At 38.8% G+C, this 124,699-nt stretch overlaps 3 protein-coding genes across 3 annotated transcripts in view; all 3 read right to left on the bottom strand.

Moving 5' to 3' along the window:
• Positions 1-22,584: 22,584 nt before the first annotated feature.
• Positions 22,585-101,261, bottom strand: LOC140240881 (uncharacterized). Its single transcript, XM_072320663.1, has 3 exons — positions 101,203-101,261; positions 30,649-31,025; positions 22,585-22,700 (listed from the first exon to the last, which is right to left on the bottom strand). The coding sequence occupies exons 2-3, from the start codon at positions 31,013-31,015 to the stop codon at positions 22,585-22,587; spliced, it is 483 nt and encodes a 160-aa protein (XP_072176764.1). The 5' UTR covers positions 31,016-31,025; positions 101,203-101,261.
• LOC140243293 (uncharacterized) lies at positions 31,870-37,755 on the bottom strand. The gene is made up of 2 exons (XM_072322966.1): positions 36,624-37,755; positions 31,870-31,910 (listed from the first exon to the last, which is right to left on the bottom strand). The coding sequence occupies exons 1-2, from the start codon at positions 37,753-37,755 to the stop codon at positions 31,870-31,872; spliced, it is 1,173 nt and encodes a 390-aa protein (XP_072179067.1).
• A 17,590-nt stretch (positions 101,262-118,851) lies between the features above and the next one.
• LOC140240874 (protein Spindly-A-like) overlaps positions 118,852-124,699 on the bottom strand; it is an 18,237-nt gene continuing 12,389 nt past the window's right edge. Inside the window, exons 8-12 of the mRNA XM_072320651.1 lie at positions 123,709-123,852; positions 122,116-122,213; positions 121,027-121,214; positions 120,386-120,499; positions 118,852-119,278 (exon numbers count right to left, since the gene is read on the bottom strand). Coding sequence (XP_072176752.1) covers positions 118,884-119,278; positions 120,386-120,499; positions 121,027-121,214; positions 122,116-122,213; positions 123,709-123,852 — 939 coding nt within the window. The 3' untranslated portion in view covers positions 118,852-118,883. The remainder of the gene's footprint in view (positions 119,279-120,385; positions 120,500-121,026; positions 121,215-122,115; positions 122,214-123,708; positions 123,853-124,699) is intronic.

Genomic DNA, 124,699 nt, shown 5'->3' with positions numbered 1-124,699 from the left:
GATGTGTGTGTGTGGGGGGGGGGGGGGAGGGTGATACTAAGTGTGGGCGCAGGAGCTCAGCTCGACAGGGCATGCATGGTCGACGTGCAAACCGACTCGATGGACACCACGAGTAAGAGCACGTAACTCTTTCGCCAATTTCCCAGCCGCGGTAGAGTCGATAGTTTCCTCACACTATCAAACCTTCTTCACCCCCTTTTGGTTGGCGCTCACATTGGATATCACGTGACCTTCCACATTGTCACGTGGACGAATCCAGCTCAAAAAGTTAAAGCGGAGATGTAGCCTTTTTGCTTACGGGCAACAATGGGAAAGGCTCTTAGACTCAACACGCAAGATTCGATTACGTTGATTACTGGAGAAACTGAATCTGGGCCCTGTTGCATAAAACCCTTACCGCTGGACTTACCGCTCCTTTCTAGCGGTAAGTCTTCAAATTAGCGGTAAATTTTATAATCCTTGATGCTGATTGGCTGTGACGCCTAATTTTGACGGTAGTTACCATTGAAATTCAACGGTAAGTTTTATGCAACGGGCCCCAGGTCTGCGTAATTCGCTGGTTCGATCTTCCACGCTTGCGTGCGTGCGCGCGTGCGTAACGAAATATAACTGTCTTTTTCTGCAAAGTGTCGTACATTATTGGTCCGAGGATCGTGAGAACGCGTAAACATTGATATCCTAGAATAATGCAATATAGTCAAATGGAAACAAAAGACAAGCTATACACATCTTCCTTTATCTTATAACATACATGGTATAACGTTCTTTACAGCTAGATAAACTTTCCGGCTAGAAATCATTGATGAGTGGATCGTGACTAATTTGAGGTTAAGATATTTAACAGAGCATGTTTTCTCTGAAAGACACTCTGCAGTATCTTTTCTCTTTCCCTTTATTTTTTCATTCTTCCTCTATCTTCTTAAGTTGTTTATCTCCTTTTTTTTTATTTCATTCTTTCCTTCGTCCTTTCGTTGTCAACCATCACCCTCTCGAGCGGTTTGTATAAACCGACAATTGACCTGGCCTAGTCAAATATACATGACTCTGATCCACCAATATTTGCCCAATCATCACTCATCGGCGTTCAATGAGCGTCCAACGAAAAGTAATCTATGGCTGACAGTTTTCCCCTCTTTTTTTCCATGGCACAAATCCCTCGCTGATCAGAAACTCCGAATGCACGAAACGAATGGAGTGGTAACCCAACTGTAGTATACAGGTATACAGAGTTCGGGCGCAAATTAAAATGCAAATATAATAATCATTCATGTACGCACCAAATTCACCTGATGGATGTGCATGGATTCAAAGATATTCATTCTTTTATGCTTCAAAGGTGCTCTCCAGTGGTCTATTATGCTTGCGCGTTTTACTTATTAGTTTTCTGGTGTCCCTCGAGCATTTGTAAAAGAGAAGAATAATCCCAGACATTATTACCACAAAAAAAGTTGCAATATTTCAACTTTTAGGGCAGGAAATAGACACGAACCTGAAAATGCATTAACAATTGGAATGCACATGATGGCTTCCAAAAGGTCCGAAATATTCAATCGAAAACCAGAGGTAGGGAAGCATACAAATTGCTTTGTATTTATGTGACTATTTTCTTGAATAGATATTGTAATGAACAACAAAACAGAAAGAATCTATGTTATTATATATATATATATATATATATATATATATATATATATATATATATATAATGCAGCCAATGACTTGTTTTATTGCCTCTTAAAATCTTACCATTTTTGTGAGTTGGGATGACTTCCCCTAAATTTTCGTTGGTTTGTTTTGTTTTGCTTTGCTTTGTTTTGTTTGCTTTTTTGGGAGGGCAATGAAGTTCAGAATTGAAATGCGATACTTATGACGTGACAATCTACACCATCGCAACAGCAAAATATAACAAGAAAATCTTGTAATGAATAGTTAAGGTGATAATATTGCTGGTTCTTCTCTCATATTCCATGCAGGCACAGTTATTTGATATCATTGGTTCAATGGGTGGATAAAAATTCTTCCTGGGAGCAAAATGCACCCCTATATAGCCTAGATTGGTAATGTACATTGCAATTTTACGTCATAATCACTCAGGTGTCATCTAGACGTTATTTCTGCTGGTCATTAGGTAATTGGCACAATGATTGACCTTCAAATATGGTAATTTTTTTTTCATGGAGCTTATGAAATGCGTCGACAAATAATCTCAATTACGTCTTTATTTGCAGAACACTCAAAATACAGGGATTAAGTCCAGTGATGAGCTCGAGTTGAAGATGTGACAAGGCTCCTCTTAATACCAATCTTCTCAAATTGTCTATTATGTGTGACTAGTGTGATGACGTGACTTTTTGAAGGTCAGATTTCCACATCTCCTTTCACATCTCCACATCTCCTTACTTGTGTTTATGAATGCAGGATATATGGAATTTGGATTTTCATTTCATTTCATTCATTTCATTTTATTTCATTTCCAACAACATTTTCATACACAAAATAACACAACATCAATGTAATGTGGTAACAAAGAAAAATACGTGAAGTTGACAATACTACGCATCACAAAAGCAAAGTAAACAATGAAAATTGAAATTAAAGTTGCAGGAAATGGAGGAGACATGCTAAAAAGCTAAGCTTGTATTTTGCAGTCTCCTCGTGGACAAAAAGATGAGAATAATTGCATCAGAACGTTAAGATAATTGCCATTTTTCGTTATGTAACTATGTGTTCATGTTTTCGAGAAAACAAACTATTTCACTCAGTTTATGATTTCCTTTAAATCAAATACTGCTAATGTTTCAGTTAAATTTGCATTAGTGACCATATACCGACAAGGATCTACGGTCAATCAAAGTAATAACATTGTGTCCATACAAAACATACTACATGATTATTGAATCATATAATGCATACTACATGATTATTGAATCATATAATGCATACTACATGATTATTGAATCACATAATGCATACTACATGATTATTGAATCATATAATGCATACTACATGATTATTGAATCATATAATGCATACTACATGATTATTGAATCACATAATGCATACTACATGATTATTGAATCATATAATGCATATTACATGATAATTTATATTATATTGGATGGCTATGAATGGGATACTAGGGAATATTGCACGAGTTAGGGCCAATATCGCACGAATCGAAGATGAGTGCAATATTGACCCTAACGAGTGCAATATTCCCTGGTATTCCATGAATTAATGCCATCCAATATAATTATTATCATCTCCAATTATGTAAAGAAAACATAAACTGCACAAAAATACCGGGCTTCTACTCGTCTTTGAAGTTCACTCGGCAGTCACATCCCAGCGCTGAAAAGGGGAAGCCCCTAAAACTGCGTATATAAAGCGATAGGGCAAATAGCAAGATTATTTGCGCGCTTGTGAAGTAACAAAATGACGCGCACTTGTAGCAAGCGTTTGCGCACTCAGCAAGCGCTCGCGCAATACGGTGTGATTTTGAACGGCAAGTAACAACGGTAGTCTATGGGGAATTAATACGTTGGCCTATGCGTTTCGTTCAATATTATATATATAGTGCATGAGGCTGAATGCACTATAACAATATAAGCACCGACAAATTCTGAATTTGCCCCGAAGGCCAGTTATATTCAATGAGGCCGCAGGCCGAATTGAATATAATTGCCTGAGGGGAAATTCAGAATTTGGAGGTGCTTGGTACTTGTTATAGTGCAATAAGATGTCATGCACTATGTGTTATATAAAATAGCATACATACCCAGGCAAGATAAATTGAAAAAATACGAAAGCCTAGATCATTTAAGACTCTACACGTGTCTAGACAAGCAATAATACCAGTTTCTTTGAACCTGTGTAGACAAAATCCTGACGTGTTGGGGTCTACGTGGTTATATTTAACGATTTCTAGGCCCTACGATAGATTAGGTCTAGGGGCCCTGGCCTAACGTTATACTACTAGATCTACGTCACTTACGAGCGACAGAGCTAACGTTAGTTAACACTTGACCTACAATAGGTCTACCATGGATCTAACAGTAACACGTTAGACGCCCTAAGTTTACTTACTGCACTGTGGGTCCAGGACCAGGACTAGATGATGTTTTGTAGGATTAGGGATCTACTGGATTTAAACACAAGGCTCGTGCCAGGCATCATTGAAGTCACCATTGCTGCACAAGTGGATTCCGAGAGTGTGTTGTAAATGTCGTAGTGAAAGTTCATAGCGTAGCGTGATCAAAGAGCGCTTAGCGTATACCGTACACACGCTACCCATTTCCACGGCGCACTTCCGCGTAGAATGTACAGTACGGAGAAAGCGGCACAACTCTTGGGTTGACTTGCTCAATATCCGTCGGATTGATTCCTTTTCAGAACAGTAGAAGTCCAAAATTCGTAGGGCGTATTTGAATTGTCTAAGATACTGTTTATATAGATCAGTCTCTGTAAAAGTAGCGAACCTGTTCATTTCAGCTTCCATGTTTAAATCTACCGCTGATAGTCTAGTCCCACACAGATAACTTGCTGGTTATAGCCAGCGAGAATCGAGAATAACGATAATATCGAGCAAAGGATATCGCGGTTGTGGTGCAATCGCGTCGATGAGGTGCGGGATTCAGTACTCGATGATTAAAATGGGGGAGCAAAAACCGATATCAAATCGATAGTGGGTTATCGTCTGCAATCGTTATATTTTACGTGCACTATAACTTAAGCACCGACAAATTCTGAATTTGCCTCGAAGGTCAGTTATATTCAATGAGGCCGCAGGCCGAATTGAATATAACTGCCTGAGGGCAAATTCAGAATTTGGAGTTGCTTGGTACTTGTTATAGTGCAGTAAGATGTCATGCACTATGTGTTATATAAAATAGCATACATACCCAGGCGAACCATACGAAAGCCTAGATCACTTAAGATTCTACACGTGCATGACGTGTCTAGACAATACCAGTTTCATTGAACCTGTGACCTGTGTAGACAAAATCCTGAAAATCCAAATTCACCTTGAACTATCGAGTCTAGGGTCTTTATCTAGATCTAGATCTAACAGTGCAAGTAACAGTACGATAGGTTAGGACCAACGTTAGATCTACGAGTGACAGAGCTAGTTAACACTAAGTGACTAACGTTAGACCGAATAGGTCTAGAGTTATGGATGTAACACGTTAGAGTGACGCCCTACTTACTGCACTGGGTTCAGGACCAGGACTAGATGATGTATTGTAGGATTAGGGATCTACTGGATTTAAAAACAAGTCTCGTGCGAGGCATTATAGGCGTTGACTTTCACTTTGTGTAGCAGGTCACCATCATTGTAGTCGCCATTGCTGAAAATGTGAATGCCGAGGGTGTGTTGTAGAAGTTCATAGCGTAGCGTGATCAAAGAGCGCTTAGCGTACCTGTATACCGTACATAATTACATGGTACGCTGCCCATCTACGGGGCACTTCCGCGTAGAATGTACGGAGAAAGCAGCACAAATCTTGGGTTGACTTGCTTAATATCCGTCGGATTGATTCCTTTTTCAGAATAGTAGGAGTCTAAAATTCGTAGGGCGTATTTGATGACATCCTTTGTTTTCTTTGTGTCCTTATCTATAGATCAGTCTCTGTAAAAGTAGCGAACCTGCTGTTGTTTTCAGCTTCCATGTTTAAATCTACCGCTGAAAGTCTAGTCCCACACAGATAAGTTGCTGGCATAGCCAGCGAGAATCGAGAATAACGATAATATCGAGGAAAGCATATCGCGGTTGTGGCGCAATCGCGTCGATAAGATGCGGGATTCAAGTACTCGATGATTAAAGTGAGGGAGCAAAAACCGATAGTAACATCGATAGTGGATTATCGTTTGCAATCGTTATATTTTGCGTGCACTATAGACCGATTCAATTTCGATGACCTATTCACCTACCGCCGCTAACGGCGCTATAACGGTCGCCATAACTGGGGGCCAACGGGGGCTTCCAGCGAGCTAGTTACCCAGCGAGTTGCACTTGCAGCTCAGCAGCCTAGCGTACCCATTGCGCATAGTCAGCCGGGCGCGGCCGCTGCGCCGCGGCCGGCGACCGCCGGCGCAGCGCTAATATTGTGATTGTTTACTCACTGTGGAAAAGTAATTCAGCGGCTTTTAATGCCTTTCTTTTGGACAAATTGAGGGATTCAGACATATTGATCTACTTTGAAAGCTTCAAAGGAAGGATCTGGGGGGTGTTTCATCAACGCTTGTCAGCGCCGACAACTGTCGGCGCTGACCAATTTCAGCAAAATCCTTGGTTTTGATTGGCTGAGATGCTCTGGTCACTGACTGTTACTATGGTGATTCAAGTTGTCGGCGCCGACAAACGTTGATGAAACACCCCCCATGAAAACACATTGTGCAGTTGTTGGGTGCACAAATAACAGGGGAAAAATGGAAATGGAAGCTTCACGGCAGTGTGTGAAATTCACACACCGCTGACGCATGATAAAATAAGGCAACATTAAAGACAATTAAGTGAAATACAACGGTATAGAAATGCACAGATTTCGAAACAAACTAGATTGTCTACTAGATTCTCTATTCAATTAGGTTATCACTGCATATTCGGAAAATACAGGTATGTTGTTCATCTTAGAAGACAAGTTTAGATCAAAGAATTTGATAATTCACTGATTTTTTTTTTTCATCCTTGGTGTCCTACTTGCCAAAGTTTACACTCCCTGGCTAGACTGTATTATTATGACAAACATATTTTACAGCATACACTACAGCTAAATAAAATGTTTCAAGATGCGTTAAATTCTTATATTGTTTTCACTTCTTCAATGTTCAGCACTGAATTGACCATACGCCTATTCAATTTTGGCCTGGAACTCTGAATTTGACTTTTGATAAAGTGATACTTATTAAATATTAAACCATGGATGGTGGCAAACATCCGTTTCATAATCATAATTAACAAAGTATGATTTGAAAATCACTTTTGTAGATCATAATAGGCGTTGTTAAGGTTACGCAAGGTTACTTAGACTTAAAATAGTACAGAGTAGTTTTGGTTGTTGACATCAGGCAACGTAAATTAAGTTTTATATACGGCTTAGAAACGCCTAGATTTGTATTCCTTTTGGTTTACTTACAATTAGGCTTGCCTGGTGCGACAACCGAAAATGATATAGGATGTAGGGTTCTAGAAGTCAATAGGTCTAGATCTAGTCTGGACTCTTGCCTAGATTTCTAGACAAGATCTAACGTTAGACGGATTCTACCCTGCTGGCCCGATACTCTCGAGTAAAAGCAAAAGCCTGCCCTAAAAAGGTTAAGTTAACTGATAGCTTGCAATTTATTGCGCCATATCTAGCTCAAGATTGTTATTCATTATTTGTATTTAATTATATCAGTTAACTTGTCAACAGCCTAGGCTTATTAGCAAGACGTCTGCCTGTGCCTAGCAATAATTCTCCCCAGCGGTTTTTATTCTCTTACACAAATGTAAATATACGGGGCTTACACGCGAGTACCCAAGTCATCGCCAAAGAAACAGAGTCCACAAACATTCACGGATCGTACCGATATTTACCTTGAAATTCAAGTCTTGGCTACAGCCGTATGTCCTCTACCCATTCGCTCATAGTCGGTAAAAGTTGTTTAATTCTATTTATTTTTAATTAGCTAGCGAAAAAAAAAATGTAGACTCTAGTTGTCACAAAGCCAGTTGCGTCGATCGCTGCCAGCGCCAGAGATAGTTAGCTGGTCGGCTGGCGCCGGGTGGTAAAAGAATTGGCTGCCGCTGGCAACCTTGCCACGCACGCAGGGCGCTTGCCGACCCGGCCTGTTTGGCCCCCAGTTATGGCGTCGCCTCAAGAGGGCGCATTTCCATGAACAGTCGCTTGAATCGGTCTATAACTTTTGTCATGCACTGCCGGCCTGTATCATTATACAAATATTCAATGTTTATGAGTGCGACGGTTCCGAATATTACATGAGCGTGCAAGTTTAACCGTTCTATTCAACGACGCGAAGCGGAGTTGAATAGAACGGTTAAACTTGTACCGAATGTAATATTCGGTACCGTCGCACGAATGATAAACATTGAATATTTGTTTTATACAACACATAATATCGAAATATTTAGGCATGGCCTACAGTTTGGACCAAAAATAGATATGTTTTAACCCTAAATAGGTAGATCGAGAACTACGTATGCGAAAGCCTACGCCTAACGTTAGGCCAACTAGCGTACTGCCACTACTGGCTCGATCTCTGGTAGGCCCCCTAGGTCTTGAAAAAGGTCTAACTACACCCTATATAGCTAGGTCTAGAGAGTTTGCTTACCTCTATTTAAAGCATACTGTATTTGATCACTTTCTTAGTATTTGCTGCTGCATTTCACTCATGATTAGCAATGCGCTGAGATCCTCATCAGAGACGAGAACAAAGCTCGGGTGAAAAGAGGTAGGTCTACGTAGCCATGATAACGTAGTGGCGCATGGCCGTGCGACGTGCGTAGATACGGTGACCGGTGGTGGTATGGTACACATAAACGGTTGTTGCGTGCTGGCGCAGCGCAAATCCTACGGGTGCGCGTATGCATCAATGCCAGCTAGCTGTACGATACACAAGTTCAGTGTGTCCTAAGGTCTATTGCACTGCCGGCTCGCTTGTAACGTTCAATAGTCGACTATTGCACTGCCATTGAGTGTGAGCGTTGGATAGCCGATTCCTCTGAATGTCATGTGACCAGCATTTATCCAATCAGATGGCAAGATTCCATACACGTGTTGTATAAAAGCATGTATGCTATTTTATATGCTCTGATATTGAACGGTAAAAATTGAGCGGTCAACAATACGCGTTTTTAATGCGCCGCTAAAACGTCCTATATAGATGATAATAAATCATATAACGCATACTACATGATTATTGAATCACATAATGCATACTACATGATTATTGAATCATATAATGCATACTACATGATTATTGAATCACATAATGCATACTACATGATTATTGAATCACATAATGCATACTACATGATTATTGAACCAATGCATACTACATGATTATTGAATCATATAATGCATACTACATGATTATTGAATCATATAATGCATACTACATGATTATTGAATCACATAATGCATACTACATGATTATTGAACCAATGCATACTACATGATTATTGAATCATATAATGCATACTACATATTATTGAATCATAAAATGCATACTACATGATTATTGAATCATATAATGCATGCTACATGATTATTGAATCATATAATGCATACTACATGATTATTGAATCATATAATGCATACTACATGATTATTGAATCACATAATGCATACTACATGATTATTGAATCATATAATACATGCTATATGATTATTGAATCATAAAATGCATACTACATGATTATTGAATCACATAATGCATACTACATGATTATTGAATCATATAATACATGCTATATGATTATTGAATCACATAATGCATACTACATGATTATTGAATCATATAATACATGCTATATGATTATTGAATCATATAATGCATACTACATGATTATTGAATCATATAATGCATACTACATGATTATTGAATCACATAATGCATACTACATAATTATTGAATCATATAATGCATACTACATGATTATTGAATCATATAATACATGCTATATGATTATTGAATCATATAATGCATACTACATGATTATTGAATCATATAATACATACTACATGATTATTGAATCACATAATGCATACTACATGATTATTGAATCATATAATGCATACTACATGATTATTGAATCATATAATGCATACTACATGATTATTGAATCATATAATGCATACTACATGATTATTGAATCATATAATGCATACTACATGATTATTGAATCACATGCATACTACATGATTATTGAACCAATGCATACTACATGATTATTGAATCATATAATGCATACTACATATTATTGAATCATAAAATGCATACTACATGATTATTGAATCATATAATGCATGCTACATGATTATTGAATCACATAATGCATACTACATGATTATTGAATCATATAATACATGCTATATGATTATTGAATCATATAATGAATACTACATGATTATTGAATCATATAATGCATACTACATGATTATTGAATCACATAATGCATACTACATGATTATTGAATCATATAATACATGCTATATGATTATTGAATCATAAAATGCATACTACATGATTATTGAATCACATAATGCATACTACATGATTATTGAATCATATAATACATGCTATATGATTATTGAATCACATAATGCATACTACATGATTATTGAATCATATAATACATGCTATATGATTATTGAATCATAAAATGCATACTACATGATTATTGAATCATATAATGCATACTACATGATTATTGAATCATATAATGCATACTACATGATTATTGAATCATATAATACATGCTATATGATTATTGAATCATATAATGCATACTACATGATTATTGAATCACATAATGCATACTACATGATTATTGAATCATATAATGCATACTACATGATTATTGAATCATATAATGCATACTACATGATTATTGAATCATATAATGCATACTACATGATTATTGAATCATATAATACATGCTATATGATTATTGAATCACATAATGCATACTACATGATTATTGAATCATATAATACATGCTATATGATTATTGAATCATATAATGCATACTACATGATTATTGAATCATATAATGCATACTACATGATTATTGAATCATATAATGCATACTACATGATTATTGAATCATATAATGCATACTACATGATTATTGAATCATATAATACATGCTATATGATTATTGAATCACATAATGCATACTACATGATTATTGAATCATATAATACATGCTATATGATTATTGAATCATATAATGCATACTACATGATTATTGAATCATATAATGCATACTACATGATTATTGAATCATATAATACATGCTATATGATTATTGAATCACATAATGCATACTACATGATTATTGAATCATATAATACATGCTATATGATTATTGAATCATATAATGCATACTACATGATTATTGAATCATATAATGCATACTACATGATTATTGAATCATATAATACATGCTATATGATTATTGAATCACATAATGCATACTACATGATTATTGAATCATATAATGCATACTATATGATTATTGAATCACATAATGCATACTACATGATTATTGAATCATATAATGCATACTACATGATTATTGAATCATATAATGCATACTACATGATTATTGAATCATATAATGCATACTACATGATTATTGAATCACATAATGCATACTACATGATTATTGAATCATATAATGCATACTACATGATTATTGAATCATATAATACATGCTATATGATTATTGAATCATAAAATGCATACTACATGATTATTGAATCATATAATGCATACTACATGATTATTGAATCATTGAGTCAATTAAGATCGCCGAAACTGATATCTGCTTTCTTCCTGTCACGTGAATAGTCTTTGTTAACAGGTTCACTATATTACTCAAAAACATGTAGATGTGGTTTTCTCGCTGGATATACTCTGGCCGGAGAATGGTAAAGTTTCATTTTAACATTTATGGTACTTCAACTTATTCAAAATTATTTTAGTGTGTTCTTCCTCTTTAGGTTTCGTTCCCTTGAGTGCATTAAACCAATTTTAGGAATGAGGTTGGGTGTGACTTGCCACCCTGTTATACTGTACTTCGTTTCATCTTTTTTTCCCCTTTCGTTTTGGCCGCGATTGAGAGCAATTTTAGTAATTCATACTACCTATTCATCTATTCATTCATTCATTCATGTGTGTGTGTGTGTGTGTGTGTGTGTGTATAAGTTGCATGTCTAACAGAAATATATACAATTATGAAATCTTATACAGAAAATATGTGCATTCATACGTTAACATCGGAATGTACAATACATTTACAAAAATTAATTTAGTAAAGAAAGCAAACATAGTTTTCATGAGTATGTGAAAATGCTGGAAATCTGAATCTTACATACATCGAATGGAACTGGAAAAAAAAAATATCGAGAACCCATCCTTAAACGTACAGTTTGTAGAATTTGAAGGGAAAAAACTTGGTTATAGGCTGATATGAATGAAGAGTGAAGGAAGGATTGGCAGTGGGAAGATAAATATTTTATTGTTTGGTGATTTGATGGCGAATATTGACAAGACAAACTAAACCGATCCCGGGAGCTAGAAGAGGCCGAGGAAGAGGAGCAGGTGCGTGATCGGATCGAAATCTTGACAGCGGACTCGTCATCATCCTCAGGTGGAGCCAATTGCTTGCGACATCCATGAATTTTGATTCAGTAAACATCCGCTCTCATATTTAATCAATGATATAACCAACGCATAGATTGGAATGAGGTGGGCGGGGAGGGACTGAAATGTCGTTCCTGACAGGCCGCATTGCCGACAATCAAGCCATAAATCTCCCGTTGTACGAATCTATCTCCATTCAAAGACGTAGGGATCTCAGTATGTATGACCAAGGTCAAAGAAAAAGAAGAAGAAGGCAGCAAAGAAGAGTCCATAATTATGCAACAATATTGTATTGATGAATGTGTATCACAGCGCTTCACAGAATAAATAGCAAACTTATATTGCACGGGTAGGAAAAATTACAGATGAAAAGTACGAAATGTACATAACTGATCAACTAATATCATTGAAGAGAAAAAGTCTTCAAGGACTTTTGGAAAACTGATGGAGATGGTGATTCCCGGATACTCTGGGGCTGATTCCATATAGGCGTGGGGCAGCAGCCTTGAAAGATGAATCTCCGACTTGAGTAAATTCTTTGGATAGACACATAGCAGGATTGGATTTTGGGCAGACCACATTCCTTGATTTCAGACTGATAGCGTTGAATTAAATTCTGAAGGATAAGTTGGAGCAGAATCCAGGAGACATAATAGGGCCTATGGACGCTTTTTTTTTTCTTAAAGAGACATGATACCTTGCTAAAGTTGTAGAATACCTCAACTGATATTATCGCTTAAGGTATTCTACAACTTTTCAGCTTTAACTCAGTCGACAAGATGTTAAGTAGATAATAAGTAAATAATAAAAAAGGAATTTATTGTTGATGGCAAAATATTATATTTCCATGTCACGGAAATATAAATCTAGCTGGATATACGGACAGTTCGCGTGTGGCAGTGTCTTCCGGTGGCTTGACATTTCATCGAGTTGTCTGTCAAAAACAAGATAAATAAATAAACTATATCTATGTAGCCAGCTATCGCTCTACATTCCTAACCATCTACTTTGTCTGTTTGTCTGTCTGCTTATCATTTGTTTCCTTCTGTGGACCCGATCTACTACTCTCTGTTGCTCAATACGCCTTTCATCATTATCATCTTTCGGTGAGTTGGCTCAGTCGGTAGCGCGTCTGCCTCACGATCCTAAGGACCCGGGTTCGAACCCGAGTCTGGACTGAGCAATGTTGTGTGTAACCATACCGTCCCCTCTAGCAAGAGGCAAAACACTCTGTCCCTCGGATAGGACATAAAATGGAGGTCCCGTGTATGAGAGAGTAACAACTCATGCACGTAAAAGATCCCGTTTCATTCATTCATCGCAAAGTGCAGGATGTTTAACCCGGTGAAGTGGTCCAACCTCACATCCAACTGGACCCCATGGAAGACCAGCTTACGTAGCTGAATATGGGCTATCCAGCCATCTTCTCAGATGGAAATGAACAAACAAACAAAACATTTTACATGCTTTTTACCAACATTTTCCCCTCTTCACGTGCCCTCCGTTTGTTCGTACCTCGCGTTCAATCATCACTGAGAGCTGACTGGAGGCTACATTCTGCGTGTCTAAAGCGGGCCTTTGTCGTGACTTCGCGCCAAAATTATTCGAGGTGCATCTTTCCCGACCACCCCAGGATATTCCACTTGACCCGTGATCAACGCATGTCAGTGAATTAGTTGGATCGTCCTTGTCTCCGGACAGTTTCTTGTGCGGAAAATGGTCTGCTGTTGGTTTTTGTCAAAAACGAACGAACATGTTTCGAATTATATCAATCAAATTGTAATATCAAATGCTTCGACGGCGAGGTGCTTTTGGCATGGAGTATCCTTCTGTCTTTTGAACGAGTTTCCTCTCTGTGAAAGGAAAAGCATCTGCACACAGCTCCAGATACATGCGAGAATCCGTATCAATTAAATGTTATACGTGTGTCATTCTTGAAAAAAAAAGATAATGTCATTTATAGTTAAACATGAAACAATATTGGAACTAGTAAACTTTGTGGTGGCAGTGCGTATAGCGCTTGCTAAGCGAGCAGTCCTAAAAATTATCCAGATTTTTAACCAATTATGGACAACGCACAAGCAACGACGTAACTATGCACGAATGGGCGAAAGTGTTTTCAGGTCAATCAACATTCTTCTCGACTTACGGAGATCTGGTGAGATGTCCCAATGGATCCTACGAAGTTTCAGAAGCACAAACACCAGAGTTTTTGTTTTCGTTCTCTTAAACGAAATACCATGTGTCTTTTTTTTTTTTTTTTTTTTTTGCTTTTGCTGCTCCATGACAATAACAATAAAGAAAATAAATGTAAAAACAGAGTTCTTTGTCTTGCTCTAAAAGTTTGGGAATATCCGATAAAGAATACGCTAATGAACTCTTGCCGAAAGATGGACAGGCTAATGGTGAAAAGGTTAAAAAGCGAAAGAGGTTGGGGTGGGGGAGGGGGAGTGAAACTGGTTAGTATTTGTCCTGTTTGATGAAGAGACGAGCCCGTTGAGATTGGCGTGCGCTCTACTGACGCCCTGGCAAACGGGAAAAGCAATTAAAATATTTGTTTATTGAGGTGGTGAGATGATTGTGTTTCAGCTCCCGAGAGATCGGGAGGAGGTGTGGTGACACCAGAAAGCGAAGGGTTGGGTGGGGCAGGATTTGAACCATGACACACAGTGATGACCCTTATGGGAGATCAAGGAGATGGGTCTTAATTGGGGGGTTTATTGTCACGTCGAAATCGTGGATGGTCACCTTTTGTAGCATTTATTGCTTTGTTTGGATCATGGAACGGAATACACTAGCTCTCAAAGTCTTGGCGGCCCAGAAACGTCACCAGTTTTAATCCTTATCGAAGAGAAATCACTAATGTTACAAAGCAAGTGACACGTCTGCGCTTTTCAGATATAATGTGTTAGTCATTGTTAGTTGATTTTAATCCATGCTTGATATTGAATCTAAGATATTCGTTGGCACATCTAGAAATATCACACACATGACGTCTGTTTATAACTGTCGAGTATGTAGTTTACTTTTCATGTGTATAATGGTTAATTTTACTTTGAACTGTCGACGAATGTTTGCACACATAGACGTATATTCCGACGTAGACGTAGTGATACTTCAGACAGAGCATCGTACTTAATCCCCTACTAGTACCTGATTCAATCGGCAAAAATTCATCATCGCTCAAAGTTATGAAATCAATTTTTCATATGAGTCAGGTGAGCAAATCTCGGGAATTGACTTAAAATATTTAGTTCCGCATGCACTTTGTCTTTTGATAATTTCTTTTAAATGGGTTGGGGGACCGGTAAGGGATGTGAATAGATCTTCGTGCATGCATATTGCCAACATCAATCAATTATCCCATCCACATTGCTGGACCAATCGACACCCTACCAGCCCTCACGGCCAAGATAAGTGGGACGCTGTCAGATTTCCCGTCCCAATCAATTCACGAGACCCTCCATCAACACCAATTTTACCTTTTGTCCAAGAGTTACCTCTGATGCGCCAAAAGAGTGCGACAAGACATACGAGGTTGGAAAGCCCTTTTGCGAATCGCCTCTTATATGTGAATCTTCCGTATCCCGAAGCTTATTGATCTCCGACGTTTTTACAAGCTTTCACAGAATTCTCATAATGAACAGATATTTTAGCTGCAAGCGACATGGACTAAATATTGATAAGCAATTAAAATATTCTTCCTTGTCTCATATGATTTCACGAAAAAATGGGAGTTTGAAAAAAAAAAGAATTATAATGATAACGCGTTTAGCCCTAGCTATAGGGAACATCAGTCAATACGCCCGACCCCCCCCCCCCTCCATTCGACATTTGTCTCTAAATTATGCGATGTACTCCAATATGCAACTTTGTCGGCAATCAATTAACCATCCTCTCCTTTCCACGCCACCGTCCTCAGAAGACATTTTGTAATTACATCCAGGATCGTCCGGGTTAAACGAATTAATATCTTCGCTTTCGTACTTAACTCCAAATTGCGGCGACATTTAGTCGCGAATGATAAGAGTTGGGTGGAGGTGGGGTGGGGGGGGGGGGCAGCGAGGCCATTAATAGTTTAAGGTACACATACCTGAGTGCAATTCAATATGAAGGCAGAACCTTTAAAGACGAATATTTTTCTTTGATCCGTTGATCCCCTGGAATCACCTATAGAAGAAAGTGATTAAGGTAGGGCAGGGTTTTGTGTCTACTGTACACATAACAATGATCAAACATGAATGAATATGCAGGGTATGTTGTATACGTGAAATGCCTATAACAATGCGATGCTACGTGAAATACTATGTGATACTATGCGATACTATGTTGCATGAAATATACTATTTTGACGTTTGTAATATCTATGTATATTGTTTGGAAATAAAAATAGAAAGGGATGAATGAAAAAAATATATCTTGTGTATCGATGATGCATTTCTTCAACCCATTTTTCTGTCTATCGAATAATGTTCTCGTGGATGTTGCCTTCGATTCAATTTTGGTATCATGACGACGGGCTTCTTAAAGATTTAAACATCTAATTTTCAAATTCTACATTGAAGAGAACATTATTAAGATAATATGTGTCTGTTGTTAATTGTAGTTGAGAATCCTAGAATAATCACTTTTAATTGACATTTGAACATAATCGAGATTAAGCTAAAATCGCACATCACTTTCAAGTCAAACACTGTGGCGTTTTACCACCTCCTCATGAAAGTACAAACCAGAATGATAACGGCACAGCCAGGCGGCTTGGTTGCCATGGGACCACTTCAGTAGCATTATCACTGGTCCGTGGTGTAATGCGTAGATTGATGGTGGAATAAGTGGACAGATTTTCGTCGGGCCGCCCAAATCCCCGCCAAATTATCATTCATACAGATGACCTGGTTTGGAAGTGCTTTCCGATATCAAATGTTGATTGTACGTGTACAAGCACAGCTATAAATGCTAACACACACACTTTATAACAGACACGCACACACACACGTAGACACACACAAACACACATACAAACATACACATACCGCATGTCAATCTCTAAATGTTCACATGATCACGGAAGCGCAACCCCGAAATGGGACATTTAATCAGAAGACCAGACAAAAGCGGACGAAGGAAAAAAATAAGAACAAAACCAGAATTTTCTCGAGTTGACCTGACAAGATGGAGAGTATGACAAGACGAGAAGGTATGACGTCATTCCTTCTCCTCACATTGGTTTCTGAGAGAAAAATTTCCAGAATGCCATCTTGTCGATATGGGCCAAAGGGCTAATTAAAGTCGAGCTGACGAGATCAAGGGCGTCTCGCTCAAATAGAGGTGACAAGACGAGAACTCGACGAGACTCCCATCCGTCAAAATCAAAGCAGAAAACCAAAACAAACAAAGTTTACCCGAGGAGATTCAGTGTTTCATCATCTTCTCACCTTTTCCAAGAATAATGTCGACATATCTATACTCTCCAATCTTGCTCTTACTGGTATGGAGTCTAATTTGCTTCCTCTTGTCCACGACTAATCATATGACTAACGACAAGAGTCAGAAGCTGGTCTCTTCGTCTCCCTTCTTCCAAGTCTCCTCTACTCTCTTCCCCCTTCTCCCTCATTCTCCTATCTCGTCCAAATCTAGTCAACTGAGCAAGAGCCGTGGGCTTATCATCACTCCATGCGATCCGAGACACCTAGAAGACGAGCTCATAACATCCGTTCTTCGTCTTTGTTAAATATTTTTGTGTTCTTTGTCATGGTTTCTCTCATTATATATTCATTTAAATATATATATATATATATATATATATATATATATATATATATATATACTTTATTACTTGTATTTCGTTTAAAAACTTTTACAATATGGTTTTTCAAATGTATACTTTGTATTATTTATCACCATTTGTTGGATGGTAATATCAAAAATATCTTGGTATACTAGCAGCGATTTACTTCTTTTTATGATCAACACTCAGTGATGAAAATACGAATTGGCATTGAGAAACAGAGTGAAATCAAACCAATAGAATAATAGATATTTCATTGAAATCTAACGTAAGGAATAAGAAAGTTATCGGCATTGAAGATACTTACATACATATTTTAGTGAAGCCGTAACATCGGTCGCAAAAGCACATAGTACCAAAGCTAGTTGACGAAATGATGTCATCCCCCATAAATTGTGTGTGTGTGTGTGTGCGTGTGTGTCCGTATGTCCTTTTTTTTTTGCACAAAAATGCCGTCGATACTTTTCGTCGACGATGCAGCAACACTACTACAACCAAACCAATCATACGTTATCAGCACTGAATGTCATTTCCTTTTTGACTGACAAAAAGAGAAGAACACTCGTCTTCAGTTCATTTTAATACAAAAACATCTTTATTCAGTAAAGTAGTATCATCAAATGCAATGCAGTGCATGGCCAACATAAAGCTTATACTAAAACATTTCCAATCTACGGTAGAAGGGCACTACATGTATTTGCATCAGAATGAGAGATTCATCATAAATCACACACACCCACACACACACACACACACAAGGAAACAGTTGTAAGCCGAGTTGCTTTCTTAACAATCAGCGAAACATCCATAAACTGGATGCATGCGATAACTTCTTTGGCCATGCTGGAAAAAAAATCGAGCTGCGTTCTTCAAACAAATAACTATATAATGAAATATCACAGAGTGTCTGTGGTGGATAGAATAGGAACTTCACTGAATGAATCACTTATTACTGATCAGGGATGTAAATTAGGATCGAAAAACTTATCCTGCACGATAATCACAAAGATATCTATTTTGCATGAAACGCCGTTTTCTGGGCGGAAATTTAAAAAGTGTAAGAAAATCAAGATCTATATAGTATTCAATTCAACACAAAACAATCAAACGGTTCCACGGTGAAAATTTGTGTCTGGTCTGAAAATGGAAGAAGGGAGACAAAATAATCAAATCCAATTTCAGACGAGATTGGTTTAATCAAAAACAAATACAATATACGTACATGAAACGTCATGGTGAAATTAAAGCTACATTATCTACGTCATCTCCCGTAATCTGCGATAAATAAATTCGACAACGACCATCAATTATAGCTAACATGGTGCACTAAATGATAGCTTCACACACATATTTTGTTTATTACAGAAGTTCGAGGAATCCTAATCTTTTTTTTTTTTAAACTGTCAGCTGGTGTGCTAATCCTGGTTCTGTTTCAGCCGTTTCAGCATGTTTAGCCGTTTAGCTACACAAAGCTGCAATTGCATTCTCGTCGAACAAACAACTCTATTCGATTGGCTACCATGATTATATCGTGATCTAGTTTCCATGATTTGGTGGTCGGCATGCCGTCCGAGGCACCCAGAACACACGTAATCCGTTCATTTAGCTTCAGCAACACCGACGCGACGGACGGACCTACTCGTCGAAAGATAAATCCACTCGCTGAGAGAGAGCAGCGACAAAATTGGAAGATCAAAAACACCTGAATGAAGGGTCTAGATGAACCTTTAAAAACGAGCAGCATATTCTAACAACAGAGAATATTATGGCGCCATTCCGCCCACTAATCATTGAGACTTACTGGGCTTGTTTCCGTAGAAATAATTACGCATCAGCAGATCAAAGGTACGAGAAATAGGGCATTGTTTATCTGTTCCATATAGAAGCGGGAAACTAAAAGAAAACTAAAGGCTCCGGATTAAGAAAACCTGCATGAAGACAATCATTTCACGAACAGCATCTATATATAAATGCACGGCAATGGAGCAGTGGTTTCTCTTCCATCACTTCGACACTAAAATTTCCAGACACACATACTGTATTTTGGTTAATCTATCCCAAACGAGGGAGAAATTGTTTATGCTGTGTCATTTGTGATATTTGCAGGAAAGATCACAAGGGGAATTACGCAGCAGTGGATATTAACTTGTAGATGTACAATTCATTATCAACCCCACGGGGTCATCCCATGAGACCGACTACCACGAGTCATACAGTCCATGAGTTCGACACTAAAAAAAAAAAAAAAAAAAAAAAAAAAAAAAGGTCCACGAGTAATACAGCTCACGAGTCATACAGCCCATGAGTTCGACACTAGGCAAATAAGGCCAAACAGCTCACGAGTTCGACATCATAACATGGGTCTTAATGTGTCGGTCTCGTGGGCCTTGCTTGCTTAGTGTCGAACTCATGGGCTGTATGACTCGTGGACTGTATGATTCGTGGACGTCGAACTCGTGACGTGCACCCCACTCTTCTGGATACACCAGGGCAAAGGAGGGGAAATATACCCTCTCCTCGTTGTTCCTGCATGTTAAAACATATCTTTGTCAATGTTCGTCAGAAACATTTGGGACTGATTACAATGATCACAATATCAAAAGAAGTCCAGGACAGCTTTCGAAACAAAACAAAACAAAAAACCTCCAATTAGATTTCTTGCTTGCATCAACCTCTAGGTGCACACTTCTCCCTCTCATATTATCATGCAAATCACTTCTAAAGCTCAACCATTCACTACACATTACTCTCCAACAAAGAAGACACAAAATATTTGTTTTTTCACTGATGCAACGGAAATATTTACATATAAAAGTACAAAACATTTTATGCAAGTAACGGAGCACATTTACCGACATGTCATAACATTTACCACTTATTTAGTTTCATAAAGCGGAGAATATTCTTAGACCATTTAAGAACTCTTCAATAGCAATCATTATCACAGTCATCTATATCAACTCCTCAATTGGTTTTAGATAACACTGTTCATAATACACGATCCCACTATTGTAGCTGGAATTGGATAGATTTTGGGTCATACATGTATCACATGATTTTATGAGACAAGAACGTTTGCTTTACCTAAACTAAGGTTAAACAAACGCTATACGTTGTTCATTTATCCGTAGTTTGCGGGTTTAAAAATGAGTGTAAAACAACCACCTCCATAACTATATCTGGTGTACTCTCATCAAGGATGTGTGAAACAAAAAAAAATCAAATGAATAATCAAGAAGAAATATAAAAACATGGAGAGGTGACATTAAATAGCTTCATGATATTTTGCTGCAGGAACATACAACACAATCGAAATAGCGTTTATTCACGATACACCAGAACAGACGTCTTGACAGTGCGTCTTACGTGAACACAAATTCTTCATCAATAACAATATCATATAATACAATGCCGGTCAGTATGTCAATTTAGATGACACACATACACGCAAACACATACACGCAGACACGAAAACATTTACTATGACACATCCATTTTGCTTTTTTTTTCTTCATTCAACAGCATATTTTTCCCCATATCTAACAAGTCAACATATTTCATGACATCCCCTAGCTTGGAACATTACAATAGTGAGGAATAAGATAAGCAGGAATAGAAGGAGGTATACAACTGATCACATCCCACATAAACAAGCCATGGTTTATTAATTCGTGGATTCATTTACTTGCTTATATATTTATTTATATTTGGTGAAACCGCCATTGCATCAAATTCATTCCCTAATTGAATGAAGAGGACGTCATATAACAAATGCGTCGGTGTTATGCATGAATTCACGGGCATTTTGCAATATCGGCTGAAATATAGGGCAAGTCCTCCAGACTATTTATTTACTTATTTGGTTCGTGTTTTTTTTTTTTGAATGCACATGGCCTGCCCCTAAAAGACATGCCAGATCGATTCAATCTAGCTCGAGATTGGGATTTACATGTGTCGAAATAATCTACTTCAATTGACACTGGCAAACTCTGATCATTACACGTGGTTAGAGTATAAAATTAGCGAAAATGAGGGAGCAATCCTATGATCACATCAATAAAAAAAAAAGACATGCATAGGGCGGCAAATTTGGGAAGAGACATTTTATCCTCAATGTTGTAATTTTATTCGGTTTGAACAGAATCTACCTTCCATCGCTCCAACATTAACGCGTAGGTTTGACCTTTGACCTATATCTCTACAGCATTGCATTTTATACCAGGCCTAAAATCCCTAGCAACAGCCTCTTGAGCGATGTCAGCATCATGCAAGCATTTAGCTTATTTTCTTGCCGCTCGTAAACGAATCTGATGATGAAATGGCAAAAAGTCTTATGTAGACTCTCTCCGATGTTAAAAAAAAAAAAACAAAACACCAAACTGATGGCCTCGTGTGTACGATGATATTTCCTCGACCACGGGAATTTAGACATCGTCGCCAATGAGGTCGCGTATCATGTCATCGACTCTCTCGACTTCGCCCACGGCCGATCTGAGCCACGGAGCGTGCTCGAATTCGTCAAAAGAGATCTTTTTATCATCTGCAAGACAAAAGAAAACAACAACAAATATCATAAGTTTTCGCGTCTGAAAAAAAAAATGAAACTGAAACCGTTATTATTTCTTCATCTCGATAAATGTAAAACCTAATGAACCCCAATATACTAGATATGATTACATTATATGCTATTCTGTTTAAAGGGACTGTACAGTACTGATTGAGGTGGGGATTCAGGTTTATAACATTCTTAAGTGAGATGATGAGAAACCTCTTATGAAATATGAAAGAGCATGTAATTTTGAGAAGGATTCAACGTTTATTTGATAAAAATTGGTTTTCAAAAGGCTGAGATATCCAAAAAAGTGAAAAAAATAAAAGGCAACAGGCCGCGCCTTTTATAAGAATATCTTTGTTTCACCTTGTTTTTGGATATCTCGGCCATTTCAAAACTGATTTTCATCAAATAAACTTTTGATACCCCTTAGAATTGCATGCTCTTTGACATCTCCTTGAGTGGTTTCTAAATATCTCGCAAAACATTAAAAGCTAAATCCTCACCTCAACCAGAACTGTACACACCCTTTAATGTCATTGTTGTAATGATCTCGTGGTGCTTATTTTCTTCTCTTTTTTTCTTTTATTTAGAAATTAGGTATGACGACATCGTATTCTATGAGTAATCATGGAAGTCCCATGTATGTACCTATCACGGTATTGGCGACAGTAGTCGCATTGGGGTGTTCTCTCCTCTACTTGGTTCAATGACAAAACCATCTGCCTAGAGGAATGAATGGGATGAACTTTTAAACTCCCCAGCAACGACAAACATTTAACCTTGCCTACGAATGTAAAGGCTGATGACCTTGGCGTCACAAAATCATCCGCCCCTCAGTCTCAGGTTGATTATCACTGAGTGTGCGTGGGTAACATTACGATTAACGCCATTATGCACTAGCTATCAGCTTTCACCATTACTATATTGCCTGGATGTGCGTTGGTATCTCTCGTATTGCATGGTAATCACATTGTAGCAGATGGTACAACGATATTCATTACACCGCTTTCCTCCCAAAAAATGCTGTGTTTCTTATCACACGTTTGTTCAGAAGAATTGTTATCAGAGTGAAACGAATAAAACGATATGAAAGTCAGAAATTAATTTCAGTTCAAGTGATTTAAAGCTAACCGTGTGGGATTCATAAATTTTCCTCCACCCAAAATTCTGTCATAAGAGATGGGTCTCAGATTACTAGCTCGATGATCCTTGTACTTACTTCATGCGTGGGTTTAAAACTAGGGAAAGAAACTGAATTTCATTTCAGAAAATAGCCCAGAAATCTATCAGCATGGGCATTTCATAAACACTGTCAAACAATTCAGCATCAATAACAACATGACATGAAACACATGGTATATATATGACAATGATATCAATTTTCGTCCATGAAAAATAGAGCGAACGTACTTTGCCGTAGGAGTGATGACATTTTGTCACAAATTGCCAGCAAAATTGATAATAAATCTTAACTTTCTAATTCTTTACCTGGTTGTGTATCAGTTGAAGTATCATGATTATTTTGTTTAACTATATTTTGAAAAATGATAACAGAAACAAAAAAGAAAGTGAGTGTCTGTATGTGTGTGTCTGTGTGTGTTCATTGGTCTGTTTGTCTGTCCTCAGGTGAATGTGCGTAGAGACGGGAGGGGAAGGGATGTGGAGCCAGAAAGAAATGGGGGTGTGAATTGAAATTACGCGTGGAGAGGGCACCACGGCACGAGCTACCTTGGTTCATTACCTCTTTATATGTGAGACAGTTATGGGTCAGACAGCAAAGCGAAATAATTGAATGGAAATTCCAGACGGACGTTCAATCTCTTCTTCTTTTTTTTTCAAACCCGACTGAAACAATGGGTTAATACGTGGAATTCGAATGCACGACATTCAATTTGCTTGGACATTCAAAGGCCTGATATTGAAGGAGACCCCCCAGATGATTTTAAAGGACAAGTCCACCTTCATAGACATGCGGATTGAGTGACTGCAGCAAATTGGTAGAACACATCAGTGAGGGTTTAAGGAAAATCGGACAATCCGTTCAAAAGTTATGAATTTCTTAACTTTCTGCTCAGTGACTGCTGGATGAGAAGACTACTACAACTTGTGATGTCACATGATTGTGTACAAAGAAATAAAAAGAATATAAAGAAAAATCAACATGTTTTCACTTTTCTCGCATAATAATAGAACATTTGACTTGCCTCTTTCAGAAGACAGAGGGATCACCCTTAACATACGTCAGTGAGGAGTGGAGGAAATGTGCACTTTTTTCAAAAAATAACACTTTGTGAAATTCTCTTTATATTTTCCTTATAATATCGTTCTACGCATGTGACATCATACACTGTAAAGTAGTCTTCTCATCCAGCAGTGACTGCTCAGATACTTCAGAAATTAATAACTTTTGAACGGATTGTCCGATTTTCCCTGATTTTTCTTTCACTGATGCGTTCTACCAATATTGCTGCATTCTCTCAATCCACATGTAGAAGGTGGACTTATCCTTTAAGACTTTTTCATTGGAACATCTATGAACTGGTTATACATACAGAGTTTTAGAATGATTGCATAGCGATTTGGATGAGGAATAAGAATGTTTTCGAAATTCATAACAAATCACAATGAATGAGGATGATGACGGAGCAGCTTCAAAAAAGAATGCATGACTGGGTAATCAAGGAAGCAGAACAGACAAAAAAATGCATAAATTCTACACAGGTTAACTTGTTATGTAGTAACTCGGTTAAACAACTTCCTGACCAAGTGATATTGGATAATTCTGTCATTAAAGAAGTCAAGACCACAAAATTTCTTGGTATTACAATTGACAATGAGCTAACTTGGAATTATCATATTGATAACATTTGCGAGATTGTTTCAAGAAATATTGGGATATTGTCAATCACGTTAAACGGATTCTCCCTAAGTCAGTGCTTCTTATGTTGTATTCAACTCTCATTCTACCATACCTCAATTATGGCGTAATGACATGGGGAAATGCAGTACAAACAAAAATAGACAGAGTTCTTCCGTTGCAGAAAAGAGCAATGCGATTGATGGTCGTTTATTGTCTTGTTGATGAAGTTCACAAGTCTTATAAGAGAGTGGGTATCTCCCACTCAATGAGTGACCGATGAATACATGAACGCTCGTGTCAACTAACTTCAAAGAACAAAATCATTCTATTTATAGTATTCTGAGGGTGCAGCACATGGTTCTGTGGAACATTTTGTATAACACCACCTAGCAACAACATAATGAATATAATATCGTGCATGCTCCACCCCTTAATAATAATTTATGCAAACCATCATCCATTCAATTGTTGGTTACATTGCTTTAAGCACTGATCAAGCATGTTCAAAAATGACCACCAGGCTGACCACTAGACTATACTTTATTTTGTCTTAACGACTGTCCACTACCACCTGGCTGGTCATGATGGAAAATCCCACATACTGTATGTGTATGTGTATGTGCTTCTCCCTCCTCCCTGGGATTAGCATCCTTCCCAAAACTTTCCATAAGTTTCCCCAAACTCGACATTTCTTATATATTTACTTGTAACAGTTTTTACTGGGGGAACAGCCGAAACTTTCCACAAATTTCCAAAGACTCAACATTTTTTTTTTGTATTTCTTCATATTATGGTTTGCAAAGGAGAAGACGGTTTTCTGCTGAATGATCATCTTTTATACCATAGAGCCAATATGGCGGCTGCAGTATTGATGCACTAACTATATGCTGTACAAAATGTTATCCTTTTAAATGGCCAATATTCAATTTCATCAATTTGTGGAGAATGTGTGACACAGGGTTGATCCACTTGCTCTGTCACAAACTTATGCTGTGTATATTTATGATACAATGTCTACTATGTGGGAAATGAAAAAATTTCATGAATTTCATGAATAAATTTCATGAATTTCATGAATTTCATGAATTTCATGAAAGCAAGTATGTCTTTGTTCAGTGTAGAGCGTATCACACTTTTGGTTTTTCAGAGTATTGGTTTGTCTGCTCTAGGACCACAATATCTTCCACAAATTTAAACATGGCACTATCGATTTATGTATACTACATGATGTGACATTAGATGAGTTGTCATGGAATGCCCCTTTAAACGAGGCATTCTTCCGTGGACAAACGGTAAGGCGCATATACACGTATAGTGGCCCAAAACGTTAATTAAAACACGTGTATAGGTGAAACACTATACCTCTCATCTTTCAGTGCAATTAAAGCCAATAAATCATAATGATAGAGTGTGATGTAATCACAATAACTGCTTAAACATCACAATAACTGCTTATCACCTCTTCACTTCACGGACTATCGGTAGCTATAATATGATATCTCCAATATGTGTCTCCTATATGTATAGCTATCAATTACTCCCACGTGTTGATCCTTTTCTGCTTATCAATTACCCACGATCATATTTTATTGGCTAAGTCTTAATAAAGCGACAGAAAATTAGAAGTACCATCAGAATTCCTCGGAAAGTCTCTTACTCAGACTGTAGGCTGATTTCATCTTCTGTGTTCCTGTTTGGCGCTATATCATGCGTCAGTCGTTTGTTGTTGTTGGGTTTTTTTGCTTTTGTTTTTTGGTGGGGGGTCCTCTTCTTCATGTTCAATGTCCTAACGGACAATGAGAAAGTGAGTTATGCCATGATTCTCTCTGAGACATCTGATTTAATGAGCAAAACGGAACATGTTAGAAATTTGAAGGAAAAAACCATTTTCTTAAATAACGGGGAAAATAGTAAATTGTCATATTTTCTGAGAAAGTTGTTCTTTTCTGAAAGGAGAGATAAAAATGCTGTCCAGTGAAAGCAGTGTGTGATTTGCAACTATTGGCATTTTAGATAAAGTGCCTCAATTCTATATTCCTTTTGACCACTTAAATTGCAGATTTGAAAAGAACCACCATGCAGTAAGCGAAAAGTGGTTCGAAAGTATAACCATCCCTGGTCGATGGCACTTATTATTTGATGAATAAACTAAGAAAGTAATATAATACTGGCCAGGACTGTGATTAAGGGAGTTGGGGACAATTGTATCATGTCCGGATATACGCAGCTTGGTACGGCTATTATTAGAGACACGAATGATCGAGATGATCTATTACATCGTAATTCTAAATTTCGTGCAAGATACGATTTACGTATAGGATTTATTGGAACTGTGCTAGTCCGCATAGCATGAGTCACACCATCGATCAGTATTCTGAAGGCATAGACCCATCATTTGAGACATTTATAGCATTTAGTTCAATTAAATTGTATCTGTTATATCCCTCGTTTATTCATATCAATTATGTAATTTGTTCCTTTCTTCAAGGGATTGTACAGTTTCGGTTGAGACCTAACTTCAGATTTCTAACATTTATTGGTAAGATAATGAGAAACTTTTTATGAAATATGAAAGAGCATGTAATTTTAAGAGGAATTCAGCGTTTATTTGATGAAAATTGGTTTTGAAATGGCTGAGATATCCAAAAAAGAACGATCCTAATAAAAGGTGGGACCCAGCTTTTATTAGAATCGCTCTTTTTGTTTTTGGGAGCCTCAGCCATACCAAAACTAACCCCTTCACTTGATATCTTTGGTTGTTTGTTTGCTTTGTTTGTTTGTTTGTCACATTGTCATGTTATACCATTGTCATATTTTATGTATGCATGTTTTATCAAGTGAAAATAAATGAAATGAAAAAATGAAAAAGAAAACCGATTTTCATCAAATAAACTTTTAATTCCTCCTAGAATGGTATCCTCTGTACTATTTCATAGGTGGTTTCCTGGTATCTCGAAAAAAAGTTAAAAGCCAAATTCTCATCTCCACCAATACTAAACTATCCTTTCTCTACTTCTTTTGTTTCCAATATATCTATTAGTCATTCAGAACAAAATATTATTAATATGTCTTATTTCCCCGGAAATATGAGCGGGCAGGAATCGTGAGTCATCTCTGGAATTGTTCTACACGGTGTGGACAAAGTGAAGAAAGCATCTAAAATATGAGACACCATTGTCACCTCCTGGTTTATGGCTGCCTATTTTACGTCGGAATCAGTGAAGGATTGTTGGTGGTAATGGATATGATTCAGTAGTATCCCTTGCCCATAGAACAACAAGGGGGGAAAGATGATGTTACGATCGCGTCAATAGGATAAACCACTTCATGTTCGAGTTGAAAGCAGTTACCTATCAGTACGGAAATTTGCGAAACTTCAGAAGTTCTATAACTTTCTTGGTTTTATTGCAAATGATTGACAAATCGCCATTCATCGACGTAAACGAGCATCAATTATACAATGTTATTTTTCCTTTTTCGTGTTTTTTCTTCTTCAGTAACAGCCATGATAAAAATCATGGACATAAATACATGGGTCCCATCCGAAAAAAAAAAATGTATGCCCATGGTTTTCATCACGGCTATTACTAAAAATCATTGAGTAATTTACGTCGATGGAAGGTGAGTTGCCAATCATTTGCAATTTTCTCTGATTATCTATCATGCTCACATGGAGCATCTTCTGTAATGGTGTTTTGCTCGATTCCGTTAAACATATTCATAAAAGTGTTAATACAAGCATAGAATAAACTTTTACGTGTCTTAAAACGTAAACCAAGCTGTAATGCAATTATCTGATGTTGTCCACATGTGTCTAGACGGGTCATCCGCTGACTCAATGGAGTATTGTGATGGCTGTGATCAAAATCCACGACTTAAGATGTCTGGAATGCACCCGAGACAATCAAGAAAGCATGACAGGATATTAAAATGATATAATAAAAATGTTTTTCACGATTTGTGGCAAAACAGGTAGGCAGAGTGGCTGAAATTTTGGCATACCATTTTTTTTTTTTTTGTTCTATTGACTCAATTTTTTTTCTACTCCAAGTGAACATAATGCACACTGAGATGGGTAGTCGCAAATGAGTGCTACAACCTTTAGGTATGTCATGCTTTATTGGCACTATATATTATAAGATACACATCGAAATTATAAAGTAATCATTTCAAAAACTTTGTGGACTCTCAAAACTTTGGTTCCGGGTGTCGTTATTGTTGTTGTTGTTGTTGGGTTTTTTTTTTTTTCGCTTTACTAATGAACAATCTGTGTGCGACGTTTCAGCTTTCTTTACCCAGACGTTACTTAGGTATGTCTCTATCTGGATTTTCATTTACATTTCTTTTATGAACATTTTCTTCTTACAAGCACGTTTCTTGCAACTGACAAAACATGCTTCAAACATGCAAAACATGCATAATTTGAAGTTCATGTCATCTCTCTTTTCCTTATGAATTGTATTTGCTGTCATTGTGATATTGATGGTATACGGTTGATACGGTTGACCTCAAAGGAGATTAAAAAAAAAAATAATAAAGTGGGTCCAAAACAGAGAAAAGTTCTAATAAAAAAATCTTAATCACTTTGTGGTCAAAAAGGGGCATGAGCTACTTAGCGATCGAGAGAAATGGGTAAATTGTCAGTTGATTAGGAAACAGTATTGTTACAAAATGAAAGATGGCAAAACATGACCAGATAACTGGACTGGTCATTAGGACAGACTTTATTATGACAAAGGTCAAAAGCCGATCAGATGGTGACATAACTGATTCCTTTCCCTGAATATTCCGGAATGAGGAGGTTTCACAATCGCTGTGATTACTCGATTATATTACATCTTAATGACCAGTCCAGTTACCTGGTCATGTTTTGCCATCTTTCATTTTGCAATAATGCTGTTTCCTAATCAACTGACGATTACGGGATGCTTTTAAAAGTAACTGACGCTCATTTAATTCGTGAACCTTTGTGAGTGAAAAACTGTGTGACACTGGAATTTTTTTTTTGTCTGCTCACTTCTGCTGCCTCAGATTGAATTTGTGAATGGATAAATGTGGTGGAGAAATGCTTACGGTTTGTGTCGGCTGCGTTAAACGCCCCCTCAGCGTTGAGCTCGTTTGTTCCCGTGACAATCGATAGTTCTCTCAGGCTGACTTTGCGATCGTGGTTGCGATCGTACATCGAAAAATGCATCGGCAGATTCACGGCTTGAAATTGAACTTGATTCGACAGCTCCTGTTGAATTTCGTCAGGCAGCCCAATAGCCACGTCAGATTCGTCAAAGTCAGACTCATCATTTTTCGGGATAGCGCCATCAGCGTCAAGATCCGCTAGGGTGAGTGGCGGTCGTACGTGTGGGCGTGCGAGGACGGACGACAGAAAAGAGCACAGAAGCGTCGTTGTCATGGCAATATACAGGAGACTCCCAAGACGATCCATTGCGACTGTTCTGCAAGATATCAATAATAAAAAAAAAATGAAATGATAATACATTTCATATTGGCATGGTGAGAAAGATGAAGGAGCGAGGAAGTGTTGGAACATGAGTAGGAGGAGGAGGAGGAGGAGGAGGAGGTGGAGGAGGAGGTGGAGGAGGAGGAGGAGGAGGAGGAGGAGGAGGAGGAGAAGGAGTAGAAATCATGAAAGTGCAAGCATGCGGAGAAGAAGACTAATGATGATGATGATAATGATGATGATTGATGACGTTAATAGTAATAGTAATTATCATTATCATCACTTTTACAATTGATATCATGGTGACTTTTGTCATCAGTTTTTATTATCATCATCATCATTGTTACAAGAAGAAGGAGGAGGAGGAGAAGGAGGAGGGGGAGCGATAGGATAATGCTTGTGGCGGTGGTGATGATGATGAATGATGACAAAGATGATTATGATGCTAAAGTATGAACACATACATTGTAGTAATAAGCATAAGAAAAATACATCCAATACGGACGAACAGTGGATGAGAACAAATGGTGGAGGAGTGGTAGATGGAAAAGAAGGAAGACAGAAAACAACAACAAAAACATGCCCACGCCAAGTCACCATACACATTGCAAGTGTTACAAAGTATCAGTACTTAACCCTTTTTTGTATTTTTCATGCTTGTATAAGAAAATTCACTAGATGATACATTTTAGAAGAAAATGGATTTTCGAGCAATGCTTACTTTCAGAGAAATCATAACGCAGCGATTATTTGGATTGGAATACTTCAGACTAATGTAATGCGCTGACAGATGAATATGGAACATTTCACGCTCTCCGAAATCACGAAGACGAAGCAAGTTAAGCATATCTAAGGGCCTTTGTACCCTCGGCTAAGAAGCCTTCAAGCGCAAGGAAATCAAAGTTAGGTTTAAGGGGAAATCCAGTCCAAATATAAGTTAGTCTGATAAAAACGAGTAAAATCTTACAAGTTCGACGGTAAACATTTGACTGAAATCAGATGAAAAATAAGAATTAAGTTATGACATTTTGAAGTTTTGCTAAATTCTACCAAACAGTTCTTGTAAAGTGGATATGAATATGCAAATGAGTGAGCTAACCATGTCATACCCTCACAATTTTCCATTGATCGCGTACAAAAAAAAATGACAAAAATTCAATGTTTCTGTCATTGAAGTCTGAAGCATGATGTTATTCCTGGGCCCCGTTTTATCAAAAGATAAAATCGATTTTAAATTTCCTGACCACACAGTCTGCCATAGACTTACAGTTGAAATCAACTTTATAATCAATTTTAACTCTTCATAAAACAGGGCCCTGGTTGAATAACTTCAGAATAGTGATCAGTTAGATATACGAGGATTTGAGCCTCGGACATAAGATGCGTTTGAATGAAATACTGGAAATTTCAAAGTTTTATGTACAAACTATGTGGTAAGTTGTGAGGAGATGACATGCTCACTTTTTCATTTGCATATTCATATTGACTGTTCAAGAACTGTTTTCCCCCAAAATAGCGAAACTTCAAAATGTCATTCCTTATTTTTCATCCGATTTCGATCAAAATTATACCATTGAACTCGTAATATTTTACTCTTTCTTATCAGACTAACTTACATTTGGACTGGATTTCCCCTTTAAGACATGTGTGTCATGTTTGGCTAGAAAAGCTTCCAAGTGACTCGATTTACAGAGAAGAGTCATCCAACAGCTGCAAAAACAATTTCATGCGTTTGTCATCGGCACGAAAACACAGCACGTGTTTATTAAGTTATCGTGCTTCTAGGAAGAACGGAACATGAATATCTCGTTGTCACCTTCCAAGTGAACCATGTCACTTCACAATCTCATTTCGGGCCAGTCAAATGTATTTCGCAACATTTCGATAGCAAGTGAAAATTCCCTGCATATTGCCTCTCCTCCGCCATGTCTCGAACTACATCTTTTCTTTCCTACAAGCTCATCTTTTGTTGTGAACGTGTATGTTTATGTCACAGCGAGAGAGGCAGAGATTCAACAATAGGAAGATTTAGAGAGAGAGAGAGAGAGAGAGAGATGGAGAGAGAGAGAGAGATGGAGAGAGAGAGAGAGATGGAGAGAGAGAGAGAGATGGAGAGAGGAGAGAGAGAGAGAGAGAGAGGGAGAGAGAGAGGAGATAAAGAGTTCAGATTTTGTTTCCGTCATCTCCTCTGCACTACAGCAGTCTTGCCTCGTTTGAAAGCAGTTGCAATTGCTGTACTGTTCAGTATTTCGGCATTTGACATTCAATAAGGCGTACGCGTGTCACGGTAATATTGTAAAATCTCTAGAATTCCAATGTGTTTGCCTTAACTTCCAGAAGCCCTTGTCAAAATTATGACATTATTTTTTTTTTCAGTTTCGTACCATGATCCCGCATAGGTGTAAAAACTAGTTATCGTCTGGATTCATCTCATCTCGTTACGATAACTTTACTTCTGAGATTTCATTGGATACAGTAAAGCACAGACAATTTGACAGATGATTATTGTTCAATCGTTATACACAAGAAAAGTTGCCAGACTAACAGACATACAGACAAACGGAAGAAAGAAAACTCACATGGATGCTTGCCCTTCTTATGCTTAATACTAATAAATTCATAAAGATAGTTTAATTCCAAGGAAAACGGAAGTGTCGTCGAATACAGACTACAGTTACCGGTGTCTATTATGACAAGGCAACAAGTCTTTACTTTTCAAACAAAATCGTTGTCCATGATAACATATCGCTGCTATTTATAAGCACGTGTAATTATCGGCTGAACATCCGGTATGAAACAGATGCAAATACAGGTACATTGCATCCTAGCATGGAAAGTGCTCGTCGGAACGATTTTTCCCACCATTTCCTATATGCCAACAAGGCACCAACGCCTATCATAATATCCACCCCACATCCTCCCCGCGTTTTCTCCCGCCGCCTCTCCGACGGTACACAGTTAGCGTGGTCAAACCTCAAACTCGAGCATGCGAAGTACTCTGTCAGCAATCCCTAAATTGAAAGCTAAAGTTGTTCTTCTTTTTTGTCCACCTAGAGTTCATGGTCAGACCAATAGATTTGAAAGTTGCATGGTCAGACCGATAGGACGGAAAGTTGCGTGGTCAGTTGATAAAGCCATCCGCAATTTGGAATGGGTAATTTAAACATTCGTGATTGTTTGTTTGTTGTTGGTTTGTTGTGTTTTTTTTTTTAACGAGAGATCAGCAGTATGCACAATATTGAAATCGACTGCAATAGTTTATCTTTGACTGAACCTTGATTGTCATCATATAGTCGATTTATGAATACTCTGCTTTGATTGGAAAATGAAAAGACTTGTTTGTTTGTTTGTTTGTTTGCTTTTATTTCTGCATTCAATCAGATGCAATTTGAATGCAAACTTCAAAAAGTACAAAGACAAAGAATAACAAGTGCAGTGAAATAAATCGATAACAGTACATAAATAGATTCACATAGGTGATTGCATTGAGCAATGTTGATACACAGAAACGTGAAATAAAATATACAGTATTTTTCAGTAAACAACAGAGATAATTGAATGCAGGAGACCACCATCATAAGCGATTAAACTTGAAATGGATGGAGGCCTCATAAAATGACTATCCAACGACATAACTCTCTTGGAGGAAGGTGATCAGGTGAGTGCAGTGCAGTTGCAGGTGAGAGTGCAAGATGCAGTTGAAGGAAGAAAATAGAGATTGACAATAAGATGACAATCTATACTATAAATATTTGTTAGCTCAATTGGTTTGGAGAATATAATTGTATCAAATATCGTTTAAGTGAAGCTTTCAAAGAATAAATACTTGAACAAGACTTTATATTATCCGGGAGATTATTCCAAATATCCGGACCCGAATATCTTATAGATTTATGTGTCACTAATAATTTGGGATTCAAAAGGTGGAAATTTCTACATATACGAGTAGGGTACGAATGGACAGAAGTATTGAACCTAAACATGTTATCAAACGATGATGGAAGTTGATGATGTATATATTTGAACATAATTACTGCTACTTGAATAATATTCAAATCAAAAACCTTCAATGTTTTAAGCTCATGAAATAAAGAATCAGTATGAGCCAGAAAATGCGATCCTGTACAAATACGTATAACTTTCTTTTGTAATTTAAATATAGAATTTATTTTGGTAGAGCCGCAAGTACCCCATACAACATTGCAATAACTTATATATGGGAGAATTAAGGAATTATATAATAGAAATAAAGTTGAACGAGGAAGAAAGAACTTCAGCTTGGAAATTATCCCTATATTTCTAGAAATACACGTTGTAACATGATGTAAATGCTCATTCCAAGTCAAACTTTCATCTATATATACTCCTAGAAATTTTGAATTCATTTTCTTTTCTAATGGGATATCATCAATGTTAATATGTATCAACGTATCTTCATTATGAGAATGAAGTTTGAAATGAATAAAATGAGTCTTTTTTATATTCAAAGAAAGTTTATTAGACTTAAACCAATTTGATACTTTACTAATTTCAATATTTAGAGTGTCATTTAAAATCTTAAGATCTTTATGAGAATAAAATATATTCGTATCGTCAGCAAATAGAACAAAAGAGAGAAGAGAGGATGTATTTATAATATCATTAACATAAAGAAGGAATAATAATGGGCCTAGAATTGAGCCTTGAGGAACACCACATTTAATTAAAAGGGGGTCAGATTCACAACCATTAAAAATAACATATTGTCTTCTATTAGTTAGATAATCTTTAAGCCATAAATGTGCTTGTCCTCGAATACCATAATGACTAAGTTTCGTGAGTAAAATAGAATGATCAAGAGTATCGAATGCTTTACTCAAATCACAAAATATACCTGCAACATGTTCTTTGTTTGCAAAAGCACTCGTAATTTTGTCATAAATTTGTGTTAGTGCTAAATCAGTTGAATAATTTTTTCTGAAACCATATTGATTGGGAATAAGTAAATCATACTTATTAATAAATTTAAGAAGTCTATTATAAACAATTTTTTCTAAGATTTTGGATATACTAGGCAATAAAGAAATAGGACGATAATTGCTAATTTCATGAGGATCATCTTTTTTATGTACAGGATTAACTTTCGCTATTTTCAGCAGATCAGGGAAAATACCTTGTGATAAAGAAAGATTAAATATATAACTTAACGGTTCTGCGAGTGGATAAACTATTTCTTTCAATAACATCATACTTATTTTATCAGAGCCACAAGATTTAGAGCTATTTAAAGATTTAGTGATACTAATGATTTCACTGGGACTTGTTGGATTAAGATAAATAGACTCTTGATTTTGGTCAAAAAGATAATCTGTAAAATGAGCAGAAGTATTGCTAATTTTAGTAGCAAGTTCCGGACCGATATTAACGAAAAATGAGTTAAATGAATTAGCATACATATTGGGATCATTTATTTTAATACCGTTTAATGTGATATCATCCGTTGGTGGAGAATCAGGCTTTTTACCTAGGACCTCTTTAATAATTTTCCATGTTGCATTAATATTCGAAGAAACCTTTTTCATTCTGTCAGAAAAATATAATCTGCGGGATAAACGAATCAATTTTGTCAATTTATTTCGATAAACTTTATACATATTCAAATTAAATTCAGTTGGGTTACGAATGTGTAACTTATACAAAAAATTACGAGTTTTTATGGATTTCAAAATACCTTTTGTAATCCAAGGATTTCTTGGTTTATTTCGGTTAATTTTTATTCTGCATAAAGGAATATTATTTTCATAATAATATAATAATTTATCATTAAAACATTTATATGCCAAATTAACATTGTTAATACTATAAATATCTGTCCATTCCTCTAAAAATAAATTCTGTTTCAATAATTCCACATTACGTTTTGACTCTTTATAATACCATATTTTATCATGTAATTTATTACGACCCACTTTACATTCACAAATTGAAAATATTGGTAAATGATCAGAAACTTCAGAACATAATATACCCCCCATAATTGTATTATTATACACATTCGAAAATATATTATCAATCTGAGTTGACGAGTGTGGATTTATCCTGGTGGGTTTATTGATAATTGACATATACCCATATGAATACATTAAATGCATAAAATTAAGGGAATTATTGTTATCGGATGTGGGCGAAAAGTTAATGTTGAAATCACCAAAAATAAAAACATGTTTACTTTCATTACCTATCTTATGGAGATATAAATCCAATTCATCACAAAATAATTCACAATTCAGATCAGGAGGTCGATAGATTAAACCTATAATAACATTTTTAGAGAGTGGGTTCTCAATTTCAATAAATAACGTTTCTGCATATCTTAACGTGATTTCAGAACGGATTTTGAACTGTAAATTTTGCGCAATATAAAACGCAACACCGCCACCCCTTTTTCCTTGACGATCAGCCCTAACTAATTTATGATTGGGTAAATTAAAGATATCTGGGGAGTTTTGATGTAACCAAGTTTCACTTATTCCAATAACAGAAAATTCAAAATTGTTTAAAGAGTGCAAAAGATTTTCCAAATATTCAAAATTTTTATTCAAACTCCTAGAGTTTATATGAAGAAGTGAAATATTATCTGAACTATACGATACAATATCATTGAATTCAAGGGGTGTGTAATATTTACTGTCGCGCACAGGCATAACGTCATCAGGAATATCGGGGGTATTCATATGTGACGCCATTCTGTAATACAGAAATGTAAATTACCGGAGATTTGAGAGACAACAACTGCATAGGTGCTAATGTGCATTTTGCAAGTGCATACTACTGTGCAGGTGTGTGTACAAAGTGCAAATGTGTGTGGGGTTTCAATATACAATACAAAATTTGGTACAATTAGACCCATCTTGGTCACACTTACAATAATTACTAGTACGCAATTACAACAGATCACCAGGGGATAGCCGGACCACTCAGTATAAAGGTGTTGTGCTTTAAAACACGTACAGACAGAGAATTCAAGGACCGTGACAATTGCTCAGTTAAAGTTCAGGGAGACTTTCCCGTATACAGGGGGGGGGGGGGGGAGGGGAGTAAAGGGGAGTAAACAGTAAAGGTTCATTTCTTGCAACATCTGTATTGGCTATTGAATGTGGGACTTTTAACCATGCACCCATTAACACACGTATCAGAGGAAAAAAAAAAAAAAAAACAGTACAAATACTGAATGGAAATCAGGGTGTTGATAGCAACCCGTTTAACATGCGTCAAACGCAGGTGCTACTTGCAGTGGCTTAATCACCATTGGAGATCAGTCGGTCGTGGCGCGAAAAAGCAGCCACGCCTCGTGTCGACACACAACATGTGAACGATTATACATTCATGGAAACTGCTTACTGTACATGTATAATACGGACGTCTTATCAATGGGTTCGGAGTTTCAACAGGTGATTCGTAGAACAAAGGGATTTTTTTTTTTTCGGACAGTTCACAGTAGGATAAATATCTGCCAAAGCGGTGAGGGATGTGCTGTACTAAAAATAATAATAATAAAAAAAAAAATCGGAGTTCAATACCAAAAAGTGTGGGAGGTTTAAAAGAACCATTTACCAGTTATAAATTAAAAGAGATTAGTGACTTTCTTTAAAAATTTAAAGGGACCGTACAGCACTGGCCGAGGTAGGGATTCATGTTTTGAACATTCCTAAGTGAGATAATGAAAAGCCCCCCATGAAATATGAAAGAGCACGCAATTCTAAGAAGGATTCAACGTCTATTCGATGAAAACCGGTCCCCAAATAGCTGAGATATCCAAAAAAGTGTTAATAATAAAAGGCGACATGCCCCAACTTTATTAGTATCTCTTTGTTTCACCTTGTTTTTGGATATCTCAGCCATTCCAAAACCGACCCCCATCGAACAAACTCTCGATACCCCCTAGAACCGCATGCTCCCTGACATCCCACAGAGTGATTTCTGAATATCTCACAAAATGTTAAAAGCCAAATCCCCACCTCGACCAGAACTGTACACACCCTTTAAAGTTGTGGGTTCAAAAACATTTTGAAACTATGAAGTGAAATATGTGGGTAGAAATGTCTGGCTTCAATCAATACGTGAAAAAATGAGGTACTATAAACTGTCACCATACTTGAGAATGACCAGGTGGTGGATGAGCATAACCTTGCAAAATTGGACCGTGTATCCCTAAAATGATGACCGAAAAAGGTTTTCTTTTTTTCCCGTTAAACTTTTTTGATAACCGCCATCAAAAAAAAAAAAAAAATATATATATATATATATATATACATATGAATGTATATACACTGTAATAGGAAATAAAAATGGTTGAAACAAGCCATGGTTCTATCATTCATTACACTCAGCGTTGGGAGTCACAGTGGATCAACAAGGAGGTCAGATAGCAGAGGTGTGGAGGGGAAACCTCGCCCTGACATTGGTTTACGCACAAGACACGTAATTAACAACACATATATTTGTAGTGATGTTACAAGGTACAATTGAGTTTTATGGTTGAATATCGAAAAAGGAAAAATGTATGGAAGCTTAGTTGACAATTGGTTGACTTAAGATGTTCTTGCTCAATAACAATAAGTTGTAAGAAAAAGGAAAACTGTCAACCAAAGAGCTCCGGATGGGAATGTGCTTTGACATTCCCATTCCCAGTAATGGTGGACTTGGCAATCGAAGACAACCATTTTCAATCAAAGATTACGTAACTTATTTACGAGTCAAAGGGCGATGCCCGTCAATAAATCCAACAGGGTAGATAAAATCTTCCTGAATGGTAGGGCTCCTGGAAGGTAGTGACAAACATACATTCTTTTCGTGGCTAATGTGTTAAATGATTTTTTTCTTTATTTGTTTGTTTTTGTTTTTTTTTTGCTCAACCAACGCCATTGTGCCTTACATGATCCTTAATAGCCACAATAAAACCAATACAAGTTGATCATGAGAGTCAAAGTGTCGAAGTATTTGACCCTTCCATACGAACAGGAAAGATGGCTCAAAAGACCGATATAAAATATTGGATATAATTTTACCGTGGTGAGGAAGGGGAGCCACGCCCTGTGTCTATATGTTAGACGTGTGTGGACAACTATAAAGACTACATATTTGTTTGTTTTTTATATATAATTATGGTTACGTTGCAGAAATAACTGAATAAAATCATTGGTTGACACAAATTCATTATACAAATTCATTACAAACTTAGAGTTCCTTTATATAAAAACCAAAGGACCGTGGCCCTTGTCCAGTTAGGGAGGGGAGGGGGAGTAAAGGGGGAGTGAAGGTACATTTCTTGCAATCTCTGTATTGACTATCAAATACGAGACTTTTAACCATGTACCCATTAAAAGACGCGTCGAAGAAAAAAAAATACTGTACAAATATTGAATGGAAATCAGGGTGTACAAACAGGAACCCGTTCAACACGCGTCAAACACAGGTGCCACTTGCAGTGGCTTGATTAACATATAGAGATATAAGTAGGCCGTGGTGTGAAAGATTAGCCATGCTCAGTGTCTATACACTAAACATGTGAACGATTACACATTCTTACAAAATTCTGATAGTACACATGCATAGAATAAGAATGTTACGTACGTCAGTGGGAACACCTGACTTTCACAAAGATGATTTGCAAAACAAAATAATTTTGTTGGGCAAGTACAGGGATAAATGGGATAAATGCCTGCCAAAGCAGTGCAGGGGATACTATACTGAGAAAATCGAGGTTCAATAACAGGAAGTATGGAGGTTTGTAAAAACCGTTTGCCAGTTATCAGAAAACTTAAAATTGATTAGTAACTTTCATTCAGAAAGTTGGAGATATGGGTTCAAAAAAGTTTTGAAACTTAGAGCGAAACAGGCAGGTGAACATTTCTGGCTTTACAATTAATACTTGAAAACATAAGGTACTAATTGTCACCATTCAGCTCGCAGGCTGGTGGCGGATGAACATATACCTTGCCGATTTGAACTGTGTACCCCTACAGTGATGACAGAAATTGATTTCCCTTTTTTCTCGTTAGGTTTTTCACATTACCGGTCATCAAAATCTTTACAATATAATGTGATTTCTTTAAATATAATAATTTATGAATTGAATCTCTATACATTCACAGTGGATCAACGAAGAGGTCAGATAGCAGAGGCGTGGAGGGGAAACCTCGCCCTGACTTTGGTTTACGCATGCACAAGGCACGTAATTGGCCACATGTGGTGAGGCTAATACACAATTGAGTTCCATGGTTGAATATCAAAACAAGGAAAAATGTATGGAAGCTTAGCTGACATAATTGGTTGACTTCAGATGTTCTTGCTCAGTAACAATAAGTTGTAAGAAAAAGGAAAATTATCAACCAAAGAGCTCCGGGTTGGAATGTGTTTTGACATACCCGGCCGCAGTGATGGTGGATTTGACAATTGAAAGCAGCCCATTTTCAATTAGAAATTATGTAACTCTCTTTATTTATCAAAGGATAATGCCCGCCACTAAATCCAACGGGCAAGACGGGGTATAAAATGGAACATTCCTGCATGCATGGCAGCCTTATTTAGCTTAACACTTAACACGATATACACGATTACGGGGCAAGAGCAATTCGTGTTTGAAATGCTCTTCCGTGTTTTATAGCGACTCTAATTAACTCAGAAAAATAGAACTTTATTATCAATGAAGGTGATGATATCATTGTTTCACTGGTCACCCACGTGCTTGCACAGAATTCTTCATTAAGCTGCAGGGTGTTTCATTTCTTAATGAATGGCATCAAAATAATCGGCACTAATTCCCATCAAATGAGGTTAAGTTGTGGAAATGTAGCAGTGATGGTGCTGACAAAAATGAAGCCATAATTGGAAAATTATTGACTAAAAGAATATTCATATTTTCATGTACTACACAACGTAAGATTCATTATGCGAGGAGACTGTCACTGAATTCAGTTTGCATAAATAATTCATATGTGACCATGTACTATACATGTACATAACTGTGAGTCAAAAAAAAAAGGAAAAAAATCGACTCTCGCGTAAGTCGTATTTTTTTTCTTTTTTTTTTTCTTCTTCTTCTTTTTTCAGTCCCGAGCGCTTCGACTCGTGCGAGGTTTGCTGTGTATGCAACATTTGCCATAGCATGTAGCTTGTCAGTGTCATATTTTCATACTCATTGTTACCTCTCTGTACAACTCCCTTTGAGGAATATTTCACTGCAATGTTGCCATGGGAACTAATATCATGTTTTTGTTGTTTGTTTGTTTTTTTTGTATGTTTGTGTTTGTGATGTAATGTATTTTGTAAGGCAGCTCACCACAAGCTTTGCTTTTTTGAGGTACTGCCTTCCTGTACAATAATTTCATGCATGTGATTTCCTACATGGAAAAAAGGATGGAAAATAAATGTTATACAAAACTTGAACTTGAAACTTGACCATTATAAGACAGATAACTATTTCATATAGACGCGTAGAATGCAAATTATGTCGTTTTATCTATATACTTTCGTCTGAAACTTTTAAAACTTTCATGTTCTTTTGTCCGGCATGTTATCACATTCATAATCACGTGATTGCTTTTAGGCAGAGTCAACTTTGAGTACCTCTCAATGTAATTTGGTTTGCGGCTTTCGCATCTTCAGTAGCTCAAACGGACTTAGTAATGTGAGACAGGCATTTCTTTATCTCTTACACATCTTACAATAACCACATTGCTTCTTTTTGCTCGTCTTTTGTCTTCTGTTGCTTTTTGTCTCCTTTCTGCCCTCTCTGCCTTCCACTCTTGAAAGCAAAGTTCCGTTCAAAGTAACATTCAAATGGATCATTTATTTTATTTGTTTATTTTCTCGTTAAGTTTCGTTTTGTCCCTTTGACCAATTCAGAACAAAGGATTGCTACATGGACTGATGAACAGATAGACTCTATTAATAGTGAGACTGCTTGGCAGCCAATTCCAAAACCCTAAAAACATGACGCAGATATATTTTGAGCTCGATGAAGACGATAAGGATGAATAAGTCTTCTAAGAACAATGACACTGTTGGGCGTATCTCCTCCAAGACCTGTTACCAATTTGACCGTGACTTCGACCAAGTCCACACCAACAAAGAGATCTTCTTCGTCTATAGCTACTATGTTTGTCGTCGATAAAACATCACGGAAAGATTTGGACAGATAAACAGAGAGACAGACAGACAGACAGACAGACGTCACCAGGGGGTAGAAATCTCCAGGAGGAAATCTCCAATTCTTTCTCTCTCCCAAGGGTAATAAAGCTCTCACTCTCAATAGACCTTTCTACTGCTTTGTTCTCCAAAAATATGTTTCCTCTTTTTGTCATTGAAAAAAAAAAAATATGTTGCGTACAACATTCGGGTCGAACTCGTAATTGTTTATTTCCTAGCGGGAATGATCACATATCATCATGATCATGAGGATCAGGAAAAGGGTCTCTGCCTGAACGTTCTTTGCGATACTTCAAATTAACGGTGAACTGATACTGATACGTTAGTCTCTTTTGTTGTTCAGTTTGGTAGACTGGAAGTTGAGATAGGCAAAAATAGAAATAAGGAGAGGAAGACATCATTTAAAGATATTGATTAATATGAACATATTATAAGTAAATAAATAGATACATAAATAGATAAATAAATAGACAAATAAAGTATAGACATATATATATATATATATATATATATATATATATATATATATATATATGTGGGGGTGGGTGTACGTCTGTATTATCATATCATCTGTATCACTACCGGTCTATGACTTTCCTCTTTACGGAAGTCACGTTAGACGAATTCTTTATTCAGAGTGTCCTGCGTTCCTTGTAATAATATCATATTTCATTAACGGATAAAGAAATAGTTTCACTCTTTCTTTAGAGAGTAAAGTTATTTCCTTTTTAGGAGGTTCTTTCTCCTTTAAATTCTGAAAATGGCTGACAGACTCCATTGAGAAGCTCCTTTAACGAGCATCACAACAAGAGCAGGTGCACCCTCTTTGGTTATTACAAGAAAAATAGAATTATACCTTGGGGCGCCTGTTTCCTTATTACAGTCTAGCAATAACAACCATGCACCGTTGTTCTGTGTAAACACGGTATAGAAAGCTTATGTACATTTTTTGTATACTACAAGAAACATAGGGTAACCGTCTCTCTTATCACAAAGTCACGATAAGGAAGATTTACAACTTTATGTTATAGATACTAAGAATTCATTTCTTCAAACACAATCACTGGTAATGCCTATATAGATACTTTCGCGTAAATATTGGCAGTGTTTACTGCAAAATGCCTTCCGTCAAATTCTAGTCTTCTTGCCATGCAATTTAGAATGTATTTTAATCTGCTATCATATGCGTAGCTAGCATTTCTAAGCTCTCTTGAAAATGTTTTCAGTTCAGTTCAGTTCAGTTCAGTTCAGTTCAGTTTTTATTTCTGCATTTCAAAATCAATACAAATCCACAAATCAACAAAATACTTACATAGTCATTTACACAGCTAATATTCGTAACGTTTGGATCTTACATACATTTTTTTTTTTCAAGAACGAATATCATATATGAAAGGAAGCAATAGGAAATGATAAAAATGAAATGCAGGGGACCATCATCATAAGCTAAGCTTGACGAGGAAGATGGCCCCAGGTAAAGAGATACATAAAGAAAATCTTGCCACTCACTGAGTGGGGGGTAATTGTGCAAAGGGCACAACGAAGAGATACATAAAGAAAATCTTGCCACTCACTGAGTGGGAAGTAAATTGTGCGAAGGGCGTGCGGTGCAGTGCGGTGTGCATTGTGTTGGGATGAATCTTGGTTTGTACGTTGAGTGTTATTTTGTGTATCAGTGTGATGAGGTGAATATTACTTCAGTTATGGCCGTGAACTCATTGTTTAGGGTGTTTGTTGACCAGGTGGTATGAATATTTTTATGTGTCAGAAGTATACTGGATTATGAGGGTGTTTTTTAGTTCTCGTTTAAAAATGTTCAACGACGTACGTTGTTTTAAATTAGGGGGTAAAGAATTCCAAATATCTGGTCCATTGTGCTTTAAAGATTTTTGAGCTAAAATGATTCTGGGGTTTTCGAGATGGTAATCGGACGACTGACGTGTTGGATATGAATGAACGGTGAAATTTGGAGTGAAGAAGCCATCAAAGATTTTTGGAAGACAATTAAATGTATATTTATACATAAAAACAGCAGTTTGAAAGGTGTGAAGATCCTCAATTTTCAATGTTTTTAGTTGATGAAATAGGGGATTGGATGGGGATAAGTAACGGGAATTGGTAATCAAACGTACAGCACGTTTTTGGAGAGTAAAAATTGGATTAATTTTAGTTGAGCCACAGTTTCCCCAAACGATATTGCAGTATGTGATATGTGGTAAGATCAATGCATTGTATAGAATAGTCAGGGAATTTTGAGAAATGAAGTTTTTCAGTCGATATAAAATTCCTACAGTTCTTGAGACAGACGTGTGGATATTATGAATGTGATCGTTCCAAGTTAAACTCGAGTCAATTGTGATTCCTAAAAATTTAGTAGATCTTACTTCAGTTAAAGATAATCCATCAATATTGATATTATAACTGCTGTTAATGTTCTGTGAAGCAGTAGGTTTGAAACGTATAAAATTTGTTTTAGAGACATTAAGGGATAATTTATTACATATAAACCATCGGGAGACTTTGTCTATTTCCGTGTTTAGAGTATTAAACAGTGTTTCGAGGTTCTCATGGCAGTAAAAAATATTAGTATCATCCGCAAAAAGTATAAATTTAAGAGTTTTTGATGTATTTATTATATCATTAATATATACAAGGAACAGTAGGGGGCCAAGAATTGATCCCTGGGGAACACCACATACAATATTAGAATTCAGAGATTTAGATGACTTAAATAATACATATTGCTTTCTGTTGGATAAATAATCAATAATCCAAGAAAGTGCTAAACCACGAATACCATATCTTTTTAATTTGTAAATTAATATATCATGATCTATGGTATCAAAAGCCTTTGATAAATCCATGAAAATTCCTATAAAATGTTTTTTATTTGCAAAAGATTCAGTAATCTTATCTAACAATTGAATTATAGCTAAATCGGTGGAATGGCCCTTTCTAAATCCAAACTGATTAGGTATAAGTAGGTCATTTACATGAAGAAAAATGTACAGGCGTTTATGAATAGTTTTTTCCAGAATTTTAGAAATACTAGGTAATAACGATATTGGTCTATAATTTGTTAAAAGAGAAGGGTCGTCTTTTCTTTTGAAAATTGGAACTACTTTCGCAATTTTTAATGAGTTCGGGCATATTCCAGAAGACAGTGAAAGATTGAAAATGTAAGATAAAGGTGTGGTTATTTGTTTGATGATTTTCTTCAGTATATAAACACTTATTCCATCATGGCCACTAGATCTACTTGGCTTTAATCTGTTAACAATCTCCAGTATTTCTTCCTCATCTGTTGGGGTAAAGAAAAGGGATTTGTCGCAGTTTGGTGGAAGAAATTCAGTAAAGTTTGAATGAACATGTTTGTTTTTTATTTTTGAAGCTAATTGGGGGCCAATATTTACGAAGTATGAGTTAAAAGCATCAGATATTTCATCAGGGTTTATGAGTTCTTTGTTGTCATTATAAAAAACGGACGATGTTTCCTTATTATTTTTACCTGTTATTTCATATATAGTTTCCCATAAACCATTTACGTTATCCTTTTGATTATCAAACTTATCGGAATAATACATTTTACGAGAAATACGAATCAAATTACTGAGTATATTTCTATACTTTTTGTAATCTGTAAAATGTTTTGTATTGTGGGTAGTAATCGCCAGTTTATACAATTTATTACGGGTTTTTATTGAATTGATGATTCCCTTTGTAATCCAGGGATGTTTGTTCTTTCTGCGTGTTTTTTTCTTAACTAAAGGAATGTTTTTTCGATAATAATATAAAAGTTTATCTAAGAAAATATCATAAGCTTTATCGGCGTTATTTTGAAGATACACTTCTTGCCATTCTTCCTTCACTAAATCAAGATTAAGTAATTCAATATTCTCGTCTGATTCTTTTCTGTACATTATCGGCCTGGGTTTTGAAATACTTTTGACTTTTTCAGAATAACGAAGAATTATAAATATCGGTAAATGATCAGATATATCATAATATAAGATACCATTAATGAATTTATTTACAGAAAAGTTATTAGAAAAAATATTATCCAACAAGGTTTTAGATGTTTGGGATATTCTTGTTGGGTTATCAATATGGGAATGGAAAGCATATGAAAAAAGAATAGTTTTTAATTTTACCGCTAAAGTATCTATTTTCGTCATGTCAATATTATAGTCGCCCATAATATAAATTTCCTTATTTTCTTGTGTAATCGTATTGAGGCATTCATCAAAATTTTCTAAAAACATTTCGGTTTTATGATTTGGTGGCCTGTATATAACACCAATTATCTTATTTTTCATTTTATCATTAATGATTTCCACAAACAGGCTTTCACAACCTTCAATATCAATATCAGTTCTTATTTTCACTCGCAATTCGTTATATATATATAGGGCTACCCCTCCCCCTCTACCTCTCTTACGATCAGAGCGAAATATTTTATATCTATCAAGGCTAAACAAATTTGGAGACATGTGCCCTAGCCAAGTTTCAGTTATACCGATTGCGGAAAAGGGAAAATTTTGTAAAGAAAGAAGGAGTAATTCAAATGAATCAAAATTTTTGTTTAAGCTTCTAGCATTCCAGTGGAATAAGCTAAAATCTTTAATGGGGTTATAATTAGTGTCATCATTCCTATTTGTGGAATTGCTACAGGAATTATTAACATGACTTGCAGTGGAATCAAGTGAAGATTGGAACATATTATTGAAATCCGAAATAGTGTAGTATTTACTGTGATTACTTATGATACCCTGGTCAGGATGATCGTTGTTATGAGTCATGAGGATTTGAGTGCAAAGTTGAGAATGGTTGTTCTGGGGCCATGTATTTTGTGTAGTACGTTGCAATGTCTGTGCGTGAATGTAAATGTGAGTGTGTGCATGTGTGGGGGTGTGCAGTGCATGTGCGTTGATAATAACAATAATGATAGTGATACATTTTTACGTTATACAATAGAACAAATATTACATCATATAGTCTCGCTAAATTTATGTCTACAAAAGTAAATGGAATCCTCCTACACTTAACGTTGGTGAGGTAAATTCGTATGCGTAATATGAAATAACAATGATTATAAAAGAAGACAAGGCGCTTCTATGGTAATAACAGAAATATAATTACTCCAATAATAGCATACGAACGAGGTGTTCTAACAGTTAAGGTTAAAAAAAAAAATTAGATTGGTTGTTTTACAGAGTCATGCTGACAAGCCCCTTCGAACGTCTATGCATTTACGTAGAGATAGTTTGTGAAGGTGAGACATGAAAGAGGAATGTACATCTGGAGAAAAATTCTTGTGTCAAACTACAATGAAAGGGTTCACAAGTTTACAAGAGTGCAAACGGAACATTCTTGAGTGATTTATAACTGTGCACGGACACAGTCTTGACAAAAATAAAGAATTTTTATGTTATACAATAGAACAAATGTTACATCATGTAGTCTCGCTAAATTTATGTCTACAGAAGTAAATGGAATCCTCTTACACTTAACGTTGGTGAGGTAAATTCGTATGCGTAATATGAAATAACAGTGATTATAAAAGAAGACAAGGCGCTTATATGGTAATAACAAAAATAGAATTACTCCAATAATAGTATACGAACGAGGTGTTCTAACAGTTAAGGTAAAAAAATTAGATTGGTTGTTTAACAGAGTCATGCTGACAAGCCCCTTCGGACGTCTATGCATTTACGTAGAGATAGTTTATGAAGGTGAGACATGAAGGAGGAATGTACATCTGGAGGAAAATTCTTGTGTCAAACTACAATGAAAGGGTTCACAAGTTTACAAGAGTGCAAACGGGACATTTGGAGTGCAAAAGTTTTCTTGCGTCTTAAATTCAGCATTATTCTATCAGCATCTACTGTTTTCAATGGTCATTTCCGGGAAAGACCAGCAAACCTTTTCATTAAAATTCCAAAGGATGTTCTTTGCTTTCCCTACCCCGCCCTCCCCGTCTACGACACATTAACGTAAACAGCCATCACGCGCAAGATGATTATGACCACAATATTTACATGATAACCTTAAGAAAAAAAAATTTCTCACCTCAGTTTGCTGAGAGAGCGGGAGAAAAAAGAGAAGGGGAGATATTCACATCTAATGACAATATCGTGAGACAGATAAGTGGCACAAAATCTAACAAGAATATATCGCTTGTGCCCCAATGCCAGCCACAGATAAGACTTGATGTAAATTGGTGAGGGCGTGCTGGTGAACGCTTGCACTGTTAGGATCAAGCGGCGCCGATGTTCCTCAGGACTAAACCGAGCAATAAGGAAAGAGAACCGCGCTAAACCCTCTATTACATGCTAGGTTTCGATAATGCTTAGTATTCTCCTACTGGGACTTTCGTTTTCTGTAGCCATGACACTCACATTTTGTTTCGAAATATGGCAATGCACTTGATGCAGAGTGTGACGCGTTTTAAAATAATGGCTGAACATTTTGATTTTTATCTAAAATTCGAATAGCATTCGAAGAAAAAAGAAACAAATTTAAACCAAAAAAAAAAAAGAAGAGTATTTTCAGCCTCACTGATCTGGGTAGTGTGTTCTCAGAGACGTATGTACTTTCCCTATTTCCAGACGCCGGATTATCCTCAGACTTACTATGATGGGAGTCAAGACCATCGACATGACAAGACAAACTATACCAGTATGGTGCATTTTCCCCACCACAATTTTTTTTTTTTAAATCTCTGTGGCATGGACTCCTTTCTCGGACAAATATAAGCAAAATCCTTAAATCAGCTTCTTTTCTTAAGAGAAGGAGAAGAAGAAGAAGGAGAAGAAACAAGACCCCCTAGCCCGCCATTTCCTTTAACATTTTGCTCTTTTCTACCGGAATTGTTCTACCAAGGAGGTATGAGGCAAGTTTGGATCCTCCTTGGTGCTACCATGACCTGCCCCGGTTTTTGTACATCAAAGCGGTCCCTGGACGTGATATTTCCTGGTCTCAGACAGATAGGGGTGAGAGGTGCATCTTTGAGAGCATCATAAAAGTGTCAAGTCGACGTTCACTCTTGGCCTTCATAAATTAAATGGGAACTGAATGACAAAAAGTACCCCTCAAAGAGATCGGCACATGCCCGATTTCGAATCTTGGCAGGGGGTACTAAGAACGCTTGGCTGTCAAAGTGAGACCACGCACTGGCAAAAGTAAAAGAAAGAGTCCATTAGACCAACGTAGAAGAAAATAAATACTGTACGATGAGCCCGTCTGCGTTCTATATATGTTTCAAACTCGGTACGACCAAAGAGCTACTTAGCTCTTTGGTAGGACGGTTCGTAATATCAAAGCGTATGTGCACATTTTTGGAACAGCTACCTTTCTCTTTCTCCTAAACAGTTGGTTAGGCGCTTCACTCGTTTTCAAACCTATACAATGCATAATCTGATAATACACTACATGTTGCTGTCATGTGGATGTGCTTGTAAGCACCATTTATAAGGATTACATGAATACTCATTTTACGTCACAGATGACGCTTTTCTCAGTGAATTTAGAAAGCCACCACCCCTTGCAACTGATTAACAAATTGCCCTACATCGACATAAATAAGCACTGAATTGATCAGTGTTTTAGTAGTAGCCATGACAACAGAAATCATGGGCGTACATACACGGGCAGGATTCGAACCTACGACCTCCTGATCTCCGGACAACCAAGCCACCATCCCCTGTTATGGCAAACGACCTATTTCTGCTCATGCGCAAAGTGGAACCACGAACTGGCTTATCAAGCTGCGAGCCGTGATTGACAAGTCAAAAACGACGCCATCTTGAAGATATTTTTTTTTAGTTAGATCCATCATCGTTATTCCTGCTGGTGCCACGTAATTTCATCTTATCCGAAAAGTGAATTTAGAATCGCTAAAAGAATACTCATGGGGATGTGGTAAACATTTTCTTTTCATAGGGTGACGCGCCATCAGACTTTAAAGAATACCTAATCCAAATAATATTGAATTTTGAATCTCTAGCAATATTGTTGTCACTTTAGCCTTCGCTAAAGCTGTGTTGAGCCCAAATATGTTAGAATTCATATGATTAATTTATGTTTAAAAGTACATATACTACAGGGCCACATAAGCACGAGATTTGCCCAGGCATATGAACGCCCATACACAGACACACGTTCTGTAAGAATTTTACTCCAAGAGTAATGCATGGGAACATGCGCAACGAATAAGCAGCGAATACACCTGTCAACAAAATTGAAACTAACAATCAACACACTCGTAATGGTGCTAATGACAATACAGTGTTATCATCAAGTTGATGAAGTGCGCTGACCATTGTCGTATTAACAAAAACGAACGCTACTCAAACAAGCAAACAGACAGAGAAAAATATTTATATACCATATAGTGTGTATATAGATATGTATATTTTTTTTATGTCTATAGTTCTTAAAATTTTGCTGGAGCCAAATCGGTCATCACAGCATGATTTCAAATTTCTCCACTTTGGCTCTTTGCCATACTAGATGAAAGATCAACAGGATGCTTAAGAGTTCTTCCCTCTCTCTAAAGTAATAAAAAGAGGAACGGCGGGGAAAACAAATATTAGGCAAGACTCTCACATCGGAACACCTGACATAGGCAGAAACTCGATCATCATATTTTCTCTCCATGACATCCTAATCTTTTGACCTTCTTGCAAACTTCAGACTTTTCTTCTCGCCAGTGGTATACCTCGGGCGATTCGATCAGCCGAATCGTTCTACTTGACATTAAACCTAAAAGCTACCCCAGACAGCCAAAGATCAATCAGATAAGCAGTCACCAGAGGCATGTCTCCGGCGAACATGATGATTATTAATAATTTAATGTCTACATAGCACATTCTTGGCTACTTTCCATATAGAAATGATACAAGTGATTGCCGCGAGAAATTTGCGCGCAAGCTTTTCACGCGTGCAGCGTTTTCAAGAAGTATTCGTGTGTACACTTCGTCCTTTCAGCAGCTGCCCAAGAGGACAGAAAAATGATCGGTTTCCTTGGTGAATGCATGTATTACGTTGTAATAACCAATAAGAATGTTTCCGTCCTGGACCCTATGGTAATAGTGTCATGAAAGTTAGTTCTGGTTGGTTGACGGCATATAATAATTGTGTTTATATTGTGTTGGCGGTTATCAATTCTGTTTATTTCTATCGACGGGATCGATAACACATCATGCGACAACGTTTGATTATCATTCAAACTCTTGTGTGTCTTGCGCTACACGTCTTTGATTGTAAGTGTGTGTGCGTGTGTGTGTGCGCGCGCTCGTGTGTGTGCGACTCGTGATCTGACTTCCAGGCTCACCAGCGTCTAATTTGTGTAATGACATTTATCCAGGAAAAGCGGGGATTACCCTTGAAACCTATTACAATGTGTATTAAGGACCCTTAGGACGTTTATGCCCGAGGGATGATTGAGTCATAGTATGTTACGACTGGTGAAATGCTTGTTCCTTTTCATGTTTTAGTTTCCATGATATTTTTCAACACAAATAAATAGAGCGATATATACATTTCAATGATATCGGACATCCACGCTCGAATAAGGAGCAAAGTTGCACCTTGGATGGCACTCCCATCACTGTCACGATTACTGGTCTTAAAGGTGCAGAGTTGCACCCGTAAAGGTGCTCCCAGTGTGACACTGGGAAAGACGTTAAGTTGAACTTATTTCTCATAGTGCGGAAAAAACTGTGGAAATTCAAAGTTCACCGATTTTCTTTAAAAAAAAAAAGTGATATTGCTTACCACTAGACTACATAAGGTGGTGGTGTTACAATCTCTAAGGGCCCCCATCCACCCGCACAATCATAAATGTACTCGAAATTTGACCCTTTTTTTTAAACGAAATAGAAAAAAAGGGGGTTACCGGTATACTATTCTCTCTAATACATCAAACAACTGAACAGTTTGAATAAACTGAGTAAGATAATTATTTTTACGGAAGAATTGTTGTCGTTACTGAATCATCAAATCCGAACATAATTTTTCTCAAATTTTCTGTGTACACCAACGGGAGAGTTATGGATTGATGACATCATCGCATCATTTCATCTACATGTATGAAATTGTGACCGGGATTTCTGCGCTTGAATAAAAGAAATGTGAAAATTACAACCTCCATTACCTTTTTTACTGTACGTCTGATTTCGAAAGAAATCCCTGCCACTTGATTTTAGTTTTATCATTAGAGATATCTTGAACCAAGGGTGGCAATCAACTTCAAATTCGGAACGAAAAAAATACGAATGGGGAGGGATCACACGATGCTGGATATTCACGGAGAACCCGATTTTATGAATACTTGTTGGGGCAGTCACAGACTCAAAACTGAAAGAAAGCCATGAAGCAACATGACTGTGTTCATGATTTACATCATCTTTAAATCACGCCAAGCATTTAGTACCGCAAGAATTGACGTTTATAACTACATTGCAAGTTGTATCGCTCGCTGGTGTGTCGACGGTCCAGAGCTGGTGATAGCCGTGGGTTGCCCGAGCTTGACTTCGACCTGCTGCTGCTCGAGGGTTATTTCTATTGATGCCTGGACTGTTTTCTTATACACGCTGTTGTTGGACTGCTTTATGTCATGAATTTGGCATGGTGTTATTTTTTCTTCCTCTCAGTTGGAAAGTTATTGCCAAGGACGTTTATTTTCCCAGAACCTTTTTTTTTTCCTCCGGTCCCTCCTCTCCCTCTGTTTCACAGCCATATTCCCTAGACTGCATAATAAGAAGGTGTAAGAATCGCTATTTATAAATTTAAAACTTCCACTTTCCATCGTAATTCATGATTTTATAGCCGTCGACATCATATACATTCAACAGCAGATAACACAGCATTATATGCTATGGCCACGAATATATCTACCTCAGGGGTGGACAGGGTCAGATACAATTGCACTTACAGTGGTCCGTTTTTTCCGATGACCTCTCAGAGAAAACATGATAATAAAATATCACATTGAAAGGCTGTGAACGGGATGGTTTATAAACCTGTCCAATTGCCTGCAAAATCGAAAATAGAGTTAACTTTATCGTCGTCGCAAATTATGCGTGTGAATGCTCCAATCACCTATCATCAAGTTCAACTTGTTTTTTTCTCTTGTTTTATTTAAAGTTTACTTTGTATATAATCAATAATCATATACAAAGTAAACTTTAAACAAAAGATACATAATTTAGGTATCTTTGTGTGTCTGTTTATTGTATACTGCTGAAATGATGGTGAATAAAAACTGAACTGAACTGAACTGAATTTGTATGTTCTCTACTGCCATTGCAAGAGATTACAATCCTTGCTGCTTTCCTTCCTTCAAAAGACGTGAGAAGGACACGAGAGATTCTCTCTCTTTTTTTTTTTTCAGAGGAAACATCGAAGATATCGAATCAGCAAAATCCTCGAATTTCCGTTCTTTACTGTAACCTTTCTTGGAGTGAACACATGTGACGATTAATGTTATGATCCCGCTAGTATTTGCCTGAGGCAACGGTGATTTCTGGTACTAGCAATCGGATGTGAAAGGAAATGCGAAGCTGAGGGCAGGATTCTAGGGGAACAAAATATTACACCCCAAGCAAGAAGACCGTAACACACGTATCCATTTAGAGCAAGAACGTTCTCTTTACAAATTACCATCGAGGGTTTGATCTCGACAGGAATGGCTCATTATGGATTAAACCAAACGCTCATTCGGTGAACATCGTTCAAGTAAGGGTCAAGATGTCATATCTGCTCAAAAAACACAGCCTGTCGAAAATTAAGAGCAATCGAAAGTAAATTAAATCAAAATTGTACTTTTTTACCCTTTTTAACAGCTTTGGTGTGCATGCTTTTTGGTTGCCAAAAGTAATAACAAACACTAGCACCTAAACATTCAAATTTTTAGATCAATTACAGAGCTTTCAAGTTGTCATATGCTATATTTGAAATTATTTCAATGTAAATTGAAAAAATGCAACCCAATTATCGACGTTACGTGAGCGGGTAAATTACTCGATACCAATACCTTAGTATCGACACAGTACATTTGGTCCTAGTGGACGTAACTAGTAGTGGACATACTTGAATTGTCATTGTGTGTGTGTGTGGGGGGGGGGGGTGTTGTGTATATTGATCAAATGATTTGTATATTTCCATACCGCTGAATAATATTTCACGCTTGCTAATTGAAATATAAATGTACATTCTCGTCATGTATCATGCATGCATCAGGAATTCATTGAAGTTTTGGTGGGTGTACGAATTCAAATGTTGACAGCTACCGGAATTACACCTTGATTTACAGGGGGTCATGGTAGACGATTATCGAGTCTTGGGTTGCCTGCACCGGTGAATCATAACGAGTCACAATAGTGATACATTCCCAGTCTCGTGCTCACAACGACAACGACGACAACGACAACAACAACAACAACAACAACAACAACAACAACAACAACAGAACTATCGATATTTTTTAGTATATACAGTAAACAGGTGTGATCAAAGCGAATGGGTGCCTTGGGAGGCAATGGTACCATTGCTTTGATAATCAAACATTGCATATTACGAGACTGTGACCGACAATGAATTTTTACGAATACATCTGAACCTTTATAGTTCCTTGACACTCCTTTTCTTTTATTGCATGTGTGTATATTGTTTGGTTTTGACAAACATTTGTCCTGGCTGTTAATTTGATCATGCCGACTTTGAGAAGTCAACTCGAGCTTTACATGCATTCTTACTGTAACTGAGTGCAAACGATAATAACTGGGTGTTCTTAATTGAATATTTATTGGAGCTGGTGCATTTCCATGCTAGGTTGAGGGGAACTTCACCCCCTTTCCCCATCGCCAATGCCTATCCGATGGAGGAGGTGACTCTCGTAAAATCTCTCGTGAAATTTGGCTCAAGCTCTGCTTGGTGCCAGTTGTCATTACCTCTCAGCAATGTTCTGATTGGTAAAGAGTGCAACTAACTTTTATCTAAATCTCCTGTCCAGCTATAGCAAGGTGATTCTCGAGAGGAGAAACCTCAACGAGATGGTTTCACGCGGAAAGAGAGAAAAAAAGTGATTTCTAGCTTCGATTACGAATCTGCATATCCTTTTGGGTACAGTGCCCGTCTGGATAAAACCTTTGGCTTTTGAAAGTTTAGGGTTCCAATCCTGCCAAGCGATATACATCCACGGACAAGATGGTGATGTTCGTTATTCTGAAGGTTCCTTTATCCGGAAATGAAGTAAGGCTCGTTAATCCGAAGGTTCGTTATTCCGAAACATACGAATTCCCTACACCTAGATGTTCATTAATCCGAACATTTGTGGCGTTAATCCGAAGGTTCGTCATTTCAAATGTTCGTTAATCCGAAAATAGAACACCAATAATTCGTTTATCCGTAAATGAAATAAGTTTGGTTATTCCGAAGGTTCGTTAATCCCGAAATGAAAAGACAGTGCGTACTAACAATCCGTCGGAATTAAGAACCTAATTTTGCTTTCGGAATAACGAGCCCTTATTTCATTTTCGGATCAATGAACCTTCGAATTGACGAACAGCACTAGTAGTAGTAGTCGTATCATCACTGTTTTTCTGTTTGTTATCATCATTCTTTGGAACCGTTGTTATACCAAACTTTGCTAGAAATTATTTTATCCCATTTATGCTAAATGGAATAAAGTTAACAGGCAAAAAATGTAAGGAGAGAAGATACAGACATCAACAACGGTTTGATATTTGAGGATACCGCAAACAAGAGTTAAAATTTAAGACACTATTCAGATTGACGAGGGAGCATCAATGAACTCACGTAGGCTTTGCATAAAAAAGCGCTGGTTCACAGTGATGTGACGGATGAAAAGAAAAAAAAAATGTTGCAGAAAAATGATTTGGCGTTTTCAGCTCGTCGGTGCGACAACATCCATTCTTTTCACGATGTAAGAAGAGTACCTCTGACTCGATTTGTGTCATCCTTTCACCGCGCCAGAACATTACAGATCATACCCATGACATCACTTTGAATGGCCCTGATCCAATAAATGGAAGAAGAAATCTCTTTCATCATCCAATTACGCAAGAAACGACGCCCGTCCTTCACACCCTTTACAAGAGGCGCATTGGGTTAACGTGACTTTACTGCCACACCAGAGTCTAAAATTAACCGAATGTTGTGGCTGAACTTGAGTCTTGCATTTTTTGTATAACCTGACTCAACAGAGTGCTCCAGTGAAAGTTCAGACGAAAGTCCATTGTCACCTGAGCACGGTCCTGCAACGATGGTAAACAAAGACAGACAGACAGACAGACATTCAGACAGAAGACAATGGTGCATCATATTATTACCGTGATGAGGCACCCCAGGGAGCGGATATCCGCCCTAATAATAGGTGACAGGCTGATGACGATAGTTTCAAGATGTGCATGCATGCTTGCCCGAATGGTTTCCAGGGAACTAAATACCCAAAGCTCGCTCTCTGCACCTGAAGAGAGTCCATCTGCAAAGATGAGACACATAGTACAGACAGCAGCTGTCTCGTCTTTCAATTCACTGAAGTTCAGTTTCGGGAAGTTCCTTGTTATCGGCAACGATATTTCAAAATGGACGCAGACAAAAGACCGATGCATTTTATTTCTATTTCCGGTGGCAAAGATGGAAATAATGACAAGTGTGGTGTGCACGGAACACTGATCATGGAGCTAAGATAACTACGGTTGTTAACTGTCCCCATCCTAACTTTGTGACTTAACTTGACGATACCCATTGGAGAGAGAACGGACAAGCAAAGAAGTAGAAGAACAAACATTGACAGATATAAGTTCGTTGAAAGAAATGACCATATAAACAAAATCAATGTCTTTTCCCATCCTAAATTTGAAGTTTAACTTTACGATATCCATTTGACGAGAGAAAGAACTGGCCATATTAAACAAAGCAACGAAGAAGTCTACAAAAATATAGAGAGCTGCAAATTTGTTCAAGGAAATAAGAAAATAAACAAAAATCAGCGACCTGTCTAAAGTGACAGGGGAGTCTCTTCACCAAATCTTGTCTCCATTCTTTCTTTCTTTCTTTCTGTAGAATAGTTGATCGCCGTCCTTTGATCTCCATGCTTTACACTACTTGACCTTGATTCGACATGATTTTGTGTTATTGCAGGGATGTTCAATACGAACTATACCTGCTGTGTAAACACTGTCTCGACATGACGTCATCAGGTGAGTTGAGAAAAAAAAAAGGTCTGCATTCAAAGGCATGCTACTTTTAGCTTGTCACGAATCTCGCAATCTATTCAGTCTCTCGCACCATTCATCGACATACTGGTTATAAAAAGCGTGCCATCACTGTCCTTGACGATAAATAACTTTGTATTATGATCAGCATTCTTTATGTATCAGCTTTGCACAACTGGTAATGAACAACCTTCAACAAACCTGTCAAGTCATTCACTGTTTTCATTTATTAAAAAGACAGCATATTCATTTATCAAAAAAGACAGGATATTTATTAAAAAAGACAGGATATTAATGTTCCAAATTAGTGGAATACGCAATGGTCCGTATCTTTCGTGATTGTGTAGACGAGGAAGCAAAAACAACATCTCGGCGACCTTGAGAACAATTCTATTTCTATACTTCTTTAACTCTGACGTGAGAGGCATTCAATTGTAATTCTTTAGGTAATGAAAGGTTTTGCATACCTCCATCATACTCTCTTAATGATCTGTGGCGATTTGCGTCACTACCGTCAAATAGTGATCTTAATCTGTAAACAAAATTTGAAATAGATATGACAATTTAGATTCATTTGAAAGCATTCGTCTACCATCAATCACAACATTTAGTGATTTTTTCCCCCCGGATATATGTTATGTTAATTTTGGAACACACGTTTGTATCTTTATTGCATTTTTGACAGTCGTTACAAAATGCAATTGCTACGCCAAAATTGTCTCTTTCGAACCCACTTTAACTTACAATTCCATTAACTTCTGATATTTGATGTTGAAATGGTAATGGCAGAGTTCGAAGTTCTTTGTTTTACTTTAAGAAATGTATGACTACACGGAATTACGTATATTAGGACTACAAAACAATCTAAATTCGCACTGAAACATCACAATGATTACCAGCAACTTAACAGCAGCGATTGGCGTTTTGGGAAGTTTTAGACGACTTTTGTACCTCTTCACGTGCCGTTTGGTCATATTGCTCGGCAAGAATCTGGCTCATGCTTTTCTTACTGCATCGTTTCCTGGTGGTTTACCAAAACTTTAGGTAACGCTTAAAAAGTCGAATTGACGTCTTTCTTTTTCATTCCACAGTTTTGCTCTGATCAAAGTGGCGAAGACAGGATTTGCAAATAAAAAAAAAAATATAAAAAAAATGGTCGCCCCGAGCAGCATTACCTTCTACTGTGACCTAGGTATACTACGATTCGTTCAGTTAGTACTGAACTCGAAAAGTAAATTTTTCTAGTGATGCAAATTAAAAATGGAGACACATAAATGAAAATTTAAAAAAATATATGAATTTTCAAGGACTGATACTAGATACATTTCACGACCACAATGGTTAGTGCAACTTGCTCTGATATTTGATGCACATTTTTTTCGCATGTCATTTATAAGTTATATAAATATCCTCTCCAGAAAATAGATATTGATGGCAGGCCAAAAAAAGAAATACAATTTCCTACTGTTTAAGCAAGTTTCATTGATATTGTATAACAATGCAACTTTTTCGGCGATGTATTATCGGTCATTATCCTTCATTCATGGTTTGTTCTAAATTGCATTCCGTCACCAGAAAAGACTGACTAAGTTGCTATAAGGGGGACTCGTCTTATCAAGAAATAATGCAGATGCTAATGAACAAGCTTATGGCTCACAGTATATTCCGGTAGTCTATTCCCGTCCATGTGTGACTAGTCGAGATAAAATCTTGCGTAGGTGACAAACTTGCCATAAAGATCTAGAATTAGTAGAAAGCTGAATTCGGCGACTACGACAACCATTGATTTTAGCAGCTGTATGATTCTGGTACAGCATACTTGTAATTTGATGTTTTCCTCAGCTCATTCTGCTGATTTACGTCTGTGCTGTCGTTAGGTTAACTCGAGTTCATATACGTAATCATCACGATCTTGTGACTGTGTATGAATCATCGGAGATGCGGATGACACAAAAGCTGTTCCACCTTTCCTACTACAAGTGGGAACAAATTAATCAAGTTCCAATGTGGCGGTGAAATAAATGACATGCTGTTCGGCTACGTATGTGACCTGAATATAATCACGAATCGTCATTCACTAAGATATATATTTGAGGTAAATGATTGAAAAACGTGTAAAGTTACTAAAAAACAACAACCAATCAAACCAAACTGGTTGTTCAGTAGGTCGCGATGGCAAACTTTAAAGGGGATGGCTAGTAACTGATCAGTGGGAATCAGTGGGAATCAGCGGGAATGCTGGGGATGATTGTTCCAATCCTTGTGGGATTCAATTGTTGTGTGAAAATTATTTGCTTCAGAATGGTCTCATATTCAAGTAATGTGCAGGTTAGCATGTCTGTACAGTGACGGGGCGATCGTTAACGGGCCGTTAACGATCGCCCCGATACTGAGACCATTCATTTTTCAATTTTCACACAACAATAGATATATAATGTACTCTTAAATGAATCCCACAAGGATTGGAACAATCACCCCCAGCATTCCCACTGATTCCCACTGATCACTTACTAGCCATCCCCTTTAAAAACCATTAGACATTATTAGAGTGATAGGGTGAAGACATATTTTACAATAATGCCAGAGACAAAGCTAGGACACATATAAGAGACTGTACAATCTCACGTGGCAGGATTACCTTTTGGATTATATATTTCACAAACATGGAGTGTACGTTTTAAACCCGGAGACACAGCATTCTTCCACGCACTTTCATTGTTAATGTGAGAAGGGCAAGCTCGCGAACACACACATATTTTACGATTTGATTATCTATTCTACCATTATGGGGGTAAAAATGTGCGAAGACCAATGCGACCCTAAACCTGGGAAGCAGGGCAGAATGTCTCCTAGGGTCACTGAATGTCTAAGAGGTCCTATTCAACATATCACAACATGCCATAATATGCCCGTAAATTATAACATCAGCAGCCGAAATTCCAGCGATATTGAGCATATTGGGGGGGGGGGGGGTATATTCATTATTTTAATCTCTACCTATCACTGGTGGGAGGACTTAGTGAATTTTTGAGTAAAATTCTACAGGGTCTATTCTGATGCAAACTGTTATGAACGAAACAATAATTGAACATCTTGTGGAAAGCGAAAGAACTCGCGGGGGAAGGGGGTTCGCCGACCAAAACTCACCGAGTGCAACAGGAAATGCTCTTGCAGCAAATTAATCGACACAGACGGTTGACTCGAAGTAGGCCTAAGAGAAGCTCAACTCGCACGTTCAGGTTGACTATGATAAATTGAATCAAATCGCACTATGAGGGTGGGGGAATCGTCATTAACCCATTGGGTGCTTTGAGTCCAGATAGGCACAGAAAACACACTAGCATTGTAGTCACTGTCCAAGTTCAGTCCTTGGCACAAAAAGGGTTACTGCCAGCTACTGTAAACTCACACGTAAAATAAGAAAGTCAGTGAATAGTAGATTTTAGGTTCCATGACATTAGCTCTTGCGACAATATTGCTTCCATGAAATATCGGCACCCGAAGTTAGCCAAACATAACCTTTTCTCTAATCCTAATCCTCACCTAATCCACCACAATAAGAACGGAGCAGCTGTCGCAGAAGCAAATGTCGTGCCACCGAATTTGAATATGTTTTCACCAAACAGTGGCATCATTCGCTACCACATAAGACGAATATTTCATGCGATTGTGGCATAATCGCCTCACAAGACGCCCAGTGATCTTCACACATCTATATATCTTTTCATCTTCTCCTTTGTAATGAAATTAAAAACGGGAGATTGAAACATGTCCTTACCTTGTATGGATTTTTGTAAAATGCGTCGTAGATAACAATTCATTAACCATTATGGAATTGTTAACTATTCCAGTCATTATTATAATATATCATGGTAACAATTATATCAACTACTACTACTACTACTACTACTACTACTACTACTACTACTACTACTACTACTACTACTACTACTACTATTAGTACTACTATCAACTATTCATTAACCTCATCAAGTTTGTATATTTTGTACCGGGTGATTTCGACCTGTATGATTGTGTTGTGAAAGCGCGTGAAACCATGTATTTCCGGAATGTTCATATTTTTAGGTCCTATCTTTCGCATTGCAGACTCCAAACATTCTGTTAGTCTCTTCGTCAAAGCTCGCAGTCACCGCAGAGCTCTGAAAGATGGAGACATGTTGTACTGAAAAAAAAAAAGATCACTGTTTGGTCACACATACCCAGCTATTGTGTATAGCTCACTCCTGAATTGTCAGCTACTTTTTCCGACAACATCTTGGCATCATAACAGGACACGAACGGCGCGTATTTTCAAGCAGGCTGCTTTAGATTCCCAATGGCCTGCGATACCATGAGCAAATATTGAACGTGCTCTTTAGGTTTCATACATTTTCCCCTTTCTCATTTTTGCCTTTATTTCGCCCAGTGTGCGTGAAGGAATCTGGACTTTCTCATTCCCACAACAGTGTTGACATACATGTATGTCTACATAAGATCATGTTAATTGCGTCATGACAGGTGGACTTTGAAGTTTAATCAAGCATTCGCCATATTGCATATTTCATCAGATTGGCAAACAGTATTTCGACGTCATGGTATTTCACTTTGTTTTCACTTTGTTCACCCTGTTTTGGAACACACGTTTTATTCAACTGTGATGTATAGCAAAGTCCCAGAATTAAAATATGACTTTATAGGACCCTATCACGGACTGACGGCAACTTCACTCTCCAGAGTATAGCAAAAGAAGCTAACACAACACTGCGAGTCAGAGATAAAGTCAAACACGACATAAGGGAGATACGAATATGACATAATGATTCTCTGAAAACAGGCAAACATATCAGATTCTAAGGCACTAATCTATTCTTCAGGTCAGCTGGCATTTCATGAAATAAACGGAAATATGACGGTATGACAGCTACTGCCTTGGACAGTTGTTGGAAGCTGTAAAACGCAACAGAAAACGATGTAAGAATCGCGAAACCTTACCATGCACAGCCAGTCACGCAGAATCAAAAAAGTAGATCCAAATCTAGCCGCCGATCTCTTTCGTTGTATTTTTAACAGACTCCCTTTCTGCATGTCACACAGGCGGTGAAATACGCGAAGCAGCTAACACAATATCACCTGCAGCGGCATTACCTCTGGATCCAGCCTTTTCGGGGTATTATTACCTGGGCAGACTGAATTTGCTTGCGCATTCACGGGGTTGTTCCCGATCAAATCAAACCGTGACTAACGCGACCCATTTATACCCCACCACTTGCGGTCTGCTTTCGTGTGGGGAAAAAAAAAAACACTAAAAGAAACCCGGATCCATTTTCCACAAGCACATTCCCACTGGCTCGTTCATATGAACTAACAAAAAAAACAAAATCAAACAAAGAACAAATAAACAAAAAAGTCATTGTATTTTTGTTGATTCAAGGGGTATTTAAGAACGTGCGAAGAATTTCAAAAGGCACCGGCACACAATTCCGTCGATTTGTTTGCACATTACAATAGTATCACATTCTCGATCTCCTTGAAATCCATTGTAGAGGGTACAAGTTCGGCCTCACATATCAAGGTTGTTTGGCGGATAGATGATGGTGCTTTATTCGAGCCAAAGATGAGAGTCCCTGCTATAATACAATGCACCAAGCACTGGGAAAATATAACAGTGGTATGTGGAAAAGACGACGCTTATTGCCTGAAACGATCAGCATGTCACAATTAGAAGAATCGGCAATATTTCAGGTTCTTTTTTAATTTTTGAATTAATCTCGTCTGTCATAATTATGTTTCACCAGATTTGAAACATCTCTTGATATAAACGAGATTGTGGTCTTGTGTATCGCTTTTCGCTTTACATAATGATGTCCTACTATTTTTACATCTTTGAACATTGATACTGTTGTTGATAAAGGATTGGAACACTTGTATCATAGTGGCAAGTTAGATACACTGCATGTCAAAGTGCGCTGGATACCCAAGACTAAAGATGAATTGTTGTTTCATAAAAATAACATGTGACCTCATTTTGACTTCATCCATGTTCATATTAGATTAGGACACTGATGTACGTAATCTACATAATTAAGGAAATGATGACATAATCGTGGACATCGTAAATCACCATATTTGTTGTTGAAAAAACAAAAAGATATTCGCTAGTGCAAACCTAGGGAAACAGAGACAGATCATTAAGTTCTCACTCACGAGCAGGAAAATGAAACAAGGACATGACATTCGTTACATCGAAGATTCCAAAATAGAACTTCCCCGGTTACGTCAAGCTTAACTGTCAAGAGATATTTGACAATTAAAGGGGCATTACACTTTAAAGGGATGGTATAGCGTTGCTGAAGGTGGGATTCAGGTTTTAACCTTTTGTGATATACTTTAGTAACCACATATATGAAATATTGAAGCGCATACAATTCTGAGAGGAATTAAAAGTTTTGATTAATATTGGTTTGAAATGGGTGAGATATCTTGAAACAAAGAGGTCCTAATCAAAGGTGAGACTCATCTTTTATTAGGATTATACTTTGTTTTATTTTGTTTTTGAATATCTCAGCCATTTCAAGACCGATTTTCATTCAAGAAACTTTGAATTCCTTTTAAGATTGTATGCTCTTTCATATTCCATAAGTAATTTTTTAATTATCTCGTAAAAAGTTAAAATCTGAATTCCTATACCTCAACCAAAACTATACCATCCCTATAATTGACAATCAAGAGAAATAAGGAGTCAAGTCAAATAGAGCAATGGAGCTGTCAACACAATCGAACAAACAATTAGAAATCAAGGGACATAATATGTAACTTAGATGGAGACAAAATGTCACCTCATCAAAATGACACATGTTGTTGTCACTTATACTAAAGTTTTGCTGGGAAAAGTGAAATTTAGAATCCATGAATGTATTACTATACGTCCGATTTTATAAAAGCTTCGAAGGCTATGTTGTTTAATTTCGGCTCTATTTCCCCGAAGTCAACTCGAATGCTCAGTGATGTTTCACATTAATCATTCGAATACGTCCATCGACGCACGATCCAAACATCAGAGGAAACAGCGAAAATTCCGAGGGAGGGCACGTAAGGTTAACACGGTCCGGCGAGAAGAGGATATGCTAATCTAATTAACGTCGATGGACGGAGTGATGACAGGATCATCCAAAATCTCCAGAGAAAGAAACAACAGCAACAATAATAATAATGATGATGATGATGATGATGATGATAATGATAATAGTAATAATGATGATGATAATACTACCATTATTATTATTATTATTATTATTATTATTATTATTATTATTACTACTACTACTACTACTACTGATAATAACAATAATAATGATAATAATAATAATAATAACAGTAATAAACAACCATATAAATAAAGTAATAAGAACAATAACAACCTGTTCATTCTGATCATTGTCAGTGAAGATGCTAGGTGACAACCGCATGACGTGAGAATGATTTCCTCATGTTGCGGATGCTCTTTAGGTTGAACCTTAAGGTTTAACATAAGTCCACCTTTAGAGGTGCGATCATAGAGGAGTATCACCATGGTGACCAGGCAGAGCATGCCATATCACCAAGGAGACAGATGTAAATAGCGACGGTGACGATGTTGCTATCTCCGATGATGATTGTGAGATAATGATGGTGATAGTGATGGTAACGGTGACGAAGAAGCAAATTTAGAGATTGAAGAGAAGAACAAGAAGATAACGGTAAAGATGAAAGAGAAGATGAATAAGGAGTGGAAAAAATTAGGAACAGGAGAAATGAGTTGATATATGAAATTAAGTAAAGACAGAAAACAATGTACCACAGAATTATGACAGATTCTTATGGAATGACATGAAGCATGATAACTGTAAAAATCGTTCATTTGAAAGCTGAGGAGACTGAACGGTAACTCGAGCTCGTAAGAAGGAGACACGCGGTCATTATGTAGTTCTTGAAAGTCACCAACAATCTCAGCTGCGGGATAAAACGAATCGCATGTGCTTCGACCAAGAGATATTCAAGATCTTTGTTGCCAAGGCAACGCCACCTGAGCTGTCTGCTAACATAGGTCAAGTACATTCCATCTTTTTTTGAAAGCTGAACCGCACATTTACGCATTCTTTTCTTTATCGAAACCAACGCTAACGACGTTCAAACATCAAGCACTTTTTATCAAACTTTTGTGCAATATGCGGTGAGATTTGTAGTTTTCCTGGCTAGTACAGACTTTTAATCTGGCAGGTTGTCTGGTAAATATTCATTGGCGTCTTCGTACAGTTGATTCTGAAATGCACGGTGTTTTGTTGTTGTTGTTGTTGTTGTTTTTTGTCATATATTTTATGGAGGTTGCATGCTGACGTTATGGCAGGACGTTCTAATCTTGGGGCAATTATTCCTGGGCCATTAACTCTCACCACAGTTATCCTGCCAGCTGCAGGTTAGCATGGGAGCTATTATCACCAGTATCATACGAATTCAGCAACCTCAAGTTCAGCCTGTTAATATCGCGGTGCTTGTGAAATATGATCCCGCCTTAGCACTCCCTCAGGTATTCTTACAACATTGAAATACCGGCATCCAGACCGTCGTCTGCGGAGAGAAGCTCTTAACTTCTATGTTTAAATCCAAAATACCAAGTAGGGACATAAGCAACATTGCATATCTATTGCACGTGGTTGGTCTTGTCCAGGATGGGAATGGAATCCCCCCCCCCCCCTTTATTTGGGGGGGGGGGTGAGGTGGGGGAAGTGGAGGGGGAAGAGGATGAAGATATATGAGATTAAAGAAGACTTCCCCTGTATAACCTGTCTCATGGGCTTTTAACAATTTGTGCTACTAGAAAAGAGAAGGGAGCTTTAAAGAAATTTGAAGGCGAAATCATGTTAAGTTCAAAACACGATTAGGAGATGTGTTTGCGGATCTGATTGCAGTCTCCCGCCACTACTCGACGCTCAACTTTTCACCATCCAGGTTGACCCTGTCTCCGACAACCCAGCACGTCTGCATAGTGATGTGTGATGGACACCTCCACTGTAAATGAGAGTATTGCATGCTTTCAATAGTTAACATGGGTAAATGTGAGGTCAAGATTATACTTGAGTGGGGCCACATGGCACACAGCGAGCACCCGTAGACGCAACTGCATTCAAAAGTTAGGTGTGTTTGATTATCTCAACTATATCAGTGATTCTTGACAATATATGTTGATAGGCCTATACTATTTATTACTTTCCCTTTTTTGTGTGTGTCATGTTTTCAGCCCGAACATAGTACATAAGTTCTCTCTCTCAATCACTTGCAAAAAAAAATATCGATAAATCGATGAGCATCCATTCTAACTTAGTGACAAACAATACAATCATTTTTTACATCTTTTTACACCCTGCTGTGATTGAGGAGTCTAAGTTCGAATTCACATTACATAGCAGTCTCGAATTTTTGATGTAAGTGCTTAGAGCTGTGAATGCTACAAACTAATTATCTGTATTTCATGCAAGTTTTGTGCATGACAGTTAAGCTATTAAGTATAAATGACGTTAAGTAGATGCTGTCCAATGTGTGTATATGTATTTTCCGTTCTCTTCACTTCATATATTACGACGTCACATGAGTAAAGTCGATTCATCGAGGGGGAAGCCGTGTTATGCAGCCAGCTAAAGAGGGCGTAAACAGGTGCGTCACAACAAAACAGGATTACACTGGATTTCGGAATGTCGAGCAGTAACGAAAGATACATCCGGGATACATGTATTACTTATAGTGTGCATCAAAATCATGTCAGCCAGTTCAATTAATCCTGCGCAGTCAAGAGAGCTCGACAGAGCATTTACTAAGACTGAATTCTTTAATTCTTTGATTCTTTGCTCCATTTCCGACAGGCATGTGAGATGTATGTCACGGTTTGTTTTCTTTCTCACTTACAAATACATTTTTCACTGCGGTATCCTCATGAGTGTTTTTAGAGTGTTTATACGCAAAACAACTGTCAAATAAAAAACGAGAAAGAGATGGGAAATTTATAACTTTAACATCTTTCACCTTTTTGTCTTTACAGCTCTTCATACTTTGGAGAGAGTTCTTGCCGTGTCTGTGTTTTATCTTGTTTGCAAGAGCACATCAGCATGTCTATTTTGGTCTATTTTATTGTACTCGAGTGGAAATGTGTTTCAAACCATACAGCAAGATTCCGTGGAATATGAAGTTTACTTTCTGCTGATATTGAAGAGTGTAGCCTTCAATTGCTAGACATAAATGTTTCTTTGCAACATACACGACATGCACCAGGTGGTGGCCTTTTAAGCCCACTGTAGCCATGGCAACTTAACTATTGAAGGGACTTGACATAGGTCAAGAATAGTATTTCTAACCTTCCGACTTCATCGACGCGAAATCGTCTGAGTCAAATATTTATAGTGCCAAAAGCCGAGAAGTGCATTCCGTGACTCTTTCGACAACCATGGTAAGGCGAGCTCAAATGTTTTAACCGTGATGTGAAAGGATTATAAAATGTAAATACACTCACGCACACACGTACACTCGCAAACAGGAACATATAGCAGAAGATGCATTTGATTCATTAATTTTTTGATATCATGAAGGGAGTCGTGTCCGTAATTTACATTTTACGCCACAAACATTTGATTCTTTCTTATTTACACAACCACGTAGTCTTTTAGTTGACTCTCACAAAAATACTGAAGCATATTCATTCGGAATACGAGATACTGAAATTGACAATCAAAATTAAAAAATTTACATTATGCTATAGGGATCGGACACTAAACATTCAAGGAGAGAAGCCATACAGATAGAACTACGATATTTTTTTTTCCTCTAATACGCTACGTGTTTTTGTATCACTGATGATGAGAATGACCACTAGTGGATACGGAACTTTCCAGGCATTACCAACAGTGTTATTGCAGTTTGCTAAATCTGAGCTGCATAAGCCTTCATTGCCAGCAGTGTTTCTTCTATCGTGCAAAATTAACCTGTGGAAAAAAGAAATAGCTCTTTAAAGTGACAATTAAATCTGTTAAAAAAAGATAGAAAGGCTATGACTCACAGGAATTGAAAGACTCAATTTTAGCACAGACAGTAGTGCTAAAATTTACTATTTCAGAACCAGTTCACTATAGCATGGTTAATATCCCTTCACATATACATACATGTAACTTGATAGTGAGGGCAATAATTCAAGCTTATGCATGAGGATTTTTTTGGTTGTTGTTGCTGTTGTTGTTGTTGTAGTTGCTGTTGATTCGAATATCATAGAAAGCTCGGTTAGAGAATATCGCCAATGTTTAGGCCCATACCTGAGCCGAAACAATTTTAAACAGTTGCTCTTGATGGGTGAGTAATCGGTTGGAGAAGAAAAAGGGAAGGCAGGCTGGCAGTGAGAAGCGAAAGATGATGACTGATCAGTGATGGTCACTTCGGAGGTTATTGACCAGATACTGATGACTTGGTGTGTGGACAGATCAACTTATCCGTACCTACATTTAATCATAATTATGTAGCAGTATGTCAACACAACAAATGGATGAACGAAGCGGACACATCGACGAATACATACGTCCCGTAAACTTTGTTTATCAGGCGATCGCCATGATTTTAAGAAAGTGCTTTTTTTAAAAATAGGAATATTTTCACTAATTGCCTCATATTTTATGTTCCCTTATTCTATTACCGCCAAGCTCATATTCCCGCGCAATTGTTTTGTACGCATGAATCCCTTGAGCTATGGACCCGTTTTCCATTGTCTACTACCGTATGGATGGCTCAGGTGCTCTGTTGGATAGAACTACTCTCGAGTACAGTTTGGGAGTAGCAGTTGCTTGCTTCCTTCCCGCCGTAATCTTTTCCCGCCTGGTCCAACCTGTCCGTCTGCCATCTGACAGTCATATTTCGTTCATCCACAATTTCAAGGGTTTCGATCAAATTCCTCTGTCATTTCCAGTCAACGTCAGTCTTTACACACCATTACACAAGCGGTATACACGCAAACATAAACAAGCCAAATAAACGTGCATCAGCCTCTACCCGCAGTTCCTGGGATGCTTTACCAACCTTCTTTGGCTAGAGAATCAAGGGAGTCTAGAAAGGAATTCGGCTCATTTAACGTTACAGGATGTCTCGTCTGGTAAACACGACCTTAAATTCACTGAGAAATGTCGCCACAAGAAAACGAGCCAACCAAGTTCATGTTAAAGTGATATGCAGACTATACTGTTCCGAGAACATTGAGAGGAGGCAGGCGGATATACAAAAGGGCGTTTCGATTTCAGAAGTAGAATCTTCTTTACATAACAAAGTTGAATTCTGATACATTAGCCAACTGTTACCATTTATTAGGAATTCACTACGTATCCCTTGTTCATACCTTTCATATAAAACTGAAGTTCATTTTGGTGGATTGTTGGTTGTTTGTTGATAGTTTGAGCAAATCTCACAGAACGATATGAAATGAACTTTGACTCGTCATGGAAAATGGTGTAGAATGAGGATTATCAAGGAGCATAGGCGCCGGAAGTGGGGGGGCAGGGGGGCGGCCGCCCCCCCAATCCAAAAAGTGGGGGGGCAAAACGCATTTTTGCCCCCCCAAAAAGCCCCCCCCCCCCCAAAAAAAAAAAAAATACATAAGTAAATAAACAAATAAATAAAAATAGATAAAATAAGATAGATATGTATATAAATGAATAAACGCGAAAAAAACATAGCTACAAACGGCAGTTTTTGGACTGTAAAATGTCAAAATTTCCAAGCTCGCTCGCATTCAATCGCTATGCCATTCTCCTAATGTTGCTACCAGTAATTGCCAGCAGTTGAGCCTGGGCCCCCCCCCCCCTTAATTTCCAAAGCTAAATATATATATATATATATATATATATATATATATATATATATATATAGCTACAAACGGCAGTTTGGGGACTGTAAAATGTCAAAATTAATCGTCAAATTTATTCGTTATGCCATTTTCCTAACGTTGCAGCAAGTACTTGCCAGCAGTTGAGCCCGGTGCGCCTCCCCCTTAATTTCCAACGGCAGTTTTTGGACTGTAGAATGTCAAATTTTTCAAGCTCGCTCGCTTCGCTTGCTCGCATTGAATCATTATGCCATTCTCCTAATGTTGCAGCCAGTAATTGCCAGCAGTTGCGCCCGATGCGCCCCCATTAATTTCCAAAGCGAAAGATATAGAAAGCTACAAACGCCAGTTTGGGGACTGTAGAATGTCAAAATTTTCAAGCTCGCTCGCTCGCATTGAATGGTTATGCCATTCTCCTAAAGTTGCTGCCAGTGATTGCCAGCAGTTGCGCCCGATGCGCCCCCATTAATTTCCAAAGCGAAAGATATAGAAAGCTACAAACGCCAGTTTGGGGACTGTAGAATGTCAAAATTTTCAAGCTCGCTCGCTTCGCTCGCTCGCATTGAATGGTTATGCCATTCTCCTAATGTTGCTGCCAGTAATTGCCAGCAGTTGCGCCCGATGCCCCCCCCCTTAATTTCCAAAGCGAAAGATATAGCTATACAAACGGCAGTTTTGGGACTGTAAAATGTCAAAATTTTCAAGCTCTCTCGCTCCGCTCGCTCGCATTTTATTGTTATGCAATTCTCCTGATGTTGCTGACAGTATTTAATTTGTCGTTTCACACCGTCATTCCATAATCCATGTAAGGAAAACTTACAATGTTGGTCAATGACTGCGTTCTTGAATGTATCACATTCCGTAATGTATTGTAGTCCCATTATTGCGCACGCACACACGCACATGACATGCATACACACCGTCAAAATTACTTTTCCACAAGGTGCCCACCCCCAATGTTTCGACCCGCCATCGTACGCCACTTTACATACACACACACACACATATATGTATTTTATATATATATATATATATATATATATATATATATATATATATATATGTATATGTATATATGTATATATATATATATATATATATATATATATATATATATATATACATATATAATGTGTGTGTGTGTGTGTGTATGTGTATATTGTGTAACATATGTATGGTCTATCGTGAGCCCCCTCCAATGTTTGCCCCCCCAATCCAAAACTGCTTCCGGCGCGCCTGTCAAGGAGTTACCAGGCCCGAATTCACGAAGGTGGTACAAATGAAACCATGGTTTCAACCATGGACAAAAACCATGATGCGCCAAGTGTCGCACGGAATATTTCGTTACGAAATTGGTCATTTCGTCGACAAAATGACCGTTTCGTTAACGAAATTATCATTTCGTGGACGAAATGTTCATTTACTTACAAAACGTTGTCATTTCGTTACAAAATAATCATTTCACCGATGAAATGACTGATTTCGTAACGAAATATTCCATGCCACACTTGGCGCTCCATTGTTTTTGTCCATGGTATAAACCATGGTTTTATTTGTACCACCTTCGTGAATTCGGGCCCTTGGGATTATTAAAGCATGTTATAGATAAAACATGTTGACAGTTTCAAATTCACGTCTGATTCCATAGTGCAGGTATGGTTGTTTGGGTAAAGAAGGGGGACGTTTGTGAATCGATCCGACGTAAACTTTCGGGATGCTAACCAACAGTTGCACGAGATTACTATGTCTGAAAAGCCAAAATTAGATCAAACTGAACCTGTTCATCACAGGCGTCAACGTTAAATTTTGTGATTCTTACCACATCTTACTGTGACTCCAATTTTGCTGTTTCCTAAGATTCTGTACACCTATAATTCAGTTTTTTTTTTTTTTTTTTTTGGTCTCAAGAATAGTAATCATTACTTTTCAATAGTAGTCGCCCTTTCCTCTACTAACTGAACAATTTCAGCTTACATGCAATCTTTAATATTTCCACAGTGGAACCCGAACCATGGATGGTCTCTGAAGGAAACCAAAGACATTTTACCATCTGTTTGTGCACAAATGCGTTTCACGGCAAGATTTTGGGGATTTGTTGAGGAACTTGATTCACATTTAAACAATTTCAGTGGGTTTCGATGACATAAACTTTATGTCCGCCGGATCTGGACTTGTGCCTTGATGACCGGTTAAACTGGAGATCCTACTTCACGCAGTCTTATTTACTCTTCATTCGGTACGTGAGGACGTAAGTGGGTTGACTTAAAGGCATTATTAACCATTTGAATATAGATGAACAAAAACCCAGCTTTACTGCTTCTAAATAGTTTTTAAAATGTGAGTTAGGAATTGAAACAAACAATCAAACAAAGTAAAAATGTTAATTAGTATAATCAATGTTAAGTATTGTCAAATATACAAAACGTGAACAATAGTTATAGTAATTTTTTTTATGAATAAACCATCTACAGTTATGGTTTATTGAGAAAAATTGTGATATCTCCCCATACAGTATTTTAGGCTTTATGGCAAAATTTTTATATGGTAGGACGTTTTGTGATACAATTGACCTACACATATGCATCAAATGTGATAACTCGAGCATTTTTTGAGTCACTGCCCCCAACGGTAAACAGTACCTTTAAGTAGGGTGGTAGCATTTCATTCATCTTTTGCTTTTTCTGGGTGGCACCCTTAGAGTATAATGTACTATGATATACGTCTACGGTGGCGCCACGGATAGGTGTGTTTATTTCGTGGTATCGCGATTTCACACCTCGCCGTCACACCTCGCCGTCCACGTTTTTGTTGTAGTTTGCATTACGCTCATGAAAGCTACGATTACACGTTGGAGTGGCGAGGTGATTATCCGGCATTTATTCCGATATAATGTCAGTCCTTCAGCTTCACACCTGCAGCTATGCTCATCCCTTTGTTCGCCTCCAATATACCACGGGATAGTCTCACTTGACCACCCGTGTGGCACGCAGACTTTATATCCCCGTAATTCGGCGCCATCATAGTGAGTGACAAAGGCCAGTGAAACAGGGAGATTGAGGTGGGGGGGGGGGGTGTTGAGAGGGGATACTAAACATTGGGAGTGTCCTAGAATGAAACACCTTTCGTTGAACAAAAGAGAGAAAAGGAAGTTTGTTGTATACAGTAGCAATAGTGACAAGATGCTGTACATGCGTACTATACGGTGTCGTATAAGCTACCACCTCCAGGAGTAAAATCTATAATTTCAGCATTCATCGACGTTGATAGAATTAAACGGAACGAAAGACAATAGATATGATTTAATTGGGAAAATAGATTCATTAGTTGAAAACCGTTACACAAAATCTAAGTGAGGTGTCTGTAAAAATCCAGATGATTGCCGAGGTATCGAATGTGTACTGATTTTGTTCCTTGGTTAGTTTGTCGAGTATGGAACGATCGTGTTGTGCATAATAATTATCACGACGACTAGTCACTATGCAATTGACAAATGACAATATTAAATACAATCTGAAGAAATGCAGGCATTAGTAATACTAGGTAGGTCTGAGACACACGTCGGTTTAAACAACTAAGAGGTCTTGAAGTCTAGGGCAAAGTAAGAGTTATCAAACAATAACAAACAGAAGCTGATATACAACTTACCGGAAAGCGCGTTGCCGCGGGAATAGCCAGGTAAGGCACAACGAGCAAACGGGGAATTTAAGTGATACCCACATTGAATAGTGAGGAGACAGGTGTCGTTGTTTGCAACTGTGACGAGTACTTGTTTTCGTGATTTTTTTAATAATCTTATTCATCTATTTTTCACTATGTATTGTCAAAGGACAGATGTCATGGGAAAATCAAACAGTGCTTATCATTATTTGCGGTTTTTGAAAACGTTGCATTCTTCTTGTTGACAAGTTCACTCATGGTTGTCAGGTCGTATATTGTGTGCTTGGTGCATGGCATTAGCCCACTTGTTTTCATGCCTTGTAATATTTCCACCTACGAACATGTCTGATAAACGCAAATAGAGCATAATTTAACTCCCCGTATAGAGTGCCGGTAAAAATTTGAACATAATGAAGTTTCAATCAGATTTTGTCTTTTTTTTATGATGAAGGGTGTTCATTTTTGTTTGTTGTTTCATCTTCCATTGCGATGGGAAGAGTATACTAGTATAATAGCAATCAGTGATGTCGGCAGCCAAAATGTCAGTCATCGGTTCTATTATGAAAGTGTTTTGTTTTGTTTATTCATTTCTTTCATACCATGCTGCTGTGATAATGTTGCTACAAAACATCTAAAAGACAATGATGGCCATTCGGCGTTCTAAGTTTTGTATTATCATTGTCAATGCTACCTGAATAATGATCATATAAATATCATTATTTTCTATGATATCAAGACAGATATTACCATATCATAATCACCATTATTAGAATTATCAATGTTTGTCAGCCCTTTCTTTATTAGACTTTCCGATATCGAAATTTTCGTCATATTTGATGAGGTGTAAAAAAGGTATACGCGAGCTCGAGGAGAAGAAAGGCGCTCTTGATAGAGAGGACAAGGGGTGGAAGAACATGATTATAGTTCATGGTTTGATTTACTTTAATGTTGCCTCATTTTCCCCGGATTCCTCTTTTCGTCATAGTGTCTTGCCCATTTATAAAATGAGCTAGAAAATGGATCGATTACAGTTACCGTTGTTCCAGACAGAAAAAAAAAGGATGTTTCCCCGCATTCTAGAATGGCAAATCTTCCATAATCCTTCGCCGGCTATCCAGGGCGCGGATTACGCAGTTTGGGTAAAGACTTGGCAAGGACGTGCGAGCATTTCCCGCGCAAAAAAAAAAAAAAGAAAAAAGAAAAATAAAGTAAAAAAAGAGAAGCTGCTGATACTGAATGCTTTGTAGCCGAGGGGAAGGTTACACTGTAAAGACGAGAACAGCGTGTATACCCGCCCTCCTTATCTTGCTATAGACACTTCTGTATTGTCAGCATGATGTTGTTGTGTATTAAATGTAATTAATGTTCAGTTGCAAAAGAATCACTGCTTGTACACGCTAAACTGTATAGGCTTCCGCTATAGTCAACAATAGAGAAAAAAAAAACGGAAAAGGGAGAGAATAAGTTGGGAATTTGTTTGAGCTCACCTAATACAATCTAATCAATAAGGAGGCTGCAATAATGTAACAAGTGGAAGAAGTATTAAAGAAAGAATCACTGTAATAGCTTCTCCCTTCTCTCCCTCTCTCAATTCAATGGAAAAGGAAGAACATTAAGTAAAAGAGTCTCCAGGTTTGTTTAACGTTATTATGTTATTCATCTTCATTCATGTCAGAAGAAGAAGAAGAAGAAGAAGCTGAAGAAGAACAAAGATGAATTGTTTCGTGCATGTCTTCCGCTCAGGAATCAGCAGGAAATTGCCAACTGCTCCCGCAACCAAAGAGATTGCTACAATTTGCTCTGTTAAGAGTTTAGGGCTGCCAGTGGTGACGGCATTGCGCCGCAGTGTGACGGAGTCTTGCAGGCTTCTGTCCCTTAAAAGGCCGTATATCCCTTTTGCAAACATCACGAAATTCTTTATGGGGGAAGAATAATGTTTTTCAACATTGTGTATGAAATCTTGCTGTAATATACCTTATAGCTGAAGATAAAGAAATGAAAAATTATCACATGTCACTTGAAAGTACGCCTTCCCTTGTTAACTGAGAATAGCGGTTGGAATTTTTCGGAGTCCGAATATATTCACTGGAAATCTAGAGTATTACTCCTCCCTCCATTATAAAGAAGTTTCTAGCTCTATTATTTTAAAGAAACGTCTGAATCAACGACTTCCACAATATACCAGCTTATGAAAGGAATCCAATTTTCATGGTTTCAAAAGAGACACGAACCTTTAGCGTCCAGTACATGTCCTCATTTCTATAATACCATTGACAATCATAATGTATGTAGCGCAGTCAACTGTGATATTCAGGGTTAACTGATGCAAATTTTGGATAATGTGCAAACATTTAGCTTTGTTCTCGAAGGAAATTCAATTAACCGTTGTAAAGTTGAAGGGCATGAAATTCGTATACACTAGTTTGAAACTATGTTCTCTACAACACGAAAAGCGATAGATGGTCCATTTCAAAGACATTCGTGAACTATCATGTTTACCCACTCCACATTAGGCAATGAAATGACATGCACATGGGCCAGAATATATTATCGAATTCTTTTCAGTTGTTCTATAATATGATTATATACCTGGCATGAATACTTAGGGGTTGGATGGCCACGACGGCGGGAGTGCAAGTGGGAATGTGCTTCAGTGTTCATTCGCGCATGACAGCAACTAATCTTGCCAGGAAATTGTGCACGCTCTACAGAATTAAACGCTATCGCCTGTAATTACATGAGTTAAGAATGACAATATCAGCAAATTAATTTGAACTGCATTCAGGGAATAGCAACGTCATAATATGGGATTTGGCTTGTCTCTTGTAAGTAGTCTTATGGCAGGGGTGTTATGGGTCTAGGGCAATTACCCCCTGGGCAATTACCCCGCACCCTTCCCCTGGCCCTAATCCTAATCCTAATCCTGAACCTAACCCTAACCCTAACCCAAACTCCTAACCCTAAACCTAACCCTAACCCTAATCTTTACTCTAACCTTACCACTAACCAGTATTTGGCCGGGGGGTAATTGCCCTCTGGGGGTAATTGCCCGGATACGTTATGGCAGATGCGTGGCGTGGAAGTTTGGCAGCACGCCACCCAACAGGGATCGTCACACATTCCCGTAGCGGCGGCTTGTCGCGCCCTTCGTCGTTGTGCATGGTGGATGCGGGTGGTCCGGGTGGTCCCTGTCGTCTTTGCTGTTGCACAGCGTTTATAGTTTGAAGGCACACGAAACCCCAAATTCGGTTTGAATTAACCAATAAAGCAAAATCAAATGAACATCATACTGAAAGAGTCATTAAAATGATTAATGAAATAAGATAGTGGGTATTTTTCAAAGTTTATATTGGTCACAAAAACAAACGCAAAGTGGATTAATCGGTAGCTCCAAAAAAAAAAAAATTCCTGTAGGTAGTTCATAAGGAAGATCACGATTTTTTTTAACTTATAACTTACGCACTGGACCCCCCCCCCCAAAAAAAAAAGGAAAAAAATAAACAAATATTGTCAAGTACTTTGATGCGAAGGCCTTTGATTGAAATGGCTTATTGATAATAATGTCGTCGCAGCCAAAGGCCAGATTGTGACAGTTCTACATCAAATGAATAAAAACAACATACATCCAAATAGCTCAAAAATAAAAGTGCGCATAAATATAAACATTTATCATGTTTATGATGAAATACACGCACAAACAAACTTACTTCTTGTGTTTAACTTTACAAGTCAATTCTACATTTTATGACTTGATGACATCATCACCCGCAAAGAATGTGCATTATGATTGTGACCAAAGTCACTCATTTGTACGATGTTACACTTGTAAAGGAAAAAAAAAACTCACACAAACGCACACAATCGAGAACTATCTCATTTTGTTCTGTCATCCTGAACGATCTAATTTTGTAATGCGTGCTGTGTTTTTCTGCATGGATCAAGGTCGACTTGAAGAAAGAAAAACGTGTACTTTGCATAAAATACACACACACACCCACACGCACACACACACACACACGCACGCACACACACACACACACACACACACACACAAACTAGACCAGGATGAAAGACAAGACATAGTCAAAGCACAAGCACAACAGCACGCATGGCGTGACAATTTACACACCTGTGTAACGCAGACGACACCTGTGACAGAGAATGATGGCGGGAAAACTGTCACCGTCTGACGAGTAATTCTGTAAAAAAAAAAAAATAATAAATAAAAAATCTGTCACTGATTACTGCGACATCTTCCCCAATATTCCAGGTATTACAATAAACTGATAGCGCAGGTGATTTTAACAAGAATGATTTCCCATTCGTGAGTCAAAGGTTGAAAGTGGCCTCCAAACTCCACGTGCCGTCTAGAACTCGCCGCAGGTGAGTCTTCTTATAATAAAATGACTAGGGCATGGTCTTGACAGTTGCAACGCTGTTGAGAAGAAGGTTTGACTGTCTTTTTTTTTAAAGCCTTGCTAATCGCCTACTACGTCATTCGGCAGACGTAAAAAAAAATGTTTTAGAGAGATAGTCTGTGTTAATTTCTGGGAACATATAGACCAATTCAGTTTGGGTACTGTGGTGTTTTTTTTATCGAAATTTCTAACTGGGGGCTTCTAGTATACGCCTAACAAAAGATCATTTGTATGCACTGTTATAGCGACGCAACTGGCTCATTGCATAACCAATTGAAAGTTTTTGATCTTTGGAAGCTCCCAGCATATGTCGGTCATCATTTAAGTGCTCTGAAGTCGGATTCATTTATGGTTTAAACCTTGTAAATATGAAATGAGGACATTGATAACAGAGTCTTCTCTTCAAATGAGAGAAACTGACAAACTTTCGTCATTTTAACATCAGTCCTCCAGCTCTATTCAACCCTCAGTTTACCTCTTTAGTCTTGAAATTCCTTCAGAAGCCATCATTTAAGGGTTCAGTATCAAATTTTTTGAACGATAAATTTGTCTGTAAGACACATTTGTAAGAAATTTTGGCAATAAAAAAAAAATCCCACACATTTCGTTGAAAACCAACCCCTCCCTCCCCCCCCCCTCGAAGAAGAAGAAAAAGAAGAAGAAAATATAAAGTTGATCTAACATCATTAACCACATTACCTATAACATTTCTCAGCGTACATAGTCATGAATGCATTTCTGTCCTTCTGTTTTTATGCTGCGGTCAACACTATCTCGAAAATAGTTGATATTTCTCATCAATTTGACACTGTGTGGATTCAAACATTCCAAGCAACATCTTAGGAAGGCATTTTCTAAGGTATTTGTTCCTAATCAAAAGTACGCCGACCCTCTTCAAGTGTAAATTCAAATTCTCTATAAGTACGTTAACATATGATTGCAAAGTGGCAATAATTTAGATCTCCTCTTTTAATTCTCTTGCACCCCAGTTGATTGACCGTGAGTCACAGACGTTTGTCTACAATGTGGTGACAACCGTTATCTCGCGAGATATATACTTCCGCCCTTCAAGCATTTATCTTCCTTTCTACATCCTCTTTTATATGTTTATCATTCCATTTCAACTTAATCCTTGGTATCCATAGGAAATCCCCGTTTCACACATTTCCTGATCAAAACCTGACGTTTGCCTCGCTTTGCCACACAGAAGGCTTTGCAACATCCAAACATGTAAAGTTTAGACTTAATACATCACACGATGCTGTCGATTATGACTTTACACGACGACGATCACGATCACGACATCGTCCCTCTCCCATCTTTCATCCCATCATGAGTTCAATCAGTCCTAATTTCCTTCTGTCTAAATCGTGTCTTCTGGCCTATTACATTTTATTTAATTTTATGATTTATTGCCATTTCAGACATAATACGAAAACTTAATATTGAAAGAAATTGAACTGGTCCTATCATATTATATGTGTGACCCCAATGACCACACATTGCAAATTTGCCACTCCCTCCCCGTCCCCCCCCCCCCCCTCATCTATTTCGCCTCTTCATCTCAATTTCAACAGATGGAAATCAAAGATGGCATGCTCTCAAAACATCACGTTAATACGGCAGAATATCATGATATGAAATATAAGGTGTTGGTTACTTCTTTATTTTGTCGAAATTTCTGTTTTAGTTTGTGCTGTGGTAATAACTTTCATTCGCCTTTATAACGATGGAAGGTCTCGAAAACTATTATTATTTCACAGGTGCTCCCAAAATACACGTACTGCCGTTTAAAACGTATAATAGATACTGCACATACGCGGGGAAGCATGCACATGCATTTAAGTGCACCAACAATAAAAAAGGAGACAAAACACATAACTTATTGTTATTAGAGTATAGGTAATGTTTACATAGAGAATAGAGAGTCAATACGCATATCGTCCGCATTCGGTTTACCAACCCTGTGTAGTATGCAGTAATGACTCAACGATGTAAATAATGTTTCACAGAACACGATGAACAGGTTCCAATAAGATCCAGCTAAAATGCGCAAAAGAGAGGTGACTTGGTAGAGCTATTTACCGTGTAACAAAGTCGTAACTGCTAAAGATTTCATCCCGGATGACTTGTGTCCTCTTATGCCTTTCTCGTGCTTTGTTTTTCGTCAGTTCTCCATGTACCTTGTTTCCCCATCTAACTAATCAGCCAGTTATCTTTAGCTATTCCTTATTTCCTGCCCCTGTGTGTATTCAGGGAGGTGTGCGAGAGACTGGCCCATAGTTTTAATTAGTGTATCAGTCTGATAGCTCCACCGCTCCCCATGAGAGTAATAGAAGAGATACACATCAGAGTGCTAACATGTTTTTAAGTGCTGAACTGAAAGCTCGATCCCTTCTCAACACACTGCTCTATCACTCTCGCTGCCACTCCCGGCCCATCTTTACAAACATACCTTTAAAAGGGTAAAGAGGTCGACCTCATACATTGGAATTTAATATTGCAGCCTTGAAATTCTTTATGAGGAAACATAAACATTGCAAATTCATATCATATCTGCCATAAACATAATTTTAGTCCGTCTTCTAGGGATCTTTGATTCGGTGTATTTACTAGCCTGTCACCTTTAAGGATTAGTATAATGCTACTCAACATTACTCGGGCAAATAACATCCACCATACTTGCACAACAAGATCCCCAACAATACCCACTTCCCGTTGGCAAATATTGATAGAATGAAACTAGGTCAATATCGGAAATCACTCTCGTACAAGGCGAGTTTACTCCGTTTCTGACGCTCATAAGCAGACAGTCATATTTGCTGTTTTAAAGGTATCATACAGTTTTTGAAAGATGCATCATGATTTCATCTGTTGATTTCTTTCATCTATGATATCGAAGCATGGTCGTTATGCTTTTATACCTTTTCCATTCGAGCGTGTATTTTTTGTCATTTTTGGTATTTGTCAAGTCAACTACTTGACGTATGTGGAAATGAATTAACTGGTTAAAAAAAAAATAGTATATGGTGTATAATCCGAACCATCAGCTCTTCTTTGATAGCGGACTTACTGACGAGCTTTGTTTCATGTAAGTTATTCTTAACACTTGTTACTGGTTTGTCTTGTTAGGTATATCTCGAATTTTACTTTCTTTTTTTTTTTTTTTTTTTGCCAAGCTTACGAGTGATGGTGTCGATACCGATCAATCTTCAATGTGATTTTAATGGGTGTTTTCGCAGACTTATGAAAGTATATTGAAACAGAGACAATACACGGACACGGACATACCGGTACATTAATTAATCAAACATTTGTTAACTCGTGCTATATTTCGGGTTAAGCTGTCTATATAGGGAATATCAAAAAGGAGGTAGTCATAGAAACTTACTTGACTTCATATCAGGTCCAGAACTGCTTTTTCTTACACACCTTTTAATTTTCATTTTTATACGTTTCATATTTCATATTTTCAATGCTGTACCGATGACATTACAGTCACTATCTATCAACATCAGTTAATTGAGGAATGATTGACAGAGTAAGCCATCCTCCAACTTTCATGCCCCTTATTACACGGGGAACGGAGCAGGCCTTTAACATGTCTCTACAAATCGCAAATTATATAGAAGTTACCCCCGTTTCAATCACGACTGACTAAACAATTCATGGAGGATCAAACAGAAGAGCGGTTAACCCCCTAACCCCAATTCAGAGATGTCAAAATATCGTACAGTGGTGGAGACAGACATGTCTCGTCCCAATAGTCTCATCAAGGGGGTGGAAGAGCGCACCTCTCTGGTCTGATCATGCCCACAACAGTTACCCCTCTAAACCTCTATGGTCAAGATGGGAATTTAAATTTGCTCAGCGTGGCTTCAAACGCTGCACTTATCCAGGAAACTTACGACAACGTTACTTCTTTTCAAGTTTTTAATGTCATAATTCCGTGGGAAATCAACACATTTCCATCTTTGATAGGAGACTGCAACTCTTCCCCGAGCAGTCAAACAACGTCGCGTGCAACCCCGAAGTTGCATGTATATTCCTTTCTCAATTTCTGCCCCGTTCGACAATGGTCTTGCTGTAATATATAGGTAAGATTAATTGCGCACCTTTCATAATAGAAAAAACAAACAAATATGATCAGAAATGACTGTCTTTTTAATTTTGCCTTGGTAACTGTTATCAATATTGTCAATTTCAAAAGCTTCATCGATCATAAGGACCGAAATCACAATACTTGACATCACACTTTACTTGACTCAGATTTCCACAGGACTTAACTATTTCAACAAAAGGGAATGTCAGAAAGTGACATTTGCCCCTCTGCAGCACACCAGTTTGGGGATCATTGCAAAATCCTCTGGAAATAAAGAAGAAATGAATTCATAAGTAAACCAGCATAAAACAAGATCTTTATTCGAACTGATCGACGCCCCGCCCCCACCATAACAACAAACCCATGAAAATAGAGTTCGTAACTTATCATTGGCAACTCTGTTGTTGTTGTTGTTGTTGTTGTTGTTTTATTTTGGCCATTCACGTTGAAATATTCTTTTTTTTTTGCCATTCTATCATTCCATCTATTCTATATGTGCTCGAGAAAATGTAGACACTGGAGTCGTTGATGATGTCATTGTTAGAACTGTGGTTGCAGTGGTGTAGAGATCGTGGTTAATTTTGTGGTCTGAGGTGTTGTGAAAAACTTATTTTCGTCGCTCGCGTACATGTGCTGCTGTTGACAATGTTTATTGTTGTCGGTGTTGTAAAAGTTATATAACGGAGGTTGAAGTGGTAGAGACAACGGCGTAGCCAGGATTTCATCTTAGGGGGGGCGGTTAGTCTGCGAGGGAGCGAAGCGACCGAGCCCGAGCGAGCGGAGCGAGCGAGGGGGGGAGGGTGTGGGAGGGGGGTGTCCCCCCTCCCACGGTAAGAACTTTTTTGCATTTGGATGTTGTAAATGGTGCAATTTGATGCATGTTTTTGCGCGTTTTATCGACGTGAAACAGTCCCACTTGTTTATGGTAGCAGTTTATTTTGATGTAGATTATTATTGAACAATTTGCCTATAACAGGGTATAATTTAGATACACTTCTTGTATTAATTCTTTTCACTGAATATCATGAACGCGACTGAACCCGAGCGAGCGGAGCGAGCGAGGGGGGAGGGGAGGGTGTGGGAGGGGGGTGTCCCCCCTCCCACGATAAGAACTTTTTGCATTTTGATGTTGCAAATGGTGCAATTTGATGCATGTTTTTGCGCGTTTTATCGACGTGAAACAGTCCCACTTGTTTAAGATAGCAGTATATTTTAGTGTAGATTATTATTGAACAATTTGCCTATAAAATGGTATAATTCAAATATTCTTTTCACTGAATATCATGAACGCGACTGAACCCGAGCGAGCGGAGGGAGCGAGGGGGTAGGGGAGGGTGTGGGAGGGGGGTTTCCCCCCTCCCACGGTGAGAACTTTTTACATTTTGATTTTGCAAATGGTGCAATTTGATGCATGTATTTGCGTGTTTTAACGACGTGAAACAGTCCCACTTGTTTAAGATTGCAGTATATTTTAGAGTAGATTATCATTGAACAATTTGCCTATAAAATGGTATAATTCCAATACACTTCTTGTATTAATTCTTTTCACTGAATATCATGAACGCGACTGAACCCGAGCGAGCGGAGCGAGCGAGGGGGTAGGGGAGGGTGTGGGAGGGGGGTTTCCCCCCTCCCACGGTGAGAACTTTTTACATTTTGATTTTGCAAATGGTGCAATTTGATGCATGTTTTAACGACGTGAAACAGTCCCACTTGTTTAAGATTGCAGTATATTTTATATCATGAACGCGACTGAACCCCGCTCCTCCCACGATAAGAACTTTTTGCATTTTGATGTTGCAAATGGTGCAATTTGATGCATGTTTTTGCGCGTTTTATTGACGTGAAACAGTCCCTCTTGTTTAAGGTAGCAGTATATTTTAGTGTAGATTATTATTGAACAATTTGCCTATAAAATGGTATAATTCCAATACACTTCTTGTATTAATTCTTTTCACTGAATATCATGAACGCGACTGAACCCGAGCGAGCGGAGCCAACGAGTGGGGAGGGGAGGGTGTGGGAGGGGGTGTCCCCCCTGCCACGGTAAGAACTTTTTGCATTTTGATTTTGCAAATGGTGCAATTTGATGCATGTTTTTGCGCGTTTTATCGACGTGAAACAGTCCCACTTGTTTAAGGTAGCAGCATATTTTAGTGTAGATTATTATTGAACAATTTGCCTATAAAATGGTATAATTTAGATACACTTCTTGTATTAATTCTTTTCACTGTATATCACGAACTTGACTGAACCCGAGCGAGCGGAGCGAGCGAGGGGGTAGGGGAGGGTGTGGGAGGGGGTGTCCCCCCCCCCCCTCCTACGGTGAGAACTTTTTGCATTTTGATGTTGCAAATGGTGCAATTTGATGCATGTTTTTGCGTGTTTTAACGAGTTGAAACAGTCCCACTTGTTTAAGGTTGCCGTATATTTTATTGTAGATTATTATTGAACAATTTGCCTATAAAACAGTATAATTCAAACACACTAGTCTTCTTGTATTAATTCTTACACTGAATATCATGAACGCTGTCTGTTCAGCAATCAAACAGAAAAAGCATGCACACGAGGGTGTAGATAGGGGCATATCCCCTCCCACACGAAGGTGATTTTGCGTTTTCAGACCTGAAATTCAGCGATCTGGTGCAAATTTTTGGTGCAACACTTTTTCATCGAAGTGTTAAAATCACGGAATTTAGCTCTTATTCCGAATGTGCACCATCTGTGCGTATGTATAAAGTCTAGTGAGGTAGAACTTAGGAGAAGGGGGATTCCCCCTCCCGCTCGCGGAGCTTTTGCGTTTTTAGAATTGAAATAAAGCGATCTTGGTATAGCCACAGTCTACTTCTTTGCATGGAGGGGGGGGGGGGAACAGGAAGAAGGCGTTGGCGAGTGTTATCTCCACTCTTCCCTTCCGATGGAGCTTGTATCTTTTTAAGGCTGAAATTGAGATATCTCGTATACGCATAATAAGCATATTTGATGGAATCAACATTTGGGTAATCAAAAAAAAAAATGATGGGGGGGGGGGCTGAGGGAGGAAAGGGTCGATTAAAAGGGGAAATTCCCCTTATACATGAGGGAACCTTCAGTTTTCGGAATATTAGTGAAAAGTCTTGTGCACTCAGAATTATTCAGAATTTTTTTTAATCTAAAAAGTGTACTTAGCTAGGGAAAGCGGCAAAGAGGGGGAGGGTTTGGGAGGGGGTATCCCCCTCCCAAGCACGAGAGATTTTGCATATTTTGAATTGAAATTCAACGATCTGGTGCACACTTTGAGTGAAATATTCAAAAAAATATATCTTATTTGATGAAAGGTTGCAAAGGAGACCCGCTTCATGTGCATGCATACAGTATACACGCATTTTTTTTTTCCGCCTCCCAACTCCTCGGTCCAAATCTTAGGGGGGGGGCGACCGCCCCCATCGCCCCCCCCCCCCCCTGGCTACGCCAGTAGAGACCGTGGTTAATTTTGTGGTTGGAGGTGTTGTGAAGAATTTATTTTCGCTTACATCATGTTTGTCTGTTGACAGTGTATATTTCAATCTCTCTTCTCTGACGCCACCTTGATTCAGACTTTGAGGCGCATCGCTGATCGTCATGAGGGTGCAACCTGTCTCATCAATCATTTCCTATTTGCTGGTTGTTCGTCTTTCATCATTTTTCGTCAGATGCTGTGTCCATCGTTTTGTCAAGGTTTCTGACAAATCATCACCAAGACATGACGGGGCACTTGTAACTGTGACGCTCGTGACCGCTGCTGTATTCAGAGTGACTGTTTTGTTTGCTCCGAGAAAGGAATTTTCTAAATTGTGATCTTACAAAGGTCACGTCCACATCCTGTACAGCGTATTGAAATAAGTTGCGTTATTCCGAAGGCTCGTTATTCCGCTAACGAATTTTGGTTCTTTATTCCGCAGTTTAGTCAGTGTACGCATCTTCTTTTCGTTTTCGGATCAACAAACGCTTTTTTTTTCATATTCGAATTAACGAACCTTCGGTACAGCGAACCTTATTTCAGTTTCGGATGAATGAACCTGCGGAATATACACGCCACAAATGTTCGGATTAACGAACCCTATTTCGTTTTCGGAATAAGGAACATCGAGACATATGGAATTTGTATGTTTCGGAACAACGAACCTTTTATCGTTTTCGGATTAACGAACCTTCAGAATAACGAACAATAGCCGTAAATGATGTCACTTGTTGCACAAGTTTAAGTTTGAAATTGTGACAAGACAGCTCTTCAGAAAAAAAAAAAAAAGTGATATACAATGTACTGCCATGAGCTGTCCTGCCAACACTCAGTCTCTTCATGTTGAGTATATGCGTTTTGTTTCACTTCGCTCTAATCTCTCGAACTTTCTACTTTGGCTCGGAGGAAGATGTGCATCAGCCTTTGTAGAAGTCAACATGCCTCTGGTGACTACCCCGCATACCCAGACTTGGTAAGTGGTGTGAGCGGAGGAGTATGGGTGATCAGTGCTTTCAGTTTCATTGTCAAATTACCTAGAGCTTAATAGAATGAACACGTACTGTCATTTTCTGACAAATCGAAATACTGTAGATACTCGGGTTGTGGCCTGGTAAACCTCTCATGAACCACCGTGCAAATCATGCTCCTTGATTGAAATTTTGTCACACTAACTTTTAAGGTTTTCCAAACTTTTCTATCCGCCGGAAAAAAAAAATCGGTCTCTTCAGACTGCTCCTTGCTTTGTTCTCTTAATAAGCGAGAGGACTGCCGTTTTCCTCAAGGAGTCAAAACAAGAAGACGATTGATTCGTCTCGCTAGAATTTATTGAATTTAAAGAATTCTCGAGATATCCTTCTTTACAAGACCCATCGCTCTTTCTTTTCTCCTGCTGATGAAAGAGGGTACAGAGCAAGCATAGTGGCGACACCGTGTTTGCACAAGAGCTCAGTTGTGCTGAGTGGTTTATTTGAAAAGAATTACTTGTAGTATTCTTTTTCTCCCTTTTTTTCCCCTTGCTCCTTAATCGTTCTGCAAAAATCTGTTCACTGTGCTACCGGAAGGACACACACGTAGGACCTACTGGTATTCATGCACACATCTTTATTCACTCCTGCGCTCATTCTTTCATCATGATGGTCCTTTCTTTCTTAATGAATGACGAGAAGTAGCTACAGCATCTGACATATTCTTAATTATATTCAGCAGAGCCCCTTCTCCAAGCATGGCCTGTAGTATAGGTATCAAGAGAGAGAGAGAAGTTTGGAAGGTTTCGTGGCAAATGGACATCATGGAATAAAAGCACACGATCATTTAAACACTGCTGTAATTTCCATGATTGGCTCATCATGATAACCAGTTTGCTACCTCATATTTTTTTTACCTCATATTAAATAGATATTACCTGTCCCCCTAGATCTTGTTCTGTCGTTATTGTCGTTGTTGTGGATGTAATCATCCTTGCTGGAGAGCTCGTCTTACGGCAACACCTGCACAAACTAAACACCACTAGGACACAATCTCATTGATACTTCGCCTCCCCAAGGGTCTATTTGGCTCCTGAATGTTGATGCCATCAGCACAGTGTGCATCAATTGCAATGAGACCAATCTACTTTCACTAAACCTAATTGGCAAAACCTTGATTGAGACTGGACAGGTCTCTTACCGATATCCCGACCCCTCTCGATCACCATCAGAGCACCCTCTGCCTCCATCTCTAAACATTGAACAATGACGATGATGGGCCAAAAAGTTCGAGGCGCCACGGTATAAGCAGATAGGCCTTTTGTGGAAGCACAATGAACTATCTCTGTCTCCAAAAAGGAGGAACTATTGAGCTGATACTTAGTCTGCACTGCAGGCTAAAGGCTTCTTTAAAATTCAATCGCCTTCTTCAACACTGTTACTGTTTTTGTTGCTTTTTCCCCTTGCAGTTTCAGAATATCCTTATAAAACATTAAACTTGGGATTATTCCGCTTTGATTCTACATATTCTCTGTTGACAAGGTAACTGAAATGGATCTACTTTCTCCCACGTGAATAATGGAATATCAAAGTGAAATGAATAAGTTGCAATATGGGACGATGATGAACAACGTACAACCAGCCTGGAAGGGCCAGGTTACTTTGACGCCGGCGGTGCAGATGCGGCAAATAAAGAGTGGAAAGTAGAAAACAAATTTGCTCTTCAAGCGAAACAGACGACTTACACGAACAATGCGTCCCTAGAATAAGAACCTCTTTGGATTACTGAGAGGACCAACTTGTACCTCCTTTATCCTCCTCTTGTGAGAGACAAAAGCCAAAGTAGCCTGAACGCCGTCTTCTTAAACACAATGAGCGCTCAGAAAAACGAAATAATACAACCATGATTGGTGTCACATACCACATACTGTTAATAAAACGAAAATGAGGACTATTGCTCTTGGTTAGCACCTAAAATGAGCGAGCTTTCAGTGATTTCTGATCTTGTATTGCGCGCCGGCTCCGAACAAAGAGAAGAGTGTATGTGTAACAAAACAGGGACCACACTGAAACCAGAGTTCTGGAACCGCACGAGGCTCATTCTCGTTTAAAAGTCATGAGGTGACTCATTTGGTAAGCATGTCACTGCAGTGTAAAACATATCAGGACATTAACATGAAAATAGAGATTCCAACAAAGAGTGAGTTTGTAAAGCAACTTGAGCACTTACAAGTGAGGCAGAGTTCGGCGCGATCCACTTCTCAGGCAGATCACGCAAGTTGTTTTACTTCACCGCTTTCAGGCAAACTTATATGGAATTGGACAACAGAAACCCAATGACACTTCAGGTTTGACTTCAAGGACCCACGGAATGATGTTTTTTCGTGCAAATTCTGCTAAATGTAGTTGGTGCTCGCAATCCCGTTTATTCCCCATCTCGAATACCAAAATGATTCAGAATAACTCTCTTCAAGAGTGCTTGCTATCTGTCGTCAAGACCTCTCCCGTCTCCGACAAAGGGTCACAAATTTTATGAAAATGATTTGTCAAAAGACATCAGCCGTGTTTCGACCTCATCAAGTTTAGGTCATGAAGATCACCTGCTGTCTACGCGGTTGTATGTCTCTAAAGGACTCAGCTGCTGAGATCACACAACTGTCATTTAAAACATACAACCACAGGAAATTGCTTTTCTCTCGCCCCAGCTGCGATCTTTTCAATCAATCTTGTTCAGACAATAAATCAATTTAAGAAACTGTAGAATGCTTTACTTTCAAATTCGTTCACGAAAATGTGAAAACGAATTCCGCAGAAACATGAAGGATCTTCGGCACTACTGTTCGGTAAATATTCAGACAGTAGAATGGGAGAGAAATGTGTTTTGTTGAATCATTAAGATGTCAGTCATTTTTCTTCGGCATAATCGTTTACTTTGGAGCTGTTCTACGTTAAGTGCAAGGTGAAAAACCCAAATGATTATCTAATATAATGACGTCATAATACCACTGTAATTATGGGTGAGGGGCATCCGTCTGGCGTTTTCATTTCACATTACGTCTCCTCTTCATGTTACCTTGACGTGTGTCATGACTAAAAAGTCTTCTTTAGGATCCTATTAGATCTAATATACTACTTCTTGAGCTAACCAACCTTATACACAGTACCTTCATGCTGACGTCTTCTTTTTTTATGTCTTTTTAAAAGTTTGTGTTTTTTTTTTTTTTGGATACATCATATAAATTGATACTGTACTGCCTGAATACAGCTCCGTCTACTAAAGACCTTGACTCTTCTACGGCTGATGTGAACAGATTGAAGAGATGAGATAAGAACGGCTAAACTCGAGCCATCTACCAATGTGTCCACATGGACCAAATGGGTCTGCTGTTTTGAATAGCAATTTATGAAAAGGAATGACATACAGTATGGTCTCATGAACATGGGGCTGAGTGTAGCGGAAGAATAACAGATTAAATAGGATATGATTATTGCTAAGGAAACAACAATTATTGATTACGATAATGTTGTTGATGATGATGGTGATGGTGGTGGTGGTGGTGGTGATGATGATGATGATGATAATGATGGTGATGGTGATGATGATGAGGAGGAGGAGGATCGAAATGAAGATAGAGAAGCAGTAGAAGGAATGATGATGTTGACCAATGATGAGGATGATGATGATGACTGAAATAGCAATGGTCATCATACTCTGTTTGGACCGCTAAACAGACGGAAGCAGCGAAATACGTCAAAGCAGTCCCCAGGAGAACGATGCTTTCATTCTCCATGCTATCATCTATAAAGCAACACGTTATGTCAGGGAGTGTTCGAAGGTATTTGCAGCTGACTTTGTCAGTATACCATAATCTTGACAAGTTTGATGCAGTTTTAACGAGTATAAAAATCTGTACATATACGTACAACTCGTTGTCACATTCTGGGCTGCTGGTACTCGCCGAAACATGTCACCTATAACTGCTATGAATGAAAATGGCTTAGCGGGTTTCCCTCGAATGAGCAAACCGAGGTGATAATGCATGCCTTCATGTCTGAATATTTATCAACATTACAGTCCGGGTACAACAAATGTAACAAGTACATCATTGTTTAAATTGTTCTTATTATGCTTTGGAATGCAGATACTGAAAGAGCACACAACTATAAAAACGGTCAAAAGGGCATGGTGTGTACTCTCAAAGAGTAATCCCCATATGCTCTGTGACTCAAAGAGATTTTGTAAAAACTAAACCTTTTTTGATGTCTTCCGTGGAACTTTGCGAAACATTTAAGGAGACATCGCAGTGGTTACCCCGAAACCGTTTATGGGATTTCGTCGTAAGGCCAACACGGTTCTCAAAATGAAAATTGGTTTTACGAAGCACCAACAGCTTAGTGAACTTGGCCCTGCGGTTTACCCTTCACCACTCCATCTATCGCCCTCTTCCCTCCTTCATTTTCTCTCTTTATCCCCTCCCTCTTTCTGTCTTTGAAAACTTGAGGAGCAAACATCATGGTGTGCTGTGAATGTTTTTGTCTTGAACAGGCAGCACCGTGCTGCGACAGAAAATATTGTGCCATTTTTCCTCGGTATAAGGCCATTCAGGAGGTCTGTTTTTCTGACAGGACGTTTCACAAAGCGCACATTCGTCATTGCTGTTTCCATAGCCACAGACGTGCCATGAATGAGAAATATGTCCTCTTGTAACGTCACTAATTCAAAAAGCTGTCTGGAAAAGTGGATGCGGAGATTGAGGAACTTGGTATGTGGTGCATCAACGATTGAAAAGTACAATTTAGAAAACACCAACATACAGCAGTCCAGACATTAACAAATCTGAAGAAAGCGAAATGAATTTTGTTCTCCGCCTCACCTTCATCTCATTGATATATAAAAATAAAAAATATATAATGATTTTGAGCTTACATCATTTCTTACACAGCAACAATCATGCTGAAACACCATCCAAGAGCCATGGATAATCTAGACGCCAGCAGACCGTGTGATGTGACTTTACCCGGGCAAAAACAGGATACAAAAATCTGTAAGCTGGCGATGAATCTCTTAGAAGCGATCATCCCCTTCAATTTTTCTGTAAACAGCTGTCTTCAAAAGACATGATTCACGGCAATTGAAGCTCAAAGTAGGACGGTGGACTTCCCACGACCTCCTCTTGTCATTGATACCGCAAGCTTCCCGAGATCGACCCTGAGCGCTGAGCTTCTATTGTCTGTAAGGCATCATCTGAACTCTCATCTGACTGTCTCTCTTACGTAATTGTATCCTGTACGGGGTGAAGTCCCTTTCTCCTGGCGTCGGCACTGCGGCGCTGCGTTACGGGCTGTGGTTGATAAGTACTTCAAATCCGCTTCCGTTACAGGTTTTAACTTAGGAAGCCCCGGGGTTACGACACCCATGTTGTTTGAAATTCCGCCTAAGAACCTGGAGAAGACGTCGGGATGACGCGGACAGGTTCAACGGTTCCTTTATGACGTCTGCCTTTCGAAGAAAACTGGTTCGAATCTAAGGATTCACCGAGAACCACGAAAACAAGTCGTACATGTATATAGTTCCATTGAAATGTTTTCGTGAAATTGAGTGTTTTTGTTTTTTACCTTTGGCTGTGTGTTATCATAAGGCTTGAAGCACGAAAATCACTGTCAGCAGTAATTCGCAGACTGCCTTGATTACTGAAATCGAAGTCAACTCAGTGTTTCAAAGATGCTTCGAAGTTATGGGATCTTGTTTTAAGCTTTGACATACTGACCGCAACCAAGTTAATGTGCACGTATAATAGGTGAGGCAATGGATCATCGTTGCACAAAAAAAAAAAGAAAAAGAAAAGTGATTCCATATAGTCGACAATTGACCAACTGCATCCTGTTCTGACGGGATATTTTGATATTTCAATATTTGTTCAATATATCACATTCTTTTACAATTTCATGTCCGATTTCAAGTAAAAATGTCAAAAGCTTTTACCACTCTGTTACTTTTTTGTTAGTTTACTACATTAATCAGAGTCAACTGGAAGATTACCACAAACACGACCCCGCATTAACCACGTACGCTCCTTTCTCCCTTGACGTTTGATTCCATGCTCGTCTTCTTGGCATCTCTGTTCTCCATTATAAACCCATTTCTGTCAGGCTGGCGCTCCTCCCACCCTCTCTTTCGCCATTTCCCCTATTTTCCTCATTCCTCGTGTTAAATTACAACATGCTTTTCACCTTGGCTACTCCAGACGCAACAATGCCTTTGGCAGATTTGTTGCTTCCCCGATGCTGTACTGGTGTTCTTTTGTTAATGATTTATACTTGCGTGACAAATTGCAATCTTTATCACCACAATTTATTTCACCGACATATTATACTATTACAATATCTTCAAATGTATTCCTTACACCTCTTCTCCCCCTCTGCCTGTCCATTTCTCTTTCTCTCGTTATTTTGTACGATTCTCTTCCATCATTCGCCGACCACAATCACAAACCACTCTTCATAATATTCAGATGCCTTCATTATTCCCCCGTTCGTGATGAAGTGTATATAGAAGAGCAGTCAAAACCCTCACGTGTGAGGTCAGGGACAGTAAAGAAAATGGCTTTCCTTATAAGAGAATAATCCCCAGTAATCTGTCTCCTCTTCACTCTGTCCAAGTCAAAAACAGAACATACCAGTGTCTAGAGATTTTTTTGTTGGTTACATCTCGCAGGGCCACCAGAACAGACAGTTATTGTGATTGTCATTGATGTACTCTTCCAAACGATTGAATAGAGACTAATGGATCAGAGTAGACTGAAAAAGGAGGAAAGGTTAAGACGTAAATTGGCAGTCAATAATACACAAGGGAAAGATGAGTTTAATTTGGCGTGTCGGTTTACGACCAGTGTTCTCTTTCAGTGGGTAAAAGGTTCAATAAACTCTTCGCGAGCATCGACACAATAGAGGGAAAAAAAAAATATGTAGCATTTGAAATGGTAACTTAGAAATGATGGGACCCAAACAAAATTGTTGAAAGGTTGTGCTGTTTCTGTTTAGCGTTTCACTATTCGGATAGAACTGGTTTGTGATTGTAATACTTAATCTTGCCACATTGTTTTGTACAGTCTTCACCACATCATTTTTTTTTTTCATTTTTGCATGTACTTAATTCTAATTATTATAATCAGATACGTGGTTTATAACGTTGATCATAAAGCAGTTATTACATTAGAATGCATACAAAACAGACTTTGAATGCGATATACTACACTTATTAGTCTTCCATATTCGTTGTCAAAAGTTTTGCACGCATATTTGCATACCTAGTCTAGTCTAGCGATTAATGCGTCATCGAATATTTTATCACTACTACTGTACTCGTTAGTACTTTTTTTTAAAATCTAAAAACCTATCTTCACCAATGACATTTTTAACGTTCTTCTAGTGTTATACCAGAAATTCATTCGTCCTGGTAAATTTAGCCGTCATGGCGCTGTCTCTATATTCCTACTCCTTTTTGCGATCCTACACGACCCCCCCCCCCCCTCTCCTGAGTTTGTGTGTTTGTGTGTGTACTTCGCCTGCTTGGGTTCCTTTGTCATTTATGATTTCTAAAGCAGCCTTTGTGCCGCAATACCTAAGGGTAGAGTAGTTGTAGTTTTGCCCCTCCCCTCATAGGCTTATACCTCTTTTGAATACGCGTCTATTTGACTGAAACAGAGCAAAGATACAAGGAAACTCTTGTATTAGGTTACTTATTTCTATGTCATGTTTATCATTTTTTTACCATGCATTCTCTCCCATCCTCCTATCTCTCCCTCCCTCCCTAAGTCCCCCTCTCTCCCTTACTTCCACGGTTTTGTGTTAACTGCTCCCCATCATCATTACGTCTTTTTTTTTAATCATGTTACTCCTATTTGACCTCGCAGGTGTTTCATTTGTTGTTTCTCTCTGTATAAGTAAGATAGTAAATTTGATCTGTACCATCATATAACAAGTTCAGAAGAATGAACAAGCTGGGTTATTAGTAACTTGTCATTTACTTTTTATACCGTGAAGGGCAAGCAGTATAATAGGGTAAGCCTGCCCCTGTTCTATTAACGTCCTGATTTCTTCAGATTTTAAGTTATCTCTCACGACGGATTTCTATATATCTCAGTTGTTCTCATATGGTGTTTTTTGTTGTTGTTGTTGTTGTTGTTGTTGTTGTATTGACGGCTGTGATTGCGCCTAACACGTTCTCTTTAAATGTCAAGGTGTAGCTCGACTCTGGAAGGAAGTAAGGGAGTACTTGATGATACAAATCGCTTGCTTCAGAGAAGAAACCTGAGAACGGTTTACTTTTAATCGGTGGGTAGTAGCGATTGATCTTGTTAATGGTTAGGATACCAAGTGTGAAAACCAAGAGACTAAACAATATCTGTACATTAGAGAAGTATTATCAATATATAGCTTTGAGATGAAGATACCACATAGTCAAGTCACGGCAGGTATGATGCAGACATTGTTACAATCATATTCTTGACGAGAATTAGGCTCTACATGTGCTTATCGAAGTCTTGATTACATCAAATTATTAGTGATTTATTCTGAGACCGTTATAGTTAACACTTGTGCAGCGTCGATAGGGATATTTGATAATGTATAATGCCTGACAATATCACAGTTAACCGTTATATTCACAAATTCTATTCACTTAATGAAAACTATATACTTTCTTATCGTCTTTGTATCTCTTTTCTTTCTTTGTTTGTTTCTTTGTTTCTTTCTTCTTCTTCTTTTTTTTTGTTTCTTTGTTTCTTTTTTCCAGTCACACGTTAAAGACCTCCAGTAATCACTCTGTCATACCTCCGCCGTCACCTGTCAAGAATTCCTAAAAGTTTGCTATTTTAATACAGGAAATGCGCGTGGCCCAATCAATCGTGAGACGAAAACAAGGCGGGTGCAAAAACAGTCTGTCAGTTTATTGTATAGTACGTTGACGGGTCTCTGAACAACATAATATTTTGTAACCCCTCCAGTTGGGCAAACCTGTTGCTAATTGCTGCCATGATTTGACTCAATTAAGATACATTATAACTTCTAAAGAGGAATTTCCTGTCAAAACATGTTAAGTCTTCCGTTGTGCAGTCTGTGTGAGAAATCGAATAAGCCATGGAGAGTGCGCAGAAACCTTTGAGTATGCCTCATTTCAGGCAGCATAGTGAACGGAGACGTTCTCTTTTCGGATGTTTGTTTGTGGCATGTACGTGTATTTATTACATGTGTCCGTCGGAATATTCGCCAAGATGCATATTCCTCACAGTGGCCGTATACAGCAATTTGCGTTTATTCTCTTTTCAGTGTTGGATATTATCATAGAAGAAAATATTTTCTTCATTCAATGTTTAAAGAATTATTCAATTCGTATCTCTCACTATTTCCCCATCTTCAAAATCTGTCCAGTTTTGACCCTCACTACGAATCATTAGGGTGGTTAACAGAGGTAAAATACTTTACGAATGATGCTTTCAACAACAGCAACAACAAATAAAAGAAAAGAAAGAGTCTTAAATTTGGAGAGACTTGCTGAGGAAGCATTGCACTCCGAGAGGACATTTATTAAATACATACACATTTAATGATTCGTAAAATCAATTGCCTTGATTTAAATCAAGAAATTGAAACTTTAACTGCACGCTCTGCAGCATATATCCCCCTTATATATCCACAAGCGACTGTTTCCACAATAATTTGAACTCGTGGAAATGAAAGTTACGAGTTACTTTGACAATAACAAACAACATGCAGCTGTTTTCGTCCATGGCCTCGTCACGCAAAATTTAGCAATCATATTGCTAATCATTGTCTGTCAGTCACAGTTTCCTCTCACGCTATGCTCGCTGTAGTCTTTTCGTTTTAAATTGGCACCTCCCTGGGTTTTCTTGGCATTCTATAGCTCTCTTTCTGTTTTCGGGGAAAAAAAGACAACTGACGAGTCTTTGCTTACCTTGTATTCACGGCAAGTGTATTCTAAAGATCTGAGCCATGAATGTTTAAGCATCACATGTGGACAAAAGAAATTTAAAAGCACTCCCTCAAGACGACGTGTATGTAGAAAAAAGAATGAATGACCTTGAAAGATACAAACATAGTGCACGCAATGTTGGCGGTAGCATTGTGATGGGGAATTTTGTCAGTCAAGGTCGTTACCGTAAATGCACGTTATCTCCTCCCAAGTTTCGAGGGGATCGAGCTCCCCTCCCCATTTTGTTGTTGTTGTTGTTGCTGTTGTTGTTGTTGTTGGGGGGGGGGGAGCTGGAGTGGAAGGGCTATTATTAACAAAGAGTCATTATGTCAGATATTTCGCCTCCAGATGACAGTCTTATTCTCATTCGATGGGCCTATATATGATATAGGCCTACAAATAAATAAAATTAATCTCCATTATCAACTTATGAACCCCCTGCCCCTTCTCCCTCTCATTCACTTCCGCTTAGAACCTTCCTATATAATGTTTATTTCTAATTCTATGAAGATAATAGAAAAGGGGGCTTTGTAATCATCTCTGTTTTTTTTTTTTGTTTTTTTTTTAATCTGCTTTAAGAATCAGCATAGACCTACTATCATTGTCCTCTGCAGCTCAAATCTCTTCCCACCTGCCCCTCCCCCTCCTGGTCCCATCTGTTTCATAGCCAATATTGACGACCATTTTACACATTTTGGTCCCTTTGACCGACAGATAGTTAGAAAGGTCAATTCATTGTTTTTCTTCACCCGTCCGTTTCTCGTCATAACTGTTTGGATAAGTTGACTAGGGTTACGGAGGGAGAACACTTATCGGATATCAGAACAAGATCATAAAACATATCCTTCTTCCCCGGAGTAAAACAAATATTAGTCGGCGCGATGACCTCATTCTTCTCCTGCAAAGGCCGGCTGGACACGACAGACAATTCTCGCCCTATATTCAGGACGTCTGTCATTTCGCTTCTCTTCAAGGGAAGAAATTCATTCGTTAAGTATGATAGCAGATTTATGAAGACTTTAAGACTGGCAGTGATTTTTTTTTTCGAGAACATCTAGTCCTCGGGAGGTATCTTGTTATTCGTCATTGGTCATCCCAAGTTATTGGTTTGTTTATATCTTTCTTTCCTCATTAGACTTTCGGAGACGAGAAGAGGACAGGCGTACTTGTCGCCCTGTCGGAGTAGAGGTGAAGTCTTTTTGTGTACATCGATGTCTATCAATTTATCAGACAGAGCACTATAGTATTTTAACCAAAAATCCACTCAAACTCAAATTCAATTCAATTAATTCATTTATTTTCATTATTTTTTCTAAAACAAACATAACACAGAATAAATAGCCAAATAGCAAAGCTGATGTTCATCCATGGAGAAAAGAATAAAGAAATAGAACGGTGACGTAAAGAAAGAACTTACACGTTCTTAAAGTTTCATTTACTTCTGTGAACAACAATCTATGTCACAATCACACTATACAAGCAACTTGAACAAATTTACGATGTCACTACCTAACATTAAATCAAGTGAGTAGTCTCCAACTATACAGCTTGTTCTGAAATCTTCACTAAATAGGCTTCCCAGCTTGAAGTTAACATGGTTAATTATTTATGAAGAAATTTAATCCTATACGCTTAAGATTATTTGGAGCTGTTCAGAGATGATAATACTTGTATAGTGCTATAGTAGAACACAAAATTATACTTCGTAAAACTGTATGTACAATCTAATGATATATAGAATTAGGCGATGACGTCATCAATCTAAGATTGTGACTGACATTTTTGTTTTCTTTTGTAGAAACAGAGTTAAAACTAAACTATTACATTTTTTATACTTGTGTCGGATTCTTCTATCTGATTTTGATGAACATTTATGTATATATACAGTTGAACCTGCCTTTGCAGCCACCTGTCCATAGCGGCCACCTATCGTATACGGCTACTAAAAACAATTTTCCCCGAGAGAAATGTCATGTTAACGACCCTGTCTATAGTAGTCACCTGTCTATAAATGCCACTTTTTCTCGTCTACATTGGGTGGCCGCTATAGACAAGTTTGACTGTTTTTTATCTCTAATAGATTGTTTGCATTGTTTGTGCAATGTTTGTCTATTAAAGCGGAATAGTATGAAACTAAAATAAACTAAGAGTTTCGGTAAGTAAAACAGTAACCCGATTTTTACTGGACCGTCACTTGTTAGTGTTCAAGGGGCTGACTTTACCGAATTCCCATTGCTCCTCCATTGGTTTGATGCTACAACGAGGGAAAACGGGGGATACCATTCAAGACCAGTTTTTCATCCACTCACCCACATAACATACACGCACAAACATAATTATACACTCATATACACACACCCCAGTATACATGAAAGTAGTGAAATGCAGTGAAAGGTGCTATAACACTGACTTCACGGTGAAAAATATCTATGATATTAAATAGAAAGCTGGATGGAAGTTGTGAAATTGACAAGTGAAACTATGATATGAACTTTGGGACGGGGGGGGGGGGGTGGGGACTGTCGGAAGGAAGAGATAAAACTAGCGGATTATACATACACGCTCTTTAAATGAAGTAATCGTGTTATCGTGGCCGAAAATGATGCATTTGAGGTGATAATAAGGCACGAATCGCAAAATTAATGCTTAACTGTCCCGTTATTCGATTTCACTGTTGAAAGACCTCGTGCTAAAAGAGTTCAGGCTACCCTGAAGTAAAAGTGCTGTGGTTATCACTGAAAGCAGTAATCTCATTGTAATCGGACATATTGAGAGAAAAAAAGGAAAATGTCAATGTACTATCATCCGAAATGGCGTTTACTCATCTTTGCAGTCGAAATTTTCGAATCAGGTGACGGATTATTTTTTTAAATCGTAGTAGCCCTCACGCTGATTACGCCAGTGACGTCACAGCAACATAGCAAAGACAGACGATACAAACTTGTCGCCGCACTCGATGACCCAGTGCATCACTTAGAATTACTTCGTTTATTATATCAATGCATTGATTTATAGCAGAGTTTGAGAAGTGGTACACTTTCAGGTACCTTCTCCTTTCAACGAGCTTTCGCTCTTTTATAACATCTATGTGCTGCATATTATAATCGATATGGTAGATATACCTTGTGCTTGTCTGTTCCTTGATAGGGGAAATGATTTAGAAATGAAACAAGAAAAAGTCAAATTCATTGAAACGTGAGTGATGTTTTCAGCAACAAATTTGGGATGATTATGCCTTTTAACTTACCTCGCCAGAAGCCACACAGCAGAAGGAACAACGGGGAACGAGCAAGTCGGTGGGATCCTCAAGTTTCTGATGCAGCGACAACGTACCTCACTTCTCTCTGCCAGGCACGGGATAATTGTTCACAAAAGAAAAGAAAAACACATATATTCCAGAATTAAAATTCCAAATAAGAGGCCCAGTTCTCTCCTCTGTTGATTATTCACTCAGCTGTGAGCAATGCTTTGTCTTTGAAAATGTGGAGGTTGGTGCTCCGATTGGTATGCTCCCAGCACAAGCGATCGAGCGCTAATGAAAGGTGTAAGGCTCAGGGGAAAGACCGGCCTTTTTTCCCCCTGGTTCTTTCTCAAGTTTTTTCTATGCCAATTTGAAGCACGACCTCTGCAGGCGGATAGCGGTAAACCTGTTAATAAGTTTTCTTTTACGTTTGATTCTTCAAACTCGATAACTCAGATACTATGTAAGCATTTGTATTGCGCTTGGTGTCACAAATGTACACACAAGTAGTTATGTAAATGTGTCAAGGCTGTGTGCATGGTTGTTTTAATGGGTATGTACACAGGTGGACCAGATTAATGGAGAACATTTTTATGATATAGATATAGTACATACAGGCTGACCAGATCAGTGGAGAATTTTCTATGTGGTATACAATGTAGCTACAGTACATGTATGCATGTGACAGGAAAGTAATACATTATATCTCACTCAATCTAGAATGATTTAACCCATTCCAGAAAATTCTAGGAAGTGCTGGCTGAGTGAGGCACTGCCCTTGTAGCCCAATGTGATTGGTAGTTAATTTTGGCAATGATGTTATGCACATATTAGGCAGTGAGTCATCCAGGATTCCTGGAACTTGGACTTGCTAGTATGTTCAGGTATGTGGCCCCAGGTTGGAGAAAATTACAGAATGTACTAGAAAGGGGTGAATGGATAGTATATAAGCCGGAGAAATTCTGAAGTAGGCAGAGTACCCAACACCTCTGCTCTGAGAGTTACGTCACTTCTGGCTCTGAAGCGACTTGTTATAGTCAGTCCTGTGTTACCTGCTGACCTGCTATATAAACTGTGTTTGTGGAGATAAGGCCTGGGAGACATTTTGCCTGCAGAGAATTAATTTGCCTACGTTGGAGATAGACTCCATATTTTAGTGTCAACGGACATTATTACGGCAAAGCTGTGACGGGCTGGATTCCTTGCTGGACATTATAAAGTGAATCATCATTCAACGCATCGACTGGACGTGGTCATCATAACATTTGGATTCTGCACGTTTCGCTGTGGACATATATCGTGGAGTTTACCCCGGATCTATACCGTGGACTATCGTAACCTGCGCCTTTGGATTTACGTCTGAGGTATCCTTCATCGGTGCATCGCGGATCATTCATCTGTGCATCGAACATCGTATCTGGACACTGTCAAAGGATTACTTGCTTTCAAATTTGGCTGTACTACGTGTAAGTGATTCCACTACCGATTTATAATTGTTTCTATTGATCATTATTGTACTGATGTGAAAACCGATTACGAGTCTGTATCCACCATATCACTGTTAATAAACCGCCTGGACATTAGTTGATTGTTTCTTTTGTGCGATCATTCTCGGAGTGATTTTGGTCGTAACATTGGTACTAGAAATGACTCGATTTATTTTGTCATGGAAATACAAATGTATTTGGGGAACAACAGCAGACTAGAAGGGGAAAGATGTTATTGAATCTGTGTAATTAACCCTTGCTGTGTCAATGGGTCAAAATATGCACAAATTTCACACACATACCTACTGTATGAACAGGAAATAAATGTGGCACACAGGATTAGTGATATAATATTATGGGACCTTAGCTCTTCCACGTGCAGAAGAACCTTGCTACTGTCAGTCAAAATAGCCATACACATTTATACACATTTACAATCTATCTATCTATCTATCTATCTATCTATCTATCTACTCATGTATGCATATGCATGTATGGATAGATGGATGGATGGATGGATGGGTTGTTGTACAGGGCCGGCGCAGCCGTGGGGGCCGTGGGGGCTCAGGCCCCCACACTTTTTGTGCACCATACAAAGGAATACATAAGGTGTCATCACTTTGTTAGCTCATGAAACCCGGAAGTGGGCCCCCACACTTTTGAAAACACTGCGCCGTTCCTGTTGTATTACAAGTAGTGTACATAATTGTGTAATTAATGTATATAGCGCCCAAGTGCAGTTCTATTTTACCAAAACCGAAGGCTAAGGTGTAATTAGATTTGTGCTATAAGGCTAATGATGCGTTTGGAGTTTATATTTATATAAACCTTTAAAAGATTATATAGTATACCTAAGTGCATGAAAGAGCATGTATCTTTTAAATTGTATATAACACTTTGTCATAGCTACAAACTTCGAAACTGCATTAGGCTGTTTGGGATTTCGATTAATTACACCGATTTTACAATGTCCGTTTGCATTACGAAATGTCAAAGAGATGCCACACGAAATGATAATGAAATCAATGAATGTCACATAGTCTATCAATTTGGCCAATTACAAATCTGCTTAAAATACACGATTTAATATATAGAGCTATCGTTGTGTTCCTCTTTGTTTAAATTCCAAATTACTAATCAATCATTTTCACCCTGACAATTAAAATTCTATGTCAGACAATCACCATTTCGGAAAAATGGTATCATATTTTCACAAAAACAATATCATATGCGTTTCGCATTATGATTGGTAGCATATTCCTTCTTCCATAATCATATTCAGTCAATGCAGCTCGTTAAATCCGTGAATTGGCAACGTGTGATGTCATTTTCCTTATAACATACATGCAGTACACGATAAACACAATTATTATCACCCCTTTAGGGTAAGGAGCATTTCTCGTCCCAAACCGAGATTCTATGAAATATGATGGAAGCTTGACCCCTGTAAAGTCACCTCCGGGTCGTGAAGGGTCATTCCAGGTCGGGCGTGTGGTCAATTTAGGCTGTCAGTCAAGTCTTAATTGGGTATGCACAAGAGCGCGGAAGTGAAAGTAGGGCCTATAATCCCTCTAACGGTTCCTGTTTACCCACACCTCGATCAGCCGGGTTCTAATTCTTCCACGCACCCCATTTATCATCACTCTTGGGAGGATCGACGCTGAAATAAGACTAAAAAATAACAGATTTTCAAGCATTTTTTCGCGAGGGCAAGTACTTCCGGCCGTTTCCAGTGACTGCTTTTCACACAGAAATACAAACTTTGTGACGCGCACGCACGTACACTCACACTAACACACTTTTTTTCTCTCTCTGCATCCTCCCCCCCCCCCCTTCATCATCCCCCTGTCGATCTACAAAGAGGAGAGGGAGGACTCTGGGGGAGAAAGAGGGGGAGGAGGAGGAGGAGGAGGAGGGAGAGAGAACGGCGATGGGATGACAGGCTTGTGGGATGATGATGGGGAAGCGAGATGGGATGGAAAAGGATAAGGGGTGTTGGTGACAAAACCCAAGTACTGTACTCGTACAATCTTACTTCAAGGAATGGGGATCTATGATTTGAGAAGATAGGATCCATATACAGTCGAACCCGTCTTAGCGGCCTCCTGTCTACAGCGTCCACCTTTTCGGCTCCCTTGGGTGGCCGCTACAGACAGGTTTCATTGTATTTGAAATATAAAGCTTAGGGCCTACTCAGTTCTTCCATAGAGCTACATCTTCTTCCGCGGTGCACCATAGAAAAACAGCATGGCAAATCGGCGTCAATATCTTGAAAGATATGACGCATTTCATAAACAGTAGCAGCAATTATCCGCGAAATATATTTGAATTTTGTGCAGTAGACAAGAGGGCAAACATTGCCCAAGAGATATGATGATATAAACTTACAGTTCTTACCGCTTATGTGTGGTGTGTACATACATGTATTCCTTGCCAGTGAAAGTGCATGCGCCCTCCATCACATCCAGTTATACTTTCCATATTGGTGTACAGCCTGAAGAGAGGTTGTGCAGAATTGTCGCCACGAATTGTCGACAAGAATAAACACACAACCAAGATTGATACACGGACAATGCTGTACGTAATACATACATGTATTGCATTTCTATTTTCCCTCCGGATACAAGTATCCGCCGATGATGTCCCTTTAAGCCATGTTGTGCATGTTATGCGGTTTTTTCCTCTTTCCGCTTTCTCTCTATTATCGCTTTCTTTTTAATTTCAAACGGTGATCGCATAGTGGGCTAATGTTGAGGCGGAGACAGATGTACTTGACATCGTGTCTTAACCCCGTCTGGCTGGGGGAGAGACCGCACAGTGCGGCCGCTGTGATGGGAAGCGCAGCTGATGCCAGCGACCCAAAAGACCCTACCTGTCTCAAGTGGGCGAGGGGACGAGAGATGGCTGCAGACAGTAAGATAGGATGGGATGGCGGGGTAGAGAGGAAGAGGACGAGGAGGAGGAAAAGGAGGTGGAGGAGAAGGACAGGACAGAGAGATAGTGAGAAGAGAAACAGAAAGACAGACAGACAGACATGCACACAAACACACACTTTTTTGTATGGTATTTATTCATTACCATTCAAATAATAGGAAGGTAATACATGTAATATGTGTCATGTACTGGTACTACACTGTTGTAACAATGTAACACACGCACACACACACAGAGAAAGACAGACACACACACACACACACACAATGTATATCATATACATGTTCATGTATGTGAAAGAAGGGGAGAGAGCGAGAATGAGAGGGTGGAGAGGATAAAGAATAGAAGAAAATAGAAATCAGGAGAGGAGGACAGATTGATAACTGGAGTCAAGGGAGAAAACGAAAGCCACAGAGTGCCCCTGATGGCAGAGAATAACAAAGACATGGGTTTTGTGAAAGGGAGAGAAAAAAGAATATGAGCTGTCCAGTAGAAATAAGGGGTACATTCATGCACAGAGCAGAGGGGAGCAAAAAAACTCTGGTCTTCGTGGCAGTCATTACATGCATCTGGATATTAGCTCAGGGCCCCATTTTATCAAAAGATATAATAACTGATTATAAATTTCTTACCACACAGGCTGTCACAGACTTATGATAGAAATCAACTATGTAATCAATTATAACTCCTCATAAAGCAGGGCCCAGTTCTCTTTGAGATTAAACTTCTCTAAAACCGAATTGACAGGAAGTTATCAACAACAGCAGGCAATATACATTTGTATGGAGTATATAAACACACATTACCTAATATGACACTGCCATCTAAGCCACAACCAAAGTCTAGTTGATTAGTCCCACATGGGTCTATTTATTTGACTGGTTAAATGCACCGATTCTCATTTGGATATTCACATTTATTCCTATATAATATTGGATATTCATCTTTATTCCTATACAATATCAAATAGCAAAACATAATGAGGATTGAATAGTGTAGTTAGCCAAAGAGTTGAAGACACTATTGGCCTGAAAAAAAAAAAAAACACCCAGAAATCACAATAATTTGAGGTGGTTTAATAAGTGCACATACGGGTATAATTACAACATTGGCATTAGATATGGTCAATACATGTAATGTACAGCAGGTGTACCACAAACAACAGCCCTTTTGCTGCAAAGCAAAGCAGACGACACCTATCAATCCACTTACAATAATTGATGATGATTGTGTCGGAATTAGAAAAATGAGAAAATTAAGAATAACCAAAGAGTGTTGTGCAGCTTTAAGTTGGGAATCGGCCCTTTCACTGAAGATGATTATGATATTCCACCATTTGAAGAATAAAGTGCCGATTTTTATCGGCTCTAGGATTGAGATAAATGTAAGAAAGAAAAAATGATACACATGAGTGATTAATAAATGAATACGCTTTGTAATTTAATGAGTAACGGGGTGGGATTGCTTTTTAAATTATAGTAATCAAATATAATCGCGGAGGAATATAGCCCCAAATGGGGTGAAGTAGGAAATTTCCTTTGGGCGGCAAGCGAGCCCATGCTGATGACCACTCGCCTCCCGGACACCCTCGAGGAGAGAATGCTTTTGTTGCAACCATGATTTTGTGCTTATAAATGGTGATTTGTGCGCAAAGATGACTTTATCTGGACGAAAACCGGGTTTTTGGTTGGAGATAATAAAAGACCATTGAACCTAAACGACGAAGTTTCGCATCATACTTTGCGTCCCGACCCAGAACATAAACTGTTCAAATCTGGTGTGAATACACAACAGAATTTTGGTGGCAGCGGTGGGATTATCTTCGTTGTAGACGGCAATCCTGAAATCTTCACCAAACCCCTGTGGTCGAGGTGCAACGAGAGCAGTGTCAGCTGGAGCAGCAACGGGTGCAGAGCAAACTGAGGATCTGCTAGAGAGCAGCGGAGCGGCCAACCTGAACGCAGAGGGCCATCCTTGAAACAGAGAAAACAGACTTTCGCGTGGGAAGAGCACTCCGCGTTGTGAGAAGGACTGTTTACGTTAGAGCAGCAAGGAGGACCGCTGAAAGAGGCGCTGGAAGAGTACTCAGCGCAGAGAAGGGACACTCTCGTGTACAATTTAAATTCGGTGTAAGAATTGGAGGATTTACAGTTTAGTGTATCGTGAACCATATACATTGTTAATAATTATTGATACCATTGCCACCTTGTTTTGTTTCTCAGTATTTTACAATGTCTACAGAGGGCGCCGGTGGACAGGCCATGGCTGAGATGCTGCAGGCCCTAACGAGCACACTCCAAGGTCTCAGTGTACACCAATCCCAACCCGGTTTCAAGCTTGGGAAATTCCGTGGGACGCCACACAGTCCCGGAGACCCGGCTTTGAGCGAGTGGATAAAAGACCTCGAGAGCTACGCAAGAAGATACGGCCTGCAAGGCAAGGCTAAAGCTCGAGCTTTGCTGGAGCACCTGGCGGGACCTGCAAAGGATGAGTTGCTTTGCCGAGGAACAAGCATGAGGGAGGACCACATAAAGATCATAGAGGTTCTACGATCGTTATCCGGCGCACCTTCATCGGTATCACAGCTTAGCGCCAGCCTCCATATAGCCGCACCCAGACAGAAGGTGAGTCTCTCGCACACTACAGCCGAGAATTGATGCGGTTATATGCCCATATAGAGGACGCTGCAGAAACTGAAGATGATCGGAAAGCCTTGGAAAGACTGAAGGACCAAATCCTCAAAGACTGCCTTGTCCGGGGTGCCTGGGAGAAGTGGGTACAGCGCTAGCTGAGGAGGATAGAAATGGCATCTAAGACCAAAACATTTCTTGACATGCGGGAGGAAGTTCTCTCCTTCTTCCAAGGCGAAGAAACGGCCCCAAGGACAAGATCTGCCGTAAGGGAGGTGGCTGAAGAGGGGGTATCCGTTGATGCTGTGACGTCAAGCCCTGGCAATAGCAAAGTTCAAGGGCTCCGAGCAGAAGTGGGAGAACTTCGAAAGGAGCTCGCAGTACTCTGCAACTCAATGAAATGTAACAATGGGCAAAGAAGAAGGCCCTGGCAGGAGAGTGGGGAGCTCTTCTGCTTCAATTGCGGCCGAAGGGGTCACCTGTCACTGCAGTGCACGGACAGCAGGCGATGCTTCAAGTGCGGAGGAGAAGGGCATCTAAAAGCAGAGTGCCCACAGGGGGCACCACCCAGAACACCACAGGACGCGCCAGGGCCGGCCCAAACCACTCCTAATCAACATCCTCCTTCAAATGTTCGCAGCGCGATGGGTGGAATTGATGAAGCCGTCGAACAAAGGTGGAGGGCAAAACTACTCGCTAAGAGTCCGACGGTGAAGTTGAAGATAGCGGGGGTGGAGCTGGGATGTGTCCTCAACACTGGCGCGGAGACCTCACTCATACCAGCCTCTGTGTACCGCAAGGATCTTGTTGACAAGATGGGAGAGATGGGCGAGGTCGGACGGTTAATTTCCGTGGTTGGCGCCAATGGAGTACACATCCCCATCCATGGATGTGTTGAGGCACCAATTACAATTGGCACCGCGACCATTGACGCTGCCTTCTTGATCGTGGATGATCACCAAGATAACCGACAAGGCCGACAGCAGGAGTTCCCGATCCTTCTCGGATGTAATGTGCTGAGAGCTTTGCAAGGATTACCGAAGGATGCCTGCTCCAGTTCAGAGGATTTCGAGCTTGTCCAAAACAATCTAAGATATGCCGCGCAACCTGACCAACCCCAGGGAAGTGGAACGACGGCCCCTGTATGAGTGAAGAGGGAGGAGATCATCCCGCCTTGCACAGTCAGGAGGGTGCAATGTGAGGTCCCGTATGTAAAGGACACTGTCTTACTCACTGCAATACCTATCTCCCGTAACTTAGGCTATGAAGCGACAGGGTATGATGGTTGCCATCAAGTCAAGGAAGGGCAGCTCGATGTATTTGTGGCTAATCGGACTACGACGCCGTTAGTGCTGGGAACCGACATGCAGGTGGCCAGTGCTTCCCAAGTTGAAACTAGAAGCGAGGTCCTTCTAGATGTGGATGACGACAGAAAGGACCTTGTAGTCATGGTAGAAGAGGTGGTGCTAGAGAATGGCAACCATGATCAAGAGCATGCAAAGGCATCGGTTCGAGTGCTCGAGCCCCCAGAGGAGGCTGAAATGACATTACTGGGGCCATCCCTCCCAGTCGGGGTGCAGTTGAAAGGATTACAGGGCACACAGTTGGAGGCTGCAACGCAATTGTTGCGGAAGCACGCAAGCGTATTTTCAGCGGGAAGTTTCGACCTTGGAGAATGTTCCGTTATTCCTCATGAGATAAATATCTCTGATGGTCCACCCATCTGCCTCCTTTACCGACGGATTCCTCCTCACCTCATGCCTGAAGTGAAGGGCATGCTACAAGAAATGTTCGACCAGGGCATCATTTGCCACTCCAAGAGTTCCTTTGCCAGCCCAGTTGTCCTAGTAAAGAAGAAAGATGGGACACTCCGACTATGCGTGGATTATAGACAACTGAATGATCGCACCATGAAGGACTCCTTTCCGCTGCCGTGGATAGAAGAGACACTGGAAGCGTTGGGTGGAGCTACCTACTTCTCTTCCCTTGATCTTTCTCATGGGTATTTTCAGGTCAAGATGGACCCGGACTATGTGGAAAAAAACGCGTTTCGAGTGCCCTGGGGCTTGTACGAGTTCCTCTGGATGCCCCAGGGCCTCACAAACAGCCCTAGCATTTTTTTGAGATTTGAACCTGTCCAAGATCATCCTATACTTGGATGATATTCTGATTTTCTCGACGACCACGGACGAACACCTACAGCGATTAGACTGTGTGTTGACCCGACTAGACAAATTTGGTCTGAAAGTAAAAGGAAAGAAGTGCCAGCTTTTCCGGGGCGAGGTACACTACCTCGGCCACGTTGTTTCTGCTTCTGGAGTTGCAGTAGATCAGGAGAAGATCGAAAAAGTACGAGACTGGCCGGTTCCCAACACGTCAGCAGAGGTGTCCTCCTTCCTCGGGTTGGCTTCCTATTACCGAAGGTTCGTGCCCGGGTTTTCAAGGATCGCAGGCCCACTCCAGGAGTTCACTGGCGGCAAGAAGGGAAAAGCGGGGAACCACTCGTTCAAGTGGGAAGACAAGCAGCAGGATGCATGTCTCCTTCAGAGGGACGACAACGGGAAGCTTCACCCTATCGCCTATGCCAGTCGGACATTGAGGGGGGCAGAGAGGAACTACCCAAACCTGTCTAGCTTTAAGGTGGAGCTTCTAGCCTTAAAATGGGCTGTAGCAGAAAAGTTCGGGCCATACATTGCTGGATCCCATTGTGTTGTGTGGACCGACCACAACCCGTTGGCCCACCTGAAGAGTGCTAAGTTGGGTGCAACGGAAATGAGATGGGTGGCACAGCTGGCCTCGTATGACATTGCAATCAAGTATCGGCCTGGGCGTACAAACAAGTGTGCAGATGCCTTGAGTAGACGACCAGAAACACCAGAGACTGACATGTCGGGAGAAGAGGTTATAGCCCTGTCAATTGAGGTAGCCAGTTCCATCACGTAACCCACTGGACCAATCCGAGTCCGGAAACTGACAGGTCCTGTTGACCATCCTGCACCCGAGAGAGGGGACACTTGGCCCTGTGTTCTGCCGTCGTTCACCCCCAAGGAATTACGAGACTACCAAAAAGAGGATCCCATCCTATCCAAGGTTATAGACATGTACAACAACCACTGGCGACCAGGGGACGAGTATGAGAAAGGGACACCCGGTCTACAAGGATGGATCAGAGAGTGGGATTGTATTGGTGAGCATAATGGTGTCCTCTACCGAGAGGTTGAGGAGACTTCTGGGCCGCTGAGACAACTCTTAGTACCAGAGAAGCTTCGGAGTATGGTGCTGGAGGCAGCCCACAACAAATGGGGTCACCAGGGGATGGGTCGGACCTACAGTCTGTTGAGGAAGAGATGTTTTTGGCCAGGGTTGCAGCAACACGTAAAAGAACATATCAAGCAGTGTTTCCGATGTGTAGCATCCAAAGCACCAACCCCACAGGTGAGGCCCCCACTTCACCACCTCCTAGCCTTCAAACCACTCGAGATCCTTTTTGTGGATTTCTTAAAGCTAGACAAGGGAAGAGGCGGCTACGAGGACGTGTTAGTGATGACCGACGCATATACGAAGTTTGCTTTTGCGGTCCCATGTAAGGACCAGACGGCAAGGATAGTTGCCAAAGTTCTTCGGGAGCACTGGTTCAGTCATTATGGAGTACCCTTGAGGATACATTCCGATCAGGGCAGAAATTTTGAGAGTGTCCTGATCAAGGAGATACGTCAACTGTGTGGGGTGAAAAAGTCGCGAACCACCCCATATCACCCATCTAGGAATGGGCAGGTAGAACGCTTTAACCAGACCCTTTGCAGCATGCTAAGATCATTGAGCCCAATGGAGAAACAGCGATGGCCTGAAATGATCACCCACGTGGTGTTCATGTACAACACGACCCCACATAGGGTAACCGGAGTTACACCATATTTTCTCATGTTCGGGAGAGAGCCTGTCCTACCTTTGGACCAGCTGATTGGTCGGGCTAGCGGTGACTGGAACAAAGACTACATCGAGAAACAAGCATCTGTGATGAAGCGGGTACATGAAGTGGTATCCTCCAGGCTTCGAGCAGCCGCGGACAAGGAGGAACAACGCCACAAACCTAATATGTCGGTAAACTCGTTGAAAGTGAGTGATCGTGTCCTCCTCAAGCGCCATGCGTTCACGGAGCGACATAAGTTGCAGGATAAATTTCACAACACTGCCTTTGTCGTAGTGGATGTCAATTCTCATCACGATCTATTCCAAATTCGGCCTGCGTCTGGAGGAGAGACCAAGTGGGTTAACAGGCGGCAGCTAGTCCTGGATCCCAGGAGCGTTGTTGATAACATAGTGCCAGAAGTTCATGTTGAAACCCGGGTACATGATGAGGTTACCGCCATCCCTTCAGACGAAGAGTCCGAGTCTGATGGGGAGGACTACCTCGGTATAGTGAGGCTTCATGTAGACCAAACTGAGGATGGAGGAGGGGACAAAATGCCTGCACGAAGATCGACCAGATCTACGAGGGGTGTACACAGAAATCCCGCACGCCTACCAACTTCCGTGGTCACAGGGTTGCCAACTTAGAATAACGAGTCAGGATATTGTAGACAAATGATATGGGTATGCATGCCTGTACCAAAAAGGAAGTATCGTTGTTCGAGGATAATGCATAAATATGAAGTCGTTAGTTATTTGGTTAGGTATAACACGGTTGTGTATGTCACGTTATAAAAGGAAATTAATTCATTTTTAGAAGTAAATGTATAAAGTTAGTCGTCGGGCCGACAACAAATTTCTGCGGGGAAGATGTCAGAATTAGAAAAATGAGAAAATTAAGAATGACCAAAGAGTGTTGTGCAGCTTTAAGTTGGGAATCGGCCCTTTCACTGAAGATGGATTATTATGATATTCCACCATTTGAAGAATAAAGTGCCGATTTTTATCGGCTCTAGGATTGAGATAAATGTAAGAAAGAAAAAATGATACACATGAGTGATTAATAAATGAACACGCTTTGTAATTTAATGAGTAACGGGGTGGGATTGCTTTTTAAATTATAGTAATTAAATATAATCGCAGAGGAATATAGCCCCAAATGGGGTGAAGTAGGAAATTTCCTTTGGGTGGCAAGCGAGCCCATGCTGATGACCACTCGCCTCCCGGACACCCTCGAGGAGAGAATGCTTTTGTTGCAACCATGATTTTGTGCTTATAAATGGTGATTTGTGCGTAAAGACGACTTTATCTGGACGAAAAACGGGTTTTTGGTTGGAGATAATAAAAGACCATTGAACCTAAACGACGAAGTTTCGCATCATACTTTGCGTCCCGACCCAGAACATAAACTGTTCAAATCTAGTGTGAATACACGACAATTGCAAACAGACAAATAGAAAAAAAGAAAATCACTGCAAATTCTGCAGCAGAATTACATGATTTATATCGTCGCTGGGGTGACAAGACCTTGTATCTGAAATTTTTGGATTAATGGTCAGATAATCAGTTAAGTGATGTCCTGTCCAAATCCTAGCTGTCTTACCTAAAAAATGAGGCCACCACGGCATGTCAAAGGAATGTCTATCCCATTGGATACAGTGCTTTGGCTGCTATGTGTTCTTGCTCTCCTGAACATTTGACATTTTGTAGATACGAGGTCTTGTCACCCCAGCGATGTTATATCACTGAATCCATCTCAATGTGTGCTGTGTCATTATCATTCTGGCCCTAAGACACTGACATTACTGACAATGCATCATGGCAGAAAATTTAAACACTTTTATATTTTGTTCGAGTCCACAGAGTTTTCATTTTACATTAACATTTTTTCACTTAACATGTCTTACACTAACAAACATTGTTATAGCAAACATATTTGTTTTAGAAGTATGAAAGTTGATAATTGATTTCACTGTATTGTCACCCCAATTGCAAAACTTGTTAAAGGGACTGTACAGTACTGGTTGAGGTAGGGATTCATGTTTTGAACATTTCTAAGTGAGATAATGAAAAGCCTCTTATGAAATATGAAAGAGCATGTAATTTTAAGAAGGATTCAACGTTTATTTGATGAAAATTGGTTTTCAAATGGCCGAGATATCCAAAAAAGTGCTAATAATAAAAGGCGACATGCCCCAACTTTATTAGTATCTCTTTGTTTTACCTTGTTTTTGGTTATCTCAGCCATTTCAAAACCGATTTTCATCGAATAAACTTTTGATACCCCTTAGAACCGCATGCTCTTTGACATCTCATAGAGTGGTTTCTGAATATCTCACAAAACGTTAAAAGCTAAATCTTCACCTCGACCAGAACTGTACACACCCTTTAACATGTGGTCTGCTGAAATGTAGAATGAAGTTTGAATTGAAACTAAAATTGCAATTGAGTCTTATTGGGGATAAAAAAGATATTCTAAACAGGCCTTTGTCAATGACATTCATAATAATTTCTGCAATTCCCAGTGAACAAAGACTTTGCCTGTGGACATGAAATGCACGATAATTGCAGATTTACTCAGACAGACTAAGAATTGCAATAAACACAGACAACTACTAAAATCTAGCATAAACATTCATCATCTATCCTCTGCTTAAGGAGAATTTGGGGATACAGTACTGGTGACCCAGGACATTATAACTATCATACAACTTGGATGTCATTTTTCAATTTCAATTTCTATTTATTCTGCAACTTTTTTTTTATTTCTCAAGAATACAATGTACACATGAAAAATAATCATAATATAAATACTTTGGTATTTCCTAAGGGAAGTTACGTTCTACAAACAACTTTGATAAATCATTCAAATATAAAATAAAGCAAATCCTTGTATTTTCTCTTCCATGACATGTTCCACATTGCATGGGGCTGTCACAATAAACATATGCAATGATGCTTGATGAGATAACAGTCATAATACAGTGTAAGTTGATCCACATCAGGATGCTACATAAGTTTACTTTACCACTTTGTCCAGTCGGGCAAGCAGATTTTCAAATTTGCTGCAAAACACTTGCTCCAACACTGTTTTTACTTGTCCGAAAAGAAAGTCCAAAAGGAAATGATTAAAAAATGATAGAAAATCATGTGTATGTAAAGGGCTTAATAAAAAAACAATAATTTGAAAAAAACAACACACATTGATTCACAAGCTTATAAAACACAACGGAGTAACAAACTTTGTCTGATCAAGTTTTGCTGTTGCATTGCATTGGGGCTTCTTCATGTAAGTGAGAGAAAGTTGCTGAAATGAAATATAAAGTGTGCTGCATCACTAAATAGCCATTTTTTTAGGGCTTCTGTAGTACAGCGACAGGACTGTGTATAGTTAGGCTTCTGTATAATTGACTTTGTGGGTTTGTTGGGGGGAATTAGTGAAAAAAAAAAGAGTGGCTCCAAACTTTCTGCTTGCCCAGTTCGGGCAAGAATTTTTCTTATTGTTCAAAAACACTTGCCCAAATTTGATTTTTCACTTGCCCCGGGCAATCAGGCAAGTGCTTATGTAGCACCCTGCACATACACTCATTAGCCCTTCTCTCAGAAAAAGAATATCGAGGTGAAAACAATGAATTTACATTGAATATTCTATACAGGGCGTCACACTAGCACTTGCCTGCTTGCCACAGGCACGTAAAAGTTTATACCAGGCATGCAAAAATTACAAAAAATTATAAGATTTACTTGCCTGATTGGGCAAAAAAAGAAAAATTAAACACAGGTATATACCTTCAATTTTTTAGCATAATGAAAGAGCACTTCAATAACTTCTTTCAAAAAGCAGGGGAAGTAATGTTACCATTATATGTCAATAACAAGTCGATGGAAAGTGTACTTTTCATGAAAAACTAGAAATGTCGCCATGGCGACTGATGCCTCCGCCATAATGCATGATTCTCCCAATAGGTGTATAGTACAATGTCTTCACAATGTGTGATGACAGTTTCACATAACTGGCAAAATATTGAAATGACAGGTTGGTCAGAAATATCTTGAATGTTCACTTTCCTTGAACTAGGTTTGCTATAATAGTCTATGAAAGTTTATAAGTTTATGCATTGAGTAATTTTAAAGGTATGAAGAAAGAGTGTAATAACAGCACCAAACAGATTTTTTTTTTTTTTGCATTAAAGCCTTGCTTTGACCCTTAACCTTTGACCTTTGACCCTCTGGCAGGAAATTTCCAAGAGAATCTCCATTAGGTAATACATGTACATATTGTATATATATTGAATTTTAAAAATAATAATGCAAGCATTGCATATAACATACTAGTTTATGAGGGAAATAGTAAAATATTGAGGAGTTGACCTTGACCTTTGACCCCCTGACTATTGACCCATGACCCCTATATTCCCTAGATAATCCCTGCCAGTCAGTACATGCGTATGTACCAAGTTCCATGAAGATACATTGAACCATCTGCGAGAAAAGTAAAATTGTCACATTTTCACCTAACCTTTAACCTTTTGACCTTTGACCTTGACATGAAACTCTCTCTGGAGAATCTTTATGCAATAGTACATGTCTACACTAAGTTTCAAGAAAATACCTTTGGGCATGGCATGGATATGGGGGAAATAGCAACATTTTTAGCATTTGACCTTGACCTTTTGACCTTTGACCTCTTGCCAATGTCACTAAAATCTACTCAACTAATTGCCCCATCATAAATTATCCTTGGACCAGGTTTGGGGAAAGCTGCTCCATCCAGTTTTGAGTTATCACATAAACAGATAAATTTTAGGATTTGACCTTGATCTTTGACCTTTGACCTCTGTCCGATTTCACTAAAAAATCAATCAAGTAATTGTCCCACCATACATTATCCTCAGACAAAGTTTGGTGAAATTTGCGGGATCCAGTCTGGAGTTATCACGTATACAGATACAATTTCATGATTTGACCTTGACCTTTGACCTTTGACCTTTGGTCGATTTCACCCAAAATCTAATCAAGTAATTGCCCCATCATACTTTATACTTGGACCAAGTTTGGTAAAATTCCAGTCAATATTACTCAAGTCATCGCGTAAACGAATGCGGACGGACGTACGGACGTACAGACGTACGTACGTACGGACGGACAACCCGAAAACATAATGCCTCCGGCACCACTTCGTGGCGGAGGCATAATGAGCCTTTCAATTCAATTCAATCCAGTTCAGTTCGATTTCATTCTCCAGTTCTGGAATTTTTTCTTTGCATGCATACATGTTACATTGATACATACATGTACATAGAATGCATACATACAGAACAGTGGTACTGTAAAAGTGGAAATTTTCGCGGTGTTAAAATTTTAGCTCATTTCGCGCAACCCGAAACTAGTGCGAAAATAAAAGCACGCAAATATTTTTGTGTGCCACATGTTCAAGTAGTTGCTGTCTTGATTCCGCAGAATTAAAAACACACAAAACTCTTCTCAGCCCACCAAGCGCGAAAAATTAGTCACGCGAAAATATCCACTTTTACAGTAGTCTATACACAATAAACATACAAAAGATATGTACATGTACTGTACAACAATACCAATGTCAGAGGTATGACACTGGAAGAAATATTAATCTAAGCCTATGAGTCAATGTTCAAAGTTTCATCACAACTGAATGAATAAAGTATGTGTATATACCTATACAGATATAGATCACAGTTTTGGGACCTGAAATTTTACTCTGTTGAATCCCAAATGATGTTCATTATAACGGGAGAGCACTGTTCATGTACAATGAGTATATCATTTCAAAATGCCAATCCACATGCAACTTCAGTGGGCCTGGTTATTGACATGGCTCTACCATACATCACATAGTACTCATTCGTTTGGCACATTTTCAGGACCAGAAATATACAGTGCACTCCCGTTATAACGAACACGGTTATTATGAAATTCCGGTTACAACAAAGTAAAAATTCGGGCCACAACGCTATCCACTTTATGTATTTTTATTGTTTATTTGTTCAGTCCAGGGAATAATTTTCCTGGTATCTCTTCGCAATTTGCTATGCACTTTTACACCACTGCTACACAAATCATCTTTTGTGTAGCAGTTTTCTTCCACAGAAATGTACAGGATACCATGTGAAATATTGTTCATCAGCTGAAATTGCCAATCAAATTTGAGTTGGAAAATTATTCCCTGCAGTTATAAAGAAATTTCGATATAACAAAAGAAAACTGCCGGTCCCGAGGACTTCATTATAGTGGGAGTCCATTGTATACCTTTTGGAGGTCAAATTCGCAGGAATGAATTGACTCCTTCTGTCCTGAAGAATGTGCAATGAAATAGTCTCCTTCAGGAGAATCCAGGAGTATCAGGAAAATCCACATGACAAAGACATGCATCCTTTCACCAAATGCGGGATACATGCCAATAAGATACATGATGCTACTGTGAAAAAAAATTCATCTTTGCAAGAATAATGCAAAGGTTAAGTGTACTCGCTGCTACCCTTCCTGCCACCTATGCATTCTTTTTTTAAGTCACTACTTCCTATAGTTTTCTCTCTCTCTTTTTTAAAATGATATATAGTTTAAAAAAAAGAAAAAAAAAGGTTTCAATGTCACACACATACAGTGGATACTCAGGATCAACCATGATCATGTCTGTTTATCAAAGTACCACGTACACCTGCTTGATGTAGTCACATGCCTCTCTCCGTGATTTTCATTGCTGCTTGCATTCATCAGGGCAGTCCTTTTGGATCACTTTGGCTGGTACTACCAGCCTACCACCACAGGGGCCCCTCACCCATGGCCCCTTGCTCCTCCCATCCTCTGTCGTCCCTTCCTTCCTTTTCCGCTTGTTGTCCCCCTCCACCACGTTCTCCTCCCCATCTGCTGCCCCGCAGTGCTCGCCACTGCTGTGGCCCGCCTTCTCACCCTCCATGTCTGTCACCTTGCTGCTGATGGAGACCACCCTCTTCCTCTGGGGCTTGTCCCCATCGGCCGAGGGAATGCTGGGTCTGTTGGCCATCTGCTCACCGAGTGGCTCCTTGCCCGCCTGCTCTGATGGTGGCACTCCTGACTTGGAGCCTCCAATATTTTTCTTCCCTGACTCACCTGGAACAGTTGGGTCGAATTTTCAACGGAAAAAGTGAAGAGAAGGAAAAGACAAGTCTGATAATATCTGCCAGAACATTGTTTACATCCAAGCAGATCACAAACACCCACACACACACGATACATAGATATTATGTTCAACTCTGCAAAGCATATTGTGCAGGAGTGGCAATTTTCCATTTATGTCCACACCTTGTGCTCTACTAATTGAGTAACAGAATTCAGAAAACATGAAACTTTGAGGGTAAACTGAAAAGAAATTGTTACTGTGAAGCCAAAAACATTCACAGCATGAAATTTTCGCATATCGGAGCCGACAGCCTTTTTTTTGCTGCTTGAAATTTTCTCGAATTGCCACTATGGCATTCACTGTCAGTAGCGTGGACAAGAATTTTCACAAATCTTGGCTCCTTGCGCAATCATGAAAATTTCATGCCCGCGAAATTTCTGGGTTTACAGTAATTATGGCTACAGTAAAGTTGTTATGTTGTATCAACACACAACCCAAGCGTGCTCTAAGCAGGTGGGGCATATTTGAAGAATAAGGCATATTCAAAGGAACATTTTTGTTCTTTGTTTGATACTACACACAAACTTAGAATAGAGAGGACAACAGAGGTACTGCACCTGAAGAGTGAGCATGACATGTTTGCCTTCGCTTTAAAATTTGTTTTTGAAAGATCTGAAACTTGGGAAAACTGTGTTTTGTGCCACCAATACATACTTACATCATTATCTCTTCTTACACGCAACTCGGGATTCTTTTCTTCTATTGATAGCATCAAATGTTGCATGGGAAGGTGATCTTAACAATGACTAATTTTAGCAGATTGAATTTCAAACAGGCGTGAGAGTTGGCTCTCTTTCAAGGAGCACTTATGGCCACTGTTCTTAAATTTGGTGTGACTAGCTTAAATTCTGCTAAATATTGGATACAACATGAAACTGGATACTCACTAAAAACTAAGGATAAAAAGTTGCATTTCATCTGAAACTGCATTTTACCAATCTGTAGAAGTGTTGGAATGAGCTTTCAAAGATGGGTAAGTGATTCCAGCGACTTCATCCGGTCAACCTGTAAGAATGTGGGCAATAATTATTCCTTACCTTGTAATGGTTTAGAGCCTGACCCTGCCTTTGGCTCTGGTTTCTTCTCAAAGTCATCAGGACCAGGTATCCTCTCTTTGTAGCCACCCTTCACCTCTTTATCAACAGCTATACCTATTGGAAGACCAAAATATTGGTGATTGATAGGCCATTAACATGATTATCCCTAATTTCTGTTGAAGGGGTACAATCTCTTTGTACTTGTCAGCAGTCAAAATTTTCTGCATGTTTGCATAAATGTGATAAATATCATGCAACTGAACACTCTAGGGGAATCCCTGTTCGGTAATAAATGAAGTGTCAGCATTTTCAGTTCCTGATGTTTCACTCAATCATTCAATGACATGGATATGACTTGTAAGCACGTACATTATTGCCATCTGTAGCTCCAAAATGTTTATGAGGAAATGATTGTACCTAAATTTGGTGAATAGTCCATTTTGATACAGCAGACACGCTGTGTTTAAAGAAGCATTTCACTAGTACTAACATGTGAGGGCACTGAACGAATGCCGTCAGTGAAGGCCTGTGTGAAGCATGCTATACACAGGGACACGTTTGGGTCCTCTTTTAAACTAAGGTGATTAAACAGAATCCAGTGAATGTTTGAGAGGACGCCCCAGACGAGGCAGGATTCTCACCATGTTCGGCCAGCTTGGCTCTGAGCTCGTCAATCTTGACCCCCTTGACGATGAGAGTCGATTGCAGCTGCTGCACCCGCTTCTCGCTGGCGTACAGGTTGCGCTGACACTCGACCAGGCGGTCACTGAGGAACAGACGCTGCATCCGCTGCGACTGCAGCTCCTTCTCAACATTCTCCTTCTCCTTGCTGGATGGACAGAAGGAGCAAAGGGAGAAATGTGGAAAGTTGCCTAAACAAAAAAAAAAATTCATGCACTACTGTATACGCCGAATATTTTGTGAGGTTTTTATTTTCGCAAATTTCCCGAGTCAGGTGTTATTCGCTAATTTAAAAACACATGAAAATATTGACTCTGATCCCAACATGAATGTGATGTGCATGCATACATTTCTCCATCCAATACTGTACTCTATGATCGTGAATTTAACCACTTGCAAAATCATCAGGAAATCCTGATTCGCGAAAAATTAGACTCGCTAAATATAAGGCGTATACAGTATCTGATCATGGACATCCCATTATTTCCCGAGTAAAATGAGGGATTATTGGTGGAGGTGGGGTCGCAAAATTTCTGTGTTCTAGCCTGTGATCTTGAGTGTACTTATATCCTCATAGGCAGCAGTGCTCTCCTCCTGTACACTGAGTGTCACATCAGCAGGATGCATGCATCTTAGATAAAGTAGAACTTTGCTTTGGTAGCTCTTGAAGTATTCCTAGAATTTAATATAATTTCCAAGAGTGCTGAAAAGCCTTACAAAACAATATTATAAACTAACATGTAAATGTTATAATATGGCTGTTTAATGAGTATGACACCATGGCAGACAGATGAATACTGTAACACCAGAAATTTTTGCATGTATGAAACTTTAATCCCTCATTTTACTCCATGCCTTGATTATTTTTGGTTTTACAGTAACTTTGTTTTAGAGGTACAATAAAATCACAGGTGGCTCAGGCTACCTACTGTTGCTTTGTGAGTGCAAATCCTTTTGAGCTTTGAGAGTTGTTACAAAAAACAAAAACAAAAAAAAAAATCATGTGAGCATACACAGTATGCCTTGTTTCGCAACATGTTGATACTCACCTTGCCTGGTCCAGTTTGCTCTGATAGAACCTCTTTAGTCTGTCTCGTGATGGACTCTTTGGGGCTCCTTCTGAATCTTCAAGGACTACCGCAGTGCTCTGCATTTCAAATATAGTGTCCATTAATCTTAGTATGATGTCAATCAAATGTTATTGAATCTGAGTACAGTCAAACCTGCCTTAGCGGCCACCTGTCTATAGCGGTCACTGAAAAATCTCCCCAAGAGAAAAGCCGTGTTATAGACCCTGTGTAGAGCGACCACCTGTCTAACGCAGCCAGCGGCCACAAATTTTGTTTCCCGCGGTAGATTTTAACCTGTCTATAGCGGCCCACAGACCCGATGCAGCCTTAGCCGAGCCAATAATTCAGTGTGTTTTTCTGCTTTCTAGTCGTGCTAGTCATTCATGGGCAACGTTCAGTGATCGCCACAGCTGCATTCACCACTCATTCAGTCATAATAATGCTCTAGTGTTAAAGGCATAATTTACCATTTGCAGATGAAACAAAAACCCAGCATTAGTGCTTCAAAAAAGTTCTAAAATGTGAGTTAGGGCTAGAAACAACCACTGTAAAAATTTGAATCCGTATAATCAATGTTAAGTATTGTTAAATACACAAAATGTGAACAATAGTTATAACAAAAATGTTTCCAGATTAAACCGTCTACAGTTACGGTTTATTGAGAAAAACGCTGATATCTCCTCATATTTTAGGCTTTATTGCAAAAAATTTATGGAAGGTTTTTGTGATACAACAGAACTACACATATGCATTAAATGTGATATCTTGAAATTTTTTGAAATCACTACTCCCAAAGGTAAACTGGACCTTTAAGCTTTCTTCACGACTGTACACATGCTATTGTGCAACAATTTCATAAACACTGGCATTGTTCAAAGCATGAAACACACATTTGCATATGTATACACATACATGTACATGTAAGTACAGATGTATACAACAATGATACATGTACATGTAGGCAATGCACACAAAGTTGGATAACCTGCCTATAACGGCCACTCTTTTCGTTTCCCTTGGGTGGCCGCTATAGACAGGTTAGACTGTATGTACCTCCTAGCTGACGAAAACCATTGATGGAAAAATATGTAACATTGAAAATGGCAAAGAATCTGTGAGATTTTTGTTATGAAATTTTAATTTGTGAGTCTATCACATCTCAAGACAGGATTCAGGATAGTGGGTTACCAGTAGTTTTGTTAGGGTGCAGAATCCCTCATAGCCACATAACCACAAGAAAGTATGACTTAGATTACAGCAATCTGGACAAAATAAATTCTCCTCACTGCTTGTTGCTTGCAGGCATTGCCATTCTAGAATCAAATGCACACTCTTTCCATGTACATGTACTTTGCCAAATCACTTTGCCAATATTTTGCAAGTTTTAGCCCTCTTGTGAATTTTACTGCCTAAATTAACTGTATGTATATGTGAGGGAAGGAAACAAACAAAACAAACAAACAAAAAATAGCATGAAAAAACAAAAACACCCTAGTATTCTATCACATGACTGTGTCTTGAGATTTCTATTTGATGTGTTGAATAATTAAAGGTCCTGGTGTTAGAGACTACCTTCTGGTTACTCTGGACATTGTGCAGCTTCTGGGTCAAGTTCTGCACATCAGTCCTACTCTGGGCCAAGAGCTGCTCCAGTTGCTCAACCTGGGAGGCAGCTGCCCCTCCCCTGTCCATCTGGAGCAGTCCAGCAATCTGGTACTGGAGTCACCACGTGAGGGCGCAAGACAGAATGCGAGAGGGAAAAGGAAGAAGGGATATTATAAAGTTCAAATCTTCAATGAATATAAGCATACAAGTCACATCTTCTTTTGTTTTTGTTTTTTCTGTGTAATTGAAAGAAGTTTCATCGCCAACAGTGGGAGTATAGATTGAGCAAAGAGTGACAGCACACTGCAGCCAGATTACAGCTTTCGGAAACCACCAAGGAAAAATATGCTGGACTTGACTTCTTCCGTGACCATATGACATAATGCCGTAGTTCAAATATGCTATTTGGGAAAATATCAATAATTACACGACTGGTAGTGGTATATTTTGAAATGAAACAGTCTATTTTATTCATCTACAAGTATTAAATTTTCTTAAGTGGTATTTTCTACCATAAATGTATTAAACACTTCAATGAACATAAAATGACTGTTTCATTCATATTAAAGGTATACAAAATTAGAATGTCATAGTGAAACTAGGGCACTACTGTAAAACATGATATATTCACAGCACGAAATTGTCGCGAATTGGAGCCAACGGCCTTTTTCAAGGCATGAAATTTTCACGAATTGCCACTAGCATTCAATGCATATAGTGTAGACAAGAACTTTCGCATGCATTTTAATTTTGCGAATCTTGGCGCTCGGGAAATTCGCGAAATTAAAATGCACCTGAACATTCCTCGGTTTACAGTACGTTTCAATATGCACATTTCTGTCAGAAATTTTAAGTCAAATAATCCAAATGATGGTTACTCAAGACAAGTAGGCCATGTCATAATTTGGACTAACCAGCAAGGAAGACCTTGGTATGAAAACAAGAGCACACTCATGTG

This window comes from Diadema setosum, chromosome 2 (genome assembly GCF_964275005.1).
Source record: "Diadema setosum chromosome 2, eeDiaSeto1, whole genome shotgun sequence".
Lineage (NCBI taxonomy): Eukaryota > Metazoa > Echinodermata > Echinoidea > Diadematoida > Diadematidae > Diadema > Diadema setosum.
The sequence above is the reverse complement of the archived record's forward strand: the minus strand, read 5'-3'. Positions and strand labels throughout refer to the sequence as shown.

Bases quoted from the DNA above. Each gene is read 5' to 3' on its own strand.
- LOC140240881 (XM_072320663.1), bottom strand. From the start codon at position 31,015: ATGGATCGTCTTGGGAGTCTCCTGTATATTGCCATGACAACGACGCTT. The intron at 22,701-30,648 runs GTAAGCATTTCT...TTTGTCTTGCAG, and splicing joins TAACGCAGCCGACACAAACC to ATGATAAAAAGATCTCTTTT.
- LOC140243293 (XM_072322966.1), bottom strand. From the start codon at position 37,755: ATGGCGTCACATATGAATACCCCCGATATTCCTGATGACGTTATGCCT. The intron at 31,911-36,623 runs GTTTATCCCGCA...TTGCGCTTGAAG, and splicing joins TAAATTGACAAAATTGATTC to GCTTCTTAGCCGAGGGTACA.